Source organism: Leucoraja erinacea, chromosome 13 (genome assembly GCF_028641065.1).
Source record: "Leucoraja erinacea ecotype New England chromosome 13, Leri_hhj_1, whole genome shotgun sequence".
In the NCBI taxonomy this organism is placed as follows: domain Eukaryota; kingdom Metazoa; phylum Chordata; class Chondrichthyes; order Rajiformes; family Rajidae; genus Leucoraja; species Leucoraja erinaceus.
The window spans coordinates 46,666,926-46,798,945 of record NC_073389.1 but is presented as its reverse complement, the minus strand read 5'-3'; the positions used below and the strand labels follow the sequence as shown (position 1 = coordinate 46,798,945).

The 132,020-nt window shown below is 44.2% G+C and overlaps 1 protein-coding gene across 1 annotated transcript; it reads left to right on the top strand.

Moving 5' to 3' along the window:
• The first annotated feature begins 16,810 nt into the window (after positions 1-16,810).
• Positions 16,811-78,529, top strand: igsf5b (immunoglobulin superfamily, member 5b). Its single transcript, XM_055645139.1, has 9 exons — positions 16,811-18,309; positions 25,167-25,245; positions 30,691-31,005; positions 42,286-42,585; positions 49,216-49,335; positions 52,155-52,179; positions 54,818-54,930; positions 60,974-61,035; positions 75,716-78,529. The coding sequence occupies exons 2-9, from the start codon at positions 25,200-25,202 to the stop codon at positions 75,821-75,823; spliced, it is 1,089 nt and encodes a 362-aa protein (XP_055501114.1). The 5' UTR covers positions 16,811-18,309; positions 25,167-25,199; the 3' UTR covers positions 75,824-78,529.
• Positions 78,530-132,020: the final 53,491 nt, after the last annotated feature.

Sequence of the window (132,020 nt, the reverse complement as noted above, 5' to 3'; positions counted from 1 at the left end):
CTAGTTACATCCTCGAAAAATTCTATAAGATTCGTCAGACATGATTTACCTTTCGTAAATCCATGCTGACTTTGTCAAATGATTTCACCACTTTCCAAATGTGCTGCTATCCCATCTTTAATAACTGACTACCAGTTTCCCCACTACCGATGTTAGACAAACCAAAACCGATGTTAGACTGTAATTCCCCGTTTTCTCTCTCCCTCCCTTTTTAAAAAGTGGGGTTACATTAGCTACGCTCCAATCCTCAGGAACTACTCCAGAATCGAAAGAGTTTTGAAAAATTATCACTAATGCATCCACTATTTCTGGAGCTACTTCCTTAAGTAATCTGGGATGCATCTTATCTGGCCCTGGGGATTTATCGGCCTTTAATCCATTCAATTTACCTAACACCAATTCCCGGCTAACCTGGATTTCACTCAATTCCTCCATCTCATTTGACCCGCTGTCCCCTGCCATTTCCGGCAAATTATTTATGTCTTCCTTGGTGAAGACGGAACCAAAGTAGTTATTCAATTGGTCCACCATGTTCTTGTTCCCCATGATCAATTCACCTGTTCCTGACTGCAAAACATTTGTTTTTACTAATCTCTTTCTCTTCACATATCTATAAAAACATTTGCAGTCAGTTTTTATGTTCCCTGCCCGTTTTCTTTCATAATCTATTTTCCCTTTCCTAATTAAGACCTTTGTCCTCCTCTGCTGGTCTCTGAACTTCTCCCAGTCCTCTGGTAGGCTGTTTTTTCTGGCTAATTTGTACGCTTTATCTTTTGCTTTGATACTATCCCTGATTTCCCTTGTTATCCACAGATGCACTACCTTCCCTGATTTATTATTTTGCCAAACTGGGATGAACAATTTGGATAGTTTATTAACAGTGATAAATGGGACTAGCATATTAAGGCATCTTGCTGAGCATTGATCAGCTGGGGCCCTGTTTCCTTGCTCTATGACTCTATAAGTTATAGAGTTATAAGTTGCAGAAGTGGTTCCTTCAGCCCAACTTGCCCATGCCGGCAAACATGTCTCATTTACTCTGGTCCCACTTGCCCACATTTGGCTCATATCCTTTTAAACCTATTGTATCCATATACTGTCCAAATGTGTTTATACATTGTGATAGTACTCACCTCAACTACGTCTGGTAGCTTGTTCCAAAAACTTACCACCATTTATGAAAAAAAATTGCCCTTCTGGTTCATATTAAATCTTTCCCCCCTCACCTTTAACCAAAGGCCTATCGTTTTTAATTCCCCACTCTGGATAAAAGACTCTGTGCATTTATCCTATCTGCTCCTCTCATGTTCTTATGACCCCTATAAGATCACCTCTCACCCTCTTACGCTCCAAGGAATAAAGTCGTAGCTGCCCAACCACTCCCTATAGCTCAGGCTCTTGAGTCCTGGCAACATCCTGGCAAATCTTCTCTGCATGCTTTCCAGCTTGACGACATCTTTCATATAACGCTAAAACCTTTCCTAAAAAACATATTTTCTGTAATGTAGCACAAACTATATATTAGCATCAGCAAATGTACAAACTTCATACTGCTTCTGAAGTCAGGATCAAACCTGGATCTCTGATGCTGTGAGACAGCAGCTGTATCCTCATAAGATCATGTTATCGGAGCAGAATTAGGCCATTCGGCCCATTAATTCTACTCCGCTATTCAATCATGGCTGATCTATCTATTTTTCCCTCTCAACCCCATTCTCCTGCCTTCTCGCCATCACCCCTGACACCCATACTAATCAAGAATCTATCAATCTCTGCATCAAAAATATCCATTGGCTTGAACAATGAATCCCACAGATTCACCACCCTCTGACTATCATGCACCACTGTCAATCATGAGAAGGTTGAGTAGCTGCTCAGCTTAGCCGTATTCAATTCACTGGCAGATCAGGCCTGTGAGAGCCAAATGTCTGATCTTTCTGTCCTAAAATCCAGTCAACGAAGCAGTGGCAAGGAGCCATGCTGCATATTGGGAAGGTTTATTCTTTCAAATGAAAGCTAAATCTGTGTCTAGATTGAAGCCAACAATATCTGAAAAGGGTAATTTTTCAAGTCCTTTCAATGATCTTCTGAACGGAGTGGGTTACATAGGACTTGACTGGATTTTTTAATTCCCGAATTACCACGGGTTTTAACCCCGCGGTGGCCTCGTTGCTTTGATTCAGCTCAAGGGCGCACACTTTATGAGACGTAGTCAAGTGAGATAGGAGATATTTTACTTTTCCACCATGGTTCACACCTTCACACTGAGGCGGCATGGTGGTGCAGGGCCAGAGATCCGGGTTCGACCCTGACTACGGGTGCTGTCAGTGCGGAGTTTTTGTACATTCTCCCTGTGACCACGTGGGTTTCCTCCGGGTGCTTCAGTTTCCTCCCACACTCCAAAGACGTACACGTTTGTAGATGAATTGGCTTCAGTAAATTGTCCCCAGTGTGTGGTATAGTGTTAGTGTACAGCGATCGCTGGTCGCCGTGGACTGAAGGGCCTGTTTCCGCACTGTATCCCTAAACTAAACTAAATTAAGTCTGAGGAAGGGTCTCAACCTGAAATGTCACCCATTCCTTCTCCCAGAGATGCTGCCTGTCCCGCTAAGTTACTCCAGCTTTTTGTGCCTATCTTAAATTAGTCCTTTAATACTTTTTGCAAACATTCCCGACGCATAATTTTAATTTCAAGTTTTCAATCTTTCCCCTTGCCCCTGAATGAATAAGCATTGCTAACATTAATATTTCCCTTGACCCTCTCCACGAGGAGGAATGTTCTTCCGCAACATATATTTAGTGCGCGAAGGTCATTGCAGAAAGGTAAACATCATTAACTCTGCAGAACGCAGTCTGGTTTCCTGTCACCAGGGCTCTTTTGACTACCAGTAATTTCCATATGTTGCATTGCTGAAAGTGTTTGGGGGGGGGGGGGGGGGGGATACAGTTAGGACCAATTATCCTATCAGCCACAATTTTATTGACTAGCAGAGCAGGCTCCAAGGGCCATATCCCATTCCTGTTCCTTATGTATTCATATCAACAATTGGAAGGTGATATCAGTTTTTATGACGTCACTTTAAGGTGTGTACTGCATCTACGAAAAATCTTCATATTGAAGGAACCTAATTTAAAGTCTGAGTGAAAAAAAGAAATCTTATCAGGGACTGCATACAAAATCATGAGAGGAATAGATCGGGTAAATGCACAGTCTCTTGCCCAGAGTAGGAGAATCGAGAACTGGAGTGTAAGGGGGGGGGAAGATTTTATAGGAACCTGATGGCTAACTTTTTTAAACAAAGGGTGGTGGGTCTGTGGAAAGAGTGCCGGTGGAGGTAGTTGAGGCAGGTACTATCATTTAGACAGATACATGGATAGGATAAGTTTCGAAGGGCAAGGGCCAAACACAGGCAAGTGGAACATGCAGATGGGACATGATGGTCGGTGTGGGCAAATTGGACTGAAGGGTCTGTTTCCATGCTGTATGGCTATAATTCTATGCCTATATTAAACCTATACCATAAATTGGTGCTTAAGTGGTTCATACTGCAGGTGCGAGGTTGAAATATAATAGAAAACAGTGTTACAGTCTTAAGCACACATTTCAGCTGGAAGTATGGAATTAGTGTACTATATAATTTAATCTTATGGTGAAATTCTTACCAGTACAGCAGAGGGCATTCTTTCCATGCTGCAGCAGCGTAGGACAAGCTTAACTTTGCATCCAGCTTGTGTTATACCAGAGGTCAATTTATGAAATCTTCTCCCTGGGGACGTGTGGGCAATTCAGATGCACTGCTTCCACGCTTTGCTATCTGCTGACATGGCTGAGTGGGAGTATTCTCAATCCACTGCTGGAGTGAAACGCCTCAATAGCTCCAAGATTGCTGAAAATTGCTTCCCATTCAAATCTTCCCCAATTTAAATTTGGAAAAGTTTAAATTAAAAAACTAAATGGCTTAACGCGGGCAATCCTTCTGTTCCACAGCACACGTAATGCTTCATATAATTACAGTATATCAGTTTAATAACATCCAAGACAAAGCAGCCTGTTTGATTGGCACGCTGCCATTGCCCACAACTCACACTTGCTCCATCACTTGTGCACAGTAGCTACAGTACGCACCATCCATACGATTTACTGCAGTTAATGGCCTAAACCAACAAAAGCTCCTAAAGCCCTAACTACCCCGGCACCAGGGTGAAGAGCTTCCAGTCTTAAATTGAACCATATTCATATTATTTTGTGTCTAAGTTTAACTCCTGCAAATCCCTGCCTGTCGCCATTTTCAGAACACTTCCTCCAAAAGCATAATAGCGCTTAGCTCATCTCCACCTTCTCAAGGCCAATTGGGGATAAGCAATAAATGCTTGTCTGGCCAGAGATGCACACGTCTGGTAAAATGAATAAGAAGGGTCCTGACCTGAAACGTTACCTATCCCAGTCTGAATAAAAGCCCTGATCTGAAATGTCACTTATCCATGTTCTCTCCAGGATTGCTGCCTGACCCGCTGAGTTACTTTGGTATTTTGTGTAAATTAGAGAAATTACCCAGCGGTATGAACATTGACTTCTCCAATTTCAGATGGTCCTTGCTTTCTACTTCCTTCCCCTCCCCTTCCCAGCTCTCCCACAACCTACTGTCTCCGCCTCTTTCTTTCTTTTTCCTGTCACCCTCCCCCCTGACATCAGTCTGAAGAAGGGTCTCGACCCGAAACATTACCTATTCCTTCTCTCCATAGATGATGCCTCACCTGCTTCATTCCCCCAGCATTTTTGTCTACGTTGGATTTTTCTGTAACGTTTTTTTAAGTTCAGTCTAGAAATACTGTATGGAAACAGGACCTTCAGGCCACTGGGTCCATGCCAACGACCAATTGGTTCTATCCAACACTAGGGACAATTCACAATTTACAGAAGGCAATTAACCTACAAACCTCGACGTCTTTGGGATGTGGGAGGAAACCGGAGCAACCGAAGACAACCCATGTGGTCACAGGGAGAAAATACCAATTACATACAGAGAACACCCATAGTTAGAATTGAATCTGTGTGCCTGGCGCTGTAAGGCAGCAACTCTACCGCTGCGCCACTGTGCCGCCCATAATGGTTGAATGGTTCACATTGCCAAGGATTGGCCAAACTAAACATTACTATTATTGTTACACTGATGTGATATATTTCAGCTAAACCCAGATTCCAGGAGAGAGCCATAGAGTCAAACAGCATGGAAACAGGCCCTTCGACCCAATTTACCCACACCGACCAACGTGTCCCATCTACACTAGTCCCACTTGCCTGTGTTTGGCCCATAACTCTCTAAACCTGTCATATTCATGTACCTGACTAGTTGTTTCTTAAACATTGCAATTGTCCCTGCCTCAGTTACTTGCTCGCAGCTCATTCCATACACCCACCACTCTTTGTGTGAAAAGGTTACCTTTCAGATTCCTATTAAATCTTTCCCCCTTCACCTTAAGCCTATGCCCTCTGGTTCTCGATTCCTCTACTCTGCACAGGGATTTAAATTTGACTGCTGACAGTGGTGAATGTTAAACAGATGCATATTATACACATAAGTGCAAATGCATTCATCCTTAATATACTTAATGACAATGGAGTGGGAGAAGGGAGCGCTGTACTCCTGTTGACTGCACTTTACATGTGCCAATTCCCAAATTGATTAAAGAACGCACATTGCTTAGTACTGCTGATGTAGAAAATAATATATTTATGTTCACTGCCATCCGCTTCCTTTGACTGAGGCCTTGTACAGAATTACTGTGCTCAGTGCATTACTAATACAAGGATGGGTGCACACAATTATTACAGATAGATTATTGGCGATGGAATGCTTAGCAGGCGTTTGCTGAAGGTAAGTGAATCACTGCATCAAGGCAGGAATTAAATAAAGTCCTAGCATCATTAGGTCGATGTGATGGCTGAAGATCCACAGGGATGCTCAATTGTCCAGATCGCTTTTAGATTGTCTCTCATCAATACTGATAATACTGGCGAATGATGGCTCCCGTTGGCTGCTTCTCAGCGGTGGTGATCTGGCCTCTGTGTCAGAACGTTTTGTATTCAAGACCCTTCCAGAGAACTGTTCCCCACGTGGACGCATCACTGGAGCGTTGATGAGGTCAGTAGTTTAAGAAAATCTGCCTTTCAAATTAACTCTCCCTCAACCCAATAAAACATTCTTCTGATTATCATCTATGCTGGGTGGCACAGTAACACAGCGTGTAGAACTGCAACCTCACAGTGCCAGACATCTGGGTTTGATCCTGACCTTCATAAGTTCATAAGTCATAGGAGCAGAATTAGGCCATTCAGCCCATCAAGTCTACTCCACTATTCAATTATGGCAGATCTATCTTTCCCTCTCAACCACATTCTCGCCTTCTTCCCATAACCCCTGACACACTTACTAATCAAGAATCTATATAAATACCCAATGACTTGGCTTCCACAGCCGTCTGTGGCAATGAATTCCACAGATTCACTACCCTCTGACTATAGAAATTTGTCCTCATCTCCTTTCTAAAGATATGTCCTTTTCCTCTGAGTATGCCTTATGACCCTAGACTCTCCCACTTGTGGAAACATCCTCTCAGCATCCACTATCCAGGCCTTTGGGTGCTGTCTGTGTGAAGTTTACATGTTCTTCCTGTGTCCACGTGGGATTGCAACCAGCTGTCTCTCACATCCCAAAGATGTGCATGTTTGTAGGTTCATTGGTCTCTGCACCATTGCTCCCTGGTGTGCAGGAAGTGAATGGGTAATTGATGGTTGGTGTGACTTGGTGGGCCAAGTGCCCTGTTTCCATGCTGTATCTCTAAATTAAATAATATTGCTGGCACTCCATTTCCCAACACTATATTTATTGTTAACTGTACTGTGCAATTCATGTTTCTGTCTGTTTTCTGGACAGACATTGACTTACAAGTACAGTTCTCACCAAAGAGGCTTCCTCCGAGTCCAGAGAGATCATTTAGCTTGTAACGAGCACACATTATATGTTAGACTAAGCTGAGAGGTCACCAGGGTGTATTTAGGGAGAGCTCTGGAGAAAAAATGAAGCAATCCAGAAGGAGCAAGGCAAATTAGACCCTGGTGAAGGAAGGTATGCAACATGGTCTGACTTTACTTCAATTAGCAGAACGTCATAAAGCCCAGGTGAACCCTAATTACCTGGGTTTTAATTTTCCAATTCCTGGCTTGCACTTTGTTCAGCACAAAGTGCCATATAATATCTGATCACAATTCTGGATTTCTTCAAAGCTAAGTACTTCCACTGCCAGGTCTGTGATTGTTTCCTGAAATGCACTGTGATTACCCTTTCAATGTACACAATTACCTGCAAGAAGCTTTTCTGACATCCTGAGATTGTGAAAGATGAGCATAAATGCAATACCTTTTTAATGGGTGAATGATAAACTCACCTGTAGCCATCTTTCTTACTGTTACTGAACCGTTTCTATCTGTGAATATGTTGCATACCACCATACAAAGATCTGTTCCAGGCGATTCCAAAATTATTGACTCTAACAAATATAAGGGACTAAGGAAGATCCACCTCAAACTTCTTGGCCTCAAAAATGTATCATCAAGCTTTTTCTGCCCCATGATAACAAGTAACGCATAATCAGTTCTGGATTTTGCAGGGACCCAACCTCTGTATATTGGGGTCAAGTAAGGCTGTGCTCCTGCACCTACCACCCTTCTGAATCTTTTTCACTGCAAGGCTACACCTCGTTTTCAGTGAGCTCCCTGTCACGAGAGACTAATATACATAATAAAAGAGAAAGTTACATTTTCGACCCGCCTGGAAAGCCCGTTTTGCCTGCTGCGGACCGGGGGCCCGCCCAGAAGAGGCGAGAGTTGGCGAAGGTGGTCGAGAGGTGCAAGGCTGATCATCTCTTCACGGCAGAAGGCCTGGCTCACCTGCCCGTAGAGGAGGAAGTCGGATGGAGGGCCGCTCAGCAGACCGGCTGTGGGAGCCAGTGCAGTGCCACGATGGTGGAGTGGGCCGCCGGACATCCTGCAACAGCCAGGGGCTTGGCTGGACGAGGCCTAGCTCGTGGGCCGGACGTGGCCTGCAGTGGTGGAGGGCACCATGGCTACGCTTGGCCAGGCCGACTCTACAATGCTGACAAGACAACAGGCCTTCATGGACAGGCCAAGAACCCTGCACATACAACTGGGACTTGAAAATGGCCCCAAAACTGGCAACTGTGTACACTGTCTCAGCGTACAGTGATACACTTGTAGTGTATCAGAGATGCTTATCTAAGAGGCATCTAAGTGTTCATGTACAGTGATACTTGTACTGAACTGTATACAAAAAAAATCACTGTACCTCTGTACATGTGACAATAAAGTACCATTAAACCATTGAACCAAGATCATAACAATTTATTCCTCAGGTTGTAACATGCAAGTGTCACTTATATTTGTTCATAATTGGAGGCCAAGCTCAAACCATTGCTGATTCCTTCACCAAAGCTTGTGAGAGGATAGGCTTTACATTCAGCATTCAATAGATAAAGGCCCTTGACCAATCTGACTCCATGGCACGAGGCCACTCCACAATATTGAAGATTCATGACGAGATCCTGATTAATTGGGACAAGTTCGCTGATTTTGGAATTTGTCCTTCTTATGTCATGGAGGACAACCACTGTTGACAAAACCCACTACAGGAATTGTTATCCGTTGCCTGAGGAAAAGAGTATTTGAAGATTTTTGTCTAGTCTTATATTCTATTCCATATATATAATGTTCTGTACCATGGGTGCCGGAATAAGGACAGATAGGTCACTGGAAATGAAAGCTGGAAGATCCATGCATTTGCCTTGATTATTATAACCTCTATCCCAATGTCAACCAGAAGAATTACAGCAAGATGATCATCAGAGGGCACCATTGAGTTGGCACAACTATTGCAATTTTGACCCTGGGGAAATTCAGCACTGGAGAAAGCTTTATAAAAACCTGAAGGAAAAAAATAGTATGTAGATAGTATAGAAACATAGAAAATAGGTGCAGGAGTAGGCCATTCGGCCCTTCGAGCCTGCACCACCATTCAATATGATCATGACTGATCATCCAACTCAGTATCCTGTACCTGCCTCCTCTCCATACCCCCTGATCCCTTTAGCCACAAGGGCCACATCTAACTCCCTCTTAAATATAGCCAATGAACTGGCCTCAACTACCTTCTGTGGCAGAGAATTCCAGAGATTCACCACTCTCTGGTGGTAGAGGTAGAGAACTGTGCAATGGGAGCAAGCTATATCAAAGAACTGGCTCAGACATTGGGTGAGAAAGACCTTGTTCCATGTAACATTAAACTCTGCTGCTTTGATTCTACTAACCTGTCTTTGTTGTTCTTGCGTCATGCCATCTCAACAGCAATTTATTTTTATTCTTTTAATTCTAGGTAGTATCCTTGAATTGGATAAGTTGATTAAGCTTTTCAGAGGGTAGTTAAGAACTAACCGTGAAGACACACTGTTGTCAACCATTATGTTAACTCCCCTCCCCATTCCCACACTGATCTTTCCATCCTTGGTCTCCTCCATTGCCAGAGTGAGGCCATGCGCTTACTGGAGGAACAGCATCTCATATTCCACTTCCTCATATTCACATTCTCATCTTACAACCCAACAACATGAACATTGGATTTTGCAATTTCCTGTAATCACTTTCCCTCCCCTTTGTCCCACCATTTCCCCACCCACCTCCAAGTCATCCAACTCCTTTCCCCTCCTGCGCACATTCCCGTATCCCTCTCTTTCCCCTCCACTGATCCTTTCCACCCATTACTCTCCAACTTTACACTACATTCCTCCTCTTCTCTCCTTTTATCTCCTTTTCACCATTTTGTCACTCAATCCATCCATTTGCCGTTCAAAGCCCTCTCACCTGTACTCACCTAATACCTACCTGGCTTTGTCCTGCTCCCACCTCTCTTTTTCAGCTTTCTATTCCCTAGTCCTATCAGTTTAAAGAAGGGTCCCAACACGAAACATTGCCTGGCCATTCCCTCCATAGATGTCGCCTGACCCTTTGAGTTCCGTCAGCTTTTCATGCTCTGCTCAAGAATCAACCATGTTGCCGTGGGTTTGGAATTACCTATAGGTTAGAGTCTTTCCAGGGAGAAATTCAGTCCTTATAATTGTTTTTAGGCAAAGAAATGTGTGATGGGAGCTTGCAATGGTGCTTTCCTTTGGATTAGGAGGGGCTTTGCAATGATTTGTAGAAATCTTCATGTTGCAAGAATTTGACCTGAAGGTAAAATCAGTAAAAAGAAAAACCTTCAAGCTGCCATGTTTCTTGAATTATGGGTTGAAATTACATTGTGTGTTATTAATAGTGAATGGGATGTATGCGCTAAATCGCCATTATTAAATAAAGGTCTTGGCCTTTTCCATTCAAATTCTGATTAACGTTGCCGTAAAAATAATGGACAGAATTTCCTTCAGCATATTTACTAATACATTAGGATTAACACAGCTTTTTGCTAATGTTGCACTCCGAGACTTCAGAGGTTATCTTCTAATCTCATACTCTAAATCAGCAATGCTAAGCAAAATACAGACCTTCGAACAAGCCCACAATCTTGCTATTTAGCAAAGTATGCAGCAAACTGTCACCTTGATCCCCCTTGGATGCAGCTTTATTGATTTCTCTGACACTATTTTGAAAATCTGATGTGCAAAGAGTTTCCTGGCGTCTTCTTTGGCAAGAGTTTTAGAGTTTAGAGATACTGCATGAAAACAGGGCCTTCAGCCACCAAATCCATGCTGACTCATTTACACTAGTTCTATTTCATCTAATTTTCTCATCCACTCCCCACGTATGAGGGGCAATTTACAGAGGCTAGTTAACCCATAAATCTGCACGTCTTTGAGATTTGGGAGTAAACCCAGAGCACCCGGAGGAAACCCATGCGGTCATACGGAGAACATGCAAACTCCACACATACATAATCGGAGGTCAAGATCAAACCCGTGTCTCTGGCGCCGTGAGGCGGCAGTTCTACCAAGTCTGCTGATCTGACATGAGGTCTTTGATCTGAAGCATTTATTCTTTCCACAGACATTCCCCGACTTATTGAGCATTCATAGCATTTCTTGTCTTTATTTCAGATTTCCAGCAACTGCAGTTGTTTCTTCATGTTTTCACAGGGAACACATCACAGGGAGAATGTGGAAATTGCACACAACCAGCAGCCGAGGTCAGGATCGGACTCAGGTCTCTGGTTGCTGTGAGGCAGCAGCTCTACCTGCTGTGCCACTGTGCCTCCCACTGGTTGGGGTACCACGCAGCTATACAAGACATCGGTGAGGCCGCACTTCGAGTATTATGTTCAGTTTTAGTCATACTGTGACAGGAAAGATGCCATTAAGCTGGAAAAAGGGCAGAGGAGATTTACAGAGAATGTTGCCAGGGCTTGAGGGCCTAGCTATAGGGGAAGGCTGGGCAGGCTAGGACTTTATTCCTTGGTGTGGGCTAGGACTTTATTCCTTCGAGGAGTGATCTTATACAGGCATGTAAAATCGAGGGGAATAGAAAGGTTGAATGCAAAGTCTTTTTCTGAGGGTGGGGGGAATCAAGAAGCTGAGAACATAGGTTTAAGGTCAGAGGGGAAAAATGTATAAAGAACCTAAACAACAACTTTTTCACACAGAGGGTAGTGGGTATATGGACCGAACGGCCAGAGGAAGTAATTGAAGTAGGCGTGTTAGTGTTAGATAGTGTTAGTGATTGGGAATTGGCCTGTTTACGCGCTGTATCTCTAAACTAAATAAAACTAAGCCAGTTGGAGATTAGGATTGTTTTGAGAGTTGGCATTGCCTGAATAGACCAAATGTCCTAAGTCGTAAGAAAATATGAGAATTACTAATTGTGATAACATGTCTTATACTTGGACTACTAACTGGGTTAAGAAGTTCATTTTTAATCTGATAGTGATTTATTATTGACTATCTTATATTTATAGGCCTGATACCTGGACCACCTGACAAGCTGAAATATTTCCCCTTCATCTGGGTATGATGAGTGCAATTTCTTTAAGAGTGATTGTTGTTTTGCAACAAGTTCGTGACAAGGTTCTGCAGCAGTGGATTTATTATGAGTTTTATCATGAGCTCAACAAAGCAAGACAGTTTTTTCAGCGGAAGTTTTATGGCATTATGGCATCAGCTTGGCTCTCGTTTCCAAGTCGAGATATATCACTCGCTCAAACTCTTCTCCTGTAATCGCAAGGGAAAGTGTTGTCATTCACTGTAGATGTGGAACGATTCCCTGGAAATTTCTTGATGCAAGACAGGAGTTTTTTCCGGCGTGCCATTCAAGTCTCCTCCGTCTGAAAAGAAGGATGCTGACACCAAAACATCCCCTATGGCTGCTGCTTGACACTTTGTGTTTTGCTCAGGATCCCATTGCCAACATTTCCTTGTGCCTTCAAGATGCGGTGTAACGACAGTGCAGCAGCAGAGTTGCTGCATTACTGCGCCAGGGACCTGGGTTCGATCCCGACTACGGATGCTCATCTGCACAGGGTTTGAACGTGCTCCCCATGACCTGCGTGGGTTTTCTCCAAGAAGTTCCGGTTTCTTCCAACACTCCAAAGTCAGACAGGTTTGTAGGCTAATTATCTTGGTATAAATGCAAATTGTCCCTAGAGTGTACAGCATAGTGTTAGTGTGCAGGGGTTGCTGGTCAGCGCGGACTCTGTGGGGCAAAGGGCCTGTTTCCGCGCTGTATCTCAACACTAAACTAAACGAAACTGAACCTCCTTTGGCAATCTGACCAAAATCAGAATAACTAGTCAACTATCTCACTGTGGTCCCTGGAATCTGAACATATCAGAATCAGAATAAATGGTGAGAAACCAGGAACCATTGAGGAGCAAGGTTGTTTGGGCACCCATGTATGTAACAGCACAATCAAAATCTACATTTTCCACACAAAAGGCATGGGGAAATAAGGGCCAGGCTGCTAGCCAACTACCAAAGAGAAAACCTTTGCCGAGTACAACTCCTTTAAACGTTGCTCCTCTCACCTCACGCTAGGTCAACTTATACTGTGATGTTTGAGAAGATTGTGATATTAACATAGAAAAGTACAGCACAGAAACAGGCCCTTGGTCCTGGAATATTTGCATCAAATATGATGCCAAGTTAAACTAATCTCCGAAGACAGACACAGAAAGCTGGAGTAACTCAGCAGGTCAGGCAGCATCCCTGTAGAAAAGAAATAGGTGACGTTTTGGGTCGAAACCCACTGATTTACTCCATTTTATTGTGTCTGTTTCCAGTTTAAACCAGCATCTGCAGATCCTTCCTACACATTTAAACTAATCTCGTCTGCCTGCACGTGATCCATATCCCTCCTTTCCCTGCATATACATGTGCCTATCTAAAACTCTTTTAAATGCGACTATCATATCTGCCTCCACCACCAACACTTAGAAGCACGTTCCACCACACTCTGTAAAAGAACTTGCCGAGCACAACTCCTTTAAACGTTGCCCCTCTCACCTTTAAGCTGTGGCCTCTAGTCTCTGACACTTCCAGGTACTTTGGTATTGAGTGATAAGGCAAGTTAATAGAATTGTGATGTGGCTCAGGCATGATGTGTTTTTGGCCTGTGTGCTAATGGGATGGCCATGGCTCTGGTTTGCGTGGGAATGAATCCTCCGTGTCAATGGGGCAGCCGTAGACCTTGACTTGAGTTTTTGCGATTCAATTACCACTTTCTGAGTGAGAAAGTGAGTTGTACAGCACTAAAAAAGACTTCTGGGACGTGAAATTCTCCCTCAGTTAAAGGAGAATTAATGGGAAAGCTATACATCTTCAACTTTGCAACAATGAGGCCTTATCCCATAAATATTCACACCAGGGCCAACTGTGTACTCCAGGGGTAGAATAAAAGATCTTCAAATATTTGTTGCACCGAACTGTAGAGCACAGAAATGGGCCCTTCCGGCTCATCTTGTCCATACCGATCATGATGCCTCTCTTCACCAATCCCTCTTGCCTGCCTCAGGCTCATATCCCTCTATGCCTTTCCTGTCTGTATCTGTTCATGTGCATTTTAAACACTGCAGACGTATCTGCCTTTACTACCTCCTGCAGCAGCTCATCCCAGATAGCCACCCACTCTGTGTGTGAAAAACCTACTCCTCAGACTCCTTTAAATTATGTCCCTCTCATCTTAAACCTGTGTCCTCTAGTTCTAGACAATACTGCCCTAGAAAAAAGAATTTAACTATCCTATCTGTACCGTTCATAATTTTCTACGCCTTTACAAGATCATTCCTCAACTTCCTAGGTTCCAGTGAAAGGAACCTCAGCCTATTTAATCTCTCCTTACAACTGCAGTTCTTCATTCCCGATGACATCCCAATGAATCTCCTCTACATTGCCTCCATTGCCACACCTCCTCCCTGCCCTGTAATGAGCAAAATACTTCAAACGCAATCCAAACAATCTTTTGAAGAAGGGTTTCGGCCCGAAACGTCGCCTATTTCCTTCGCTCCATAGATGCTGCTGCACCCGCTAAGTTTCTCCAGCAATTTTGTGTACCTCCAAACAATCTTTTCCCGTTTTCCCTCCCCTGCTACGATCAGTCTGAAGAGGAACCCTAGCCCAAAACATCACCCATCCATTCCCTCCACAGATGCTGCCTGACCTAGCGAGTTATCTCGTGTTTAGGATAATTTATACAATGTTTTGTACAACTGCAACATGACGTCCAGACTTCTATCCTTGATGCCTATGAAGGCTTTTACCACAGCTATAGTACCTGCAACAATCTCAGTGGTTCATCGCCATTTGTAATATATATACTGTAAATGCCTTCATAGGCTAGGGTAATAAGAATAGTCGAGAAAATATCCATCCACCACTAACCCTTGCCTCCAATACTAAGCCAATGTTGGCTCCAGTTAAGTAATGCAGGGTGCAGGAAGGAACTGCAGATGCTGGTTTACACCGAAGATGGACATAACATGCTGGAGTAACTCAGCGGGACAGACAGTATCTCTGGAGAGAAGAAATGAGTGACGTTTCTTCAGTTTGTTGTAACCAATTCCTTCTCTCCCAAATAATGCAGAGGCTCTTTAGCAAGGATTAAAATAAACAACTGAGGCTTCACACCCCTTTTGGAATGGTTTGAATGATTTTATGATCCATTTTTAAATGTAGTTATTGCTTTACTGGAAGGAAAGATGATTGTTGAAGGCAATTGTCAGTAGCCAATGCTTTTTTTTTTCATTATCTGGATCCTTGGGAATAGCACATTTGAAAAGCACTTATTTTCTACTTTTCATTCGTGAGTTATCAATCAAAACAAAATCAGCTCAAGCACTTATTACATCAAAGGAAGGGAAGGTATTACCAGTAGGTGCAGCAGCATCTATGGAGCGAAGGAAATAGGCGACGTTTCGGGCCGAAACCCTTCTTCAGACTGATGGGGGGTGGGGGGGAGAAGGAAGGAAAAAGGGAGGAGGAGGAGCCTGAGGGCGGGGGGATGGGAGGAGACAGCTCGAGGGTTAAGGAAGGGGAGGAGACAGCAAGGGCTAGCAAAATTGGGAGAATTCAACGTTCATGCCATCCGGACGCAAGCAACCCAGGCGGAATATGAGGTGCTATTCCTCCAATGTCCGGTGCTGCTCACTCTGGCAATGGAGGAGACCCAGGACAGAGAGGTCGGACCGATGTAAATCAGCTGACATCTAGAGCAGCGGATGCAGTAGATGAAGTTGGAGGAGATACACCTGTATCTAGATGTCAGCTGATTTACATCGGGGAGACTAAGCGGAGGTTGGGTAATCGTTTCGCCGAACACCTCTGCTTAGTCCGCAATAACCTACCTGAACTCCCGGTGGCTCAGCACTTCAACTCCCCCTCCCATTCCCAATCCGACCTCTCTGTCCTGGGTCTCCTCCATTGCCAGAGTGAGCAACACCGGAAAACTGGAGGAACAGCACCTTATATTCCGCCTGGGTTGCTTGCGTCCGGATGGCATGAACGTTGAATTCTCCCAGTTTTGCTAGCCCTTGCTGTCTCCTCCCCTTCCTTAACCCTCGAGCTGTCTCCTCCCATCCCCCCGCCCTTGGGCTCCTCCTCCTCCCTTTATCCTTCCTTCTCCCCCCCACCCCCCATCAGTCTGAAGAAGTGTTTTGGCCCGAAACGTCGCCTATTTCCTTCGCTCCATAGATGCTGCTGCACCCGCTGAGTTTCTCCAGCATTTTTATGTACCTTCGATCTTCCAGCATCTGCAGTTCCTTCTTGAACAGTATTACCAGTAGGTATTGGTGTCTGTCATGCACTTAGTGGGTGGTTAGTTAAATATTAAACCTTGATTTAGTTTCTGTAGACTTTAGCCTCTAACATACTCACACAAATAATCACTTTATATCAGATGTTGATAAGATTCAGTTTTCACACGTCATTGGAGTAGCCTGTTAAGTCAAAACTCATTTCCAGTCCTAGGAGTATTTTTCCCCCTCTGTCCGATATTTGTTGCCTTGTGATTTGACTTTGTTTATTCTGTGGACTGTCTACACTTTTCCGTGTGGCTGAAAACTGCTCTTGTTTCTGCCTGCAATTTTTTTTTTGAAAAAGGCCAGGCTTTCACCCAAGGTTTACGGATGATTGCTGCTCGTGGCTCAACCGGGAGTGGACTGGGACGTTCTTGAATGAGTTGCAGGAATATTGTGCTGAAGCTTTAGCAAAGGACTTCCTCCATATCCAGGCCATTGAACAGATCAGAGGTACACTTAATTTTCTCACCAGTTCCCTACTGTTTGGAATGCAGTTAATTCTTTAACAAAAAAGGTGGGACGTAGAAGCAATTGGATCTGGGCCTATACTCGGCCCCGGTGCAGGAGGCTGAGCACGTAGCCTTGAAGTGCACCTGTGTTGATGGTCAGTAAGGAGGAGTATCTTCCTGAGGAAGTGAAGGAAGCGGTTGCAAAGGCACGTTCAGAGGTCTTGAAACTTGGTCATGAGTTTGTAGGGGTTGATTATGTTGAACACAGTTTTTCTCCTCATCTCCTTCCTAAAAGAACATCTGTTACTTCTGAGGCTATACCTTCTATTGCTAGACTCTCCCACTCGTGGAAAATTCCTCTCCACATCCACTATATCCAAGCCTTTCACTATTCTGTATGTTTTAATGAGGTCCCCCTCATTCTTCTAAACTCCAGCGAGTACAGGCCCAGTGCCGACAAATGTTCATCATAGGTTTAAGGCCCTCCTTGAGACCTATCTCTTTGACTAAATAGTTGGTCATTCCTCCTAACCTTTTGGTCTTTGAAAAGGAGCTGGGGCATTATACCTGCACCTAGAATATACATAGCCCTCTCTTAACTTTGCGGAAAACTCCACAACCGAGCTTGCCAGTGTTGTTGTCATATTGCTGCCTGTGGAAGCTTTCTGGGCACAATTTGGCTGCTGTGTTTCCTACATTGCAACAGTGCCAATGCTCCAAAAGTTGTTTGGTAGCTGTGGGAGTTTTATTGCATGAAATAAATACATTCAGCCTTTATTTTTCTATGTTAACAATGATATGCAAGTGCAAGTGCAAGTTGCTACTGTTGGTGTTTTTGCCCTCATTTGTTTAGCTTAGTTTAATTTTGTTTATTATTGTCACGTGTACCGAGGTGCAGTCAAACGTTTTTTTGTTGCCTGCTATCCAGTCGACAGTTACAATCAGATACTCCACGGTGTGCAGATACAGGAGAAGGGGTATAACGTTTACTATAAGATAAAGTATAATAAAGTCCGATTGAAGATAGATGGGAGGTCAGGACTGCTCTCTAGTTGGTAATAGGATGGTTCAGTTGCCTGATAACAACACTGCAGTTTTGAGGAAAAAAGGGCGGATTTAAACGTCAAAATCTCCAGTCATTGTGTGGAGGGTGTGGCTCCTCTCCCGAATGAACCTAACTGGGAGTCGACAATGCTGTCACCAGTTGGAGTCTGAAAGTTAAGGGCCGTGGTGACCTTGACAGCTGGAAGCAGTTCAGTCGATTCTCTGGTTTGTCGTCTGGTAGATCTGCAGCGGGGGATGGAGTTCGGCAAGGCTCCGCCTGAGGAAATAAATGGATCAGTTATATTTGGCCTGGATTTTATGCTGGAGAGGAGGGGGATGATTTTCCAAAGGTCCCTCAGGATTTAACTGAAGGTGCTCCTCAGCAAGGTTCAAAGAACGTTAGGAGCTGATTGACAAGCTGGAAGCCTTCCCGGCATGAAACCTTTTCATTAATCTAAACGCTGGAAGAGAAGGTAGGTAGGAAGAAGGTTCATGTTAATAAGTTATAGGGGCATTCAGTCATGACTGATGTATCGTTCCCTCTCAATCCCATTCTCCTGCCTTCTCCCCATAATCCCTGACACCCTTATTAATCAAGAATCTATCAATCTCTGCCTTAAAAATATATATTGACGACCTTCACAGCCTTCCACAGATTCACCACCTTCTGACTAAAGAAATTCCTCCTCAGCTCCTTTCTAAAGTTCCGTCCTTTTATTCTATGGCCTCTGGCCCTAGACTCTCCCACTAGTGGAAACATCCTCTCCACATTCACTCTATCCAGGCCTGAGGCTATTTGGACCCTCGGTTGGTACCTAGAATCTAGAGGGGCTGTTTGGATCATGGCCATAGTAAACAGTCTGTAGGTGTCCAGTGATGACCAGGAGGGGAGGTCTTGCCTGTGGTAGGCTACTGACTGCTGTCCAGTTTGTTAATTGTGAGGCACTGTCCAGTTGATGGTTGGGAGATCTGACTGTATTAATAATAGAAATGTAGAGCGTGCAAAGGCTACTCTGCCCATCTTGCCCATGCTGGCAGGAAATGGATAACACCACTCTGAATTTCCACCTATTCCTCACTGACCCTGCCGCTTATGGCCACACTCATGCCCTCAGACTGTGAGTTCCAGACTTCATTACATCTATTACGTTTCCATGCTACCCACCCCAGTACCATCACATCCTTCCTGAAATGCAGTGGCCATACTGGTGCGCAGTAATTCCGCATTGTACTTTGCAGTACACACACATTTATCACAGTAGACCCAAAATGCTCGAGTAACTCAGTGAATATCATAAAGTGCTGGAGTAACTCAGTGAATCAGGCAGCATCTCTGGAGCACATGAATAGGCAACATTTTGGGTCAAGACCTAACGTCAGACCTGTCCATTTCGATGTTTTAGGTCGGAACCCTTTTTTTAGACTCTGTGGAAGGGCCCCAATCCGAAAGGTCACCTATGCATGTCTTCCAGACATGCTGCCTGATTCACTTAGTTACTCCAGCACTTTATAATATACACAAGATTCCAGCCTTTGCAGTTCCATGTGCCTCCACATTTTGCACAGATTTTACACAGTCTAGGTGGGGCATGTTGGTTAGCATGGGCAAGTTGGGCCGAAGGGCCTGTTTCCAGACTGCTATACTGTATGACTCTAACTCCCTCCAGATTCTACCACACAACTAGGCAATAACGGCAACTTACAATAGCCGACCTTCTTCAGCAGCTTCACAGTGTTCTTTTCATGACAGATTGGCGGCATGCCTTTGTTACGTGAGAAGAAACTGAAGCGCAAGGAAGAAACCCACGTGATACAGGGTGGACATAAAAACTCGAGGTCAGGATTGAACCCAGATAGAGGCAGCAGCCCTGCTAGCTGTGCCGCTGTGTCCAAGTGCTTTAATCCCCACCAATGAAGCAAGAATCCTGTGTGTCCTTTTTTATAACTTTATCCATCTGTTCTGCTATCCCCAGAGATTCATGAACAAAGTCGGTTTGTTTGTCTACTTAATATTTTATCACTCATCCTCTTGTCTTCCTTACCCTTCCCGAATGCTTTTTATTTTCTCGATAAAGTCATTCTCTGTGATCTGGGTGTCCCCGGCAAGGCCAACATTTTTTGTCCACCGCAGTCCTTCAGATGAAGATACTCTGACAATGACCTTTGGGAGGGAGACTTAGTATTTAAACTGAAAGACGCTAAAGGAACAGCTATATATTTCCAGTTAAGGATGGTGTGCAACTTGGAGAGAAGCTGTAGGTCAGGGGTTCCCAACCTTTTTCATCCCGTTTACTCCTGGCAACTTTAATAGCACATAACAATGTTATTTCACTTATTCATGAACAACTAATGATGAACAGATACCGGTATACCAGAACCAAACACAGTCAGTCAATGAGAAAAAATATGTACAAATCCAGATCAACAAATTTACCCCCTGGGTAAGCAAAATTTACCCCCCGGGGTAAATTTACCCCAGGTTGGGAACCCTTGCTGTAGGTGGTGGTGTTCGGATTGGGTCCAATGCCCTTGCCATTGTTGGTGGTGGAGATTGTGGGTTTGGGTGGTGCCGTCAGAGCAACCTGGGCCTTCTTAGGCCCCCCTCGGTCATGGCTGACCATGGGTGTGTCCAGGGTTAGGGGACGCCTGTGCATGACTTTGTTTAACGTGGGGAGACTGATGGACAGACAGCCACCACACGGTCCTTGACAGATCTGGGTCAGGATCCAGTGGCACAGAGTCCAAGACGACCGGAGACCCTTTTCTGCTGCAGCCTTCATCCGCCTTCCCAGCTGTTGTGAAGCTCCACTAAGGTCAGCCATCGTCCTCTGCCTGTCCACTGTTAAGGTTTTGGTTGGATTGCTCTTCGTCAGGGACCTCTCCCTCGACCTTACCACCATAGGTGGCCCTACCAGGAGCGTAGCTCCAGACGGCATCGCTCTCAGGATCTCAGGCTCGCAGCCTGGGCCATACCAGCACATTTCATAGATGGTAGATAGATGGGCTTATTTCTCCAAGATGGTGTTGAGCTTCTCAAGAATTGTTGGAGCTGTATTCATTCGAGCAAGTGGAGAATACTGACCACATTTGTGGCATGCCCAACAGATAGTTTTAGTTTTTAGTTTCAGAGATACTGTGCGGAAACTGGCCCTTCGGCCCACCGAGTCCGCACTGACCAACGATCACCGCTACGCTACTTCTATCTTAGACAATAGTGATGATCTACAGAAGCCAATTAACCTACGAACCCGCACGTCTTTTGAAAGTGGGAGGGAACCGGAGCGCGCGGAGGAAGCCTATGCGGTCATAGGGAGAACGTTCAAACTCCACACAGACAAGCACCCGTAGACAGGATCGAACCCGGGTCTCTGGAGCTGTAAGGCAGCAACTCTACCACTGCGTCACTAGATGCTGGAAAGACGTTAGGGTGTCTCGAAGTGAGTCACTCACAATAGAATTCCCAGCCTCCGACCTGCTCTTGTAACCACAGTCGACACGTGGGTCATATAACCATATAACCATATAACCATATAACCATATAACCATATAACAATAACAGCACGGAAACAGGCCATCTCGGCCCTACAAGTCCGTGCCGAACAAATTTTTTTTCCCCCTTAGTCCCACCTGCCTGCATTCATACCATAACCAGTGGAAGTGGTGGAGGCAGGTTCATTGGTATCATTTAAAAATAAATTGGATAGGCATATGGATGAGAAGGGAATGGAGGGTTATGGTACGAGTGCAGGCAGGTGGGACTAAGGGGGAAAAAAATTTGTTCGGCATGGACTTGTAGGGCCGAGATGGCCTGTTTCCGTGCTGTAATTGTTATATGGTTATATGGTTATAACCCTCCATTCCCTTCTCATCCATATGCCTATCCAAACTGAATCTCTAAGATGTTAACGTTGGAAGTCTTGATCGCAATATTCAATGTTAAGTGTAGGTGGTTTGATTCACTCTTGTTGAAAACACACCTTGTCTGACACTTTTACTTTGCAAAGATTACCTGCTACTTATTAGCCAATGTTTAGTTTAGTTTAAGGTAGACAAAAATGCTGGAGGAACTCAGCGGGTGAGGCAGCATCTATGGAAAGAAGAAATAGGCAACGTTTTGGGTCGAGACCCTTCTTCAGACTGATGTTGGGGGGGTGGGGGGGGAAGAAAGGAAGAGGCAGAGACAGTAGGCTTGTGGGAGAACTGGGAAGGGGGAGGGGAAGAAGGGAGAATGCAAGGACTATCTGAAATTGGAGAAGTCAATGTTCATACCGCTGGGGTGTAAACTACTTAAGCGAAATATGAGGTGCTGTTCCTCCAAATTGCGCTGGGCCTCACTCTGGCCATGGAGGAGGCCCAGGCCAGAAAGGTCAGATTCGGAATCGGAGAGGGAGTTGAAGTGCTGAGCCACCGGGAGATGCAATTGGTTAGTGCGAACTGAGCGGAGGTGTTGGGCAAAGCGATCGCCGAGCCTGCGCTTGGTCCCGCCGATGTAGCGAAGTTGACACCTGGAACAGCAGATGCAGTAGATGAGGTTGGAAGAGGTGCAGGTAAACCTCTGCCTCACCTGGAAAGACTGCTTGGGTCCTTGGATGGAGTTGAGGGGGGAGGTAAAGCGACAAGTGTAGCATTTTGTGCGATTGCAAGGGAAAGTACCGGGGGGAGGGAGGGGGTGGGTGGTTTCAGTGGGAAGGGACGAATTGACCAGAGAGATACAGCATGGAAACAGGCACTTTGGCCCAATGAGTCAACGCTGACCAGCAATCACCAGTACGTTAGTTCTATCTTATCCATTAGGGACAATTTACAAAATCCACAAACCTGCAAACCTATAAACGTTTTTGGAATGTGGAAGGAAAGCAGAACACCTAGAAGAAACCCACATGGTCACAGGGAGAACGTACAAACTCCACATAGCCAACACCTGTAGTCAGGATCGAACTCCCTCCTCTGGCGTTGTAAGGCAGCAACTCCACTACTGTGCTGCTGTGCCATTCCACTGTGTTGCCATGGGTCTTGCTGCATATAGGCATAGACAGCCTAATTTGCTGAGGTTTTGAAAATGGAAGTGAAAATTGTGCAATCATCAATGAAGCACCCCACTTCTGACCTTAAGATGGGAGGAACATCATTGAGAATCAGCTGAAGATGTTTGAGCCCAGCGCACTGCCCTGAGGAACAGCTGAAGTGCTGTCCTGAGTTGCGATGTTGGCCCTCCAACAACCAAAAGCATTTTCCCTTGTGCGAAGTATAAACCCTGTTATAGAAGCATCTTCCTCTTGGTGTCCATTGAATTCCATTCTACCAGGGATCCTTGATGCTGCACTCAATCAAATGCGTCCTTGATGTCAAAGGCATTAGCCACAGTTCATCTCTGGAATTTAGCTCTTTGGGCCTTGGTCCAAGACTGTGATCATGGCCTGAGAGATATCCAAACTTGGCATCGCTGAGCAGGTGATGGATAAGTGCTGTTTGATGAAAATTTCCATCACTTTGTTGATGAATGAGACAAATAAATTGGTAATTAGCCAGGTTAGATATGTTCTGCTTCTGGAAACAGAAGATACCTGGGCAGTTTTCCAAATTGTTGGGTTGAGGCCAATGGTTGTACTTGGACCAAGATTTTGTAAGTCTTTGCTGCACGCAGGTGAGGTGCTAGATGACTGAATGACAGTAAATATCATTGTCTTTATTGAAACAGGGCAGCAGAGTTAAGCCAGGTAATTACAGTCCAGTGAGTTGAATGTTAGTGGAAAGGAATTTATTGATAAAAAATGCTGAAGGACAAATTAATCTGCACCAGGAAATACTGCGGTCATGGTGGCGCAGTGGTAGAAATGCTGCCTTACAGCGAATGCAGCGCTGGAGACCCGGGTTCGATCCCGAAGACGGGTGCTGTCTGTACGGAGTTTGTATGGTTTCCCCGTGATCTGCGTGTGTTTTCTCCGAGATCTTCGGTTTCCTCCCACACTCCAAAGGCGTACAGGTTTGTAGATTAATTGGCTTGGTGAACGTAAAAAAAATTTGTCCCTATAGGATAGTGTTAATGTGCAGGGATCGCTGGTCGGCGCGGACCCTGTGGGCCGAAGGGCCTGTTTCCTTGCTGTATCTCTAAACTAAACTAAACTAAACAAAGGGTAGTCAGGGATAGCACAATGTCGTTGGTGAAATTTCCTGCCTACCTTCAATGAGTATTTTGAAAAAAAAATCGCAAGATATATTGATGAGTGCAGCACGGTTACTTTGTCTGCATTAAGTTCAGATGCCTGATCGGATACAGCATTCCAGTTTTAGAGTATAATGCAAACAGAAAATGAAACTCAGCAAGACTGGCCAGATCAGTAGAAAGAAAAACAGAGTTAAACAGAGTTGCCCGACAAGAAATCTTCAACCTGAAACATTAGTTCTATTTCTGTTTCTGCTGACACTGCCTGATCTGCCGATCATTTAGATCATAGAGTGATACCGTGTGGAAACAGGCCCTTCGGCCCAACTTGCCCACACCGGCCAACATGTCCCAGCTACACTAGTCCCACCTGCCTGTACTTGGTCCATATCCCTCCAAACTTGACCTATCCATATACCTGTCTAACTGTTTCTTAAACTTTGGGATAGTCCCAGCATCAATTACCTCTTCTGGCAGCTTGTTCCATACACCCACCTGGAACATTGTTCCATACTCATGTGTGAAAAAGTAACCCCTCAGATTCCTATTCAATCTTTTCCCCTTCACCTTGAATCTATGTCCTCTGGTCCTCGATTCCCCTACTCTGGGCAAGAAATTCTGTGCATCTATTCCTGTCTTGATCTTATACACCTCTATAAGATTACCCCTCATCCTCCAGCTCTCCAAGGAATAGAGACCCAGCCCACTCAACCTCTCTGTAAAGCTCAGACCCTCTTGTCCTGGCAACATCTTTGTGAATTCTGGAATTTCTCCTTTTATTTAACATACAGGATCTACAGCTTGTGGGTTTTTATGGTATGTGTATGTGCTGCCTATCCACATGTTGGATATCTGTTCACCTGTTCTACAATATACAGCCGGATGGCAGGACTGACCCCCTCTCTATCTACTTTACTCAGTAGGGAGTCTTGTCTGAACACTAGAGTTCACTGCAGATTACTTATCTGCTACTCTGTCTGGGGAATGAGATTTGTCCTGTTAAATTAATATTCGGTAATTCTTGCCAAAGACAAACTTCCTGCGTGCATTGTTTATCTTGAGTTATGGCAATTTTTTTTTAACGAGCCAAAATTATGATGTAATTGAGCATTAGTGTAGGTTATTGTTATATTTCTTTTAATAATCCAGGTTTTTATTGTATTTCAGGCACAGCCTTTGACGTGAAGTTCATGGTACATCATGGTGACTGTTCGAAGAGTACTAGCATTATTTAGCATATCATTAGGTAAGTAGTCTGCCCATAGAAGCACTTTTTATACGGCTGCAGTGAAATAAATTCCTTCAAATGAAATTCCTTCCTTGAAACTCATCCCTTCAAATTTCCCCCTCCTTTAGACTTCAGGCTTTATAGAGATACAGCGTGGAAACAGGCCCTTTGGTCCACTAAGTCCATGCTGACCATCGATCACCTGTTGTCACTAGTTCTATGTTATCCCACTTTCGCATCCTACACACTAAGGGCAATTTGCAAGAGGAGAATTGACCTACAAATCTGCTTGCCTTTGGAATGTGGAATGCTGTATCTCTCTAACGTTCCTCTGAGAGATACAGCATGGAAACAGGCCCTTCGCTCCACCGAGTCCATGCTGGTCAGCGATCACTCCGTACACTAACACTGCCCTACATAGCAGGGACAATTTACAGAAGCCAATTAATATACAAACTTGTAAGTCTTTGGACTGTGGGAGGAAGCCGGAGCACCTGGAGAAAACCCACGCAGTCACAGAGAGAACGTACAAACTCTGTACTGACAGCACCCATAGTCAGAATTGAACCCGGGACTCAGGCGCTGTAAGGCAACAACTCTACCAGTGCGCCACTGTGCCGTCCTTCTGGTTATGTTATAGGTTCCAAAAATTCCAAAGCATCCTTAAGTGGCTATAGTCTCAGGTGAGACTTTAAATAGATTGATCAGATCAGCAGATTGCCAGCTCACCGACATCCTTCAGAGACGATCTCTGCTGCCCTTGCATTGCCTGGCCTACATATACAGTGGCTTGCAAACGTTTTCATACCCCTTGAACTTTTCCCCATTTTGTCACGTTACAACCACAAACGTAAATGTATTTTATTGGGATTTTATGTGATAGACCAACACAAAGTGGTGCATAATTGTGAAGTGGAAGGAAAATGATACATGGTTTTCAAATTTTTTTACAAATAAAAAACTGAAAAGTGTGGCATGCAAAAGTATTCAGCCCCCCTGAGTTAATACTTTGTAGAACCACCTTTCGCTGCAATTACAGCTGCAAGTCTTTTGGGGTATGTCTCTACGAGCTTTGCACATATAGAGACTGAAATTTTTGCCCATTCTTCTTTGCAAAATAGCTCAAGCTCAGTCAGATTGGATGGAGAGCGTCTGCGAACAGCAATTTTCAAGTCTTGCCAGAGATTCTCAATTGGATTTAGGTCTGGACTTTGACTGGGCCATTCTAACACATGAATATGCTTTGATCTAAACCATTCCATTGTAGCTCTGGCTGTATGTTTAGGGTCGTTGTCCTGCTGGAGGGCGAACCTCCGCCCCAGTCTCAAGCCTTTTGCAGACTCTAACAGGTTTTCTTCCAAGATTGCCCTGTATTTGGCTCCATCCATCTTCCCATCAACTCTGACCAGCTTCCCTGTCCCTGCTGAAGAAAAGCATCCCCACAGCATGATGCTGCCACCACCATGTTTCACAGTGGGGATGGTGTGTTCAGGGTGATGTGCAGTGTTAGTTTTCCGCCACACATAGCGTTTTGCATTTAGGCCAAAAACTTCAATTTTGGTCTCATCTGACCAGAGCACCTTCCTCCACATGTTTGCTGTGTCCCCCACATGGCTTGTGGCAAACTGCAAACGGGACTTCTTATGGCTTTTTTTCAACAATGGCTTTCTTCTTGCCACTCTTCCATAAAGGCCCGATTTGTGGAGTGCACGACTAATAGTTGTCCTGTGGACAGATTCTCCCACCTGAGCTGTGGATCTCTGCAGCTCCTCCAGAGTTACCATGGGTCTCATGGCTGCTTCTCTGATCAATGCTCTCCTTGCCCGGCCTGTCAGTTTAGGTGGACGGCCATGTCTTGGTAGGTTTGCAGTTGTGCCATACTCTTTCCATTTTCGGATGATGGATTGAACAGTGCTCCGTGAGATGTTCAAAGCTTGGGATATTTTTTTATAATCTAACCCTGCTTTAAACTTCTCTACAACTTTATCCCTGACCTGTCTGGTGTGTTCCTTGGGCTTCATGATGCTGTTTGTTCACTAATGTTCACTAACAAACCTCTGAGATCTTCACAGAACAGCTGTATTTATACTGAGATTAGATTACACACAAGTGGACTCTATTTACTAATTAGGTGACTTCTGAAGGCAATTGGTTGCACTGGATTTTATTTAGGGGTATCAGAGTAAAGCGGGCTGAATACTTTTGCACGCCACACTTTTCAGTTTTTTATTTGTAAAAAAATTTGAAAACCATGTATCATTTTTCCTCCCACTTCACAATTATGCGCCACTTTGTGTTGGTCTATCACATAAAATCCCAATAAAATACATTTACGTTTGTGGTTTTAACGTGACTAAATGTGGAAAAGTTCAAGGGGTATGAATACTTTTGCAAGCCACTGTACCTGTAACTCCAGGTCCATTAATGTGATTCACTCTTCCTCTCCAGCAGCTCAGCTAGGACTGGTACAGTGAATCTGGTTTAGTCAGTGATGTTCACCTTCTGTGTGTAAATTAATAAATAATTATGCAACCAGCTTAATCAAACAAAGGCCAGAAAACAAAACATTTATTTTTTGCTCTCCTAGAATTGTGAAAGGCTTGAATACAGTGGATGCGGAGAGGGAGAGTGGGAGAGTCTAGGACTAGAAGTCCTAGCCTCAAAATTAAAGAACATTCTTTTAGGAAGGAGATGAGGAGAAATTTCTTTAGTCAGAGGGTGGTGAATCTGTGAAATTCTTTGCCTGTGGAGGCCAAGTCAGTGGATATATTTAAGGCTGAGATAGATAGATTCTTGATTAGTATGGGTGTCGGAGGTTATGGGGAGAAGTCAGGAGAATGGGGTTAGGAGGGAGAGATAGATCAGCCATGATTGAATGGCAGAATAGACGATGGGTCGAATGGCCTAATTCTACTCCTGTCACTTATGATCTTATGATCTCTCCCTGATTATGAGGTAACATATTTTTTAAATGCAAACGCAGTTGCACATTGGTAGCACTGCTGGCTCACAGTGCTAGAGACCCTGATGTTAACACGGGTGCTGTCTGTGTGTGTTTCGTGTGACCGTGTAGGTTTTCACTGGGTGCTCCGTTTTCCTCCCATATCCCAAAGATGTGCAGGTTTGTAGGTTAATTAGCTCTTATAAATTGTGCCTGGTGTAGATGCATAAGTGGGATAACATGGATATTGTGTGGATGGGTGGCCGATGGTCGGCCTGGACTCTGTGAATACTTCCTAAATGTTATGATTTCCCCATCCCTGCAGCCAGTGTGTACCAGATCTCAACAGCACAGTGGGTGTTGTAAACGTTTTCCTTCAAGTCACCTCGAAATCTTCGACCCCCTCAACTTAAACCTGCGCCCTCTGGTCATGAACATCTTTCTGGGTGGAAACGTTCCTCACTACTTTTGGGCAGCACAGTGGCGCAGCGGTAGAGCTTCTGCCTCGTAGCACCAGAGACCCGAGTTTGATTCTGACTGTGGGTACTGTCTGTATGGACTTTGTACGTCCTCCCTGTGACTGCGTTGGATTTCTCCTGGTGCTCCGGTTTCCTCCCACATTCCGAAGACGTACAGATTTGTAGGTTAATTGGCTTTGGTAAAATTGTAAATTGTCCGTAGTGTGTGTGGGGTGATCGCTGGTCAGCGTGGACCCATAGGGCCTGTTTCCACGCTGTATCTCTAAAGTAAAGTAAATTCAAGTATTCTTCACCGACAGTTACACTTTTGATTGCCTTTATTTGAATATCTGGAATCCCTTCCATAAATCTGTCCACTTTGCTCTCTTTCCTCAGAAATGTCTCCTAAAACATCTAATGCATGACTTATTTTGTTTAATAGCAACTTTGGGGCATTAACAGCCTACGAAACATCTCAAATATTTTGTTACATTAAAGGGTTTACACTAGAAAGTGTTTGTGCTGTTAGTTACCAGTGATTCATCATTTAGTTCTGTGTCAACATTCAACCTACACTGGTGTGATGGGAGTCCAATCTGTCAGCTACAATCATATGTTAAATAAGGCTTGACTATCCCAATCTGCTTCTAAGGGGATAGAGGGCTGTGGCAGTACACTGCTCACTCTTGGCAATGTCGCCGATAGGCCTAAGGTACTAAGCGTGGGCAGTGAATATAAGTGTCACACTGGAACAATACAAGAACTTCTTCCAAATTAGAGGGTGTGGAGAATAAGCATAGGTTTGATCTGCGAACTGTATTTGACCTGGGAAATGTCAGGTGCTAAGCTGAAAATTGGGAAGAATTTAGTTTTTTTAGTTTTAGTTTTTTTAGTTTTAGAGATACATAGAAAATAGGTGCAGGAGTAGGCCATTCCTCCCTTTGAGCCAGCACCGCCATTAAATATGATCATGGCTGATCATCGACAATCAGTAACCCGTTCCTACTTTCTCCTAGAAGGGTTTTGGCCCAAAACATTGCCTATTTCCTTCGCTCCATAGGTGCTGCCGCACCCGCTGAGTTTCACCAGCAATTTTGTCTACCTTCTCCCCATATCCCTTGATTCCATTAGCCCTAAGAGCTCTATATAACTCTCTCTTGAATACACCGTGGATATAGGCTGTTTCCACGCTGTATCCCTAAAAACGAAACAGTAATTATTTTTAATCTATCCATTTATAACGCCCTGTACAGTGCCTAATATTTCCAGGTAAGTATTGTCAACAGTTATCTCTCCCCAGGGAAATTACATAGAATTGTCAGGGTCTAGACTTCTGTGTTTATTTCCCTGCAATAAGACTTGAAATACATTTTCTGAGTCAGAGGCGAGAGTGTTCCCAACTGAACTATAACTGGTCTTAATAGTTCAGATTCTTTGATCTTCAATGTCCATTTCTCCTTCATCACATTATTCCATTGGAGACAATGCGTTGTGGGTGTTGTGTAACCTACTATCAAGTGCAAATGTCACATCCTGTTATTTATTGGGGACTGAGATGAAGAAGGGTCTCGACCCAAAAATGTCACCCATTCCTTCTATCCAGAGATGCTGCCTGTCCCGCTTAGTTACTCCAGCATTTTGTGTCTATCTTCGGTGTAAACCAACATCTGCAGTTCCTTCCTTTACATTTCCCAATAGGTTACGTTGCCTTTCAGATGTGAGTTGCGTTCAGACATCACCAGATACTCCCATACACCAAAAAATTGTCACAGGCCTATTTATAGGCCTCTGTGCTTGAATAGCTTTCCTCTCTTAAAATTAGACAATCTTATATATTTGACATTGGCTACATTTCACAGTAGTGTAGTTAGATTCACATTGCCTTTGAAGTCTCCACTTAATGATACCCAGACCCTGTGGAAAATTTACGAGTGCAGTACGACTGTTATGGACTTGAAAGTCAAGAGTACTTTTAATGTCAATTTTTTTCCCCCTTTCTTTCAGATTCATCCTGTAGATTGACTGAATTGTACTGTTACTCACTATCAACTGTTTATCTTTTAGGTGTGTGTTTATCGGCTACAATCATAGAAGGTCCAAAAGATGCCTTTGCTTTGGTTCACTCTGATGCCGCATTCAACTGCACAGTATCATTGAATTGGAAAATTATCATCTGGATGATAGGGCGCATACCCATCCTTACCGTTGTAAAAGAAGGACCAATTGAAACAAATCCCCAGTTTGGACATCAGAACTACTCAACTACGACCACATTTATTTCCGAACTCATCATCTCAAGGGTAACCATGCGAAACAATACGACAGTACAGTGCAACATTCAAACCGACGAAATTCGACAGGCATTTCTGTTTGTACAAGGTCAGTATAATTTTCACTGCACACCTCCGCTCAGTCCGCATGAACCTACCCGATGTCCCGGTGGCCCAGCACTTCAACTCCTCCTCCCATTCCCAATCTGACCTTTCAGTCCTGGGCCTCCTCCATTGTTAGAGTGAGGCCCAGTGAAAATTGGAGGAACAGCACCTCATATTTCACTTGCGTAGTTTAGACCCCGGTGGTATCAACATTGACTTCTCTAACTTCAGATAGCCCTTGCTTTCTCTCTCCATCTCCTTCCCCTTCACAGTTCTCCCACTAGTCTTACTGTCTCCAACTACATTCTATCTTTGTCCCACCCCTTCCCCTGACATCAGTCTGAAGAAGGGTCTCGACCTGAAACGGCGCCCATTCCTTCTCTCCAGAGATGCTGCCTGACCTGCTGAGTTACTCCAGCATTTTGTATCCAGGTCAGTGTAATTCTTTGGTGCAAATAAACAACTTCTACTTTCTAAACTTAGAGTTATAGAGTCATAGAGTCATACAGCATGTGAGAAGGCTCTTTGTCCCAACTTGCCCAGGCCAACCAAGATGCGCCATCTATACTAGTCCCATCGTCCCGTGTTTAGCCCATATCCCTCTAAACCCTTCTTATCTGTGTACCTGTCCAAATGTCTGTTAAATGTTCTTATGGTACTTGCATCGACCACCTCCTCTGGCAGCATGTTCCCACCACCATCTATGTGAAGAAGTTTCCCCTCAGGTTCCTATTAAATCTTTAAAGTAGGCTGGCCAGGAATTTTTGATTGAAGAGGATCTTCCGGCAGATGAAATATAGTTGTGGGTTTCGGCCCGAAACGTTGCCTATTTCCTTCACTCCATAGATGCTGCTGCACCTGCTGAGTTTCTGCAGCATTTTTGTGTACCTCCTATTAAATCTTTCCCCACTCACCATATTCTCTGGTTCTTGATTCCCCTATTTTGGGTAAAGGACTCTGTGCATTCAACATATCTATTCCAGAATAGATAGTGTAGATGCACAGTATTTCTTGAGTCAGAATCTGGAATCTGGGACTGTTGTCTGTTGACCAGAGATAGTTAATGGAATGATTAATAATCTATTCAACCCCCTTTTTAACAATCGCTGTTCAAATTGTGAAGGGTTTAACAGAGAAGACAGGGTCATCAATGATGAATATTTTAATAAGAGGACCGGATTTTTTTTACTAAAGTATGTTGTTTGATCTGAACACGTTACCTGAACGAGTGTTTGGAGCAGCTTAAATAATATTTTCCAAAGGGAATTGGAGAAATTCTTAAGAAACCATTTTCAGAGTATTGAGTGGAGTGGATTGGGACAATTTTTTTTCCTGAAAGGAACAATTGGTGAAAGTAGGAACAAAGACCTACAGATGCTGTTTTCATAAGTTCATAAATGATAGGGGCAGAATTAGGCCATTCGGCCCATCAAGTCTACTCCTCCATTTAATCATGGCTGATCTATCTCTCCCTCTTAACCCCATTCTCCTGCCTTCTCCCCATAACCTCTGACACCCCTTAAATAAAAAGACACACATGCAGCACCGCTGGGGAACATGGATAGGTGACGTTTCATGTCGGGTCGGAAAATTGTATGATTCCTGGAAAACTGAAAATGCAATTAGATTTGGAGATCAGAGAGCATTGATAGGAAAGAGATTTCAGATTTGGTGACTATATCCTTTCATTGGAAATAAAAGCTATTTGATTTGAACAAGTTTCAACAAGACTGCATGGTCCAAGGGCACGATGGCCTGCAGAGGGGAGATGATTGAGTAATTATCCTTTTAATCAAGCTTGGTGGCTACAAACGGCTCACATTAATTTTATGTACTTGGTTTCCATATGACTATCATTATTTTCGACACATTTTCTGAAAGAATTACCAAGTTATTTTATTAGAAAAAAGGTTGTAGTTTATGTGCTCATTTCTCCACTCTATAAAGGGAGGAAAGAACAAAAGGGTTGATTAGATGTGATTAATTGACCGAAGGCATGCTGATGCAGGAGAAAGGGACAGGAAAAAAGGAAATGATAAAAAGATGGATGCAGAGAATGTGACAATGATCACAGGAGCATTGCTGTATGTTTGGAAAGTCAGGCAAAGGTTGGAAATACACAATTTACTAGTTTTGATGATATGCCACCTCTTAGTATTTTCAGCATGATATTTCCTTGTGTATTTCATTCCAATTCTCTCTCCTTCCCTCTTTTTTGTTATTGCGTATGAATAGGGAGCAGGCAAAAGATACTCAGACCCTCTTGCCTGCTCAGCCATTTTATAACTTCGTGGCTGATCTGTACCAACCAACAGAAAAGAACATTGGAGACACAAGGAATTGCAGATACTGGAATCCTGAGTGAAATACAAAGTACAGGAGCAACTCAGCGGGTCAGGCGGCGTCTGCGGAGGAAATGGACAGACGCATTTTGGGATGGGACTGTGGAAGGGTCTGAAGAAGGGTCCCAACCTGTAATATTGTCCGTCCATTTCAATCATATTTGTTGTTTAAGAAGGAACTGCAGATGCTGGAAAATTTAAGGTGCACAAAAATGCTGGAGAAACTCAGCAGGTGCAGCAGCATCTATGGAGCGAAGGAAATAGACAACGTTTCGGGCCGAAACGTTGCCTATTTCCTTCGTTCCATAGATGCTGCTGCACCCGCTGAGTTTCTCCAGCATTTTTGTGTACCCATCGTATTTGCTGCCTGACCCGCTGAATTATTCCAGCACTTTATGCTTTGAGAAAAGAACATTCAATTGCAGCTCTGAATTTAGAGATACAGTGTGGAAACAGGCCCTTTTTGCCCGCGATTCCAGCACATTAACACTATCCTACAAACACTAAGGACAATTTACATTTATACCAAGCCAATTAACCTACAAACCTGGACGCCTTTGGAGTGTGGGAGGAACCCGAAGATCTCGGAGAAAAACCATACAGGTCAGGAGGAGGAGGTAATACTCCGTGCAGACAAGCACCCGTAGTCAGGATCTGACCCGGAGATCTGACGCTGTAAGGCACCAACTCCTCCGCTGCATCAACGTTTCAAATAAAGTTCACCCTGGATTCCTTCTGTGGCTTAAAAACTAATTTTACAACATTTTACTTGGCTGTTAAAATATTTTCTCTTCTTTCATCTTGTTCATTATTTCTAATACAGCTTTGGTTCTGTCTTGTAAATTGTTTTGACCTCTGCTTCGAACCAACAAAGCACCTCCTCATTATTTGTGTCAGGATGGCTTAAAGATAAGCGGCAACGTGAGCTCATTATTTTAGGTTCTGCGTTGCGGCCGACCCGCAGTTCAAATGTGATGTGACGATCAAACCGCTCTTTCATCTAACAAGATCAGAGGTTCGAGTGGAAGATGTAGTAGAGAAGGGAGCAAAAACAGGGGGGGTTACAGGGACTATCCGAAATATCAAAAGAAATGCATCATGACAGTTGCCTGTACTAGACTGATGGCAATCCTTTGCAATCGCCCCCTTGGTTTGCTTTTCATCTTTTGTGCTTTGATTTTGTGTGTGTGTGTGTACAGTTCTGTTCACACTCTCCAGACACATGAGAAGGTTTTTTTTTTTAAATCCTACTTTGTCCTTTTTATTTACTCTCACATACACAATCACAAACATCCATTCCCCAGTGGGTACGCAAGCAGCGCTATATGTTTCCACTCGCAGCTTGCATTAATGCAGTAAGGAGGTCTAAGGTGCTTTGTGGGAACGTTAAACCCGGAACTACATAAGGGTGCATTAAGCATGGTTAAGGAAGTGGAACGTTTAGATTTTTTTAGTTCAGAGATAGTGCTAAAGCAAGCCCTTCGGACCACTGAGTCCGCGCTGACCAGCGATCCCCATACACTAGCCCCAACCAACACATTGGGGACAATTTGCGATTTTTACCAAAGTCACTTAGCCTACAAACCTGCACGTTTTTGGAGTGTGAGACAAAACCAGAACACCCAGGGAAAACCCATGTGGTCACGTGGAGAACGTACAACTCTGTACAGACAGCATCCGTAGTCAGGATCGAACTCCAGTGTCTGGCGCTGTAAGGCAGCAACTCTGCCACTGCACCAGCACACCACACCACACTGTGCCGACATAAGTTGAACAATTATGCTTGAAAATTGGATGATGTATCCACACTTTTTAGATGTCAAAATCACATTTTTTCCCAAATTTAATCTGGAGTAAAAAGAAAAGGAACTGTAGATGCTGGTTATAAAACAAAAATACATAAAGTGCTGGAGTAACTCAACAAGTCAGGCAGCATCTCTGGAGAAAATGGATTGGTAATGTTTTGAGTTGGGACTCTTCTTGAGATTGAAAACCTTCTTCAGTCCTGACCCCAAAACGTCACCTACCCATGTTCTTCAGAGGTGCTGCATTACCCGCTGAGTTACACCAGCACTTCGTATCCTATTTTTACTTTGGAGTAGATTGTGCTGACAATCATTTCAAGGTGAAATTGTACCATCTGCAAAATAATACTGCCTCTCTACTGTTGCCACAGTGGCGCAGTGGTAGAGTTGCTGCCTTACAGCGCCAGAGAGAACCGGGTTTGATCCTGACTACAGATGCTGTCTGTACGGAGTTTGTACGTTCTCCCTGTGGCCGCCTGGGTTTTATCCAGATGCTTTGGTTTCCTCCCACACTCAAAAGATGTGCAGGTTTGGAGGTTAATTTGGCTTCGGTAAAAATTGTAAATTGTCCTTAGTGCTTAGTGCTAGTGTATGGGTTGATCGGTAGGCAGCGCGGACCTGATGGACTGAAGGGCCTGTTTCCGCACTGTATCTAGAAAAATTTAAAGCCTAAAGAACTGGGCACTTAGCTGTGTGATCCATACAAACACTCCTGACATTTGCCAACATTCAATACACCATGATGACATGGCTGCACTAGCAGCTGGTGTCTTTTGCCAATAAAGGCAGAAATTGGAGCTCAAAGTTCCAAATTGTGATGGTTATGGAATAGTCTCCTTTGAGCTTGAGCACATCGCTGGTCTACTTGTTATTTAGTGGACACTGTGCTGGCATGGTGTTATTTCGGAATTGATTGCGAGTCGCACAAATGTATTCTAAAATTCACAGCGTGCTCCAGAGCTACCAAGGAGTATTTCACACGTCACATATCTGCTGAGCTATTCAGCAGTTCCACTGTTGGCAGCACTGAGGGAGAAACCAAACTGTGTGGGTCAGTGGTGATGTGGCAGGAAGCAATATCATATCAGTTGCAACTTTTAGAAAATCTCAAGAGACGGTATAACCTACCTGGACCTCACTGATGAATTATTAATTCAAAGCTGTGTGTAGGATGGAACTGCAGAGGCTGGTTGACACAGAAGTTGGACACAAAATGCTGATTGACTCAGCGGGGCGGGCAGCATCTCTGGAGAAAAGGAATGGGTGCTATTTTGGGTTGAGACCCTTTCTCACACTGAGAGTCAGGGGAGAGGGAGACATAGAGATATGGAAGGGAATGGTGTGAAAGCGAGAGATCAAGAGATTGAGCGGGAAAGCAAGGGTTACTTGAAGTTAGAGAAGTCAATATTCATATCGCTGGGTTGTAAGCTGCTCGTGAAATTTGAGCTGCTGTTCCTCCACACCTTACCCTTCAAAATCTCTATGCCTCCCTCTCCCCTGACTCTCAGTCTGAAGAAGGGTCTCGACCCAAAATGTCACCCATTCCTTCTCTCCAGTGATGTTGCCTGATCCGCTGTTACTCCACCATTTTGTGTCTACTTTCATAGAAACATAGAAACATAGAAATTAGGTGCAGGAGTAGGCCATTCGGCCCTTCGAGCCTGCACCGCCATTCAATATGATCATGGCTGATCATCCAACTCAGTATCCCGTACCTGCCTTCTCTCCATACCCCCTGACCCCCTTAGCCACAAGGGCCACATCTAACTCCCTCTTAAATATAGCCAATGAACTGGCCTCAACTACCCTCTGTGGCAGATTCCAGAGATTGCTCTTTTTCAACGCCAAATGTGGCATTCCGCACCTGTGACTGAACTTCTCTCTCCATCGTCAAGGTCAAAGGGATTCTCAGATTCCTTGCCATCAGATCTGCCCAAGTGACCACGTTAGATCTCTTCTGCGTCCCACCATTTTCTACTAAGCACAAATTCGAACAGGTCACCCAAGGAAGTGATTTTTTTTATCCATCCCCTTTGGCTTCACTGAGCACCCAGCGGCACCTCAGAAAATGGGATTTGATGGCTTCCCATGAATGCAAAAAAGATACGGATTGCACTCACCTGTCCAAATGTCCCACGCCAGTCATTCCTTCTTCTCCTTTGTCCTGATCGGCAGAAAGTACAGAACCTTGAAAGCACTCATCACCAGACCAAGGAACAGCTTCTTTCCCTCTGTTTGCAGTCTGCTATGTCTGAAGGCGACCAGGTTTTCTCATGAGCATGTTGAGCTCCTGACATTATAACCTTTGTATCCTTTCTAGGTAAGGCATTGCAAACCCTCTTATCCTTGTGACACTCTCGTAGCCTCCCAACCCTGAAAGGACTTGTTTATTTCCACTCCCTGTGTTCTGTCAGCTAACCAATCCTCAATCCGTCCAAGTATGTTATCCTGCAATACTGTGCAATCTTTATCTCTTTTAATACTCTCTATGTGACAACTTCGTGAAGGCCTCTGAAATATCAAATGCTCCAGATCAACTCGTTTGCCCTTGTCTATTCTGCCAGTTACTACCTCAAAATACTTTGAGACTTGTCAAACATGTTTTCCCTTTCATAAATCCACAGTGACTCTGAGCAATCTTATTATTATTTTCTAGATGCCCTAGTGTTGCTTCTTTAGTAACCGATTTCAGCATGTTTCCCACAGCTGACATGAGACTGACTGATCTGAAGTTCCCTCTCTTGCCTTTCTATAAGTGTGTTATGTTTGCTGCCTTCCAGTCCTTAGTTGTAATTTAGAGATACAGCACAAAAACAGGCACTTCAGTCCACTGAGTCCGCACCAACGTATCACCCCATACACTAGCACTGTCCTACACACTAGGGATAATTTACAATCTTTACCGAAGCCAATTAACCCACAAACCTGTACGTCTTGGGAGCGTGGGAGAAAACCGGAGCACCTAGAGAAAACCCACGTGGTCACAGGGAGAACGTACAAACTCCTTACAGATGGAACCCGCAGTCAGGATCTCTAGCGCTAGGCAGCACCTCTACCACTGCGCCACTGTGCGGCCCCGTCTGACAGAGTTATTTCAGAATTTATGGAATTTTAGAAGATGACAACCAGGACCTCCACTATCACCATGGCGACATCCTTCAATTTTCTTGGATGCAACTACTGCAGATCCATCATTGTTAAGTCTCATTAATGTCTCCGCTGCTTGGTTTTTACTATTTACCTTGAGCTCCTCATTCATTGTAGACATACAATTATTTACTGTTCTCAAAAAGCTTTGTGTCTCTTCCGTGAATTCAAGCAAAAAATACACGTTTGATTTCTTGTTAGCTATGGCTTGCCCACTTTTTTACCTTGATTTTTGTTTTATGTTGAAGATATATATAAAATACACATAAATCATTGGTGACACCGGTAGACAGATGTGGAGAGGATGTTTTCACTAATGGGAGATTCTGGGACTGGGGGTCATGGCCTCAGAATTAAAGGATGCTCTTTTAGTAAGGTGATGAGGAGAAATTTATTTTGTTGGAGGGTGGTGAATCTGTGGAATTCTTTGCCACATAAGGCTGTGGAGGCCAAGTCAGTGGATATTTTTAAGGCAGCGATAGATTCTTGATTAGTACGGGTGTCAGATGTTATTGGGAGAAGGCAGGAGAATAGGGTTAGAAGGGAAAGATAGATCAGCCATGATTGAATGGCGAAGTAAACTTAGGTCCGAATGGCCTAATTCTACTCCTATCACTTATGACCTTGTGACCTTATGACAGGATGGTGCAGAAAGTGTTACATACATATATATACACATATATATACACACACACATACACACTCACAAACGCACACATACGTGCACATAAAAGCAAACAAAAACACACATAAAAGCACACATAAAAGCAAACAAAAACATAATAGTTCAGTAATACCAATAATAGTCTATAATAGTCTATGTAGTTCAGGGCTTATTGGAGGTTGTAGTGTAGTCATTGATGAGACTACTCAGAGGCATTGAGTATAGGAGTTGGGATATTCCTGATTACATTTGTACAAGCCATTGGTGAGACCACACTTGGACTATTGTGGCTTGCATTATAATGGGAGTCTCGATAGTCTGGACAACTTCTTCCTGGAATGTAGGAGACCTTATGGAGGTATGTAAAGTCATGAGGAACATAAATGAGATGGATGGTCACTGCTCATTTTGCAGGTTAAGAGAGTTTGAAATTAGAGGACATTTAAGGTGAAAAAGGAAAGATTTAAAGGGGACCTGAAGGGCAACGTACATACCCTGGTGGGGTGTGGAACAAGATGCCAGAGGAAGTGGTAATGACTGGTACAATCACAATGTTTCAAATATATTTAAACAGGTGTAGATAGGGTATAGATTGGCACAGAGAGGTTAATAGTCAGAACCTTGTTCCTGGGTGGGAATGTCCAAGACCAGAAGGCAAGGCTTTAAGATGAGAGGTGCAAAGCTTAAAGAAGATGTGCAGGAAAGGATTTTTTACACAGAGAGTGGTGGGTGACGGGTGGCGGTGGAGGTCGATACGATAGGGGCAATTAAGAGGCTTACAGACAGGCGCATGGATATGCAGTGAATGGAAGGATATGGATCACATGCAGGAAGAGCAGATTAGTTTAACTTGACACCATGTTCGCCTTGGACACTGTGGGTCGATGGACCTGTTCCTGTACAGTTCTATGTTCTGTGCCTTATCTACTCATGTGCCTTTCTAGGTGCCTCTTGATTGTAGTGAATGCATCACACCAGCTCCACCAGCATGCCAATCACTCTCTGTTCAAAACACTTCCTCATCACATCCTTTCAAATCTCTTTCCTCTCATCTTAAACCTGTGCCATCCTGTTTTTTTTATACCCGCTATCATGGGAAAGAATACCTACCCTATATACACCTCATGTATTTAATAGAAGGGCAAAAAGGAGCCACAATGATTTTTTTTTTCTTTTGGTTTAAAAAAGATATACTTTTATTAGAAGCATATACATATAATAGCAAAACGCGATTTGCTTACCAATTACATATATACAAAGCTTCTATTTTTTAGAAAAAATGTTTTGAAAGATAGAGCTGTAGAGAGAAAAAGAAGTAAGAGAGAGAAAAAAAAGAAACTAATTTTAAACTAATTGAGAGGGGAGGGAAAAAACAAAGGAAATTACCAGTAGCACAATTTTGGAGATAGGTCGGTAGATTATAAGGTGTCATTATAAGATTCATCCAGTTTCAAGTTTCAAGTTTCAGTTTCGGTCAAGTTTCAAGTTTCAGTCCGGCTTCCGTGTTGAACCAATTTACCTTTTTAGAAAAGCAATAAATGGAGACCATATTCTAGCAAATAGTTCTGATTTATCAATTAAGACAAGTCTAATAAGGTCTCAGACATTTCCGTAATTCACTTTTGTGGCAGAGCATTCCGCTCCTGGGTGGTAATCTCTCGACATGCCATGTCTTCTAATACATCAGTAGCATCCTGTTACTAGACGAGCAGCTTCACCTTGCTCCTCTAGGACCATGAACTCCTCATGGCTACACACCTGAGATCAATCAGAGCAGCAATTGAACTAGAGGAATGGTTTGCACATGATTGCTGTCTCCCCGCTCAGACAGACGGCAAGTCCTGGGTCTCCTCCATGGCCAGAGCGAGCAACACCGGAAATTGGAGGAACAGCACCTCATATTCTGCTTGGGGAGTCTGCATCCTGGGGGCATGAACATTGAATTCTCCCAATTTTGTTAGCCCTTGCTGTTTCCTCCCCTTCCCACCTCTCCCTCAGCCCTCGGGCTCCTCCTCCTCCTTTTTCCTTTCTTCTCCCCGCCCGACCCCCAACCCCCATCAGTCTGAAGAAGGGTTTCGGCCCGAAACATTGCCTATTTCCTTCGCTCTGTAGATGCTGCTGCACCCGCTGAGTTTTTTCCAGCATTTTTGTGTTCCTTGATATCTCCGCTGTCTTCCTTTCGAGCGTCTTGCTTGCCATAGAGTCATGGAGTTATTCAGCATGGAAACAGGCCCTTCAGCCCTACTAATCCATGCCAGCCAATGCTGACCCCCAGCTAGTGAGATCTGATGGACACAGAAAGGTCTTCTGTGGCCTGTATATGGGCCACCTCTGCCCATTGCCTGAACCAGTAGTTGCTGTGTGATGGGATGGGTGTGGACCCCTTACAAAGAAATACACATGACCTTCAGAATGGAGTCCATGGTCTCCCATTGCTGTCGAACCTCCTGCAAGAACATAGAGCTTAGCTCCTCGATGCTCCTTGTTATCTCCAGTGTTCAGCCAGGCAGTCCTGATGCCCCATTCACCAACTCATTGTCGATATGCGTCAGTTCCCAAGGCAGGTTAAGAATTAGCATTGCATTCTTAAATATCTAGAAATAAGAATTTGGAAATGCGACCATAAAAGTGTTGGATTCTAACAATCCTTCCGTCTGTTTAAGGAGAGAAATCTTTTATCCTACATGACACTGGGGTTACGTATGACCCCACGCCCACAATAAGGCAATTGACTCTAAACCACCATCTGAAGACATTCAGCTTGTCACTCAGTTATATCCAAGTACTATGGAGTGCTTGAAGTGGTCACAGGGAGAACGTGCAAACTCCATACAGACAGTCCCCGAGGTTAGTATCGAACCTGGGTATCTGGTGATGTGAGGCAGGAACTCTACCATTTGCACCACTGTGCCACCATAACTGTGTTCTATAACAAGGGAAATTAGAGTTGCTGCCTTACAGCGCGAGAGCCGGGTTCGATCCTGACTACGGGTGCTGCCTGGACAGAATTTTTATGTTCTCCCTGGGTTTTCTCCGGGTGCTCCAGTTTCCCCCCACATTCCAAAGACGTGAAAGTTGTAGGTTAATCGGCTTTGGTTAAATTATAAATTGTAGGATTGTGCTAGTGTACAGGGTGATCGCTGATCGGCGCCGACTCGATGGACGAAGGGCCTGTTTCCGTACTACATCTCCACAGTCTAAAGTAAAGAAAAATAAGACATTTTAAGAGTTGTTTTAATTCATGGGCATTTATCAGCTTAAAGGACATGTTCATCACTATTAAGGCAGTGCATAAAACACAATGTCTGTTCTTATTATCCCCACAGTTGAAGGCCAGCTATCTTTTGCGACGGACATTTCATCTATTGAGCAAAACCGTGTCTTCATCATTGTCTGTAAGGCAGAAGGCTGGTATCCTGCACCAGCTATCCTATGGAAAAAAAACAGCACAACCATTGATTCAAAAATGTACTCCACCACTGTCCATCAGTCTTCAGAAAATCACTACAATACCTTCAGCACTTTAAACCTTACCCTTAGTGTCAGCTCTAACATTACGTGTCTGGCCAACATTAAAGCTCTTCCTCAGCCTAGAACTACTGCGCTATTCATCACAGTGAAGCCAAGTAAGTATAAATGCCTTGTGTACTGGAGTGAAGCAGGGTTTATTTAATGCCACGATTTACTGATGGGTCACAATTTATATCAAACGCAGTCCGTGAGAAGGTTACAGATAGATGTCATGTTGGGAGTAATACTGAGCAGGGATGTCTCAATTATTGTAGTAGACTCGTTTGTGGGCTGTGGTGTCCTTGGACCAGGGAAATGAAGAATATTAATTTTTCTGAAGTGTTTACATGGTGTGGGGGGGACAATAACTAACAGCAATATGGTGACCAGTGGCGCAGTAGTAGAGTTGCTGCCTTACAATGGCAGAGACCCGGGTTCGAGCCTGACTTCGGGTGCTGTCTAAATGGAGTTTGTACGTTTTCACCAGCTGGCTCCAATTTCCTCCCACATTCCAAAGATGGACAGCTTTGTAGGTTAATTGGATTTGGGGAAAATTGTAAATTGTCCCTAGTGTGTAGCGGAGTGCTAGAGTATGGGGATCGCTGGTCTGCACGGACATGGTGGACTGAAGGGCCTGTTTCCATGCTGAATCTCTAAACTAAACTAACGGCAGAATTAGGTCCATGTTTATCCAAGCCTCCTGCCACCATTTTCCCTCTGAGTTAACAAATAAAAAATAGTTTACAGAAGGAACAGGTGTCCACAGTATTAAATTGTGACCTTGTTGACAAAGGAGACATTTGTATAAGGAAAGACACACATGCTGAAGTGTCTCAGTGAGTCAGGCAGTATCTCTGGAGAACATGGATAGGTGACGTATCGGGTCAGGACCCTTCTTCGAACTAGCATCTGCAGTTGCCTGTTTCTACAGACAATTGTAGAAACCTATTTCAGACTTTGGATTGATTTATAATGGGTTGTCTATTTAAAGTAAGCTCCACCTCATAATGAGGACAATAGAACCATATTTCTTAAATACACAATTCTAAAACACTAATTGGTGACCATTAATGATTTTGACCCTGATTTTTAATATTCATACTTCAAAGAATTCTGTAACTATTTTAATTGGTACAATTTTTTAGAGGTGTGTATCAATGAACCACTAGAGCTAAATGAGGTTGCTGGAAAAGGTCAGGTGAATCCATTGTCCTTCTCCAAAATCAAGAAGGCATCTAAAACACTCAGTCGCCTTGTTTCAAACAACAGTTTGAACTGTTTTACTGTTATAATGTTATTTTTACAAACCATGTTTCTCGGGGTATCTAAATCTAAATTTTATTAGTTATTTAAGTATGACATCGGATGGAAGCAGCAAACCCAAATCATGTTGTACTTATGTGCAATAACAATAAAATATATTATTATTATCGTCATTATTATTATTATTATTATTATTATTATTATTATTATTACTGAATATATATCTGCATGCTTAATTTGTATATGCTTATTAACATGTAGATAGCTTATTACGGAATATGGAGTTAGTTATTGTCCCATAGTATAAGTCTATGTCGGCAGTTTAGATACTACTTTGGCATTTAGCTTGGTTTTTTTTTTTGATAAGCGCTTATCCTGATGTTATGGCAGAAGTATTTTGTTTATCAGTAATGAAATGTTCCCCATTAAAGTTATCAATCAATCAGTCCTCTCTCCCTTATAATGGTATGAGGTAATCGATACAATTTTTGTAGGCTTACTCTCTTGATGTACTCGAATTTTGCAGTCTTATAGTTTGTTCGTCTTTTCCCAAATCTAAAATCAATTGATAGTGTTTAACAACAATTTGCTAATTCTCCAATAAATTGTATTCCCATAAAAAGGGGGTGAGTTATGGACAAACTTCAAAACTAATCAATCTGTTGAAATATGAAAAATATGTCTGTGATAAAATTAACAATAGTGGCCTCCACATTGACAATGACACGGTATGGTGGTGCAGTGGTAGAGGTGTAGCCTTACAGCACCTGAGACTCGGGTTCGATCTTAACGGTGCTATCTGTACGGAGTTTGTATGTACTGCCTGTGATCTACGTGGGTTTTCTCCGGGATCTCCGGTTTCTTCCCACATTCCAAAGACAGACAGGCTTGGTATAATCGTAAATTGTCTCCAGTGTGTGAAGGATAGTGTAAGCATGCGGGGATCGCTGGTCGGCATGAAGTCGGTGGGCCGAAGGGCTTGTTTCCGCACTATATCTTTAAACTAAACTAAGATACTAGTAATTGCTCCAATATAACTCTGATTAATATCAAAATCTATCAACATGTATGATAGTAGAATACATTAATTGGTAATATATGACTTTTATAAAATATTTCTAATGTTATAGTTTACTTTAACAGCCAAATCTCCTTACATTATGATCATGTCAAACTACAGTTATTGCAGAATATTTTACTGAAGACATATCAAGCCTGCAATATTCAGGAAAAAAAAAGATTTATAATGTTATTATTACGATTGTTATAAATGGCCATAGAATGCCTTGATCTGAGAACATTTCAAGGCATATTGACATTACTATTATTTTTAAATTATTAGTCGGCACTAAACTGGATAATTTCTTAATAAATGCATAATATAAATTATTCCAGTAGCTCAGGGGATAGGTGCAGCCAGACCAAGATGATTTTGGATTCTGTTTGATAGTATGTCAGATGTGTGATGGTGAAGCTACAAGAATTGATCTGAACCTCCTTAGAGGGAGCCTGACTATCGACCGATATCAAGGCTGTGCATGTAGACATTGGGCAACAACAGTTTGGAGCCTCTAATTGCAAACTCAATGCCAGTCAACCTCCCGAAAATCAGGTTTAGATAAAAATGCACAGAAAAGAAACCTCAGAGTCTGTGACTGAAATCCAAGTCCGAGGCAAAAGTTCGGGTAAGATAGGGGGGGAATTAAATCATGACTTGTATTTCATTCTCATAGTTTGCCTGTTGTACCCTTGTAGTTAGCTTATTATTAGTTTCGAGAAACAGGGCGGAAACAGGCCCTTCGGCACACCGAGTCCATACCGACCGGCGATCCCCGCACACTAATGCCACATCTTCGCTTACGATGTGGAATAATAATACTGACACAATATTTACAGGTTACATTCCTTTGTCTCTATGTTTATTATCTCCCCCGGCCATGGCCTCCTGCCTTGGCTTACACAGCGCACCTGTGACAGATCTTGACTAATCTTTTGGCATCTTTCTCACAACCTGGCCACCACACTTTGCTCTGTAAATTCTGTTTGGTACAGACGATGCCTAAATGTCTGTCATGAGCCAATGACATGATCCTTGGTCGTAGTGCCTGCGGGATCTTCAATCTGCTTCCTCTCAGCACACACTGACCAATTAGACTAAATTCATCTTTTATGGGAACATGTAATTTGTAAGGGCATTGATCCCATTGCCCACTGTGTATACGCTCTCTGATATCTTTGAGTTCAGGATCATGTTCCGATTCCCTTTCAACTTCCTTCATTGTCACGGCTCTTGGCGTTGACTGAATTATGACGAAGTGCACAAAGTTCTCTGCTTCCATCTCTAGCGTGGATGTTGCTCCCAGCTGTTCATCCTTCAACAGTCTCGATGGCGGGTCTGCGATGTTTGCTTTCCCAGCTACTGTACTGTTGGAGTCTTAGCACCCATCGTTTTATTCTGGCACATGGCTTCGACCTTGTCAAATAGATCACTTCCAGCGGCTTGTGATTTGTAACGAGTTCGAATTCGATTTCACTTTAGCCTTGGCCGGATGCAGCCCTTCACTTGTGAGTCCGTGACCCATGAAATCGATCTTAGAGACGTCAAACTTGTACTTTTCTTCATTCACGGTGAGTCCTGCTTCTTGAAGTTTAGTCAACACTAGCTTCAACCTCCTGTCATGCTCTTCACGAATTAGTGCATGGACGATGATGTCATCTGATACGTTTGCTGCTCCTGGTACACCTTGAATCACTCTGTGGATTTCGTACTGATAGATCTCGGGGGCAGCATTGATTCCGAACATCAGTCTTTTGAACCGATACAATCCACAGTGAGTGACGTATGTTGTCACCTCTCTTGACTCTGGATGTTATTCCAATTGATGATATCCCCACTTGAGATCAATTTTGGAGACCACTTTACTGGTTGATAACTCTTGTAGCACCTCATCAACCTTAGGAATTGGCTTTGTCTTTCTCTGATTATTACCTCATTGGCTCTCCTCATGTCAACGCACAGTCTGATGTCATCATTGGTTTTCGGCACAATCACCACTGGACCCATCCATGGTGTCGAACGTTCAACTGGCTCAATAATGACCTGATCAATCAACTCCCTGAGTTTAGCTTCTACTTTTCCCCAAAGTCCAAATGGCGTTTTCATCACCAGTTGAGCTATCGGCTTGACATTTTCATCAATGGCAAACTTCACTTGCCGGCCTTTCAATTTTCCAACCCCTTGGAATACTGAGTGAAATTCCTGCCTCATGTCATCATATGACTGCACTGAATTGACTTGCACTCCGATGTGAGGCAGTCCCAGCTCTCGAGCTGTATTGCTACTCAGCGAAGGTTCTCCCTTCTCTATCAACATGAATTCTGCTTCAGTTTTTCTATCTCCGACTTCTACTTTAGCCGTGAAACATCCAATCGTCTGCAATGGTTTAGTTGCGGCGTATGGATATAACTTCCTGCTACACCTCCTTGACGTGCACTTGATCTTCTGCTTTTTCAAGCATTCCCAAAGTAATCTGCCAATTATGTTACTGTCGCTACCAGAATCTACAATCACTGGCACTGTAACACTTCCGATGGTCACTGCAACTTTCACGTGATGGCTTATCATTCAATGCAAACTGATAATTCATTTTAACAGCATGCTCACCAGCTTCATCACTGTCTTCATCACGTCCAAAATCATCTTCCACGTGACGGACGTGACCCTTCTTTTTCTGCCAAGGTCTATCTTTCTTTTCACTGGACTTCCCTTGTTGTAATCACTTGTCTTGTCCCTGGCCTGACTTTTACATTTCTTTGCAAAATGATCTTTATCTCCACATTTCCTACATCTTCTACCTTTTGCTGTCAACATGCATCTTTCCCTATGTGACCCTTGTTGCAACACCTGTAACACTCGATCTCTTGTTCAGGCTAACTTCTTGGACTACCGTAGGACAACCAGTTAACTTGCCCAGTCTTTGAATCTTTCAATTTCATGCTGTGAAATTACCCCTCAACAGATTCCAGTGCCGCTGCAATCGACAAAGCATCATTAAGGTTTAACTAAGCAGGAGCAACCCACCAGAACCAATTAGAAGTACAAAGTTGACAACAGGACCAAGGGTTGACATAGCTGTTGACTTTCTTGGACCACTTCCAACAGGTGAATCAATTATGGTTGTGGTAGACTACTATAGTAGGTTCTACGAGTATGCAGTGATGAAGTCAACTACAGCAGAAAAGACGGTACAGGCATTAGCAGAGATCTTCGCCAGACACGGGTTGCCAGTTACACTGTACTCCGACAATGGGCCACAGTTTGCTTCTGAGATGTTTGCTGAATACATAAGAATCACAGGCATCCATCATCACAAGGTCTCCTAAATGGCCACAAGCTAACGGAGAAGTAGAGAGACAAAACCAGTCCATAGAGAAGAAGATACGAATCCCCCATGCTGAAGGGAAAAACTGGAAGGAGGCACTGGTAGCATACGTACCTGTATATCGGGCGATCACTCACTCAACGTCAGGGAAAGGCCCAGCAGAAGCCTTGATTGGAAGGAAAATATGCACAAAAATACCAGAAGTGCGAGTGATCACGGAGGACCAGGAGCTGAGAGACTGTGATGCCGAAAAGAAAGGTGCGGTAAAATGTTATGCCGACTTGAAACAAGGAGCCAGGCACTCTGAAATAATGACTGGTGATGACGTGCTTGTGAGGCGAGATGATGGCGGTAAGGTGGACACTCCTTACCATTACTGGATCGAGGAGTGGCAGCGTGGTGGCAGTCAAGTCTCCAGAAGGTGTTATCTACAAAAATGTATCGAGTGGCAAAAAGTACATGTCCAGAGACACTCAAAGCGAGGTGGCCCAAAATCCACCGAGAGCTTCCGATTCAGAGGGGCCAGACGACATCCCTGAGGCAGTGACCAGTGCTCCTGAGACAACCAGCATTTCCGAGGTGGTGACCATTCCAGAGGCTGCAGGCTGCAACTTGGAGGACAGGTCGTGTGTGCACTGTGTAAGCCAAGGCAGGAGGCCATGGCCGGGGGAGATAATAAACACAGAGACAAAGGAATGTAACCTGTAGATATTGTGCCAGTATTATTATTCCACATCTTAGGCGAAGATGTGACAACTAACACTATACTACACACACTAGGGACAATTTTACACTGATATCAAGCCACAAACGTACAAACCTGTACCTATTTGGAGTGTAGGAGGAAACCAAAGATTTCAGAAAGAACCCATGTGGTCATGGTGAGAACCTACAAAATGCGTACAGGTAGCACCCGTGGCCGGGATCGAACCCGGGTCTCTGGCGCTGCAAAGCAGCAACTCTACCGCTGCGCCACCATACTGCCCTACTTGGACTACGTGTACTATTTTGTCTATTAACCTCAAAAAGGTTCTATTGTCAGGAACGATGGCGCCACTGGTTATCGACTGTTCACTAATTCATTGAAATATTTGACTTCAGCTGCTGACGGGAATCAGTCTTGGCTAATTATTGCCATTGTGGTGCCCATTGCTGTGGCCATCCTGCTTATAATACTCATCATTGTGATTGTTATCTGCCTAAAACGAAGAAAACGCTATGGTCAGTGCCAACATTCTCTTTATCCTTTATTTACATACAGCTTTAATTTAATTTTAAAGATGTACACAAAATGTTGGATTAACACAACGGGTCAGGCAGCATCTCTGGAGAAAAGGAATAGGTGACGTCTCGAGTCGGGTCCCTACTTCCGACTGAAAGATACACGTGGGGGATTGCGGGGGTGGGGGGGGGGGTGGAAGAAAAAACTGGTGGCGAGGAAAGGCCAGAACAAATCATGGGCCAGCAACAGATGACCTTGGGATGGGTGGGGTCCATAATGGCCCATTGTTGGCTGGGGAAGAGAGAGGGACATAAGGATGTGAACAATGGAACTCGCAGAACGACTAGGGGTGGAGGAGGTGGTGTAGGTAAGAGAGGGAGGGGGAGGGAATGTGTAGGAAGGAACTGCAGTTGCTGGTTTAAACTGAAGATGGACACAAAATGCTTGAGTAACACAGGGGGACAGGCAACATCCCTGGAGAGAAGGAATGGATGACGTTTCGGGTCAAGACCCTTCTTCAGACTAGTCAGGGGAAAAGGAAACGAAAGGGGGAGGAAATGCAGGAGTTACTTGAAATCAGAGAAGTTCATACTGCTGGGTTGTAACCAGCCCAAGCGAAATATGAGGTGCTGTTCTTCCAATTTGCATGTGACCGCACACTGACAGCGGGGGAGGCCCAGGACAGAATGGGAAGGGCGAGTTAAAATGTTTAGCAACCAGGAGATCGCGTAGGCGAATGCGGTTGTTTTGTATAAGAAGGAACTGCAGATGCTGGTTTAAACCAAAGATCGACCCAAAAAAGCTGGAGTAACTCAGCGGGACAGGCAGCATCTCTGGAGAGAAGGAATGGGTGAAGTTTCGGGTCGAGAACTCTGAAGAAGGGTCTCGATCCGAAACGTCACACATGCCTCCTCTCCAGGGATGCTGCCAGTCCCGCTGAGTTACTCCAGCTTTTTGTGTCTATCTGCGGTTCTTTTGTATATGTTTTGAATTATATTCATAAATGTGCAGAGTGATTTGGCATGTTACTCGAGGGTCTTAGACCAGACAATGCCAGACTTTGGGCCAGTATTTGACGGATTGTATCTGTGCTAACTGAGTCATTGAAGGCTATCTAATCAAGTGAGCTGGAGTGATTTATATTATTTGACTTTACCGTAAGAAATTAAATTCCAAGAATGATAATAACAAGTAAAGGCATGGGGGAGGAAAAGCCTTGTGATGTCCTTGAGAAACTAATTCTCAATTGATCCCTCTGTTAAATACTTACCTTGAGTTTGCCAAGGTTATAAACTATCCTGCGTTATACATTTCTTTGTGGGTAATGTGTTTCGTTTGTTTATAGCTCTGTGTGTGAAATAATCAAACCTAGATGATTCAGATTCTCCAGAAATTGTCAAAAGAACTGGAGATAATTACCACTGTGGGCTGTGGAGGTCAGGTCAATGGATGTTTTTAAGGTGGAGATTGATTGATTGTTGATTAGTACGGGTGTCAGGGGTTGTGGGGAGAAGGCAGGAGTATGGGGTTGAGAGGGAAAGATAGATCAGCCGTGATTGAATGACGGAGGAGACTTGATGGGCCGATCGGCCTAATTCTGCTCCTGCAACTTATGAACTTATGAATTAATTTTGTTAAAAGAAGATACCGTATAAGCTGCATTTCAAATGGTGTCCCAAGATGGGCTAAAAGGGATTGCACTAACTTCTGTGCAGCACATTGGGGTTGTTACGTTGGCTAAAAACCACAATAGCAAATGCTACTATGTCTTTTAAAATCCATTGTGTGGTCTTCCCTCCATCATGTTTCACCCCTATATGTGGAACTCCCCTGGGAAGCCATTCTATGTCCATTTCACAGGTTACTATGACCCAAGCTCAGGATCTTCCAACCTTTAGACCACAATATCCCGTGTTTTTCAGCTCCAGTGGTCTCCTGCATTAATGTCTTTGCTCATTCAACTGGAAGATATACCTGAAAGAACAGACACTTTATCCCCCTCTTCCGCTAACCCTTCTGGAGATATATCAATTAGACAGGTACATGGATGGATAGGACAGGTTTAGAAGGATATGGGCAAAAGCAGGCAGGTGCGACTAGTGTAGACATGACATGTTGGGTGGTATGGGCAATTTGGGCCTGTTTCCACACTGTATGAGTATTTGATTTGATTTAATTCAACTTTATTGTCATTGCACAAATACGAGTACAGGTACAACAAAATCCAGTTTAGCGTCTGGTCAGAGTGCAAGATAGTAGAAATAAAAAATACTGGTTAAACAATATGTGCACTGTGGATGAATTAAACTGGTACACAGTTAAAATAAAAGATAGACACAAAATGCTGGAGTAACTCAGCAGGACAGGCAGCATCTCTGGAGATTAGGAATGGGTGACGTTTCGGGTCGAGACCCTTCTTCAGGGGAGTGGGCCATACAGAGATAGAATGTAGTCGGAGACAGTAGTAAGACTGATGGGAGAACTGGGAAGGGGGAGAGGATGGAGAGAGAGAGAAAGGGTGGGCTGTTCATCCAATTTTCACTGGGCCTCACTCTGACAATGGAGGAGGCCCAGGACAGAAAGGTCAGATTGGGAATGGGAGGAGGAGTTAAAGTGCTGAGCAACTGGTCCCGCTCAGTTACTCCAGCATTTTGTGTCTACCTTCCATTTAAACCAGCATCTGAAGTTCTTTCCCACACATGCTGTGCAGTTAAAATATCACTCTTTACTAAAAAATTGTCTGCTTGTAACAACCTAATGGAAAAATTATGCTATTGCAGAATTTCCTCGTTAATAACTGTTTTTCTTTACTTTTTAGAAACTCGCTATCGGAATGAGTTGAGGTAAGTAAGCATGCATTCGTTTTTTTAATGATATATACATTCCAAAATTGGTAAATCTTTAGAAATATTTTATCTGCTGGAATACCTGACGTGGTGCAGCATTGTATATAAAGACATGGTAATGAGTTAGACAGTGGAAATAAGGAACTGCAGATGCTGGTTTACATGAAAGGACACAAGGTGCTGAAGTAGCTCAATGGTTCAGGCAACATCCTGGCGAATAGGGATAGGTGACATTTTGAGTCGACAATCAGTCTGAACAAGGATCGCGACCCAAAACGTCACCTATCCATGTTCTCCAGAAATGCTGCCTGACCCACTGATGATGGGTCCACTCCAGCACTTTGTGTCCTTTTTAATATGTTAGATAGTATTGGTTAGGATGTCAGTAGACCACCTAGTATCATTGTCTCCATCACCAGAAGGAGAAAAATCAGCCTGTGCTTCTCTTCCATATCGCTACCCTGTAATTTCTAGTGGAAAATGGATACAATATAAATTCTACTGAACCTGCACTATCTATAGAAGAAGGAGAGGTGATCTTCTTATCACTTACAGAATTCGTAGGGGTCTTGACAGGACTGCTGCAGAGTTAATATTATCCTTGGATGTAGCATCTGGAATCAAGAATCACAATCAGCCATTCAAGGATCAGTCATTCAAGTCAAAAAAGAGAAGTAATTTCTTCATCCAGAGGATGGTGAATCTTTGGAATTCTTAATCTAAGAGGGCAGTGGAATTCAGATACTGAGTGTATTCGAGACAGATATTGGTAGATTTTTAGGTATCAAAAGAACAAAGGATATTGGATTAATGCAGAATTATGGTATTGAGATAAAAAAGAGAGATTTTCCATCTTCTCCATGGAAGATTGTCAATATTCTATTGAATAGCAGAGCAGAAACAAGGGGCCGAATGGCCTACTCCCGATTCCATAATGGTTATTTTTTTAAATAGAGGTCCGATCAAACTCGTCTGTGATGCAGTCAATGGTTACGCAGGCCTGTAAAAAATGACAAAAGTAAACTGATCAATGAAGATGTTTGAGTTACTGGTTAGAATCTACTGACACTGCTCCTCAACGATGGAATCATCTTCCCATCACGTTCCTTATGTACCACAGTGGCTTTTTTTCCCGATAATGCTCCTATGAAGTGTCTTCAGGTATGTAGTAGTTTAGTGGTTCACTGGTTAGGTCCTCGTATAGCCTCCTATCCTAAATCAATGACCGGGTTTGGAGCCGCATAAAGACCAGGCTCAACGAAGATGGCACATTTCCTTCCCTCATGACTTCAGCAAGTCAAGCAGTTTTCTCATCATATTTAATATTTACTTGAATTTAAAAGCCCCAGCTCCTGTGGGCGGATTCCAAACACGTGTCCACAGATTAATAGATCCCTGACTCTTGAGTACCGGTCTAGTAACTTAATCCAGTATGTGTAATGTGATGGACTTGTTCTAAATCCTAACGTTCTTTAATGCCGATCTGTATTACAATCTCCAGCATAAGATGAGGAACAAAAATGTGAGTCATTTCACAGTTCTTCAATTTAAATAGTATTGAAATTTTAGTTTAGTTTAGATTAGAGGCACAGCGTGGAAACAGGCCCTTCTGCCCACTGAGTCCATGCTGAATAGCGATCTCCGTACACTAGCACTATCCTACACACTAGGAACAAAAATGTTTACCAAAGCCAATTAATCTATAAACCTGTATGGCTTTGGAATGTGGGAGGAAAACCAGAGCACTCGGAGAAAATACTTGCAGTCACGGGGAGAATGTACAAACGCCGTACAGATAGCACCCGTAGTCAGGGTCGAACCCGGGTCTCTGGCGCTGAAGGGCAGCAATTCTACCACTGCGACACCGTGCTGCCTCTTAACTTAAAATGGAGTGGCTATCGTCGTGCTAAGGGAGTAGAGTCAATAGGCTCCACAACGAGGGGAGATAAATAGTCAAGTTAATGTTTATAGTCAAAGTCACCTTTTACCGATTGTTAATGAGGGAGGAATATAGCCTAGAGATGTGGGTGAGCACTCTGTTCCCTTATGAATAACATGGTGAAATGTTCAGTGCCCAGGTGATGAACGAACAAAATGGAACAACCTTCTCACACTGAGGCTGCTTAATTGTTCAGCACATCCGTGGGTGGATGTGGAGAAACTGCAGTCCTTTGACTTGCTCTGCTGTCAGCCGCTTTAGGCAGTCATGTAGAAAATAAAATACTTTGGCTGAGAAAAAAATAAATCTGAAGGTGAGGAATTGGATGAGACAAGGTGAGAGAAAGTTTCTGTGAAGTATAAATCCCACCACAGCGACGGCCATTAATGTGATGTAAATTTTATGTTGTTACTTCATCAGATAAATTATGAATTGAAACTTGTTTTTTTTTTTCCCCTCTCTGTAGTGTTGTATAAAAAAAAACCTTCTCACGTGTTTTGAATCACGGGGTCTTTCACACTTAAACTGTGATTTAGCACTGATCCCATCTGCTCCCTTCCAGTAGTGAGAAAACAACAGGCTTTATCCTCACTTAGAAGAAATCCACATGCACTTTCTCCACATAAAATTCTTTGCCTCTGTTAAAGCTACATTTCCTGTTGTTTAATAATTTCAACCTGCATTTACCATTCAAAGCAAAAGGTCACCAAAGACTCCACAAGAGATGTCCACAAATGGTAAAGAAATATACGGAGTGGATAACATTGGAATGTCCATTGGAAGTGAAAATGATTATCGACTTTCCCCAAGTAAGTACTCAACTATTTCTCAGTTGAAAATATGTCCCTCTCCTCCTGTGACCTCTCACATCGATTTGGAGATCTTGTATTGATCTTCGTTTGAGATTGCCAACATTTTGGATAACACAAAATAGGCTCCAGCATTTTGTGTTTATCTTAGGTGCAGACCAGCATCTAACCATATAATATAACCATATAACAATTACAGCACGGAAACAGGCCATCTCGACCCTTCTAGTCCGTGCCGAACACGTATTCTCCCCTAATCCCATATACCTGCGCTCAGACCATAACCCTCCATTCCTTTCTCGTCCATATAACTATCCAATTTATTTTTAAATGATAAAAATGAACCTGCCTCCACCACCTTCACTGGAAGCTCATTCCACACAGCCACCACTCTCTGAGTAAAGAAGTTCCCCCTCATGTTACCCCTAAACTTCTGTCCCTTAATTCTCATGTCCCCTTGTTTGCATCTTCCCTCCTCTCAGTGGGAAAAGCTTATCCACGTCAACTCTGCCTATCCCGCTCATCATTTTAAAGACCTCTATCAAGTCCCCCCCTTAACCTTCTGCGCTCCAAAGAATAAAGCCCTAACTTGTTCAACCTTTCTCTGTAACTTAGTTGCTGAAACCCAGGCAACATTCTAGTAAATCTCCTCTGTACTCTCTCTATTTTGTTGACATCCTTCCTATAATTAGGCGACCAAAATTGTACCCCATACTCCAGAATTGGCCTCACCAATGCCTAGTACAATTTTAACATTACATCCCAACTTCTATACTCAATGCTCTGATTTATAAAGGCCAGCACACCAAAAGCTTTCTCTACCACCCTATCTACATGAGATTCCACTTTCAGGGAGCTGTGCACAGTTATTCCTAGATCCCTCTGTTCACCTGCATTCTTCAATTCCCTACCGTTTACCATGTACGTCCTATTTCGATTTGTCCTGCCAAGATGTAGCACCTCACACTTATCAGCATTAAACTCCATCTGCCATCTTTCAGCCCACTCTTCCAACTGGCATAAATCTCTCTGTAGACTTTGAAAATCTACTTCATTATCCACAACCCCTCCTATCTTAGTATCATCTGCATACTTACTAATCCAATTTACCACACCATCATCCAGATCATTGATGTACATGACAAACAACAGTGGACCCAACACAGATCCCTGTGGCACCCCACTAGTCACTGGCCTCCAACCTGACAAACAACCATCCACCATTACTCTCTGGCATCTCCCATTCAGCCACTGTTGAATCCATCTTGCTACTCCACCATTAATACCCAACCATTGAACCTTCTTAACCAACCTTCCATGAGGAACCTTGTCAAAGGCTTTACTGAAGTCCATATATACAACATCCACTGCTTTACCCTCATCAATTTCCAGAGTAACCTCTTCAAAAAATTCAAGAAGATTAGTCAAACATGACCTTCCAGGCACAAATCCATGTTGACTGTTCCTAATCAGACCCTGTTTATCCAGATGCTTATATATATTGTCTCTAAGTATCCTTTCCATTAATTTGCCCACCACTAACATCAAACCAACAGGTCTATCATTGCTAGGTTTACTCTTGGACCCCTTTTTAAACAATGGAACAACATGCGCAGTACTCCAATCCTCCGGCACTATTCCCATTTCTAATGACATTTGAAATATTTCTGTCATAGCCCCTGCTATTTCTACACTAACTTCCCTCAATGTCCTAGGGAATATCCTGTCCGGACTTGGAGACTTATCCACTTTTATATTTCTCAGTGTCAGTACTTCCTCTTCTTTGAATCTCATAGTTTCCATAACTACTCTACTTGTTTCCCTTACCTCACATAATGCCGGGATCTGCAGTCCTTTCCTACACACATTGGATAGCATATTGAAACAAGGAACTGCAGATGCTGCTTTATGGTGGTGAAGTACTGAAGAAAGGCTAGAGTACCCAAAATGTTGTTTACCCACGTTCTCCAGGGATGCTGCCTGACCTGTTGAGTTACTCCAGCACTTTGTGTCTTTTTTTGGATAACAGGTTCAGGGACACTGTTGCCATAAACAAATCATTTAAATAAGTTGATCACACAAAATGGTGCTTGCTTCCCATCGCAGGAGGAATGGAAACAGGAAGGCGTGTACTGGGTTATACCAGGTTAGGGTCATAGAGCCATGCAGTGTGGAATCACTTCGGCCCAACTTGCCCATGCCGAACAACATGCCCCATCTACACTAGTCCTACCTGCCTGCTTTTAGCCTATATCCATCAAAAACGACCCTAACATTGCAATAGTACCTGCTTAAACTTTGTGATAGTGCCTGCATCTAGCAGGTTATTCTAATTACATCCAGCAAAATGAGAGGGTAATTGTGACTTGTGACTTTCTTAACAAGCTGGATAATGTTTAATGAAAAAACACTGAATCAAAATCCAATATTATAAAATGACTGATTATAAAAACAAGAAAGTTAAACTGAACCTTCAAGTCCAGAAGAAGGGTCTCGACCCGAAACGTCACCCATTCCTTCATTCGAGAGATGCTGCCTGTCCAGCTGAGTTATTCCAGAATTCTGTGTCCATCTTCGGTTTAAACCAGTATCTGCAGTTCCTTCCTACGCTTCTTAAATTATCCATTGGCTTCTAACAAAATGAGAGGGTTTACCCATTAGACTTCTCCCAGAGAGACCAGCTCTGTGCATTACATTTTAGATAGAAAGTGTGGGAAGACATTCAATAATATCACGGGTGAAGGTCTTCAGATACCTGGAAACACTGGGGTGTCAACTTGACGGGCAAAACATTTTCATTTTGAGTAAACAAGGAGAACCAATTTTCTAGTTGCGGAAGAGTTAATTATTACTGGACACTGCATTCAGGTCAGAAGCTCCAGCAGTGAGATAAGAAATACCTCTCTGGTATGATTTGGAGCACGCTGCCAGAAAGGGTAGAGGTAGCAGTGACTTTCAAAAGGAATTGGATAAATATGTTAACAGGAAGCATTCACAGAGCGTATGGGGAAAAGGACAGGGCAAAGTATGTAATAGGGCAGCACAAGAGGCTGGTGAAGGAGTTATTGGACTAGCAACCGATGACCTGAGGATCCAGCAACATGTTTCAATTCAGATAATTAAATATATTCTGGAATTAAATTTTGTATTATTAATTGCTATTTTTGTTCATTATTCTCTCGTGTTCTGCATGCTTTGTTCTGCATGCAATGCAGGCAAAGCACACCAAACATGAGAACCAGCAAGGTGCAGCCAATAGAGCCACTGCTGCACTTTGCCAGAGACCTGGGTTCGATCCTGACCTCGGGTGCTGTCTGTGTGGAGTTTGCATGTTCTACCCGTGACCGTGTGGGTTTCCTGCGGGCGTTCCAGTTTCCTCGCACATCCCAAAGATATGCAGGCTTGTAGGTTAATTGGCCTCTATAAATTGCCCCTAGTGTGTAGGCGGTGGATGCAAAAGTAGGGTAACATAGAACTAATTGAATATGTCAGGATCGAACCCAGTTCTCTGGTGCTGTAAGGCAGCAACTCTACCACTGCGCCACTGTACCACCCGCATTGTAGCAGTGGTCGAGTTCGAGTTGCCTCTGCTGGGAAGAAGATCAAACTATTAGATTGTCATAAAAACCTTACAGGTCCATTAGCTTCCTTTATATGGAGAACTAATCGCATAATGTGATAGCAGTGGCTGTGGGTAACTTATAAAAACACTTTAAAAGGCCTGAAAATAAACAGAGGCAAGTAGGGATGGCCAATAAATCATGCCCTTGTCTATATCCTGTGGATGAATAAAATAAGAATAAATATCTCTTACAAGGAGCTGACTTAGGTAAATAGATCAAATCATCTCCTTCTGTACAGCATTGTATCATGGTTCAATGATTCTTTGGCATCATTCAATTCAATAGGCTGCTTTCAAATATAACAGTGGTTGCTTTGGGACTGATTTGCCTTTCATATCTACTGGATTTGGGTAGAAACACTGCAAATAAGAATGCAGCTTCAAAAAACAAAATAGGGAATTCAACAGTAAATTAAATGTTTTAAAAAACTGTTGGCAATCTAAAATATCAACTGAAAGTACTGGAAGCAAACAGCAGGCGGGGAAGCATCTGTGGAAAGAGCAAGACAGTTAACATAAGACCCTTCGTCAGAGATGGGAAAGGGAATAGCAAGAGGAGTGGGCAGAGTGTTGGTTGGTTGGGTGTGGATGTTAGATGGATAGGACAAAGGAAACGTCCATGATAGGATGAGGCCAGGGTTAATGTGGGGATAAGTTCTCAAGCTCATCCAATCGATGGGTTAATGGGGGCAATTGGAGAAAATAGACAAAAGACTTGAGTTAAGCACAGTGAGGGAATGATAACGCCAGCAAAGAAACGTTACCAGTTGCAAAAATACTGGGCTGTAGGGCAGGTTGTGCTGTGAAAGTAAAGAGAAAACCGAGCCAGATAATTTCCAGGAGAAATGGCCATATTTGATGCAGGCAGAGAAAGCAAGTCACCTGAAGCTGGAGAGTTCAGTATTGACGATTGCAACAAGTCATAGCAAAAAGATTTGGAGTATAAGAGCAGGGAGGTTATACTGCAGTTGTACAGGGTCTTGGTGAGACCACACCTGGAGTATGGCGTACAGTTTTGGTCTCCTAATCTGAGGAAAGACATTCTTGCCATAGAGGGAGTACAGGGAAGGTTCACCAGACTGATTCCAGGGATGGCAGGACTTTCATATGAAGAAAGACTGGATAGACTCGGCTTGTACACGCTAGAGTTTAGAAGATTGAGGGGGGATCTTATAGAAACTTACAAAATTCTTAAGGGGTTGGACAGGCTAGATGCAGGAAGATTATTCCCAATGTTGGGGAAGTCCAGAACTAGGGGACACAGTTTAAGGATAAGAGGGAAGTCTTTTAGGACTGAGATGAGAAAATCATTTTTTACACAGAGAGTGGTGAATCTGTGGAATTCTCTGCCACAGAAGGTAGTTGAGGCCAGTTCATTGGCTATATTTAAGAGGGAGTTAGATGTGGCCCTTGTGGCTAAAGGGTTCAGGGGGTATGGAGAGAAGACAGGGATGGGATACTGAGTTGGATGATCAGCCATGATCATATCGAATGGCGGTGCAGGCTTGAAGGGCCGAATGGCCTACTCCTGCACCTATTTTCTATGTTTCTATGTTTCTATCCCTCTAAACCTTTCCTATCATTGAGCCATAGGATCATACTGCTGAGAAACAGGGTCCTTCAGTCCATCTCGTCCTTGCCAACCAGGATGGCCCATCTAAGTTACTCCCATTTGCCCATATTTGGCCCATATCCCTCTAAACCTTTCCTATCCATGCACCCGTCCAAGTGTCTCTTAAATACAATTTTAGTACCTGCCTCAACTACCTCCTTAAGATGGAAGATGATGGAAGATGGTCCTCAAGATTACACTGGACATCATTAATATCAGTGCAGGGAGCCACAAACAGAAGAGTCAGAGCAAGAGTGGGATGGAAAATTAGCACAGAGTGGCGATGTGGACTGATGCAGGAGATGCTGCATCAGGCGGCACAGCAGTGCAGCGGTAGAGTTGCTGTCTTACCGCGCCAGTGATCCAGTTTGTTCCTGACTACGGGTGCTGTCTGTGTGGAGTTTGCACGGTCTCCCCTGTGACTGTGTGGGTTTTCTCCAGGTACTCCGGTTTTCTCCCACACTCCAAAGACATGCAGGTTTGTAGGTTAATTGGCTTCTGTAAATTGTACGTTGTCCCTTGTGTGTAGAATGGTGCTAGTGCAGGGAGATCACTGGTCAGCACGGACTCAGTGGGCCGAACGGCCAGTTTCCTTGACATATTCTAAAGCCTAAAGTAAAGATGCTTGGCAAAGCTGGATAATTCCATCCTGGTTACAATGAAGACTCAAGTAACTGCCATAACAAATAATAATGGCCAAATCATAATTTGTAACCAGTGATTATAAAGGCGAAGATTATTAAAGCTGCTTGTTAACATACAACAGTGCAAACTAGATTTAATTGTTCTTGTTATTGTTTCCTGGTCAGGTTTAACTTCACCTTACTGGATGGATATGAGGTCTAGAGAAATGAACAGCAACGTTTTAGAGGTAGGTGAAGCAGACTTGTTTAGCAAAGGCAGACCATCCTCAGGAAGCCTTTGTAATCAGTCGGCTAAGCATAAAAGATCATGTATAATGTAACTTCTGAATCGGTGAAGTCTGTTTGTGAGAATAGACTGAGTAAAGATATTTGGATATAGGCACTAAAAATGTGTAAGGTTATTCACAAATTGGAAACAATTGGGAGATGTAACATTAGGCTTCTGGCAGTGAGGGCCTGGGACTAAAATCCCATGGCTCAGATCATTTTAAATTGTAATTGTGTACCACTATTGCATTGCAGACCCCATGTCATGGATTTATACAGCATGGAAACAGGTCCATCGGACCAATTTGCCCACACCGACCAACATGTCCCATCTACCCAAGTCTCACCTGACTGCATTTGGCCCACATCCTTCCAAACCTATCCTATCCAATCCAAGTACCTGTCTAAATGTTCAAAGGTTCAAAGGTTATTTATTGGTCACATACACCATAGGTGTAGTGAAATGCTTGTTGCCAACTGTTTATTCAACGTTGTGATAGTACCGGCCTCAACTACCTCCTCTGGCTGATCATTCCATACACCTACCACCCTTTGTATAAATCAGTTACCCCTCAGGTTCCTATTAAATCCAACCCCCCCCCACCCCCATCCCCCACCTTAAACCTGTGTCTTCTGGTTCTTGATTTCCCTATTCTGAGCAAGAGACTGTGCGATTACCGGAGCTATTCCTCTCCCGATTTTGTACACTTCTATAAGATTTCTCGCCTGCTCAACCTCTCCGTATAGCTCGGCCCCTCAAGTCCTGGCAACATACTCGTAAATCTTCTCTGCACACCTTCCAGCTTGGCAACATCTTTCCTGTAAAATGGTGCCCCAAAATTGAATACAATACTCTCAATGTGGCCTCACCATTGCATCTTATATAACTGCAACTTCCCAATTTGAAGTTGTTTTAGGCAAACGTTTTTTCTCATGTTTAAATTTATTTCAAATGTTTTCATTGCTCTTTTAATACCTCTTGAATTGCTGTGAATACCCGAAGGCATGGCTGAGGTCGTCTTAATCTTTTTTATCCATTGGAGCTCAAGCCAATCATGGTCAGTGAGTTCAGGAGAGATGAGTGAATGAACGGCATGAGCTGGGGACATGCAATAAAAAGATTCTGCTGCTCACATTTATGGAGGCCGACCAGAACAGGCCAAAATCTGCAAAGAATAAAATCTTGGCTGCAGGATTCAGCTGCAGGTTTTTTTTTGAAACAGATGCTGTTATGGGCACAGAAATGGGCAGATTTGGTGAAATAGCAGAGAGCCGGTCAAGAAACAGTGCCAACACTCACTGGCTTTCACAGATGGGTCCCCCCACCAGCCATCACTCACTCACCACCAGCCCAGAGAGTATGGATGAGCCATGTAATGAGGATGTTCAACTATACATTTACGAGTCAGGAGAGTTAAATGCCATAAACTTTGTGACTGGAACAATGGAATTCATACTCACTGCAGCTTTGCATGCACATAAAATGCAACAACAGAATTAAGAAATGAACAATAAATAAATTATCGGTTATTCTAGGGGGAGCAGACCATGATTGTGGAAGTCAATGTATGCATATTTATTAGATAAGCCTCACAAATAACATGGACAAAGATGCAAAGAGGCTAGAGTAGCATAATAATTAAGTTAGGGGAATGAGGCATGGATCAATGAATCAGGGACATGTCTAAATTCCACTATGGACGACAGGGAACTTTAATCCAATTAATCAAATGACGCTTGCACTGAAGGAATGGAAACCATGAAACTACATGGTGGCCCTGTGGCTCAGCTGGTAGAGCCACTGCTTCACAGCACCAGAGACTCTGGTTCGATCCTGACCTCGGGTGCTGTCTGCGGGGAGTTTGCACGTTCTCCCTGGCTTTCCTCCGGGTGCTCTGGTTTGTCAGCTAATTGGCCCTCTGTAAATTGCCCCTGCTGAGTAGAGTGGATGGGAAAGTGGGGTTTGGCATAGAAATAGGGTGAACAGGCGAGCGATAATCAGCATGGACTAAAGGGCCTGTTTCCATGGTGTACCGCTAAACTACTAGATTGTTGTAGAACCTAGCTGGTCCATGAATGCATTTCAGAGAAAGAAACTATCCTTCCCTGGTTTGGCTAAACATGACTGTTCACAAATATGATGGGGTTTTAGCGGCGTTCTCAATGTAGCACTAATTGTGGATGGACAATAATTGAGAGCATTGACAGGGTTGGTGTCAGGGTCAGGGTCTGATGAAGGGTCTCGACCCGAAACGTCACCTATTCCTCTTCTCCAGAGATGCTGTCTGACCCGCTGAGCTACTCCAGCTTTTTGTGTCTATCTTCAGTTCAAACCAGGGGTCGGCAACCTTGTCCTGCATTGGGGCCGGGTGGCATGTCTGTGAGTGGATGGCGGACCACATCTACTACATTGTTACATAGATCCCATCCCATCCCGCATCAAATCACGTGTTCACATAGATCCCGCCCCTTCGAGGATGCCACCCGGAGCACTGGCCCCTAGTTACGGGCGCTCACAAACATTGCGCACCTACGGACCATTGCCTTGGCTCTGTCCTGAAGACGGTGGCTCAAATACTCACACTCATTTGTCCCCGGCCTAATTGACAACCCCGAACCCGACAGTGAAGCCCAGACACAGAAGGTGTGCGGCCGTGCCGGTGGCTTTGCGCAGGATGCGGTGCAGCCAGAGCTCAGCGCTCGGCCCCCGTTCGGGCACACGGTGGCTCAGCAATTTCGTTCTTGCACCACCGCGCCTGGGCGCCTCGGGCCCGGGAAGGTACCAGAGATGAAGGAAGTCTGCGGGCTGGATGTCTACAGAAAAAAAAACGCCTGCGGGCCGGATGATTTCAGGTTACGGGCCGCATTCGGCCCGGGGGCCGTAGATTGCCGACCCCTGGTTTAAACCAGCATCTGCAGTTCCTTCCAACACATTGGCAAATTTTGCCAGTTCACCTCTTTGCCTTTGGTGGGAACGGTGCCCACATTTCCCACGTAATTGTCTCCGCACTTCAAATTGCAATTCATTTTGTGAAGAATTTCAAGGCCCACAGTAATAAATAGAAGAACTTCTGCTTATTATGTTACAATTCTCATTTTTATATGGATGGAATAGGAATATCATTTTCCTGGCACATGGAATAACTCTCAGTAATTTACCCAAATGCAAGAAGCCAAATAAGAAGGGTCTCAACCCGAAACATCACCTTTTCTTTTTCTCCGGAGATGCTGCTTGACCCACTGAGTTACTCCAGCTTTTTGCGTCTATTAAAAAGGTGCATTAGTTTATCTGAGGATAGGAATCGGAAAAGGTTAGAGAGAACATATTAAAACACCACAGGGCAGACCTTTCATGTGCCAATCTGGTTACCTTGCCCATGTTTTCATGCACAATGGCACTATCACTTCATCATGCCTTTCTCTGGGGTGGGAGATTGCTACCTTCACTTGGTCTGCCCTGGTTAGAAGAATGCAATCAAACTGGTCTGCACAATCAAATAAGAACAAATAGAACAAGTTGTCCTACAACTTTGGGCTGTGCCCGCCATACGCAAGAAGAAGAAGACGAGGATGCCTCTCTCTGTAACCTCTTGCAACAACATTACCCCTGAAGGTCTGTTTTGCTTCAAACCCGGCTTTCATTGTTCCTTTAGCAGTGGCCAGCATCTAAACTATGGAAATCTCCTCGTTACCCTAATTAAGGGTGGAACATTGGCCCAGCAGTAGAGCTACCGCCTCACAATGCCAGAGACCTGGGTTCCATCCTGACCTCCGGCGCTATCTGCGCGGAGTTTGCACGTTCTTCCTGTAACCGTGTGTGGGTTTATTCCGGGTGCTCCAGTCTCCATCCACATCCCAAAGACGGTTCAGTTCAGTTAAGTTTATGTCACGGGTACAGTGAAAAGCTTTTTGCTGTGGACTAACCCCCAGTCAGCGGAAGGAAAATACATGATTACAATCACTCCATTTGAAGTGTACAGATAAAGGATAAGGGAATAAAGTAGGAAATACTGCTGTAGGAATACAGTGTGAAGCGACTGTAATGTGAGTTTGTACATCTGCTTCTGTGTCTAGCAAGCAAATAGTCGCCTGAGTTGGGCGACTATCTTGGCTCTGTGCGGGTTTGTTAGCTCACAACAAAAAGCTTTTCACTGTGACATGACAGTAAACTAAACTAAACTAAACTAAAGCTATTCTCTCTAGACTTTGACGTTTCTACCCAGGGAAAAGAGGTTCTGACTGTCTACATATCTATGCCTCACATAATTTTATAAACTTCTATCAGGTCTCCTCTCAGAGTCTGGCACTCCAGAGAACACAATCCATAGATCCTCATCCCTGTAGACTGCAATGGATTTGTAGCTAAATTTCAGAGGGGAATGTTCGATTTGCAGTGCAGGCAAGATGCTCAAACCATCTCTTCTACACGATCCACAAAGTTTGCATTATATTGCAATTTGTCTTGAATGGCAGGGAAGTCTGATGAATGTTTGCACTTAAAATCCTGACGGGCAAATTTGTTTGTGTGAGTTGTGGAGCATCCTTCCTGCCGCCGCAGTTAATCAGATCAACTGCAGTCCACAAATTGTAGATAGTAATGCTCCTCAGTGACATACAACACAGATCCCAGTTGCTGACATGGCAATCTGTGGGAGTTAGTTTGCTGTGATTTCACTCAAATCTTATCACAATGTTTGCAGGACACGGCAGCCCAATTTTGCCTGGCTCATCTGCCGTTTAGATGCATTGGTCTTCAAATTCAACTACATTTCTGTAGAATCCACTGAATCCCGTGACAGAGAGCAAAGAACAAACGACACCTAGCTGAGCCAGCGACCTAGTGTCTTGACTCAGAAGCCCCTTTTACCTACATTCCCCTCAATCATAACCCGTGTGCAGATAAGGCCAATTAATGCGTCTGACCTTGGAGTTGCTATTGAGCTCTTGTGGCTGGACCTTCTTGTGAGGCTGTTGGTGAGCAGTCACCAGCGGTAACAGGCTGTACGCAAAACCAACGTGGGCGTGAAGGCGCCACAGCTGTCCGCTTAGCCACCGAGTCATACAAGATGGCGGCTGCCTGGCTTTGTCCTGCCCCGTACCGGTCTGGCGGGTTGATTTTACGGCCTGATCTTGTTTGGTACTGCAGTGTGGGGCGTCTTTGACAGGAAGTGTTGGGGTCTTGCCAGTTCGGTGGGTGAGGCAGTCGGTTGGTTCTCGACGTATGCTGGGTTTAACCGGTCGACGGATACGGTGTCAGTTTTTCCGTTCTGATAGATCACAAAACTTTTGGGTGGGCGTTGGATGACTTGGTAAGGGCCATCGTATGCTCGCTGAAGAGGTCGGCAGACGGTGTCGTGTAGCGAGCTCCAGTAAAGACGAACACTAGAAACACCTCGGCTTACCGTTCCGGCGTCTCCGACTACTTCGAGTTCAGGGAGCAGGAGCTGATGATATCCCGGGAGCAGCTGTCGGAGACGGAGGGGCAGCTCGGCGAGCAGAACCGCTGCCTACACCATCGTAACCTGCAATGTGAGGAGCTGGTCATGGTTAAGGTTAAGAAGGATGCACGAGAGATGTTGATGGAGATGGTAGAGCGGATAAACAAGGCCATCGTCGAGATCATGAAAATGGAAGGTCAATTGCAGAAGGTCACCAGGTCGGCTAAGACCACTCGGAAGATTTGGCAGCGGCATCTTCCCAAGACCATTGCTGAAGTCAAGAAAAAACCACCGGGCGCGGCTGTGCAGACAAGCACGAGGCTGCTGAGGGGGGAGACGACTCAGGCCGGTGACAAACATAAGGAAGCAGCTACGAGTGTCATCAGGAGTGAGCAGAGTGCCTTCGCTCCACTCAAACCCACGGGCACCGACGCAGCAGGCGTTGAGGACACCCTGCAGCAGCAGCGAATGTGCAGGCTGCACCAGGCGCTGCAGAAGCTGCAGGCCGTCCGCTCGCAAATCGAGAGCGCAATGAGGCTGCAGGTGCAGGAGCCGCAGCGGGAGACCTCGGTGGGGCGAGAGCAGCAGGAGGCCAAGAGCAACAAGAAGCTGCTGGATCTGCGCAGCCTGCAGGGCATGGGTTGGCGAGCTGGAGGCTGAGAACCTGCAGCAGGCACGGGAGATACAGGCACAAGTCAAGAGTAAATGTGAACTGGAGCAAGCCTTGAGGAGTCAGAATGAGATCATCCACAAATTTAATAAATTCCAATCTCGAGGAGCACAAACAATTTCTGGCGATGAAACAGGAGGTGACTGATGTGAGGCGGCAGCTGCAGCAGGTGGAGACAGAGGCCGGCACTTTCCGCGAGGAGTTTGCCAAACCCCAGGCCCCCGGGGATGCTCTGGGCAAGAACTGGCTTCAGGAGAAGGTGGATCTCCAGCAGCAGGTGCGGAGGTTGCGAGGGGCTTACTTGCAGAAGGACAGCGATATCCAGCAGCTGGAGAAGATGATCAGACACAGAGCCATCCTGGAGGACAATAGACAATAGGTGCATGAGTAGGCCATTCGGTTCTTCGAGCCAGCGCCGCCATTCAGTGTGATCATGGCTGATCATCCCTAATCAGTACCTCGTTCCTGCCTTCTCCCCATATCCTCTGACTCTGCTATCTTTAAGAGCCCTATCTAGCTCTCTCTTGAACGTATCCAGAGAACTGGCCTCCACTGCCTTCTGAGGCAGAGAATTCCACAGACTTGCAACTCTCTGTGAGAAAAAGTGTTTCCTCGTCTCCGATCTAAATAGCTTACCCCTTATTCTTAAACTGTGGCCCCTTGTTCTGGATTCCCCAACATCGGGAACACGTTTCCTGCCTCTATCGTGTCCAAACCCTCAATAATCTTATATGTTTCAATCAGATCCCCTCTCATCCTTCTAAACTCCAGAGTGTACAAGCCCAGCCGCTCCATTCTCTATGTACATATGACAGTCCCGCCATCCCTGGAATTAACCTTGTAAACCTACGCTGCACTGCCTGAGAACAATCAGAGAGCAGAGGCCGAGGTGGACAAGCTGTACAACCTGATGGAGCACATCAGAAGAACTCTCCAATCAATACCTGAAGTGGTGGGAAGCTCAGCGGAGTTGAAGGGCCTCCTGAAGTGCCTTGGAGATGATCTGGCAACGTAGTGTGAAATGGGGCAAATGTGCCCTCTGGAGGAGGAAAGGACTGTCCTGTGGGGTGTGGGCTTTTGGTTGATTCACTGTAGGATTTGTGCCTCCAACAGTTTAAAAGCCCAGCATTTTCAATTATTCCAGATGCACCTTTTGTCTAAATTCTCCGCAATCATAACCCATGTGCAGAAAAGGCCAATTAGTGCGTCTGACCTTGGAGTTGTTATTAAGCTCTTGTTGCATACAGCGGTAACAGGCTGTATGCAAAACCAACGTGGGCGTGAAGGCGCCACATTTCCATAACAAGTGGTGCTGTGCTGCAGAACATCATGTTAACCTGGATTAGGGAAATCTTACTCACATTTCTGGCCACCTTAACTCCAGTCAACAAATTATTTTTATTCCTCGTTGGAACGCTTTTACTCCGACTTAATATTCTCCCATATAGACTTTAAACTTTAGAGATACAGCCTCTTGGCTCAAAAAGTTTGTGCCGACCAGCAGCCACCTCCTACAGTAGTGTGACGCCTTCACATAGAAACATAGAAAATAGGTGCAGGAGTAGGCCATTCGGCCCTTCGAGCCTGCACCGCCATTCAATATGATCATGGCTGATCATCCAACTCAGTATCCCGTACCTGCCTTCTCTCCATACCCCCTGATCCCTTTAGCCACAAGGGCCACATCTAACTCCCTCTTAAAAATAGCCAATGAACTGGCCTCAACTACCTTCTGTGGCAGAGAATTCCAGAGATTCACCACTCTCTGCGTGAAATTTTTTTTCCTCATCTCGGTCCCAAAAGATTTCCCCCTTATCCTTAAACTGTGACCCCTTGTTCTGGACTTCCCCAACATCGGGAACAATCTTCCTGCATCTAGTCTGTCCAACCCCTTAAGAATTTTGTAAGTTTGTATAAGATCCCCCCTCAATCTTCTAAATTCTAGGGAGTACAACCCGAGTCTATCCAGTCTTTCTTCATATGAAAATCCTGACATCCCAGGAATCAGTCTGGTGAACCTTCTCTGTACTCCCTCTATGGCAAGAATGTCTTTCCTCAGATAAGGAGACCAAAACTGTATGCAATACTCCAGGGTTTAAGAGGGAACTGCAGATGCTGGAGAATCGAAGGTTACACAAAAAAGCTGGAGAAACTCAGCGGGTGCAGCAGCATCTATGGAGCGAAGGAAATAGGCAACGTTTCGGGCCGAAACCCTTCTTCAGACTGAAGAAGGGTTTCGGCCCGAAACGTTGCCTGTTTCCTTCGCTCCATAGATGCTGCTGCACCCACTGAGTTTCTCCAGCTTTTTTGTGTAACCTGCAATACTCCAGGTGTGGTCTCACCAAGACCCTGTACAACTGCAGTAGAACCTCCCTGCTGCTATACTCAAATCCTTTTGCTATGAATGCTAACATACCATTCGCTTTCTTCACTGCCTGCTGCACCTGCATGCCTACCTCAAGCCCATGTTGGATTTGCATACAGCCAGTTACCGCTGGCGACTCACCAGCAACCTCACGAGAAGGTCCAGCCACAAGAGCTCAATTACAACTCCAAGGTCAGATGCACTAATTGGCCTTATCTGCACACGGGCTATGATTAGTGTGAATGAAGGTATAAAGAGGCTTCTGGAATAAACAAGACACAAGGTCTCTGGCTCAGCTAAGTATCGTTTGTTCTTTACTTTCTGTCGTGGGATTTAATAGACTCTACAGTAGTACTAACCTACACACTAGAGACAATTTACAATTTTACCGAAGCCAATTAACCTACAAACCGTGGACGTGTTTGGAGTGTGGAAGGAAACCGGAGGACCCGTAGAAAACCCACGTGGTCACTGGGGAGAACGTACAAACTCCATACAGACAGCACCCGTAGTCAGGATTGAACCTGGGGCTCAGGCAGCAACTCTACCGCTGAGTCACTGTGCTGCCCCGTGTCGTGGTCACTCTGTATGGCTAACCTCATACATCCTGGGCTGCTGCTGATCTCTGCAACACCGCACAGCCTGCTGCTGTATGCGGCAGGTCTATGTAGTTCTGAGCTGATGAGGAGGTTGTAGTGTTTAATAGTCAAAGTGTCTCCCTCCCTGAATCTCAGTCCGAAGAAGGGTCTCAACTCGAAACGCCACCTATTCCTTTTCTCCAGAAATGCTGCCTGACCCCGCTGAGTTACTCCAGCATTTTGTGCCTACCTTCGGTGTTCAATAGCCCGATGGTTGCTTTACCCCAAAGGATTCATCCTTCCTCCCACCCCTGTTCCTGAATGAAGGACACCAAATCTGGCTGTAATTTAGAAATTCAAAATTACATTTTAAATTACTGTTTGTGTTATGCCCAATATATGCAAATGAATGGATATCGCTTGGCGCATAATTCTTGCTGCAGGACCAAGCGAAAATGCAAATCTGACCGTGACATTTAGGGAATAAATTCCGAGCAGCTTGTGGGCTTTCCCCCCCCCCCCCCCCCCCCCCCCACAGACTTGCCACACCGCTGACACAGAAGAGGCACTAAGGACACCTTCAGTTGTTGTGTCAGCCCCTCCATTCTCAGGAGGACTCAGGCACCTAAGATTGCACACTGTTTTGCTCCAAAGCCGTTTCCATAGCAACGAAACAGGCCGGAGCTTTCAGACGATGAGATGTGTGAGTCTGGCATCGTCAACAAGTGGAGGTGTGGGGAGGGGAGGGGAGGGGCAACATGGCCGTCAGGTATTTGGTAGACTTGGTGGGAGGGTGGGGAATGGTGGGGCAGTCAGAGGTATTTGGGGGGGGGGAATGTGTAGGAAGGAACTGTAGATGCTGGTTTACACCGAAGATAGACACAAACAAGCTGGAGTAACTCTGGCAGTATCTCTGGAGAGAAGGCATCAGGATCTGCAGATGCTGCTTTGCAAAATAAAAAAGACACAAAGTGCTGGAGTAACTCAGCAGGACAGGCAACATCCCCGGAGAACATGGATAGGTGACGTTGTTTTTGGTCGGGGCTCTGTTTCAAAGAACTAGTGTGGGAATAATGGGCTGATTAGAAGAAAGATAGGCACAAAATGCTGGAGCACCTCAGCGGATCAGGCAGCATCTCTGAAGAAGAAGAATAGGTCACGTTTCGGGTCGGAACATTTCCTCACACTTAGATGAGATTACAACCCTCGGGTGTCAAAAGGCCCCATCTCGGGTACGGGCCCATGCTGCAAGACCTCACTCTTGAGGCCATTCATTAGATGTTGATTAGATTAGATCTTAGACCGTGCCTGGTGGGAGGCTCTTTGACTGTGAGTTGTGGGCCGGTCCCTGTCATTCCAGTGTCCCAACCATAGGATGGGAGGTAGAAAGCAATGGAAAGTGGTGCAATGAAAGTCCTCTTGGAAACCACTGCTCTCTAAGGCCAGGATTCCTCTTAAGATGGTAAAATGCTCTTCTGGCTGTGAATGCACTGTTAGATGACAGGCTTATAACACCAGCTATACTGTAGCCTCAAGCAAAATCAGCTTACATTCAAAGAGATTGAACAGTGCTCTATCTGAAGCTCCATCCTGAGGGCTGGAGTGACCAAGAATATCACAGAGAGTTATCTTGATCCCACGCATTATCATTGCCTTTCCACAGGCTATGTAACTGGTAGCAAGCAATCCATTTTCCTTTTCACGCCTTACACTTCCTTATCACTGTATCTCCCTCTTCCCTGACTCAATCTGGAGAAGGGTCTCAACCCGAAACGTCACTCATTCCTTCTATCTGAGATGCTGCCTGTCCCTCTGCGTTACTCCAGCATTTTGTGCCTATCTTCGGTTTATAACAGCATCTGCAGTTCCTTTCCTACATATTTCGTCTGCTCCACTGCAAAATCTCCTCAAGGTATGTCTCCTTTGAAGATGTTCTCGTCCTCTCTCCAATGAGAGATCAGCAACATCCTCTCTCGGTGCTCCCCCCTCTGTGATTCCTCCTGCTCTCCGACTCTACGACCACGTTTTAACCCAGAATCGCTCGCCTCCGCCTCTTCTATGGGAAGGAGTCCTCACCACCCAGTGATGACCCCTTCTCCCGTCTCCACTGATCCCCCTCACATTGGACTCTCCCAGACAGCCCTCTACCCTCTTTAGACCTTTTTATTTCTGCCTGCCGACGTGGCACTGCCCTTGATCTCCATTCCCTCTGTCCTATTTTCACACCTTACGCTTCCTTATCTTTGTATCTTTTGTGCCTATCTTCAGTTTAAACCAGCATCTGCAACCTAATAGAATTTAGGAGATTGAGAGGGGATCTTATAGAAACTTACAAAATTCTTAAGGGGTTGGACAGGCTAGATGCAGGAAGATTGTTCCCGATGTTAGGGAAGTCCAGGACAAGGGGTCACAGCTTAAGGATAAGGGGGAAATCCTTTAAAACCGAGATGAGAAGAACTTTTTTCACACAGAGAGTGGTGAATCTCTGGAACTCTCTGCCACAGAGGGTAGTTGAGGCCAGTTCATTGGCTATATTTAAGAGGGAGTTAGATGTGGCCCTTGTGGCTAAGGGGATCAGGGGGTATGGAGAGAAGGCAGGTACGGGATACTGAGTTGGATGATCAGATCATCATATTGCGGTGCAGGCTCGAAGGGCCGAATGGCCTACTCCTGCACCTAATTTCTATGTTTATGTTTCTAATCCCCCTGCAGTCTCAGAGAGAGAAGGCTCACGGAGTGTATCCACCTCTTTGTGAAACGGGCTGATGACGAAAAGGCTGAGACAATTCACTGTGTCACGTTACAGCCCAGGCAACGAGGGCAAACTCTTCTGTTGGAGGAACTCCACAGGTTAGGCAACATCTGTGGAAGGAAATGGACAGGCGGCATTTCGGGTCGGGACACGTCTTCAGTGTGAGGAAGGGACCTGATCCCAAAAGTTGTCTGTCCATTTTCTTTCACAGATGCCGCAAGGCTCGGTGCCTGGACCGCAGCTATTTACAATGTACATGAAGGGTTTAAAAGTAACATTAGCAAATTTGCAGACAACACAAAGCTGGGTGGCAGTGTGAACTGTGAGAAGGATGCTATGAGGATGCAGGGTGACTTGCAGAAGCAGTTGCATGGCAGATGCAGTTTAATGTGGATAAATGTGAGGTTATCCACTTTGGTGGCAAGAATGGGAAGGCAGATTATTATCTGAATGATGTCGAGTTAGGAAAAGGGGAAGTACAACGGGATCTGGGTGTCCTTGTACATCAGTCACTGAAACTAAGCATGCAGGTACAGCAGGCAGTGAAGAAAGCTAATGGCATGTTGGCCTTCATAACATGAGGAGTTGAGTATAGGAGCAAAGAGGTCCTTCTGCAGTTGTACAGGGCTCTGGTGAGACCACACCTGGAGTACTGTGTGCATTTTTGGTCCTCAAATTTGAGCGCGTGCAGCTTAGGTACACGAGGCTAATTCCTGGGATGGCGGTGCTGACATATGTTGAATGGATCGACTGGGTGAGAGGAGATCCTATTGAAACATATAAGATTATTAAGGGATTGGACATGCTAGAGACAGAAAACATGATCCGATGTTGGGGGAGTCCAGAACCCAGGGCCACAGTTTAAGAATAAGGGGTAGGCCATTTAGAACGTAGTGAGGGTAAAAATTTTCACCCAGAGTTGTGAATCTGTGGAATTCTCTGCCTTAGAGGGCAGTGGAAGCCGATTATCTGGATGCTTTCAAGAGAGTAAGATAGGGCTCTTAAAGATAGCGGAGTCAAGGGATATGGGGAGAAGGCAGGAACGGGGTACTGATTGTGGATGATCAGCCATGATCATAGAAACATAGAAATTAGGTGCAGGAGTAGGCCATTCGGCCCTTCGAGCCTGCACCGCCATTCAATATGATCATGGCTGATCATCCAACTCAGTATCCCGTACCTGCCTTCTCTCCATACCCTCTGATCCCCTTGACGGTGCTAGCTCGAAGGGCCGAATGGTCTACTCCTGCACCTATTGTCTATTGAACTTATTTGCCGGGTTACATGTAACTTGCTGTGGGTCAGACTGAAGCAGACAGCTCTAACAAAGCTTCAGAAGGCTGGCTTGCAGAATGGCGCACCTATTATCCATGAGATCGATGATACTGTGATGCAATACCACAATGAAGTACCCCACAGATAAGCTCTCTCTCACATGCAACATACTGATGTACATAGACACAAAAAACTGGAGTAACTCAGTGGCTCAGGCAGCATCTCTGGAGACCATGGATAGCTGACATTTTGGGTCTCGAAAAAAAAAACCCTCATCTGTATCGATCTGCCAGGCTTTTTCCTGCCCCTCATGTCTTCCAGCTGACTTCTCCCCCCTCTTCACAATCAGTTTGAAGAAGGATCTTGACCCAAATCATCACCTATCTATGTTGTCCAGAGATGCTGCCTGACCTGCTGAGTTACTCCAGCACTTTGTGCCTTTTCACATACAACTTACCCATACAGAGATAGCCCACACACCAGGCCTCGACTCCTCCCACGCACACGTACCACACATGGAAATGCCACACATTAGCTGGCAAAAAAGCTCTCACAAAGAAATGGTTATCACAGGAGAGTCCAACTCTGAATGCATGGATGGACATCACAATGGAGTAAATAACAGCAAATGCTAACTCTAAATTGCATTTATTTGTGTCATGCTGGGAAAATTGGGTTAACTATATGTAACGCCTCGTAGGCCAGATTTTATTTTTTACAAATTTTTGATTATATGGTAAAGAAAGATCACTGCCCAAGTGTTTGTATTTTACTGTGTTTCTGTTTCTATATTTGTTTTGTACAAATCACATAAAGAGGCAATTCAAGACAAACATAAGTGGATGATGTATACATATAGTATTATACCTGAAACCCGTTTTTATGGAAATGTGTTTGTTGTGGAATGCCAATAAAAGAGTACATTAAAACAAAAAAAAGGAAATGCCACACATACACACATACATACATTCATGCACCTACGACAAACATTGAGACATAAAACCCACACATGCATATACCATATCATGTGCACACGCACGCACAGACGCACACACACATGCACACATATACCACATTCCAGACCCAGAAATGCCCCACACCTGCACACCATTTACATGCATATATCGTATGCTTGTGCACACGCACGCACTCATACATCTTGGAAATAGGTAGAAGCATTAAACCCACACATACTGTATATGTACCACATCTCTCTCGTGTACACATGCCGCCGCATGTGCATGTGCGCACACAAACACACGCCCACAAATGCACACACACTCACATACGTACAAACACACACATATACACACACTCCTTCACACTCTCTCACACCCACACACCCACACACACTAATACACGTACTCACGCACACACTCACACATACATACCCCACACACACAAACACGCATGCGCGCACAAACACGCACACACAGCTGCAAAGTGTAACATTTTCCAGGAACCAATCCAATAAAATTGTATTCCATCCCTTCTAAGGCAAATAGGTTCATTCCTTGTCTGGAAAGCCTTAGTTATTGTGTCATTTCTCTCTTGTCAAACAGACCCCTCCAGCTCCAGCGGATAATTACGCAGTCCAGGAGAGAACACAAAGGCAACCGATGAACGTTCCCGGAAACCCACGGAAAATAAGACACATGACTACCGTATGATGGATTGTGCCAGAGAGGAATTTCGTTTTTATTTAGGATTTTTATTTTTGTTTTGTCAATAGTAATCTAACTTGCACTGGAAGTATTTCGAATCTGAATATTTCCTGGTCACTCACTCGCTGGGTTGAAACGATGGATTCCCAGCCAGAGCAGAATAAAACTGACGCTCTCCACCGCAGCTGTTTGACAGAAACAAAAACTAAACTCAGGGATAGTGATTTATTTTCTCTCCCACAAAGCGGTTTCTTGAATGAAGGACAAAACCCGCTTCTATATCGCTTGTGTTCTTTGGAGTGTAATTTATTTAAATTGTTCGTTAATCACAGTGCCCTGCTGCTGAAGAAAAGGGATTCAAGTTGACCTTGCACTTTCACTTGCAGAATCAATTCCATGGTCCACTTGCACTGTCAGACTGTCAGCCAGCACTGTCCTCCAGTAGGAGGAATGTCATCCCTGCCTTAAAGCTTAACTCTTGTTACTGCCTCCACATCCACTCCTGATCGGGTTGGCTGCCTCCAGACTCTTATTACCCTGACACTAACATTCAAACTCTTTGAGAGACACAAAAAGCTGGAGTAACTCAGCGGGTCAGGCACCAACTCTGGAAACAAGGAATGGGTGACGTTTCAGGTTGAGAGCTTTCTTCAGATCCAAAGACAATGCCACCTACTCTTTTTCTCCAGAGATGCTGCCTGACCCGCTGAGCTATTTCGTCTTTATGTGTGTCTTATCTTTGGTTCTTTCCTGCACATTCAAACTCAAATCCTTTGATCTATTTATCACCCTGACAACAGGGCCGTACGGTGGCACAGTGGCAGAGCTGCGACCTCACAGCGCCAAAGATCTGGGTTCGATCCTGACCTCGGATGCTGCCTGTGTGGAGTTTGCATGTTCTCCCTGTGACCGTGTGGGTTTCTCCAGGTGCTTTGGTTTCCTCCCACACTTCAAAGAGGTGGGGGTTTGTGGGTGAATTGGCCCAATAAATGTAGTTTAGTTTATGAATTTAGATTATTATTGTCACGTGTACAGTATAACGTTTTTTTGTTATTTACTATTCAGTCAGCGAAAAGATTCTACATGATTACAATCATGCTGTTCACAGTGTACAGATACAGGATAAAGGGCATCATGTTTAATGCAAGATAAATTAATTGCCCCTGGTATATAGGGAATAGATGAGAAAGTGGGATAAGATAAAAAACTGGAGTGAACAGATGGCCGTCATGGACCAGATGGGCCGAAAGGCCTGTTTCCATGCTATATCTCTAAACTAACCTCGCTTTAGCTGCACCTATTTCTTTGCCTTTCCCATCTACAGAGATAACCAGTTGCAGGATCCACTTCGTTATAAGTGCCGCTCCATCTCCCCACACCCCACAGTAGGTTTGCAAACTGTGGAACCAGATTCCATTTATACAATGCCTTTCACTAGCTCTGTGCATCAGCCTGTGAAGAACCTTTTGAAATACGGTCACTCATAATTTTGGAGGTGCAGCCATTGTAATCTCCTAATCTGTCAGTCTCCTAATCTGAGGAAAGACATTCTTGCCATAGAGGTAGTACAGAGGAGGTTCACCAGACTGATTCCTGGGATGTCAGGACTTGCATATGAGGAAAGACTGGATAGACTCGGCTTGTACTCGCTAGAATTTAGAAGATTGAGGGGGGATCTTATAGAAACTTACAAAATTCTTAAGGGGTTGGACAGGCTAGATGCAGAAAGATTGTTCCTGATGTTGGGGAAGTCCAGAACAAGGGGTCACAGTTTAAGGATAAAGGGAAAATCTTTTAGGACTGAGATGAGAAAAAAAAAAATTCACACAGAGAGTGGTGAATCTCTGGAATTCTCTGCCACAGAAGGTAGTTGAGGCCAGTTCATTGGCTATATTTAAGAGGGTTAGATGTGGCCCTTGTGGCTAAAGGGATCAGGGGGTATGGAGAGAAGGCAGGTACAGGATACTGAGTTGGATGATCAGCCATGATCATATTGAATGGCGGTGCAGGCTCGAGGGGCCAAATGGCCTACTCCTGCACCTATTTTCTATGTTTCTATGTAAGTATCTGCTAACAGAAATGATCACAATGACCAGAGAACTGTGGACAATAATCGTTCCCTGGCTGCCAGCTCGGAATATGCCCCATGGTGTTGTTCCCTGCTTTTGCCTAAGTCAACGGACAGGAAGTACCATTCGTAAAGGCTCCTGCATCACAGTTGTTTTGCATCCATGCTCCAGGGTGGAGCTCTTGGCTGAGCTGCCTTAGTGCTGTTGAGAAGAAGCAGCCCTGGCATTATGTAGAAAGCTCTGCTTTGAAAAGTCGGCGCCCGCCTTCAGATTATCCAGCTCAGGCGATAAAGACGAGGGAAAAATACCTGGTTGGTTTAGTCCTTGGCTTCCTGTTGATTGTCAGTATGTTGTCAGGGTTGCCTGAAAAATCAACGTTAATGTTTATTCCAATGTACTGTATTTCCTACTGAGCTATTGAGTAGTTAATAAATATATTTTGTATACTTGCTGTGTGTGGACCTCTCTCAATTGGACATGACTAAGATTAGTGTTTAAGAAGGAACTGCAGATGCTGGAAAATCGTAGATAGACACAAATGCTGGAGAAACTCAGCGGGTGCAGCTGCATCTACGGAGCGAAGGAAATAGGCAACGTTTCAGGCCGAAACCCTTCTTCAGACTAAGATTAGTGATTTACTATGTTATACAGTGACGAGGGGAAAAAAAGACATAAAATTATACATTTATATTGTAATATAATTATGAAGCATCATAGGGTAGACAGTCAGAACCTTTTTCCAGGGTGGAAAAGTCCAATACTTGACCATAAGGTGAGAGGGGAAAGTTTAATGGGGATTCGTTTTTTACACAGAGAGTGGTGTGGGCCTGGAACGCATTGCCAGTGGCAGTGGTAGAGGCAGATACAATAGCGGTGTTTCAGAGGCTTTTAGATAGGCACATAGAAGTGCAGGCAAATTAGATCAGTTGAACTTGGCATCATGTTTGGCACAGACATTGTGGGCCAAATATACTGTTCCATCTTCTACGTTGGCAGATTTTCCCAACACAATCCATTTGAATTATTGTGGCAAGTTGCAGATATACTCTTCAAGTAATGTGTCACTTGATCAAGAAGGCTCATCAGCGTCTCTTCTTCCTGAGGAGACTGAAGAAGGTCCATCTGTCTCCTCAGATCCTGGTGAACTTCTACCGCTTCACCATCGAGAGCATCCTTACCAACTGCATCACAGTATGGTATGGCAACTGCTCTGTCTCCGACCGGAAGGCATTACAGAGAGTGGTGAAAATTGCCCAACGCATCACCGGTTCCACGCTCCCCTCCATTGAGTCTGTCCAAAGCAAGCGCTGTCTGCGGAGGGCGCTCAGCATCGCCAAGGACTGCTCTCACCCCAACCATGGACTGTTTACCCTCCTACCATCCGGGAGGCGCTACAGGTCTCTCCCGTTGCCGAACCAGCAGGTCGAGGAACAGCTTCTTTCCGGCGGCTGTCACTCTACTAAACAACGTACCTCGGTGACTGCCAATCACCACCCCCCCCCACGGATTACTTATTATTTATTTATTTTATTTTTTATTCAAATCGTTTGCTATGTCGCTCTTCAAGGGAGATGCTAAATGCATTTCGTTGTCTCTGTACTGTACACTGACAATGACAATTAAAATTGAATCTGAATCTGAATCTGAAAACACGTCGATATACCTGTGGTTTCACGTAAAACTGTTATAAAACCCATCTTTTATATTCACCCATCTTTGCCTTCTCCAGACAATTATTCCAGAGCTCTCCTCATCTGTCCCCTTCCCTTTCCTTCTATAATTTACACTCTTCCGATTCAGGCATAAATCCTCCTTGCCCATCGTTCTCACAGTCTATTAGTTTGTCAAACCCTCAATTCCTAACTTGAAGTTTAAATCCCATCTCACCACTAGTGGGCGCCACTGGCTAAATGCTGGTCGGACAGGGGTGTGTAATTAATATAATAATAATAATAATCTTTATTTATATAGCACTTTTCAACAAAACCAGTATTTGAACCAAAGTGCTTTACAGAGTTTGATTAAATTAATTGATGTAAATAAACCATGGCTTTCTGATAATCTGAGCTCACCACAGGTCAGGAGAGAAGGGGAGGTGGCTGTGACAGGTGTAAAATGAGAATCTTTGTGGTAGGGCAAAGATAAACATGTCCTTTGATTCCCGAGAGAGTATACAAGATCTCTCGAGTCAAAAGACTGTTTCTCTTTAGATAGACACAAAAATGCTGGAGTAACTCAGTGGGACAGGCAGCATTTCTGGAGAGAAGGAGTGGGTGATGTTTCAGGTCGACACCCTTCTTCGTCAGGGGAGAGGAGAATACATAGATAAGGAAGTGTAAGGTGTGAAAAAGGCACAAAGGGAATGGAGAAGGTTTGAAAACAGGACAAAGGGAATGGAGTATCGATGTTTATATAGTAATGAAGGGCATAGATAGTAGCACAGATAGTCTGGGTTTTTTTTCTCTCAGGATGGGGGAATTTAGAATTAGAGGGCACAGGTTTAAGGTGAGAGAGGAGGAATTTAAAGGAGATCTGAGTGGCACACTTTTCACACAGAGGGTGGTGGATAAATGCAACAATCTGCCACAGATGGTAATAGAGGTAGAAACAATGCAACCTTTGGAAAGGCACGTGGACAGATGCTCGGATAGAATACAGAGGGACATAGTCTTAAGCAGAAAAATAGGATGTGTGGAGATAAGGCATGGACACGATGGGCTGAAAGGCACCTTTCTAGCTCTATCATTCGGTAATTTGTGAAAGAAGAACCAGGTTTGGTCAATTTATTGTCCTTTCAAGAAATAATATGTTCCAATCAATAGATTGCTGGAAGATGTCATATCAAACATTATTGTGGGGAAATAACAGCTCACAGTAAAAAGGTAACACATTGGCACACAGATATTTGGCTGGCAAAAGGAAATAGATTAAACAGAAGTGTGTCTTTTTCTATTTGGCAAGAAGCAACGAGTGGTGTGCTGGAGTCTCAATCTTTTATACTTTTCAATTTATATTCATTCTTGGAAGAAGGCGCTGAAGGTATTGCTTCTAAATTTACTACTGATACACTGTAAAAGTAGGCAAGAAAGTAAATTGTGAAGAGAGCAAGGTGTGAGTCTGTAGCGGGATATAGATAGGCTCAGTGTGTGGGTCCAGATCTACCACATTGGATACAGTATGGGAGATATGAAATGTGTCGGAAGGAACTGCAGATGCTGGTTTACACCGAAGACAGACACCAAACGCTGGAGTAACTCAGCGGGACAAGCAGCTTCTCCAGTCTGAATAAGGGTTTTGCCCAGAAACGTCACCCATTCCTTCTCTCTAGAGATGCTGCCAGTCCCCGCTGAGTTACTCCAGCATTTTGTGTATCTACCTCTGGGCAATGCGAAGTCCATTCGGCAGGCAAGGCTTGAGTTTAGACGAATAAAAAAGAATTTGATAGAAATCTATAAGATTGCCAAGGGATCTTGACAGGGCAAATCTATTAGTGCGGATAACTAAAAACGGGGGACAATCCAATTAAGATGGAGAGGAACCTACATTTACCTCAGTTATTTCTCTCAGTCATTAGGAACTCCATTTTTACCTTGTATTTCGTTACACCATGGAAGGAAGCCAGAGCAATCTCATCAATTCTATACCCCCACCTCTTTTCTTTAAACTATTCTCTCTCAAATGCCCTTTAACAATTATGGAATTGAGTGGGAAAAAATAGATCAGCCATGAATGAATGGCAAAGTAGACTCAATGGGCCAAATGGCCTATTTCCATTCCTATGTCTTATGGTCACAGGGAAAGCTCTTCACAGACAATAGTCAGGGTCAGAAGATAGACACAAAATGCTGGAGTAACTCAGCGGGACAGGCAGCTTCTCTGGAGAGAAGAAATAGGTGACGTTTCGGGTCGAGACCCTTCTTCAGACCAGGGTCAGGGTCGGGACTGAATCCAGGTCCCTGGAGTGGTGAGGCAGCACCACCGTGCGGCAAAACATGGTGGCGGTAGAGGCAAACTGATACTTGATAACCGAAGTTCACCCGGGATAGCAGTGAGAAAGTAAAGTGGAGATTAAAAGCAGATAAGCCACAATCTCATTACATGGCAAAATAGCTCAGTGGCCTATTCTTGCACCCACTTCATATGCTCCTTTGTCAGTGAAACTGAAGAAGTTGGCCACATTTACAGAAACAGTGAGTTGCTATTAACCAGCATTTCACTGAGATATTGAACCTCACTGCGTATGTCACAGAGGATCTGTGAGCTGGTCACTGCTGGATTCCATTGCAAACCTGCGTCATCCTAACACTGTGAGATGTTTTAGGTTTCACAGTGTATACGTGTTCTGGTTGAATTGAGTTGAATTGAATTGAAAGACACAGCATGGAAAAAGTCCCTTTGGCCCACTTCGTCCAGGCTGGGCATTGATCACTCGTTCACACTAGTCCTATGTTGTCCGACTTTCTCATCCACTCCCCATGCGCCGAGGGCAATTTACAGAGGCCAATTAACCTACAAACCCGCACATCTTTGGGATGTGGGACAGCTAAAATGCAGTACCTGGAGGAAAACCCAAGCGATCACAGGGAGAACATGCAAACTCGAGATAGACAACGACAACGCCCAAGGTCAGGATTGAACCCAAGTCTTTAGCGCTGTAAAGAGCCTGTCCCACTTTCACGACCTAATTCATGGCCTCTGCTGAGTTTGCCATTGACTCATACTCGTAGCATGGCCGTCACGAGGTCGTAGGAGGTCGTAGGTACTCGTGGCATCAAGTAGGTCGGGGGTGTTTTTCTAGCCTGATGAAAAATGTCCACGAGTAAAACAGGTCGTGAATTAGGTTGTGAATGTGGGACAGGCACTTTATGCCCCTGTCCCACTTAGGAAACCTGAACGGAAACCTCTGGAGAATTTGCGCCCCACCCAAGGTTTCCGTGCGGTTCCCGGAGTTTCCTAGAGGTTTTTGTCAGTCTCCCTACCTGCTTCCACTACCTGCAACCTCCGGGAACCGCACGGAAACCTTGTTTGGGGCGCAAAGTCTCCAGAGGTTTCCGTTCAGGTTTCCTAAGTGGGACAGGGGCATAAGGCAGCAGCTCTGTGCCGTCCTGGATTCATGGTTATTCGACATCCTATGGTGAGGTATCTGAGACTCACAACAATGATGCATCAAACGTGCCTGTAAAACTGCAGCAAGTAAGAATGTAATTGTCCTGGTTGATATCTGATGCATGTGGCAGATAAACACCCTTGCCTCTTCACTCTTCAAGACTGATGTTTTCAGATTTTCTATGGCATCAACTGCAAGAATTTGAAAAACTATAATCTGATTTCATTAAAAATAAAGTCTGATTCCGCTGTATATCTTGCCGAATGTTGTATGTTGTAGTACATCCTTGTTTTGCCAAATGTTCCACTCTGCAGAAACTGTCCTCTCGCGAACTAGAGAGCGGTCCTGACCTCCCGTCTACCTCACTGGAATCATTGAACTATCTTCAGTCGGTCTTTACTGGACTTTATCTTGCACTAAACGATATAGCCGTTATCCTGTATTTATACACTGTGGATTGCTTGATCGTAATCATGTATAGCCTTTTCGCTGACTGGATAGCACGCAACAACAAAAAATGCTTTTCACTGTACCAGGTGACAATAATAAGCTAAACTAAACTTAACACAGCAGCTTAAAAAACTAGGAAGACAAGGCCATTTGGCCCTTCAAGCCTGCTCCATCTTTCAATAAGATCATGGTTGATTCTGTATTTCAATACCAGTTTCTTACTCTTTCAACATCTATCTGTCACACTGGACATTATTCTGTCACTGACTTACATATATTGTGCGATTTGTGGTAAAGATTTCCTCTTGTGGTAGAGAATTCCATCTCAGTCCTAAATGTCTTATCCATACCTTGAGATTGTGACTTCTTGTTGTAGATACCTTGCCAGGAAGAAAAATCCTGTCTACATCTAGTCTAAGAACCTCTCTCAACCGTTTGTATGTTTCAATGAAATCCCCTCTTATTCTTTAAAACTCTGGTGAATACAGGCTATATCCACCAAATCTCTCAGCATATGATATCATATCAATTGGTTTGATGAACCGTTGTTGGACAACTCATTGGCAAAATATATTTTCTTAGATATGGTGACTAAAATTGTTCACTATATCTAGGTGTAGACTCACCAACTCCCTGTATAATTATTGTAGTACATCTTATTGTAATGCTTAAGATCTCTTGCAATGAAGACTATCATACCATTTGTCTTCATAACTAATTCTGCACTTGCATGTCATTTTTCATTACTTGAGTTATTTGCATCTTCATCAATGAAGACAGAGCCAAATTATTTGTTTAATTACACTGGAACTTTTTGTTTCCCATTAAAATGTCTTCCATTTTGACTGTGAGGGAATCACATCTGTGTTCATTAATCATTTTTCTCTTTACATACTTGTAGAAACTTTTACAATTTGCCTTTATGATCCTTGCAAGTTTTCTCATACTCCTATTCTTCAACTCCTACTCAAATTCTTGATTTTTTTTGCTGTATTTTAAACTGCCAATTCTTAGAGTTGCCACTTATTCTGGCTAATGTATACGACTCGTCTTTGGATCTAAGACCTCTGCAACTTTTGCCACTGGCCTCCTATTAAGTACTTTGAAGGGGCTTGGTTACATTTCAGAGTCTCATCCAAGATTTAATTTGCACTTGCAAGTTGAAATTTTAAGTCTTGTGACTTATTTCAGCTTTGGAAGAGCAATAATGAAAGACCAAACTGTGCACACATGCTTTCTACAGGATCTACTGATTAATGGCCACCAGTGGGAACTGGTCTATTCTCCCTCCACTTGCCTCGCCACAATGGCGCAGCGGTAGAGTTGCTGCCTTACAGTGCCAGAGACCCGGGTTCGATCCTGACTACGGGCGCTGTCTCTATGGAATTTGTACGTTCTCACTTTGACCGCGTGGGTTTTCCCCTGGTGCTCCGGTTTCCTCCCACACTCCAAAGAAGTACAAGTCTGTAGGTTAATTGGCTTTGGTTAAATTGTAAATTGTCCCTAGTGTGTCGGATAGTGCAAGTTTGCAGGGATCACTGGTCGGCACGGACACAGTGGGCTGATTGGTCTGTTGCCTGTTATCACTTAACTAAACTAAATCTAGCCAAGATCAGCCACTTGGTCTACAACTCAGTAGGATGAGGTTAATAATATGTGTGTTAATCTTCAAAAGACAGCAGTGCATTTTTTAAACAGAGGTAGCCCCAGTTTTACCAGGTTGGAGGAAGTCTATTGGGCTTTCTAGTTAAAATAATCTAGCAAATGGTCTTTCATTCCACACCGTGTTATTTTTAATTTAACGCGTGACCATTAAGAATGGAAGGGAAGCTGTATTATGCATGATTATAAGATGGGTACAATGCATCAAAGTTCGAGTGTGACAGAGCAGCTAAATAATAAATTAGAATTTCATTCCAAGACAAATGTTGAATGTACATTCTGAAACAATTCCATTAAATAGTAACTTGTTTTTATAAATGTATGGTATGTGCCTTGTGGTAAGGAGCATTGCAATGAAATATCTCCATCAAAGCCCAGAAATGACTGCATGTGACATTATCATGCAAGTATTTTAGCCATTTGAGTTATTTTAATAATTATGTTAAATGGTTTATTGGTTTAGGAAATAGCTGATAAAATGATGCCATTCATTTGTGGCATCTCTCAGCTAAAATGATTTTAAAAAACTCGATACATTGGGCTGAAGCAGAGAGTTAATATACACTGAAGAAGAGTCTGGATGGAGTTTGAAGAAGGGCCTCAACCCAAAACGTCACCCATTCCTCCTCTCCAGAGATGCTGCCTGTCCCGCTGAGCTACTCCAGCATATTGTATCTACCTTTGAGCTAATGGTGGGCACACCTAGTATTTTAACTTAATTGCCTTCCCCAACACCGGAAACAACAGCATCTTTAGCAATTATCTATACTTTGTTATCGGACTGATTTGCTTATTTTGGAGATGGTTACTAATTACCTCATGGTCAAAGTTCAACAGTGGCACAGCTGGTAGAGCTTGTATACTCTAGAATTTAGAAGGTTGAGAGCGGATCTTAGTGAAACATATAAGATTATTAAGGGTTTGGTCACGCTAGACGCAGGAAACATGTTCCCGATGTTGAGGGGGTCCAGAACTAGGGGCCACAGTTTAAGAATAAGGGGTAAGCCATTTAGAACGGAGATGAGGAAACACTTTTTCACACAGAGAGTTGTGAGTCCGTGGAATTCTCTGCCTCAGAGGGCGGTGGAGGCCGGTTCTCTGTATACTTGCAAGAGAGAGTTAAATAGAGCTCTTAAAGATAGCGGAGTCAGAGGGTATGGGGAGAAGGCAGGAACGAGGTACTGATTGTGGATGATCAACCATGATCACATTGAATGGCGGTGCTGGCTCGAAGGGCCGAATGGCCTACTCCTGCATCTATTGTCTATTGTCTATTGCTGCCTCACAGTGCCTGAGACCTGAGTTCGATCCTGGCTATGGAAGCTGTCTGTGTGGAGCTTGCACGTACTCCCTGTATCTGTGTGGGTTTTCTACAGGTACTCCGTTTTCCTCCCACATTCCAAAGACGTGCAGGTTTGCAGGTTAATTGCTTTCTGTAAATTCCCTCTAGAGTGTAGGATGCAAAACTAGGATAACATAGAACAAGTGCACGGGGTAATCGTTGGTCGGCACGGGCTCGGTGGGCCGAAAGGCCTGTTTCCACGCTGTATTTCTAAACTAAACTAAGCTAACCTTTCAGAACAAAGAACATAGAACAGTACAGCACCAGAACAGGCCCTTCGGCCCATAATGTTTGTGCCGAACATGATACCAAGAGCAACTCTTATCTGCCGACACGTAATCCATATCCCTCTATTCCTTGCATTAGACATAAAAGACATTTAGGACATGTAATTATTTTCAGAATGGTCTGTGGGACTAATTGGCTAAAAGTTTACTTTTATATCTAACTGGAAAAATATCTCTGCGCTTCATTCTCCAAATGAGGACCAGGCATCAATTGAAACATCTACAAATAGCAACAGTTAGAGCCATGTACCTTTCACTTGTAAGAGCCAAGATGTGATTCTTCATCTAGATTGTCATTAGTGTGTGTTAATTGTCCCTAGAGTGTGTAGGATAGTGCTAGTGTACGGGGATCGCTGGTCGGCACCGACTCAGTGGGCCGAAGTGTCTGTTCCCGTGCTGTTCCTCTAAACTAAACTAAACTAAATCTAGCCAAGATCAGCCACTTGGTCTACAACTAATTAGGATGACCTTCATAAGGAAATTAAACTGTGTGTGATGAGGGAAGGGCTTATACCAGCCTCATGATACTGATGGTTAAGAGCTGGAAAGAACACAGGGAGAACGTACGGAATACACACACACACAGCACCAGACGTCAGGATTGAACCCTGGTCATCGGAGCTGTGAGGCAGTCATTTTATGGATCCTGCGTTAGACCCAGCCATTTAAGATATTGGAGCAGGGAATTATTCAATCATTACATTAATCAATATAGATAGATCTATAAATAAGTGGATGAAGAAATCCCGACCTGATTATTGGCTTTCTACAAAATCATGTCCCCAAACAAACCAATTGATTCTGTCCACACTCCCATCATATCCCACTGGAAATAGTCAGAGTGTGGAGAGAATTACTTGGTTTGCTTTGGGACGCATGATTTTAGTTTACTTTAGAGATACAACGTGGAAACATACCGTTCGGCCCACCAAGTCCACACCGGCCATCGATCACCCATACACTTGATGTACGTTATCCCACTTTCCCATCTTACACATTAGGGGTAATTTCACAGAAGCCTATTAACCTACACAGTGGCGCAGCTGTAGAGTTGCTGCCTTACAGCGCTTGCAGTGCCAGAGACCCGGGTTCGATCCCGACTATGGGTGCTGTCTGTACTGAGTTTGTTCATTCTCCCCGCGTGGGTTTTCTCTGAGATCTTCGGTTCCCTCCCACACTCCAAAGACGTACAGGTTTGTAAGTTAATTGGCTTGGTATGAATGTAAAATTGTTCCTAGTATGAATGAATGAATTCTATATAGGGTGATTTCACCAAAGGTCAAATGAGCGTAGATCACCCCTCACGTGACCGAAAAATTTAACTGGAGGACATATGTCACTTCGGTACATGTTAGTGAATGGGGAAACACGCACTTTCACACCTGTTAAAAACATGGAAAACGGACGATTTTTGAGCTGAAATTTTCTGTGCTAGTCGGGGTGACCGTGAAGCACAGCGACCTAAATTTTCAGGCAATAAAAAAGATAGAAAGTAAGGTAATTACAAGAGGGAACTGAAGGTGGAAAAACAGCAGAAGTGCTTAGCAGACATTTGCCGTGAAGATTTAAAGGTCTAAAATATCGGGAATTATCGCGTTTGCTCGCTGAATTTCATCAAAAGTAAGGCATTATTGACTTACTTTTGATGAAATTCAGCGAGCAAACACCTTGTTCATTTCTGACTAGAACAGGTGGCAAAGTCATAGAGTGAGACAGCCCTTCGGCCCAACTCGTCCATGCCAAATTAGAAGAAGGGGGCGGCACAGTGGCGCAGTGGTAGCGTCGTTGTCTTCCAGCACCAGAGTCCTGGGTTCGATCCTAACCTCGGGTGGTGTCTGTGCAGAATTTGTATGTTCTCCATGTGACCTCGTGGGTTTTCATCGGGTGCTCCAGTTTCCTCCCACACTCCAAAGACATGTGGGTTTGTAGGTTAATTGACTTCTGTAAAATTGTCCCTAGTGTGTAGGATAGTGCTAGTGTACAGGGTGATCACTGGTCAGCGGAGACCCAGTGGGCCGAAGAGCTTGTTTCTGTGCTGTATCTCTCATCTGTATCTGTTTCTCTCTGTAACTGTGATTAATTGAATAAAATCACTTTGTTAAGGAAAAAGAAAATAGCAGGGACCAGGGGTGAGACACAGATTTTGGGTGGTTTACAACCCAACAGCATGAACATTCATCTTGTTGAACAGTTATGGACAGTCCTCAGGAATGAACTACATCCTAACTGGGGACTGTCTCGAGAGATGATAGGTAAAACTGTGTAATGTGGCAAAGGTTCAGGAGGCAGATTTCACAGAATAATCACAGACTGTTGACCATCTGCGGTTCCACCTTTGATTCCATCAGCTTCAGCCCCTAAGGAACATTTCATAACCACTCTTGTCGATGTCGTCACACAGCAATGCTGAAAGGATGCTCGTCCCAAACTCTATACCACTTGGGGGAGATGTTTTTTGATGGAATCAGAGGTCAGGTCCCATAGTGGAGCTGCTCTCCGAGTGTGTAGCGCGCATGTTTGTGTTCGCACACGCACGTGTGCATGTGTCATTGACCAGGGGGTTGAGTGTGCAATATGATACTTCTGGTACATCGTCAAATGCTGCAATAGCCGGGATATCATCTTTTAGATGGAAAAAAAATCCTAAACAATCTCTGCCGACACTTCCCCTTCAAATCACATCATCCATTGGATTAAGGGCTCCATGCAGTTGGGAGTGCATTAATCAAAATGTTCAATGGTCCTTGTGCATCAGCCATTACCATTCATTTTCGGGTCAAGCTTCTGAGCTTTATCACACTGAATCTTTTGCACTATAATCACTTAGATGGGGCACCTTGGTCAGATAGGACTTTCTTTATTCCTTGGAGGGGGTGATCTTATACAGGTGTATAAAACAACAAGTGGAATAGATAGGGTGAATGCATAGTCTTTTTCCCAGGGTTTTAAATACCTGGGAGTCCACATCTCCGAGGATATGACATGGACATCACACGCCGCAGCACTCGTGAGTAAGGCAAGGCAGCGCCTTTACCTCCTCAGGCAATTGAGGAAATTCAGAGTGTCTCTGAGGATCCTCCAGTGCTTCTACTCAGCGGCTGTGGAAAGCATCTTGTCCGGAAATATTACAATCTGGTTTGGGAATTGCTCTGCCTAGGACAAGAAGGCTCTGCAGAGAGTAGTGCGTTCGGCCGAACGCACTATGGGAACTTCACTCGCCCCTCTGCAGGAACTATACATCAGGAGGTGAAACTCCAGAGCCAATAAGATCATGGGAGACCCCTTCCACCCCTGCAACGGACTGTTCCAGCTGCTACGTTCAGGCAAACGCCTCCGTTGCCATGCTGTGAGAACGGAGAGGTTCAGAAGGAGTTTCTTCCCAGAGGCCATTAGGACTGTAAACTCCTATCTCACCAGGGACTAACTTTACTGAACCACTCTACTGCTTTTTATTTTTTATTATTTTTAAATTGCTGTTTTTTCCCCCTTTTTCCTTCCGCCCACAATATTTAATATGTAAAAGAATATGTGATTCTGTTCCATTCTGTTTGTATTTTGTTTGGTTGTTTGTTTGTTTGTCTTTTTGCTCAAAAGTCCGCGAGCATCGCCACTTTTCATTTCACTGCACATCACGTATGTGACGAATGTGACGAATAAACTTGACTTGACTTGACTTGACGAGGGTCAGGGGAATGAAGAAGCAGAGGACATAGGTTTAAGGTGAGAGGAGGAAAATGTCGTAAGAACCTGAGGGGCACGCTTTCACACAGAGGGTGGTGGGCCGAATGGCCAGAGGAAGTAGTTGTGATAGGTATAATAACAACATTTAAAAGACACCTGGGCAGGTACATCGATATGAAAGGTTTACAGGGATACGGGCTAATCGCTGGCAAATGGTACTAACTGAGATTAGTCATCCTGGTTGTCATAGAGTTATAGATTCGTAGACAGTTTGGAAACAGACCATTCGGCCCAACCTGCCCATACCGACCAACATGTCCCAGCTACACTAGTCCCACCAGTCCATATCCCTCCAATCCTGTCCTATCCATGTACATCTAATTGTTTTTTAAATGTTGGGATAGTCCCAGGCTCAACTACCTCCTCTGGCAGTTTGTTCCATACACCCACCACCCTTTGTGTGAAATGCATGAATGTCATGGATGAGTTGGGCCGAAGGGCCTGTTTCTGACTCTATGACAGTTCCTATTGCCAAAAATACCACGCGGGCTGTAAACTGCCTTGTAAATGGGAGAACAGATATAAATGCAAGTCTAATCCATGCTTTGTTCATGGGAGTAACCAGGAATTAAATGAGTAACATTGAACATCCAACAATACATCTCGTCTGGGAATTTACAAGTACTTTGCCATCTTCCAGGAGAGACCATGTCACTGTTCATTTCTCTAACACAATCTGCACCATCAATATAATTGCTTTCTGTGTATCTCGGGGATGTTAAAAGTGACTCGTGGACTTTTGCCAGACGCCTTTGTTGCACTGTGCATATTTGCATTTTGACTGATGATGGTGGTTTGTATGATTGATTTGGAAAATTAACCTCCACCTGAGTTTTATTATCATTTTAAGTAATGCGTTCTGCAATTTAATTGTAATCAGAACAATCAATTTTAGCTCAAGTACAATAAGTGCCCGCGAACCATTCAGCAACTGATGTTGTGGATCTCACCACTCAGCAACCCGGAAAAGAATGTGTAGGAAGGAACTGCAGGTAGGAGTTGTACAGAGCCCTAGTGAGACCACACCTGGAGTATTGTGTGCAGTTTTGGTCCCCTAATTTAAGGAAGGACATTCTTGCTATTGAGGGAGTGCAGCGTAGGTTTACAAGGTTGATTCCCGGGATGGCGGGACTGTCATATGCCGAGAGAATGGAGCGGCTGGGCTTGTACACTCTGGAGTTTAGAAGGATGAGAGGGTATCTCATTGAAACATATAAGATTGTTAAGGGCTTGGACACGCTAGAGGCAGGAAACATGTTCCCGATGTTCGGGGAGTCCAGAACCAGGGGCCACAGTTTAAGAATAAGGAGTAAGCCATTTAGAACGTAGACGAGGAAACACTTTTTCTCACAGAGAGTGGTGAGTCTGTGGAATTCTCTGCCTCAGAGGGCGGTGGAGGTGGGTTCTCTGGATGCTTTCAAGAGAGAATTAGATAGGGCTTTTAAAAATAGCGGAGTCAGGGGATATAGGGAGAAGGCAGGAACAGTGTACTGATTGGGGATGATCAGCCATGATCACATTGAATGGTGGTGCTGGCTCGAAGGACCAAATGGCCTACTCCTGCATCTATTGCCTATTGTCTATTGTCTATTGTCTATTGCAGATACTGGGTTACATTGAAGTTAGACACAAAATGCTGGAGTAACTCAGCTGGTTAGGCAGCATCTCCGGAGAAAAGGAAGAGGGGATGTTTCGGGTTGAAACCTGTCCTCAGATTGAGAGTCGGGGGAGGGGAAAACTAGAGGTATAAAAAGGTTTGGAACAAATCAGAGCGGCAGCGATGAAAAAGGAAAGGTGGAGCCCACAATGGCCCATTGTTGGCTGTGGACGAGGTGATAACGAAGGGATATATGGATGCAAACAGTGGAGCTGACAGGACGACTAGGGTGGGGGAGAGGTGGGGAGAGAGGGAATGCAGGGACTACTTGAAATTAGAAAAATCAATATTCATACCACTGGGTTGTCTAACTCATAAAAGGAAGTTCAGTCTGCATTCCCTTTGGTAAGAGGAATACTTTGTCACTTAACTCGCATTTGTTGCTTCTGTGCATCCATGGATATTTCTAGTTGCCAGGAGGGATCTCTCTGGATTTAGTTTAGAGATGGCGGGCACAGTGGTAGAGTAGCTGCCTTACTGCGCCAGAAACCCAGGTTCGATCCTGACTACAGGTGCTGTCTATACGGTGCTTCCTGAGACCGCTTGGGTTTTCTCCTGGGTGCTCCAGTTTCCTCCCACACTCCAAAGACGTAGCGGTTTGTAGGTTAATTGGCTTCAGTATAGGTTGCAAGTTGTCCCTAGTGTATAGGGTATTGATAGTGTACAGGGATAGCTCGCCAGCATGTACTCGGTAGGCCGAAGGGCTTAATTCCACGCTGTATCTCTAACCGAAAACTAAAGGATACAGCATGGAAACAGGCCTTTTGGCCCACTGAGTCCATGCTGAGCATTTGTTCACTCGTTCACTCAAATTCTGCGTCTTACAAATTTGGGGACAATTTACAGAGGCCAATTAACCATTGTTGGGATGTGGGAAGAAACTGGAGCACCCGGAGGAAACCCAGAGAGAACGTGCAAACTCCGCACAGGCAGCACACGGGGTCAGGATTGAACCCAGATCTCTGGTCCTGTGAGTCAGCGTTTCCACCAGCTGTACCACTGTGCCGTCCTGATCAAGAATTACAGATTGACCCATGTCACATCATTGCATTAATAAACACGGTAACTCAATGATCAAGTTATTGGACTCTAAGCCAATTTCTAGACCATTGTTCATAAGATATGAATTTGAATTGCGCCCTGTCACCTGCATATTTTAAAGTCAAATAATTAAATAAAATAGTGTAAATCTACCAGATTGTTGTAACTACCCATCTGTTTCACGAATGTTCCTCAGGGAAGGAAATATGTCATCCCTATTTAGTTTTGCCGACACATGACTCAAGATATGGCAATATGGTTGGTAATTAACTGTCTGTAGTTTAGGGGCAAAAACTGCCAGCAATGACTATAGATTGTAAGTGTACAAATAGACGGCTCATTGGTCTCAGGGTTACCTTTTTGTTAATATTCATATATTCTCATAATAAACAGAATATGGGGCAGCACAGTAGCACAGTGGTAGAGTTGCTGCATTACAGCATCAGAGACCCAGGTTCAACCCTGACTGCGGGTGCTGCCTGTACGGAGTTTGTACGGTCTCCCCGTGACCTGCGTGGGTTTTCCCCGGGTGCTCTGGTTTTCTCCCACATTCCAAACACTTACATGTTTGCAGGTTCACAAAAATGCTGGAGAAACTCAGCGGGTGCAGCAGCATCTATGGAGGGAAGGAAATAGGCAACGTTTCGGGCCGAAACGTTGCCTGTTTCCTTCGCTCCATAGATGCTGCTGCACCCGCTGAGTTTCTCCAGCATTTTTGTGTACCTTCGATTTTCTAGCATCTGCAGTTCCTTCTTAAACACATGTTTGCAGGTTAATTGGCTTCAGCAAAATTTGTAAATTTTCCCTAGTGTGTAGGATAGTGCTAGTGTACGGGGATCGCTGGTCGGCGCGGACTCAGTGGGCCGAAGGGCCTGTTTCCGTGCTGTATCTCTAAACTAAAACTACGAACACCTCAGTCCCAGGGATTTGGCACCACCCGCTCATTAGAAATCTCTTAGGGAATTCAAGCCTTTTCCCTCTCGCATTCACGTCGGAGAGACTATTAATGGAGAATGTCAAGGTCAACCTGGTTACACCACGAGTGCTTAATCAGCAGTTCCTGCGAGCCAGTTGGCAGCTAATTTTCTGCTCCCTCACCAGGGGTGTAGATAGATACTTGACAACAGCAGAGAAGATTTACGAGGAAGTTGCCTGAGCTGTATGGAAAGGTTGGGCAAGATAGGGTTTATGCCTTTGCAGGGGGCGCTAAGTGTAATCTTAAAGAAGTGCATAACATCATGAAGGAAATTGAAAGTAGGGGAATCAAGATCCAGAGGACGCAGGTTTTAAGGTGAGAGGGACAAGATTTGATAGGGACCTGAGTGGCAACATTTTCACTGAGAGGGTGGTGGGTGGGAACGAACTGCTAGAGGTGGTCGTTGAGGCAGGTTTTAGTTTTAGAGATACAGCATGGAAACAGGCCCTTTGGCCCACCAAGTCTGCGCAGATCAACGACCCACGCACACCCACACTATCCTACTCACACTAGGGACAAGTTACAATTTTACCAAGCTAAATAACCTACAAACCTGTAGGTCTTTGTAGTCTGGGAGAAAACCGGAGCTGCCGGAGAAAACCCATGCAGGTCATGGGGAGAATGTTCATACAGACTCCATACAGACAGCACCCGTAGTCAGGATCGAACCCAGGTCTCTGGCGCTGTAAGGCAGCAACTCTACCGCTGAGCCGCCTTTTAACACAGCATTTAAAGGACACTTGCAGGTACGTGGATAGGACAGGTTTGGAGGGATATGGGCCTGACATAGGAAAATGGAATTAGTTTAGATGGGGCATCTTGGTTGGAATGGGTGAGTTGAGCTGAAGGGCCTATTCACGTGCTGTATGACTCTATGATTCTATGACTATAACAGTAAACACACATTCAAGATAACTCATTATCTATAGAGTACATCCACATCTTCTGAATGGTGTAATAAGGAAGTACACAGATACACTTCCCTCCACTGTATGGGGCTGTTCCTGGATCACTTTGAGAGATTATTGGGGAAGATTCCATTTGTTATCCTTGTCTGCTATGGTCTATATGTGACTCCATGCCTTACAAAGGCCCCTCTGAAACAGCCCAATAAATCAACCACCACAGAAGGACATTACAAGCTTCCCAACAGCATCCATTGGCTGTGGATGAATATGAAAAAAAAAAGTGTAGGCAGGAACTGCAGATGCTGGTTTACACCAAAGATAGACGCAAGAAGCTGGAGTAACCTAACGGGACAGGCGGCATCTCCGGCGAAAAGGAGTAGGTGATGTTTTGGGATGGGACCCTTCTTCAGACTGAAAGTCAGAGGAGAGGGAAACTTGAGGTATGGAAAGGTACAGAACAGATCAGAACCGTCAGTAATGACTAAAGAGCCCACAATGGTCCATTGTTGGCTGTGGAGGAGGTAATAACAGGGGGGCATGAACAGTAGAACTAGCAGGATGGGGAGAGAGGGAATGGGTGGGAGAGAGGGGTGGGGAGAGTAGGAATATAAGGGTTACTTGAAATTAGAGAAATCAATATTCAACCCCGCTGGGTTATAAAGACCACACCACCCAGGCCACACACTCATTTCACTCCTGCCATCGGGAAGAAGGTACAGGAAACTGGAAACTGTAATGTTCAGGTCCATGAACAGCCTCTTCCCTACAGCCATCAGGCTATTAACCACTGCAACCTCCATTAAGCTGCTGAATTACAGACTATTATTGTTATTATTGCACTATTATTGACTTTTTTTGTGTAGGTATGTGTACATGTGTGTGTGTGTGTGTATGTATATGTGTATATGTACACACACTGAACTTTTTTTTTCTTATTTATTGTATTGGTTACAGTGTGCTATGTTTGCATCAAAGATAGACACAACATCCTGGAGTAACTCAGCGGGACAGGCAGCATCTCTGGACGAGGGGGCGGAAAAAGTGTCTCGGCCTGAATCGTCACCCATTCCTGCTCTCCCGAGATTCCTCCGGTCCCGCTGAGTTACTCCAGCATTTTGTACCTATCCTCGGTTTAAACCAGCATCTGCAGTTCCTCCCTACGCAGACTATGTTTAACATTATTCTGTTGTGCTGCTACAAGTAAGAATGTCATTGTTCTACCTGCGACATAGGACAATAAAACACTCTTTGCTCCTGACCATCTCGAAAGGGACGTTTGTGTGGCTGGGCTTTGAGTCAGTTACGTCCCAGGTTCCTGCTGCCAGAGTGATGATCACTGGAGTGGCAGATTTGATACACGCTCGGCGAAGACGTGTGCCTACCACACAGCAGTCCCAGTCGTCTCGTTTCTCAATCACGTGGAACACCATTTATCTCTTTTTAATTAGTTGTTACTGCAGCAACGCCTGATATTAAAACTTAATGAAGACTGACGGGCCTCATTGTTTATGCATAGCACGGCAATTGTATTCTTTAATGCTCCACTGTGTTGGACTTAAAAAGAGATGAAAACAATTTAGTTCTGCGAAGAACATTTTAACATTCATTTTTGGCCTGGGGGCAGCGATTTATACAAAGTTATAAACTGAATTTGCTGACACTTTTGGGTTAAAGATGTCCTTGAAGATGTTCTTTGCACATTTTAATTGGTACTTTGAATCGGCATAGGTTTTTAATTGCCACTCATGACACCTTTCCCGGCTTCCAAGTTCAGTAAAAGAGTAAACCGATCGGCCACAGTTGATCAGACGAGCTCCCCTGGGAGCTGAGGGGTTTTAAAATGACTACTTCATGTCGAGCGCTCTGCTCAGCCTTTGATGGTTCAGGCTGAGGAGCTAAAACGATTCTACTCCTATCTGGCTATCCCACTCCTGCAGGGCATTTACAGCAGCAGGTTGGGGCTCCTGAGAATTACCACATCATATGGTCTACGCTCCTTAATTTGGTGCTCCTCAAATCAATCCCCTACCACCAAATTCAAACTTCAGCTTCAGTCTGAAGAAGGGATTCGGCCCGAAACGTTGCCTATTTCCTTCGCTCCATAGATGCTGCTGCACCCACTGAGTTTCTCCAGCATTTATGTGTACCACCAAATTCAAACGTTGTTCTCACCAAAGATCCTACAGCTAGCAAGATAGACCACTCCTTCTAAATGCAATGGGCTGACGTGTAGTATGCAACGGAGCGGAACGTGGGCCTTTTTTCATCCATTTTAATAACCCGACCCAACCCGACCCAACCCGACCCGACCTGACGCGCAGTATAATCAACGTTGCAAGGGAACAGTTTGTGTTAATAAATTATGATTCTGAAAATGAGGAGAAGATTTTTACCAAAGAACTTAGATTTTTACGAGGATGTTTCCGTAACCGGCTTCCGTCTCCGCACTAGTATATTTGCTCTGCTATGAGATCTTTGGTGCGGAGACGGAAGCCGGTTACGGAAATGGGGCCGAAAATTACCCATGATCGTACTATGTCTTTTTTGTCGAGTGATCTATCCTGCACACTCTAGGATCTTTGGTTCTTACTGTCCGTATACAATTTAAATTGTGTAAGAAGGAACTGCAGATGCTGGTTTAAACCGAGGATAGACACAAAAAGCTGGAGTCACTCAACGGGACAGGCAGCATCCAAAGAGAAAAGGAATAGGTGACGTTTTGGGTTGAGAAGGGTCTCGACCCGAAACGTCACCTGTTCCTCTTCTACAGAGATGCTGTCTGTCCCGCTGAGTTACTCCAGCTTTTTGTGTCTATCTACAATTTAAATTATTGGATGAGAATTTAGATCAAAACCACGGGGTCAAAATATGCACCATTGTGGGCTCCACCTTTCCTTGATCAACGTTACTTTTTGCATCTCTTTCATTCATTTCTTCTATATCTCTCCATGTCCCCGTCTATATCTCTCATTTCTCTTTCCCCTGACTCTCGGTTTGAAGAAGAGTCTCGGCCTGAAAAATCACCTGTTCATTTTCTCCAGAGATGCTGCCTGACCCACTAAGTTACTCCAGCTTCTCGCGACTATCTTTGGTTTAAACCTGCATCTGCAGTTCCTTCCTCGTAGTGGCCATATATCGAGGGCACTCAGAAGCCGGGCATAAGCAGTGATGGAGGTTGTCTGCCTCATCTTCTGACCCCATCAGCCACCTGGAGTCCCGCTTGTTGAAGAATCTATAGTTTCCCCCTTTAGCCTCATTAGCCATCTCTGAACTCACCAACCCAAAGGGCGGCATGATAGTGCAGCGGTAGAGTTGTTGCCTTACAGCGCCAGAGACCCGGGGATCGATCCTGACTATGGGTGCTGTCTGTGTGGAGTTTGTATGTTATGTGACCATGTGACCGCGTGGGTTTTATCCTGGTGCTCCAGTTTTCCCCCCACACTCCAAGGATGCACAGGTTTGTATACTAATTGGCTTGGTAAAATTGTAAATTATGTCCTGTGTTGGATAGTGTTGGTGTACGGGGATCGCTGGTCAGCATGGACACGGTGGGCTGAAGGGCCTGTTTCCACGCTGTATCTCTGAACCAAACCTATCAGAGTGGAATTAAGTCATCCTTGATTCTAAGGGTCTGCTAAAGAAGAAGAAGAAAGTCCTCTTCCTAAAAGTGCTGCCCAGAACTGAACTCAATTGTCCGGCTGAGCTGTAATCTGTATTTGTTAAGCTACAGCCCATCTGCCTTTGAATTTTAAAGTCCCTATTAATAATTCCAAGAATCTCAAATTCTTTCTTAAGCTGCTTTTCTAACTCATCCGATTACTTTGTGTGAATGTATCTCCACATCTCTCTCTACTGCACACTGATTATGGCATTTTGTTTATGTTACCTTCCATTCTGCAGCTCAAATTGCGTCATGTTACACTTAGTTTAGTTTAGAGTTACAGCGCGGAACCAGGCCCTTCGGCCCACTGACTAGCACTATCCTACACACTAGGGACAATTGACAATTAGCCGACAAACCTGCACCTTTTTGGAGTGTGGGAGGGATCTGGAGCACTTGGGGAAAACACACGCCGGTCACGGGGTGAACGTACAAACTCTGCACAGACAGCAAACATAATCAGGGTCGACCCCGGGACTCTGGCGTTGCAAGGCAGCAACTCTACCGCTGAGCAACCGTGTCACCTACTTCTGCCAGTCCCACATTTCCGACCAGTCATTCGCACTCTGAAGTCCATAACTAGTCTTCTCATTGTTTCCCACATTTCCGACTTCTTGCCACTTTCGAAAGGTCTCTAATACAGTTGTTTCCAAGTTGTGCCAAGTATCCAACTTGTGAAGGTCTGGATAGGGGATGGGGGAAGGAAATCTGAGCACGAGTTTGACTATAATATTGAGGTAATTTTGTTACAAAGCTCAAAAATGTATTAAATGATATTTGGAATGAGGATACCCTGGCCACGGACAATCCCCAGGAGGTACCTTGTTCCTCAAAGTGAGTGGACAGAACATCAATGCAGGCTTACGGGGGGGTTGCATAATTTATTGAACATGAACAAACATGGCTTTCATGCAAGAGCATTGGGAATCCCAGTGCCAATACAAATCAAAAATTGAAATGGTCCTAATATTGACTTTTTGTCAGTATTAGCGTATGTCATCATTCCGTCAAGTCTGAAGAACAACTTTTCATTACAATCTTCCTCTTGGCCAGATTTGTGGCTTTGCTGCTACTGTCCAAATATCCATGGGGATAATGTCAAATGTGTAAAGATCTAAACCACTTTGATTGATGTTTCCGTTTCTTTGCCAGTTCAACATTTCAAACAACCAACACAATTCTCACGATGTTTTTCATCCCGGCCATTTTGTGACGATGGCGGATTTTGATACAATGGATCAGGAAAATTCTTGCTCGTTAACTTGGTAATCAGAGTGAACCACAGATTTTAAGAACATTGGCATAAAAGGACTAAAGTGGGAATTCAGAGATTTTTTTTATATACAGTGATGGGCCGAATGGCCTATTTCTGCTCCTGGGACTTCTGAATTTATGAAGTTTATTTAGAATCATAGACTCATAGAGTCTTACAGCATGGAAACAGGTCCTTCAGCCCAACTTGCCCAAATCGGCCAACATGTCCCATCTACACTAGTCTCACCGCCCGCATTTGGCCCATATCCCTCTAAACCTATCCATGCACCTAACTGTTTTTTAAGCGTTGCGATAGTCTCAACTTCAACTAGCTGCGCTGGCAGCTCGTTTCATACACCCACCACCCTTTGTGTGACAAGGTTACCCCCCAGGTTCCTATTAAATCTTCGCCCCCTCACCTTAAACCTATGTCCTCTGGTTCTCGATTTCCCCAACTCTGGGCAAGAGACTCTGCATTTACCCGAAGATAGACCCAAAAAGCTGGAGTAACTCAACGGGTCAGACAGCATCTCTGGAGAAAATGAATAGGTGATATTTCGGCTGTTCCTTTTCTCCAGAGATGCTCTGACCCGCTGAGTTACTCCAGCTTTTTGCGCCTGTCTTCAGTTTAAGCCAGAATCTGCAGTTCATTCCTATACTGTGCGTCTACCCGATCTATTCCAGCCATTGGAAAATCTGTTGGAGGCGAGCGTTCCAAGCTTCAAAGGGAGACGAGGCAGTTCTTACACTTCTTTAAGGAAATGCCCCCTGTACTGCTAGTGTAGGTGCGCTGAATATAACACGTGCTGCATTCAGCGGATATGCGTGCAAAGCAACATTTTGCTCTTTATGTCTGCACCTTGCACGGTCGGCTGCACTCCCCCAGATGGATCGGAATTTTGTCTTCCATCACTGAGCTCAGTGTTGCACAGTTAGTTGCCTGCGGTACACATCGACACGTCAAAGTTAGCTGTCGGGTCCAATCTCCGTCTTTGAAGCTCCTTCAAACATCTTTTCCGCTGCAGCTTGCCCGCTGACATACACGGGATGACTAGATCGCAGCCATCGTCAGCATTAGCACTTTCATCTGTCACTATGACAACACAGTCAACGGGTTGCCTGGATCCCTGACAGATTGTGGTCCAACCAGGCATCTCGGCACAGTGAAGCCCATCCATCTGGAAATTGCAATGACTTCCAATTATCTCTTCACTTCTGGTGTGTGCGGTTTATTGAGGAAGATGCGAGCTAAAGTACATATTCTCTCTCTCTCTAACTCCCTCTCCCTCCCCCCTCCCCCCCCCCTCTCCCTCTGTCCCCCCCCCCCCCCCCCCCCCCCTCCCTCCCCCCTCTCCCCTCCCCCTCCCCCCCCTCCCCCCCTCCCTCCCTCTCCTCTTCCCTCTCCCCCCTCCCCCCCCTCCCTCTCCCTCTCCCTCCCTCCCCCTCCCTCTTCCCTCCCTCCCCCCCCCTCCCTCCCTCTCTCTCTCTCCCCCTCTCTCTCTCTCTCTCTCTCTCTCTCTCTCTCTCTCTCTCCCTCTCTCTCTCTCCCTCTCTCTCTCTCTCTCTCTCCTTCTCTCTCTCTCTCTCTCTCCCACTCTCTCTCTCCCTCCCTCTCTCTCCCTCTCTTTCTCCCTCTCTCTGTGTTTTATCTCTGGACTCTATATTGTAACTGGCTGCGTGATTGTCCTGCATTCCTCACAGTTTGTGTGGGATTTTCAAAGGACATTTGAATGAGTAAATTGTCTTAGGTAAATGGTGCACATATAGAGCAAAAATGGGTTATTACCACAGCATTTGGACAATGGCTGAGAGATTGGTTTCCCTCCATTTTCAGTGCATCAATCGACCCATTTTATGCTCACTTTAATCAAAATCCACTGCGAAAGTCATAAAAATGGTAAAAAATGCTTTTGAAACAGTGGATAATACCCAGAAATATACTAACTGTGATTTGTGCGGTTCCTGATGAGAACTGATTCAGTTGAATGCATCGTCTGACAACCTGCTGGGTGCTAATCAGAGCGAGGCATCATTCCTTAAAAGCAAATTCCCCCTGGATCCAAACAGCTGCAACTTGCAACGTGGCTGCAGTGGAGGCGAGTGAGCTGCAGAGGAGTGGTGGGGGCGGGGGGTGTTCCACCATCACTCTAATGCATTGCATACGGTCATAGGTTCATAAGTGATAGGAGCAGAATTAGGCCATTCAGTCCATCTGGTCTACCACCGCCATTCAATCATGGCTGATCTATCTTCCCCTATGAACCCCATTCTCCTGCCTTCTCCCTGTAACCCCAACACCCGTACTAATCAAGAATCTATCTATCTCTGCTTTACAAATATCCATTGACGGCCTCCACAGCCTTCTGTGGCAAAGTATTCCACCGATTCACCACCCTCAGACTCAAGAAATTAAACCATATCTCCTTCCGAAAGAAACGTCTTTTTATTCTGAGGCTTTGACCTCTGGTTCTGGACTCGTCCACGAGTGCAATCATCCTCTCCGCATCCACCCTATCCAGGCTTTTCACTATTCGCTAAGCTTCAGTGAGGTCCTCCTTCACTCTTCCAAATCAGGAAGCATCACAGCATGGTTTGGGAACAGCTCCATCCAAGACCACAAGAAATTGCAGGGAGTTGAGGAGACAGCCCAGACCATCACCCAAACCAACATCCCTTCCCTTGACTCCATCTACGCTTCCCGCTGACTCGGCAAGGCCAGCAGCATAATCAAGGACCAGTCTCAGCCCGGCTGCTTCTTCTTCTCCTCTCTCCCATCAGGCAAAAGATACAGAAGTGTCAAAACGCACACCGCCAGATTCAGGGACAGTTTCTTCCCAGCTGTTATCAGGCAACTGACCTGTCCTCTCACCAGCGATCCTCACCTCACATCTATCTCATTGGAGACCTTCAAACTAGCTTGTAATCAGAATTTATTGTACTTTTCCTTGCACTAATCCTTTGTCCGTACACTGTGGGTGGTGTGATTGTAATCATGTGTCGTCTTTTCTTTGACTGTATGGCGCGCAGCAAAATACCTTTCACTGTACCTCAGTACACGTGACAATAATAAATTAAAAGTAAGCAAAGTGACTTGGAGACATCAGGGCAATATACCAAAGGTGCCACCATGTGAAGAGTGGCAGGACGTTTTGCAGATGGCTCTCCCCACGTGATGAAGAGATACATTTCATGTCTCCGGGAAGACTTGTCAGGGTGAGACTCAGACCACTGAGAAAACAAGAGTCAAATGTGTTTAATTAACATATTTACAGTAAACGGATCATATGGGGGCAGCACAGTGGTGCAGCGGTAGTGTTGCTGCCTTACAAAGTAGGAGACCATGGTACGATTTCGACTACAGGTGCTGTCAGTGTAGGGTTTGTACCTTCTCCCTGTGACTCCCTGTGGGTTTTCACCAGGTGCTCCGGTTTCCTGCCACACTCCAAAGACGTCCAGGTTTTTATGTTAATTGGCTTGGTACAAATGTAAATTGTCCCTAGTGTGTGAAGGATAGTGTTACACTGGGTGGCGCCGTACGATGGCAGCCTCGTCGACAGTCTGTCTCGTCCTTTTCTTCTTTTGGTGTTTTTAGTCTGTTGATAAATGTATGTTTTGGTGTATCTTTAGTTTTGTATTATGTGGGGGGAGGGTGGGGAAGGGGAAACTTTTTAAAATCTCGATCCTCGACGGAGATGCGACTTTTTCCGTATCGTATCTCCGTCCACATTGCGGCCTAACATCGTGGAGCTAGCGGTCCCTTTGCTGGGGATCGACTTTGGGAGCTCCAACCGCAGGAGCTTCGACCGCCCTGACATGGGAGTTTCAGCCGCCCCGACCGTGGGAGTTTCGGTCGCCCCGACGGTGGATGGTTCGACTGCCCCGACCGCGGGTGTAAAGGAGGGAAGAAGATAATACGTTATATACCTTCCATCTCAGTGCGCTGGGGTGGATGTTTATGTTAATTTTTATGTAGTTGTGTGTCTTGTTGCTTTTTTGGTATGACTGTATGGCAAATCAAATTCCTTGTATGTTTTTACATACTTGGCTAGTAAATTAATTACAAATTACAAATACAACAATTACAATTAATTACAATTAATTACAATATGCAGAGATCGCTGGTCGGTGCGGACTCGGTGGGCTCTGTATCTCTAAACTAAACTAAACTAAAACAAACCTGAAATGCCACCTATTTGTCTTGTCCAGAGATGCTGCCTGACCCGCTAAGTTACTTCAGTATTTTGTGTCTATCGTAGTTCATAGTTTAAGACAGTTGTAGTGGACCGTGCTAGATCTTGGATGGGGGGGTTTCCTTCACTGAAATGTTATAATCAGTGAAGAATCACCTCAGCAAATAATGTCCAGTCAAGGTAAATAAAAATAAATCTGTTCTTGTGGTGTAGGGTGGGGAAGGAAAGCTGATCCTATTTCCTTCCTTTTCTGTTCTTCACAAACTTTGAAGTCCAAGATGACTGCCCTTCCCCTTGTGGACTGTCCCTGTTGCTATCCACTTCCTTTACTCCTTTGTCAACCTCAATAAACTAAAATGTCAGTCATTGAGTCATGGAGTCACACAGGATGGAAACAGGCCCTTCGGCCCTATTTACCCACATCGGCCCAGGTGCTCCAACTATACTGGTCCCACCTGCTGGTATTTGGCCATGTCTTTCTAAACCTTTCCTATCCACGTACCTTTCCGACTGTTCCCTTTAACTTGCTGCTCCAGAATTCCTGTGGTAAATTATTCCCCACACAAGTTTAGTTTAGTTGAGTTTAGTTTGTTGCTTTGGTTGGGTGCAAACCAGTCAGTGGAAAGACAATACCTGATTACAATCGAGCCATTCACAAAGTACAGGTGTATGATGAATGGAATAATGGGAATAATGTTAAGTGCAAGATAAAGTCCGATCAAAGATAGTCCGAGGGTCTTGGATGTGTTAGATAGTAGCTCAGCACTGCTCTTTAGTTGTTGGTAGGATGGTTCGGTTGCCTGATAACAGCTGGGAAGAAACTGTCCCTGAATCTGGAGGTGTCTAAATGACGTCAATACTACCCAAATGGCGTCAAGTTGGGAAAAAGTACAACGGGATCTGAGGGTCCATGTACATCAGTCTATGAAAGTGAGCATGCAGGTACAGCAGGCAGTGAAGAAAACGAATGGCATGTTGGCCTTTATAACAAGAGGAATCGAATATAGGAGCAAAGAGGTCTTTCTGCAGTTGTACAGAGCCCTAGTGAGACCACACCTTGAGTATTGTGTGCGGTTTTGGTCCCTTAATTTGGGGAAGGACATTCTTGCTACTGAGGGGGTGCAGCGTAGGTTTACAAGGTTAATTCCCGGGATGGCGGGACTGTCATATGCTGAGAGAATGGAGCAGGTGGGCTTGTACACTCTCGAGTTTAGACGGATGACAGGGATTCTCATTGAAACATATAAGATTGTTAAGGGCTTGGACACACAAGAGGCAGGAAACATGTTCCCTATGTTGGGGGAGTCCAGAACCAGGGGCCACAGTTTAAGGATAAGGAGCAAGCCATTTAGAACAGAGATGAGGAAACACTTTTTCTCACAGAGAGTGGTGAGTCTGTGGAATTCTTTGTCTTAGAGGGCGGTGGAGGCCGGTTCTCTGGATACTTTCAAGAGAAAGCTAGATAGGGCTCTTAAAAATAGCGGGGTCAGGGGATATGGGGAGAAGGCATGAACGGGATACTGATTGGGGATGATCAGTCATGATCACATTGAATGGCGGTGCTGGCTCGAAGGGCCAATTACCTACTCCTGCACCTATTGTCTATTGTCTATTGTCTATTGTCTATTGTCTATTGTGTGCGTTTCCAGACTCGGTGGGCCCAAGGTCCTGTACCCACGCAGTATCTCTGAAGTCCAAAGTGACCTTTGTCTATTGGTGATAAACAACAATGGCTCAAGATTTGGATGGAGCATCGCATCTCAAAAGTAAACCCTTGTTATTACAGACCTCTTTGTAATGGATTTTGATTATAGGGGACGGACCTACCGAAGCTGCCGAGGCTACCAGTGGTACAACACGGCTTGCTCAGCCACTTCCAGTCCACGCCACCAGTATTACTGTATTGAGAATAGACACAAAATGCTGGAGTAACTCTGACTATACAGCATCTCTGACCCATGGTGCTTTGTAGCCTCGGGTAGGTAAGGCTTTGTTTCAATGTTTCAGCTGCAAAAAGGCACCTCTGTCAGTGCAGTTATCACTCAGCATTTTATTGTTGGGTCTTTACACATGGAATGCGTAAAGATTACACTCGATTATAGTGGACAATCGACAATAATGGACTTCCCATCCCCACTCCTATTTAGTTTAATTTAGTTTGGAGATACAGTTGCCCACCGAGTCCGCGCCGAACCGGCGATCCCTGCACATTGACACGATCCTACACACACTAGGAACAATTGACATTGATACCAAGCCAATTAACCCACAAACCCATTGGTTCCTCTAAGAATAAGTATTCCTCTAAGGATAAAGGGGAGGCCATTTAAAACTGAGATGAGAAAAAACTTTTTCACCCTGTGAGTTGTGAATTTGTGGAATTCTCTGCCACAGAAGGCAGTGGAGGCCAATTCACTGGATACATTTAAAAGAGAGTTAGATAGAGCTCTAGGGGCTAGTGGAATCAAAGGATATGGTGAGAAGGCAGGCACGGGTTACTGATTGTAGATGATCAGCCATTATCACAATGAATGGTGGTGCTGGCTCAAAGGGCCAAATGGCCTCCTCCTGCACCTATTTTCTATGTTTCTATGCACATCTTTGGAACGTGGGAAGAAACCAAAGATCTCGGAGGAAATCCACGGGAGTCACGGGGAGAACGTACAGACTCTGTACAGACAGCACCCGTGGTCGGGATCGAACTAGGGTCTCTGGCGCTGCAAGCGCTGTAGGGCAGCAACTCTACCGCTGCTCATGGTCCGTTACAATGAGGTTTTACTGCATTCTTGTTGTGATGCATGTGCGTTTTCCTTATGTCAAATATGGATGCAGAGACACATCAGGAACTGCTGCAACATGCAAGTGTTCTGTTTAGCTCTCTAAGAATCCTCTGCAAGTGCAGATATTCATCAGTTATTTACGTGCTGTGCTGGAAGATCACCTCCTGCACTGAAGTAAGCAGCTGAGTTTTCTGAAATGTGATAAACGGAAGGTTAAATTATTTTTACGTGTGTTCGGGTCTAATTGCGTCATTCTTTAATGCAGTGCCAATGTAGTCCAGTGTGTAGATCTTCACATCCTCGCCAGATGGCTGTGCATTCAAATCCCACTCCAGGGATTCAAGAAACATACCTCACATGGTGCTAGATTATCAGAACCCTGCTCCTTTTTTTTTTTTTTTTAGTTTAGTTTAGAATTTAGAGATACAGCGTGGAAACAGGCCCTTCGGCCCATCGAGTCCGTGCCGATCAGCGATCCCTGCATATTAACACTATCCTACACCCATTAGGGACAATTTTTACATTTACCAAGCCAATTCACCTACATACTTGTACTAAAACCCACGCGGTCACGTACAGACTCCGTACAGACAGCACCCGTAGACGGGATCGAACCTGCAAGCTCTACCGCTGCACCACCGCGCCGCCCTTTTTAATGAGACGCTAAACTAAAACTCAACTAAACTAAACTCTACGCTGTTGGCTTCTCCTGATAGAAGTATATAAAATCATGAGAGGCACAAACAGGGTAGACTGTCAAAACTTTTTTTTTTCCCTGGGTGTAAATGTCAAAGAAGAGGGGGGGATGGGATTTAAGGTGAGAGGGGCGAGATTTATAGGCGGTGTGCGGGGCAAGTTTTTGACATTGAGTGGTGGGTGCCTGGAATGTGCAGCTGGAGGTGGTGGTGGAGGCAGATGCAAAAGTGACATTTAACAGGCATTTGGACAGGCTCCTGGATATGCAGGGGATAGAGGGATAAGCCTCACGTACAGGCAGAGATTAGTTTAACTTGGTATCATGTTTAGCGCGGGCACTGTGAGCCGAAGGGCCTGTTCTTGTGCTCTTGGTCCATGTACCATGTTCTATGTCAGAGGAACAGCCTGGTAGTTTTCCTCAATGCCCTGGCCCTTACCCAGCGTCACCGAAAACCCATTTGATAGCCCGGTGGCGCAGCGGTAGAGTGGCTGCATTACAGCACCAGAGACCTGGGTACGATCCTGACCTCGGGTGCTGCCTGTACGGAGTTTGCACGTTCTGCCCATGACTGCGTGGGTTTCCTCCAGGTGTTCCAGTTTCCTCTCATACTCCAAAGACGTGCGGGTTTGTAGGTTAATTGGCTTCTTTCATGTTCATCTTCTAGCCCTGCACAAGTACTTGAGACAATGACAATTAAATGTATCTTGTATCTTGTATCTTGTATCTTGAGTACTTCAAGGTACAACTGAAGCCTTTATTACATTACTTCAAATTGTCCCTCGTATGTAGGATAGAACTAGTGTATGGGGTGATTATTGGTCGGCGAGGGCTGGTGGGCTGAAGAGACTGTTTCCACTCTTTATCTCTAAACTAAACTCAAATAAACTATACGAGTATAGACACAAAAAGCTGGAGTAACTCAGTGGGGTTAGGCAGCTGTCTGACCCACTGAGTTACTCCAGCTTTTTTTTGTCTGCCTTCGGTTTAAACCAGCTTCTGCAGTTCCTTCCTCAACAAAATGAGTGGCTGGGGTAAATTCATCACATGTTGATCTTGGCATTAAGGTAGCAAAGTTTTATACAAGAAGAACAGGTTCTGTATTTAAAACAAAACACAAAGAGCTGGAGGAACTCAGCGGGCCAGGCAGCACCTGGGGAGGGAATGCTTTGGCTCAGGACCCTTCTTCAGACTACAGAAGGAGCGGAGTCCAACATGGCGGACACCTCATTATAGGGGGCACCCAAGTAACTGGCAAAACGTTGAGCCTCTGGTAAATGTTCCACGCATGCAACACGGATGCACGGAAGTCAAATTTCAATGCCTTTACCTTCCAGCTGTTCACACGGACTCTGAAATGAGCTTTAAGGCGTCACTTTTTGCATTAATGGTACTGACACCTGAAAGTAGTTCATCCAGTTTGCCTCAATTTTAAATCCTTGATCCAATTTCCCTTTAGTTCCTAAACATTGAAATATGTTAACTGGAGTAAACGATGGAGTAACTGTTTGACAACACCTTGTATTTCAGGATCACATTCAGTGCAAGGTAAGAATATATCTCTTTGTTTTTTTCAAATGCTGTTATCAGTTATGTAAGCACTACTAATGTTACTGGGCAGAGACGGGTGGAGGATTGATAGGGGTGGTGGAAAATAAGAGTTGATATAAAAAGCAACTGAAATTCAATAGGCCGTTGAAAGGAATTATGAGCTGGGGTGGAAATTGTTGACTGTTCGGTTGTTAGAAGTGCCAGCAAAGAGTCACGTTAAACTTTTCTCCCAGTGGGTCTTCAATACCGTGGACCCTGATGGGGTTGAGCAGTGGCTCTGCTGTCCTGTCAAATTCAACACTCATGGCAGGCATTGTGGGAACGGGAAAATGTAACAAGAGTGGAGTGTGACACTGAAGCATTCAACGAGAGGATCAGTTTGCCTGAGGTAACGCTGGTCTCAAAATTCAACGGTGTCGTGGCTTCCTTTGAGGTCAAGTGAAGATCTCATAAGGTCATAAGTGATAGGCCATTCGGCCCATCAAGTCTACTCCGCCATTCAACCATGGCTGATCTAACTCTCCCTACTGAACCCATTCCCCTGCCTTTCCCCCATAACCCCATAATAATTTAAAAAAATATATATTATTTCTATTTTTATTTTATTTAATTTTTTAATATATAATTTCTATATAATTTATTCGATGATAGACACAAAATGCTGGAGTAACTCAGCGGGACAGGCAGCATCTCTGGAGAGAAGGAATGGGTGATGTTTCAGGTCAAGACCTTTCTTCAGTCTGAAGTTAGACAAACCTGGAATGTTTTCTCTGGAATTTCAGAGGTCCCAGAGAGTGATAAGTGCCTGATACACATTGTCATGGTGGAAGTAGCTGCTACAACAGTTGCATTGAAGAGGCATCAAGACAGGCACATGAATATCACTATTTCCTTCAAAATGTAAATATTTCTAATCCCCCAACCTACCATGTTGGGACCCTAGCACTTTTTTTTTGAACTGCACTCTCTCTATAGCTGCAATACTGTATTCTGCACTCTGTTTCCTTTCACTGTTTGCACTACCTGATGTACTCGTGTGTGGTTTGAGTGTAATTATGTATGGTATAGTATGGATAGGATGCAAAATAAAGCATTTTAGTTTATCAATCAATATCAATATCAATACCAAGGTCAACTAAAAATATCAATATCAACATCAATACTAATACCAATGCCAATACCAATATCAATGTCAAAGCCAATACCTTTGCCAATACCAAACAAGGAACCAAATGCCTTTGTAAATCTCATTTTACAGTATTTTTTCAACCTCTGGTTGTGTGAAAATCTCTCATAATTCCTGCTGATCTCCTGCTCCTTCTCTTTCCAACGGGAGTTCAGTGAGACCCTAAACCTCTCAGGTTTGCTCAATATTTAGGTAGTTGCCAGCCGGGACCAGTCCCTCTTTGCATTTCAATAGACAATAGACAATAGACAATAGGTGCAGGAGTAGGCCATTTGGCCCTTCGAGCCAGCACCGCCATTCAATGTGATCATGGCTGATCATTCCCATTCAGTACCCCGTTCCTGCCTTCTCCCCATATCCCCTGACTCCGCTATTTTTAAGAGCCCTATCTAGCTCTCTCTTGAAAGCATCCAGAGAACCTGCCTACACCAGTCCTCAAGTGCCCAGTCCTCAAGTGCCTCTGTTGCTTCTCCAGTGCTGACATGCTTAACGTTTGACTAAGGATTTCCATGGCTTATTCCCAAATGCCTCATCATTCAATTAATGTTAAGAACTGGTTGCTGACGTCATGAGACAAAGTCGTATGCAAGCCTAAATCGGCATCAATGGGACCAAATGGAGATGGTCAAGAGCTTCAGGTTCCCAGGTGTAAATAGGGGCGGCAAGATGGCGTAGTGTTAGAGCTATTGCTTTACAGCGCCAGAGACCTGGATTTGATCCCGACTAGGGGATGTTTGTCTGTACGGAGTTTGTACGTTCTCCCTGTGACCCATGTGGATTTTCCTCCGAGATCTCTGGTTCCCTCCCACACTCCAAAGACGTACAGGTTTGTAGTTTAATTGGCTTTGTATAAATGTAAATTGTCCCCAGAGTGTGTAGAATACTGTAAATGTGTGGGGATTGCTGGTCGGTGCGGACTCATTGGGTCAAAGGGCCCGTTTCTGTGCTGTATCTCTAAACTAAACTAAACTAAACCATCAACAATTTGTTTTGGATCAACCATCTTGAAGCTACGGCCAAGAAAGCACACCAATGCCTTTACTTTCTCAGAAGGCTAAAGGGCCTGTCCCACTGTATGAGGTAATTCAAGAGTTCTCCCGAGTTTCACCTGATTCGAACTCGGAGAATCACGGTAATAGCCGCTCGTAGGTACTCGGGGCTCTCGGGGACATTTTTCAACATGTTGAAAAAACTTCACGAGCTTACCGCGTTTCCCGAGTACCTACCATTAGCGTTACGAGCCGTTAAGAGACGTCCCGAGCTCTGACGTACCTGCTATACAATACAATACAATACAATTTTCAAACGAAATTTGGTTTCTGCAGTCATACACACAAAAAAAAGAACCAAGACACAACACAATTTACACAAACATCTATCACAGTGAATCTCCTCCTCACTGTGATGGAAGGCAAAGTCTTATCTCTCCCCTGTACTCCTCATTCTCCTCCCGATGTCAGTCAAAGCCCCCAGCGGGCGATGGTAAGTGTCCCGCCGCCATTAAAGCCGCGCCGGGCGATGCAAGGCTGTGCTCCGGGTCTTGATGTTGGAGCCCCAGCGAGCACTAGTAAGTCCCCGGTCATTTAAAGCCGCGCCGGGCGATGTAAGGCCCCGCTCCAGGTAATTTTCAACCCCGCGACTCGGGCGGGTGAAGTCGCGAAAAGCGGTCTCCCAGCAGGGACTCGCGGGCTTCCGGTGTCACGGACCGGCGGTTGGAGCCTCCGAATCTTCTGGGTCGGGCCGCAGCAGCGCGCCACCACCGCTCCTCCCGCTCGGAACTCGGCCAGCTCCACGATGGTGGGTAAGTCCGCAGCTCCGCGACTGGAGCCCCAAGTCGTTCCGGTTGGAGGCCGCTCCACGGTGCTAGGCCCCAACGACAACGGAGACCCGACAGAGGAAAGATTTTAAAAGTTTCCCCCACCCCCCGCCCCCCACACACATACCCAGTTTAAAAAAAGCACTTTAAACTACATTCAAACATTCAAGCGTGACAAAAAAAAACACACAAAAAAACGACAGACGGACTGCAGAGGCCGCTGCAACGTGAGTCGCGGCGCCCACACAACATAGGTACATTCTATGTACTTACCACAAGTTTGATTTTTTTATAAACTCGGGACAGCTCTTGGGTAATCTCGTGTAGTGGGACAGGCCCTTTAGATAGCCTGGCATGCTTCTAATAACATACCAACTTCTACAGATGCATTGTGCAAAACATCCTATCGGGATATATCACAGCTTGATTTGGCAACAGCTCTGCCCAAGACTGCAAGGAATTACAGCAACTCACATTCTATCACACAGATCAGACTCCCTACCGTTAGAAACTTAACAAAACTTACAAAATTCTTAAGGGGTTGGACAGGTTAGATGCAGGAAGATTGTTCCTGATGTTGGGGAAATCCATAACAAGGGGTCACAGTTTAAGGATAAGCAGGAAATCTTTTAGGACTGAGATGAGAAAAACATTTTTCACACAGAATGGTGTATCTCTGGAATTCTCTGCCACAGAAGGTAGTTGAGGCCAGTTCATTGGCTATATTTAAGAGGGAGTTAGATGTGGCCCTTGTGGTTAAAGGTATCAGGACGTATGGAGAGAAGGCAGGTGCAGGATACTGAGTTGGATGATCAGCCATGATCATATTGAATGGTGGTGCAGGCTCGAAGAGCCGAATGGCCTACTCCTGCACCTATTTTCTATGTTTCTATGTTTCTATGTTAACTCTATCTACACTTCACGTTGCCTCAGGAAAGTAGCCAACACAATCAAATACCTTTTTCAGTCCAGTCTTTGCTTCTTCTCTTTGCTCTTGTTGGGCAGAAGAAATGAAGCTTGAAAGCCGGCTGCACCAGACTCAGGAACAGCTTCTTCCCCTCTGTTATCAGGTGTCTGAATGATCCTTCCATAAGGTAGGGTTCAGTCCCGATTCTCCAATCTATCTCATTGTGGACATTGGAGCTTTTTTCTGGTACTGTAACGATACAATGCTGAGAAACTATATTCTGCACTCTGGTGTCTTTCTCTTCACTCTACCTTTTAATATTTGCATTTGCCTTGATTGTATTCACGTATTGTACTACCTTATTTGATTGGATAGCATGCAAACAAAAAGCTTTTCACTGTACCTCAGTACACATGACAATAATAAACCTAAACTGAGCTAGCTTTATTGTACGCATTAACACCCAATTAGACAGTAATTTCAGGTACATCAATGGGGTCAAGGAAAGAGCGTTCACATCGCGGCCCCGTTTCCACCAATCGTTCCGCCACCACGCACAAGAAGCACAAGAAACGCAAGTCAGACACCGTTGTATGCAAATGCCGAGGAGTGTGTTCAGGTTGAACAAGTTAGGGCTTTATTCTTTGGAGCGCAGAAGGTTAAGGGGGAACTTGACAGAGGTCTTTAAAATGATGAGAGGGATAGACAGAGTTGACGTGGATAAGCTTTTCCGACGGAGAGTAGGGAAGATTCAAACAAGGGGACATGACTTGAGAATTAAGGGACAGAAGTTTAGGGGTAACATGAGGGGGAACTTCTTTACTCAGAGAGTGGTGGCTGTGTGGAATGAGCTTCCAGTGAAGGTGGTGGAGGCAGGTTCGTTTTTATCATTTAAAAATAAATTGGATAGGTATATGGACGGGAAAGGTATGGAGGGTTATGGTCTGAATGCAGGTGTATGGGACTAGGGGAGAATACGTGTTCGGCACGGACTAGAAGGGTCGAGATAGCCTGTTTCCGTGCTGTAATTGTTATATGGTTTATATGGTTAATCATGTGTGTGGACTCGATAAGAAGTAAGAATAATGTATCACAGTCGTAACACACGGTACACTAAGTTCTTAATGATTCTTAATGATTCTATTAAAGTAATATATTTCCTTCTTAAGTGTTTTTAGGATCCTTTTCTAGGATCAAGGATAACCTGTCTCTTCCCTAGCTCTATAGGATCTATTGTGTGAGTGCATAAAAACCTTACAGGCGTAGAGTGAGTGAACTTTTAACCCTGAAACTGCAACAGAGCTCATCTCTCCACAACAGGCAACATGCAACTAGAGAATGAATGAATTAATTATATCTTTATTTCGAACGATTAAAAAAAAAGAAGAAAAGAAAAAATGAAAATGAATAACTAAAAGGAAAATTGTATATATATACATACATATATACATAAATACATACACACATACATACATATACATGTACATATATACATACATACATATACACATATACACATATACACATATACATAACATATATGTATATACATAAATTAAAAAATCAAAAGCCAATTTCAACATAATACACATTAGACTCGTTGGAAAAGGGATAGGAAGCAGCCTATGCTTGTCAAGTCCTACCCCCATTCTTCACCATTAACAAATGCAAAATTCAATAAAATAAACTAAACAGGCAATTCAAATAAAACTGCTCCAATCAAGCTATTAAGAAAAAAAGAACAAAAAAAAAAGACCAAAAAGAACAAGCACCATTAACATCTGTGAGATTTACATTCTCCTTCCTCATTACTCTACTTTTCAAAGATATATCTTTTGTACATTTTTTAAAATTGCATTATATTCATACTTTGTTTAATCGTTTCGTCAAGACCATTCCACAAAACCACCCCACAAATGGAAATACACATACTTTTTAAATTGGTCCGAGCATAATGCTGTTTCAAGTTTAGTTTCCCTCTAAAGTTATAACCCCCCTCTCTGTCTTTGAACAGTTTTTGTATGTTTACAGGTAGCAGTTTATTTTTTGCTTTATAAATTATTTGTGCAGTCTTAAATTCTACCAGATCCTTAATCTTTAAGGTGTGTAATTTTAAATACAGTATATTGGTGTGTTCATGATATCCTACATTGTTTACTATACGAATAGCTCTTTTTTGTAGTGTGCTTAGTGATTGTAAGGTGGTTTTGTAGGTGTTGCCCCATACTTCCACACAGTAATTTAAATACGGTAACACAAGTGAGCTGTACAGAATATACAGTGCTCTCTCATTCAAAACATGCCTTGCTTTCCCCATCACTCCAATACTCCGTGCTACTTTTGCTCTCACATGTTTTATATGGGGTTTCCAGCAGATTTTGTGATCAAGAATCACACCCAGAAATTTATTTTCATACACTCTTTCTATTTTAACATTATTTAATCATTACTTTTACTTGTGTATTTATTTTGCGTTTTCCAAACAGCATAAGTTTGGTTTTGTTTAAATTTAATGATAATTTATTCAAATCAAACCATGTTTTTAGTTTACTCATTTCTGCTGTGATCACCAAAAGCTGCTGTAAATTGTCCCCATCACAGAAAATATTAGTGTCATCTGCAAATAACACAAATTTCAAGAGGTTTGACACCCTACATATATCATTAATATACAAAATAAATAATTTGGGGCCCAAAACCAACCCCTGTGGGACTCCACAAGTTATTTCTAAGCATGTTGATTTGCAATCCCCTATTTGCACAAACTGATGTCTTTTACTTATGTAGCTTCTCATCCACTCTAGTACAACCCCTCTGATTCCATACTTTTCCAGTTTTTTGATTAGCAAATGATGATCAATTGTATCAAATGCTTTTTTCAAATCTGTAAATACACCCACTGCATATTTCTTGTTATCTATAGAACTGGTAATGTCTTCAATTAACTCCATTAATGCCATGGATGTCGATCTGTTTGACCTGAATCCATATCTCGTCAGAGAGAGGAGGAGGAGTCTGAAGAATGGTCTCGACCCGAAACGTCACCCATTCCTTCTCTCCAGAGATGCTGCCTGTCCCGCCGAGTGATGCATGTGTGAACGCTCGAGACTTGCTTCTGATTCATCAAAGGTGCTAGATAAATGTAGGATGTTGGTGTTGTTGATGTCCTTGGACTTGACTATCAACTAGCAATTCGTGCTTCTGGATAAAGTTATCTAATCTACTTACATACAGTTTTTCTAATATTTTTGAGAACTGAGAGAGTAACGACACCGGCCTGTAATTTGTAAATTGATTTCTGTCTCCAGCTTTGTATAGTGGGATGACTTTGGCAGTTTTCATTTTACATGGAAATACACCAGTTTTGAAAGATAAATTGCAAATATAAGTTAAGGGTTTTAGAATTTCACCAATGACTACCTTGATTAAAGCCATATCAATGTCATTCCAGTCTGTAGACCTTTTATTCTTACAATTACTAACAATGTCAATAATCTCCTTTTCATCAGCTGCTTTCAAAAACATTGAGTTTGGGTTGCTGTCTAACAAATCCACAACCTTCCCCTCTCCTTCTTCTGACTGTGGATTATCGATTTCTTCTGCCAGTTTTGGTCCCACACTTACAAAAAATTTGTTAAACCCATTAACCACATCATTCATATCGCTTACAGTTGTATCATTGTCTTTAAAATACTGAGGGTAGTTTATATTCATTGATCCATTCCTGATAATATTATTTAACACATTCCATATGCCCTTGATATTATTTTTATTATCGTTTAATATTTTATTATAATAATCTTTCTTACATATCCTCATAATACTAGTCAATTTGTTTTTGTATCTTTTGTATTTACTTTCTGCTTCTATAGTTCTGAATTTTATGAATTATTTATACAAGATATTCTTTTTTTTGCATGCATTTTGTAGTCCTTTTGTCATCCATGGCCTATCTATATATGTTTGCTTCTTGTTGTGTTGTTTCAAAGGACAGTGTTCATCATATAATGATTTAAATATTATCAGGAATGTTTCATACGCTTTGTTGGTATCAGTCCCTTTAAACACTTGTTTCCAATTTTGGGTCAGTAATACATTTCTAAATTTATTTATAGATTCTTCTGTTCTTACTCTCCTGTATCTAATCTTATTAACATCCTTACACTTAACATAATCACAAACAAACATTACAAAGATGGTCACTGGTGTCATTTAGTAGTAACCCACTCTATGTTGTCTATAACCCACTGTAAATATGTTGTCTATTAGAGTTGCACAGTGAGATGTTATTCTACTTGGTTTGGTGATAAGTGGAAAAAAACTCATACTGAACAACACATGGATAAATTCATCAGTCTGTTTGTGCTTGTTGGGATTTAAGAGATCTAAATTAAAATCCCCACAAATGAACACAACTCTGTGATCTTTCTTGGCAAACAATCTTTCCATATTATTCTTGAATATTTCAATATTGGAACCAGGTGCTCTGTATACACAACTTACAATTACATTTTTTTTTTTTTCCAGGTAGATTTCTACAGTAATAATCTCCATCACATCATCAATATTAGTTGTCATATTTTCCACTATTTTATAATTTAATCTTTTATCTACATACAGAATGATCCCAACAACTAGAGAGTGACCATGAGCTACTATCTACTTCACTGGAGACCCTCGAACTTTACTAGACTTTATCTTGCATTAAATGTTTTTTCCTTTATCGTGTATCTGTACACTGTGGATGGCTCGATTGTTAGCACGCAACAAAAAGCTTTTCACTGTACCTCAGTACATGTGACAATAAACTAAACTAAACTTAAATATGTAGCACTTCACTTTTAACTGTTCATTCTTTAAACTTTAAACTGTAGCCGTTACTTTCTTCTGTTTAATGGAACGGAACCATTTACTAATATTTTCATAAATAGCTGATCTTGCATGGCACACATATACTAACAAGTTATAAATGCTTGTAAGCCAAACTACGTAGTAAAAAACATACTACTGCAGGAACTCAGTGGGTCAAGTGGTATCTGTGAAGGTAAACGGATAGACACCGTTTTGAGTAGAGAACCTGCACAAAGACTATGTGTAGTACCTTGTACCTTCTGAAGAGTCTACCAGAGACAATATTATACTGGACAATGTTTACATTTATCAAGCCAATTAATCACTTAATGAAGCCAATTAACCTACAAACCTGTACGTATTTGGAATGTGGGAGGAAATCGAAGATCTATGGAGAAAACCCACGCCAGCCACGGGGAGCACGTACAAACTCCGTACAGACAGCGCCCGTGGTCGGGATCGAACCCAGGTCTCCAGTGCTGCATTTTGCTGTAAGGCAGCAACTCTACCACTGCGCCAGTGTGACTTCACTTCCATCTGCTAATTCCCTAATAGAAGGCAAGGCAAGGCAACTTTATTTATATAGCACATTTCATACACGAAGCAGACTCAAAGTGCTTCACATAAAAACATGTCATACAATAAAATGAAATAATAAAATGAAATAAAATAGAACTAAAAGAAAAGAAAAGCAAAATTAAAAATGCATTATAAAAAGTGCAAAAGTTAAAAGTGCAATGTAGTTAAGATTTAGCTGAAAGCTAAAGTAAACATAAAAGTTTTCAGTCTTGTTTTAAAAGTGGTCAAAGTTGAGGCAAGTCTTAAATTTACGAAGTTTATTCCAGATTTGTTGCATAGTAACTAAATCCTGCATTCCATGTTTGCGGATGACACGAACAGATTGGGCAGAAGTTTAGCTGTGAGGAGGCTTGCTAGGAAGCTGCAAGTGTGACTTGGTCCTAAACTGGGCTCTCCGTTTAGTTTAATTCAGCTTGGCAGATGCACCAAATGTGGACAGTGAAAAGGTTTGGTGACTGCTGTGGCAAAAAGCAGACTATACATTATCACAATCATGTGGTCCACAGTGTAGGAAACGGGAGATAACGAGGGGTGTCATGGTACAACAGTCCAACAGTGCAAGATCAACTCCACTAAAGTCCGATTAAAGATAGTCTGAGGTTCTCCAATAAGAGAGATGGCGAGTCAGAACTGCTCTCTAGTTGGTGATAAGATGGTTCAGTTGCAGTAGCAGTACAGCTGGGAAGAGACCACACCTGAGTATGGATATGGGCGTTTTGGTCTTCTAATCTGGGAGGGGGAAAGACATTCTTGCCATAGTTGGAACCAGGATAACTATTAACCAGACTGATTCCTGGACTTTCAGGACCTTTCAGGCTGAACTCCAAGGACTGGATAACACAACATCCTACATTTATCTAGCTTTGAGAATTTAGAAGATCTCGAGCGTTCACATCATATAGAATACTTACAAAGTGCTTAAGGGGGCGGGACAGGCAGCATGCAGGAGAGAAGGAATGGGTGATGTTTCGGGTCGAGACCCTTCTTCAGACTCAAGGGGTCTCTCTGACGAGAGTTCTGCAAGATCATCGCTCGCTGCTCCCCCTCTGTGATCCCCTCCTGCTCTCGAAACTCCACCACCACGTTTTACCCCAGACTCGCCACCACAGCATGAATCTCCTCCTCTGCATCAATTGTGAGGCCAGTTCATTGGCTATATTTAAGGGGAGTTAGATCTGACCCTGTGGCTGAAGGGATGAGGGGTATGGAGAACAAGGAACAGGATCTCTGAGTTGGATGATCAGCCATGATCATATTGATAGTGGAATGGTGCAGGCTCGAAGGTCCAAGCTGGCCTATTAAAAATGCACTCTCTGCATTTGCCTCTATGTTTCAATGTTTCTAAAAATATTCTGAGGGTCTTCTTTAAAGAGATGGCGAGTTTTAGAACGATGCTCTATAGTTTAAATATAATTATAGCTTTGATTATAGCTCAGCTATAACTAAAATTTATCGAGGAAAATGCATGAATTATTAAAATTAAAATATTTAACCATAATTGCTTTTAACACTTCTATTTAACAAATGCTGGGAGAGGGGGGTAAATCAGCCAGAGATCCGTGCCTCAGTAGACACAAAGCGCTGGACTATTCACCGGGTTCCTGCATCTGTGGAGATGACTTTGGGACTTTTCAGTTCAAGACTGTTCCACTCGGGGTGGGACATCCCAACCGGAACACCACCCATCCTACATTTCCATCTAGCACCTTTGAGCTGAATCAGAAGCATTTTTGTCTACCAGCGAGTTACACACTTTGTGCATCAATTGTGAATAAACACATCAAAGTCCTGGAATAACCTCCTTCATGGCGGGACAGGCAAGAAAGAAGTGCAGATAGACATAGAAACATAGAAATTAGGTGCAGGAGTAGGCCATTCGGCCCTTCGAGCCTGCACCGCCATTCAATATGATCATGGCTGATCATCCAACTCAGTATCCCGTACCTGCCTTCTCTCCATACCCCCTGCTCCCCTTAGCCACAAGGGCCACATCTAACTCCCTCTTAAATATAGCCAATGAAGTGGCCTCAACTACCCTCTGTGGCAGAGAGTTCCAGAGATTCACCACTCTCTGTGAAAAAAGTTCTTCTCATCTCGGTTTTAAAGGATTTCCCCCTTATCCTTAAGCTGTGACCCCTTGTCCTGGACTTCCCTAACATCGAGAACAATCTTCCTGCATCTCCATCCAACGCTTAATGTTTAAGTTTCGGTAACGCCCCTCGGAAACTTCTAAAGTTCTAGAATTTGAACCAACAAACTGTGTTTGTCATCCACCAGTCTGTAGGAATAGTTAAAATAATCACTCTCTGCACTCCCTCTATGCACTTTGCCTTCCTTTGATTTGGAGACAAATATTTCCCATTACTCCAATGTTCTTACCAAAAGACCCTGTACAAAAAAAACCTCTCTGCTCCTATACTCAAATCCTTTTGCAATATAAAGCTAATATAATTATAGCTTTCTTTACTGCACCTGCTGCACCTGCATGCCTACCTTCAATGACTGGTGTACCATGACACCCAGGTCTCGCTGCATCTCCCCCTATTAAAATCGGCCATATTTAGACCATAATTGCTTTTAATCACGACTATTTAACAAATGCTTGGGAGCAGCAAGGTGTAAATCAGCCACTCCGTCCCTCAGATAGACACAAAGCGCTGGAGTAACTCAGCGGGTCAGGCAGCATCTGTGGAGAAAAAAGATGGGTGACTTTTCAGTTCAAGACCCTTCTTCAGACTCGGGGTGGGGGTCCCAACTGGAAACATCACCCATCCTTTTTCTCCAGAGATGCTGCCTGACCAGCTGAGTTTCTCCAGCATTTTTGTTTACCTAATTTTTTATGTGGGACCTTGTCGAAAGCCTTTGTGCCTATCTTCGGAGTAAACAAGCATCTATCTGAAGGTCCTTTCTACACTCCTTCCTTCATGAGGAAACAAAAACTGTGTAAGAAAGAAGTGCAGATGGAGATAAAATCGAAGGTAGACACAAAATGCTGGAGGGTGAGGCAGCATCTCTGGAGAGAAGGAATGAATGGGCCTAAATGCTGGTGGAACTCAGCGGGTGAGGCAGCAACTCTAGAGAGAAGGAATGGGCTTATCTCCAGAGATACTGCCTCACCCGCTGAGTTACACCAGCATTTTGTGTCTACCAAAGAACTGAAGACGCTGGTTTATACCAAAGATAGACGCAAAGTACTGGAATAACTCAGCCGGGTCAGGCAGCATCTCCGGAGAACAAGGAAGGATGACATTTTGGGTTGGGAACCTTCATCCATCCCTTATGTTTAGGATTCTCAGCAAAAAGGGGGGTACCTGAGCAACAGTTGTTTACATGCGAGGTTTCACAGAAACATAGAAACATAAAAAATAGGTGCAGGAGTAGGCCATTCGGCCTTTCGAGCCAGCACCGCCATTCAATATGATCATGGCTGATCATCCAAAATCAGTACCCCGTACTTACTTTTTTCCCCATATCCCTTGATTCCGTTAGCACTAAGAGCTAAATCTCACTCTCACCTGATGGAGAAGGCGCACAGGGTCTGGAAACGAGTCAGTAGTTTATGGAACCGAGGAGTCAGTAGTTAAAGGACGTTCCTTTAGGAACGAGATGAGGAGGAATTTCTTTAGTCAGAGGGTGGTGAATCTGTGGAATTCATTGCCACAGAAGGCTGTGGAGGCCTTGATATTTTTAAGGCAGTGATAGATAGATTCTTGAGTAGTACGGGCATCAGGGGTTATGGGGAGAAAACAGGAGAATGGGGCTAGGAGGGGGAATTTAAGAGGGAGTTAGATGTGGCCCTTGTGGCTAAGGGGATCAGAGGGTATGGAGAGAAGGCAGGTACGGGATATTGAGTTGGATGATCAGCCATGATCATATTGAATGGCGGTGCAGGCTCGAAGGGCCGAATGGCCTACTCCTGCACCTAATTTCTATGTTTCTATGAATAGATCAACCATGATTGAATGGCAGAGTAGACTTGTTGGGCCGAATGGCCTAATTCTGCTCCACTCACTTCTGAACTTATGAACACCTAGCAAACATTGTAAGTCAATGGGACCCCTGTTCCCAGGGTGTTATGCAGCTAACCCTGAGGTTTGCTCCACTAGGAATAGTCTTGCTGAGCTGGCCTATTGCTCTGAGCCCTGGCCCTCTGGTTCCTGCCCATTTGATTGCAGAGGGTCAATCTGACTGACCCACTCCCACCATTGAGTCAGGTGGTGAGATCTCAGTTAGTGCAAAGGCCCCACTCCCAGAATACAAACCCTGCCACCCCTTCCCAATTTCCTGACAAACCTTGATGGAGTGCAAAGCAGGCAGCAGAGTTTTTGTTTTGGCTTTCAAGGATACAGCATGGAAACAGGCCATTCAGCCCACCAAGTCTACATTGACATTCGATCACCCATTCACACAAATTCTGTGTTATCCTAACTTCTCATTCACTCCCTACACACTTCGGGTAATTTTACAGAGACAATAGACAATAGGTGCAGGAGTAGGCCATTCGGCCCTTCGAGCCAGCACCTCCATTCACTGTGATCATGGCTGATCATCCACAATCAGTACCCCGTTCCTGCCATCTCCCCATATCCCCTTTCTCCGCTATCTTTAAGAGCTCCATCTAATGCTCTCTTGAAAGCATCCAGATAATTGGCCTCCACTGTGTTCTGAGGCAGGGAATTCCACAACTCTCTGGGTGAAAAGGTTTTTCCTCATCTCCGTTCTAAATGGCTTACACCTTATTCTTAAACTGTGGCCCCTGGTTCTGGACTCCCCCAACATCGGGAACATATTTCCTGCCTCTAGCTTGTCCAAACCCATAATAATCTTATATGTTTCAATAGGATTTCCTCTCATCCTTCTAAATTCCAGAGTGTACAAGCCCAGCCGCTCCATTCTACCAGCATATGACAGTCCCGCCATCCCGGGAATTAACCTTGTGGAACCTACGCTGCACTCCGTCAATAGCAAGAATGTCCTTCCTCGAATTTGGAGACCAAAACTGCACACAATACTCCAGGTGTGGTCTCACTAGGGCTCTGTACAACTGCAGAAGAACCTCTTTGCTCCTATGCTGAACTCCTCTTGTTATGAAGGCCAACATGCCATTCGCTCTCTTCACTGCCTGCTGTACCTGCAAGCTTCCTTCCAGTGACTGAGTTCAGGGTCGATTAACCTACAAATCCACACGTCTTCCGGATGTGGGAGGAAACCAGAGCACCCGGAGGGAACCCACTTGGCCAAAGGGAGAATGGCAAGAGCGTTTATTGTCATAGGTCCTGAAACGGAGAATGAAATTCTTACTTGCAGCAGCAGAACAGGTTGTAACACCTTTATCCTATATCTGTACACTGTGGACGACTTGCTTGTAATAATGACACATAGTTGACTGGATAGCGCACAACAAAAAAGTTTCTCATGTGCAATCTCCACACAAACAGTAGCTGTGTTTGGGATTGAACCGGGGTCTCTGGTTTCTGAAAGGCAGTGGCTCTACCTCCTGTGCCACAGTGCTTTCAGCTCAACTGGAACTACAGCTAGGGTTAGATTAAGGTCTCTTATTGCAGCTCTTCGAGCACCAGCTAGTTCATGTTGTGAGCCTGAAAACTTGTTATGCTGCACTGCTGTTCAAAATCTAAACCAGATACGGCCTCAAATAATATAACCAGTGATGAAACTCACAGATTTGTCTTCGGACAAAGCTATAAATCAATCAAACAGATTTAAGAAATTCTCTGTCAGGCCTTACCAGCAAGTTGTCACTTACAAGACAAGAGTTCCCCGCAAGGTTTTAAAACATAAAAAAAGTTAATTTCAACACAATTTTACAATTTATGAGGATGCTGCCAGTTCTTGAGGGCCTGAGCTATAGGGAGAGGTTGAGCAGGCGAGGACTATATTCCTTGGTGCACCCTGATGTTATAAGGGTGTACAAAATCATGAGAGGAATAGATCGAGTCGATGCACAGAGTCTCTTGCCCAGAGTAAGGGAATCCAGAACCAGAGGAGTTGAAAGATTTAATAGGAACCTGAGAGGTAACTTTTTCGCATAAAGGGTTGTGGGTCTATGGAACGAGTTGCTGGAGAAGGTAGTTGAGGCAAGTACTATCACGACGTTTAAGAAACATTTAGATAGGTACATGTGTAGGAAGGAACTGCGGATGATGGTTTACACCGAAGATAGACATGAGATGATGGAGTAACTCAGAGGGTCAGGTAACATCTCTGGAGAAAAGGAATAGGTGACGTTTCGGATCCAGACCCTTCTTCAGACTGAGAGTCAGGGGAGAGGGAAACTAGACGTACATGGATAGGACAAGTTTAGATGGATATGGGCCAAACACAGGCAGATGGGACTAGTGTAGATGTAGGGACACGTTGGCATGTGTGGGCAAGTTGGGCATCTTTCCACATTGTATGAATCTATGAATCTATGGCATAAAATCACTTAAAAATAATGAAAGACATTGAATTAAGGTAAATTATTTAAAGAAAAAACTTTCCTTTCCCTTTACCTCCTAATCGCTGTGGACATCTGACATGAGATAGATCAACGAGGTAACTTGTCTGAGCAACAGTGAGGGAACCTAGCTCTATCAATAGACTCCCTATGGAGGTGGGTGCTGCTATCCAGTAATGGGAGTGACTCCACCCATCATTGCTCAGTAACTTTTGGACTTGGTCTTTTTGGGCAATGCATGGATAAAATCAGCTAATTACCAAGGTTTCAACAGCTTAGTTTAGTTTAGTTTAGAGATCCAGCGCGGAAACAGGCCCTTCGGCCCACCGAGTCCACACCTACCAGCGATCCCCGCACATTAACACTATCCTAAACACTAGGGACAATTTACACATTACCAAGCCAATTAACATACATACCTGTATGTCTTTGGAGTTTGGGAGGAAACCGCAAATCTCGGAGAAAACCCATGCCGTCACGGGGAGAACGTACAAACTCCGTACAAACTGCACCCATAGTCGGGATTGAACCTGGGTCTCCGGCACTGCAAGCGCTGTAAAGCAGCATCTCTACCGCTGTGCCACCATGGCCGCCCAATATTTGGCTGAGAGCCGTTGTTTCTGATCGGAACTGCTGACACCAACCCCGCAAGTCTCGCCCTGTTATTTTATATGCGGTAGGGGGATCATTAATTAATTTGCTCTTTGCTGTGAAGAGAATGTTCTGTACCAGATATTTTCACGTTCTAGTAGTCGTTGTAAAGTTTGACATTTTTTTCCAAACGACAAATTAAGTTTCAGTGTTCAATGGTTCAATGGCTCTCAATTGTTGCATGTACTGAGGTACAGTGAAATCCCTCTTTTGCATACAGTTCAATGAAGATTAAGTACAAAGTTTATAGAAATAGTCCACGGAGACAATACACAAGAGTCATCAGGTTCCAGTCTATCTGGTGAAATTCTAAATTCTACCAAAGACCCAGAAATTTGCAATTGAAGGAATCACAACAAACTCAAGTATGTCTTTTTTCTGTTCTAATTTAATGTTAGCGGCGAGTGTTCAAATTAGATTTAATAATGAGTAACGATCCAGGCCTCATTGGTCATTAGTGTGGTGAAGTTCAATGTTGTGTTGAAAGGGACAGGAAAAAAAGCTGTTCCATTTGGAGAGGTTTGGAGTTTAAAGATCCAGTGCGGAAACAGGCCCTTCGGCTCACCGAGCCTGCACCAACCGGCGATCCCTGTTACACTAGCACACACGACACACAAAGGACAATTTACAATTTTTACCAAAGCCAATTAACCTACAAGCCTGTAAGTCTTTGGAGTATGGGGTGAAACCGGAGTATCCGGCGAAAACCCACACGGTCACGGGGAGAACTTCCAAACTCTGCACAGACATGGTCAGGATCGAACTTGGGTCTCTGGCACTGTAAGGCAGCAACTCTGCCTCTGCGCCACCGTGCCACATTAACTTCTGTGGTGAGCAGAGTAGTAATTTGACTGGTGCTCAGGAGCACATCAACACCGACCACAACAGAGAGAGGTAGGAGTGAGTCATTTCGGCCCTTGGACCTATTGCACTGTTCAACAAGACCATGTCACTTTGCTGTACAAACCTCTTACACCTTAATTCCTTTAAACTGTTTCATTTTTCTGTTGAACAAACAACTAAGTCCCCATAATGATATTTCGTAGAAAATTCCAAAGATTCCAATGCAGGTACTATCGCAATGTTTAAGAAACATTTAGGTAGCTACATGGGTAGGACAGGTTTAGAGGGATATGGGCCAAACGTAGGCAGGTGGGACTATTGTAGATGGGACATGTTGGTCTGTGTGGGCAAGTTGGTCTGAAGGGCCTGTTTCCACCCTGTCTGACTGGACATTTGCAGTAGGTCCTTTTTTTCTCTTGTATTGAATCCCTTACAATAAAAACAAACACACGTTGCCATTCCCTTTGCTTGCTGGAAATCATTAGTTCATAAGTAATAGGAGCAGCATTAGGCCATTCGACCCATCAGGCCTACATCACCATCATCATGATCTATCTCTCCCTCCTAGCCCCATTCTCCTGCCTTTTCCCTATAATCCTTGGCATCAGTACTAATCAAGAATCTATTCATCTCTGAGTTAAAATGTTTGTTAACTGAGTTGCATGTATACAAGGGCATCCAGGTCCCTTTAAATATCAAGATATATCAAACTCCCACCATTCAAAACAAAAATCCACTTTTCATTTTTTTGCTAACCATAGCGAATAACCTGACATGTTTCCATATTATATTATATCTGGCATGTTGTCACCAATTCATTTCATCTTTCAATACCCTTTTGAAACGTCTTGGCATTTTCTTCATAACTCACAGCGTCATACAGCTTTCTATCATCAGAGAATCTGGAGATTATATATTGGGTCCCCTCATCCAAATCATTGATCTAGATGATGAATAGTATGGATCCCCGCTACAATTCCTGTGGCACTTCACTAATCATTGCCTCCCAACGCTAAAGCTATCATTGATTCACACATTCTAGTTTATGTAAACCAAACCTCGCCCTGTGCCAATGTATGACTTCCATAAACACACACATTCTGATTTGGGTTAATAATCTCTACAGGGCAATTTAGCTTAGTTTAGCTTTGGCTTAGTTTAGAGATGGAGCATGGAAATGGGCCCTTCGGCGCACAGAGTCCCTGCTGACAACGGTCACCCGTACACTAGTTCTATGTTATCCCAGTTTCGCATCCTACACACTCGGCCGGGGTGAATTACAGAGATCAATTTACCTACAAACCTGCACATTTCTGGGAATGCAGGGGGAAACCGGAGCACCCGTAGAAAAACAATAGGACAGCACCCTTGGTCTGGATCGAACCTGGGTCTCTGGTGTTGTTAGGCAGCCTCTCTACCCTTGCACCGCTGTGCCACCTTCTTGAAGGTTTTGTGAAAGACAAAATACGAAAGACAAAAAACATCACATCCACTAATCCCTTCTGCTGGATGCAACTTGTTTCCTCTGAGAGATTTGCCAAACGTGATTTCCCTTTCACAAATCTATGTTGATTCTGCCCATAAGTGTACTCAATAATACTTTCTTGTACTTGCCCGAGTATGTGTGCAAGTCCAATAGTCCTGTGGTCCCACATTTTCTCTTTCCCTTCTTAAAATTGTGAAGAATCTTATGCTGCCCTTCAGTCATGAGAAGATTGGTGCAGCAGTGGCATAATGGTCAGTTTCCTTTTGTTCTATATCTCTCGACATCACCGTCTATAGGTATATCTCTCTTTTTCTTTTCCCCTGACTCTCAGTCTGAAGAAGGGTCTCAACCCAAAACGTCATCTATTCCTTTTCTCCAGAGATGCTGCTTGACCCGCTGAGTTACTCCAACTTTCTGTGCCTATCTGCAGTTCCTACCTACGCAATGATTGTAAAATTCATTTGTTCCAATTTGTCCAGCTTCGGCAATGATTCAGTCAGTGGTAATGCTCAATATTTGTCCCTGAGTTTCCACGTTCCAATTACCTGATTTCCCATTAATTGTCATTCTGCTGGTCCTCAAGGCATCGTAAGTACCATCTGCACAATCATTTGCAAAGGCAAGATTTGTAAATCACCATTAAACCGAGAGAGTCAGCAGAAATAACAGGAGAGGCTGGAAGTACGACAGAATATAAACCATGTTGAAAACCTTTGCTTGCAAGTTTAATGAGTTAAAGTCTTTTATTTTGCATAGCGTACTTTTTTACAGAGTTCATGTGGTTTTTACTTCAATTAATTGACATTTCACTTACTATAAAGCTTATTGTCACCAACTTGCACTAATTTCTGTTAATTTATTTATTGAACGTGGATGGTGCTCAGAGTTGCCAATCTCTATCAACTCCTGAACTGAATAATTTGTTAGACTATTTGAGTGGGCAGTTGAGAGTCGACTACGTTCGTGAGTAGGGCAGCACAATAGTGCAGCGGTAGAGTTAAGGGTCTGTCCCACGAGCATGCGACTCCATGCGGCAAGCGCGACCTAACGTGGTCGCTTGAGCCGTACGGCCTCGCGGGGCCGGTCCCACTTCGATCGCTGGAGCCATATGGAGTTGTGCGAAGCTGGTCCCAACAACGCGCGGGGCTCCGAAAAACTGACCGTGTTCAAAAATTCCGCGCGGCAACGGCCTGCCGGCCCGCAGCCGCCTCGACGCCTTACGCAGCGTCTCGACGCTGGATGCAGCGTTTTGACGCCGTACGTCATACGCGAACTTCCTGTGGACTTTGCTCGATCTTCATGTCACTCACTCGACCTCCGCGCGGCCCCGCTTCTGGTTTGGTCGCGCTCGCCGCATGCAGGTCGCATGCTCGTGAGACAGGCCCTTTACTGCCTTACATCATCAGAGACCCGGGTTCAATCCTGACTACGGGTACTGTCTATATGGAGTTTTTTGGTTCTCCGTATGACCATGTGGGTTTTCTCCAGGTGCTCCGGTTTACTCCCACTCTCCGAAGACATAGGTTTGTAGGTTAATTGGCTTCAGCAAAATTGTGCAATTGTCCCTAGCGCGTAGGATGGTGCTAGTATATGGGGTGATCGCTGGTCGGCGGCAACTCGTAGGGCCAAAGGGCCTGTTCCCACACTGTATCTCTGAAACATAAAGTCTAAAGACACTCGTGAAAGACTAGACTTGGTTGGGATGGGAGAATTCTTGGATAACGGACATGTGAAAATCAGACGGATTTTAACAACAGCCCGGCAATTTTCAAGCACAGAGCCACTAATTCCAACTTTGTTTGATTGAATTTGATTTCCCCAGATGACGCTGATAATTTTTAATAATCCAGGCTTCTGGTTACTAATCCCATAACATAACCAGTGTGGTACTCTATTGCTATATCACAGCACACAGATCAGGGCAGCGTTGCTAGTACATTATCAAAACACCACGTCCTATACCAGTGAAGCACTTGCTTTCAATCTGATCTCCATCGCCACGCCGTGGTGGGACCTGCAAGACCTAAAGATCGATGCATTGATAGTTTATTGTCACGTGTACTTGGGGCAGTGAAATTCTTTGTTTTTGCTTACAATACACAAGTATGCAAATAGCAGCATTGGGCGGCACGGTGACGCAGCAGTAGAGTTGCAGCGTCGGAGACCTGGGTTCGGTCCCGACTACGGGTGCTGTCTGTAAGGAGTTAGTATGTTCTCCGCGTGTATTTTCTCCGATATCTTCGATTTCATCCCACACTCCAAAGACACACGGGTTTGTAGGTTAATTGACTTGGTGTATGCGTAAATTGTCCCAAGTAATAGGATAGTGTTAATGTGCTGGGAGCGCTGGTCGGTGTGGACTCGGTGGGCCGAAGGGTCTGTTTCCGCGCTGTATCTCTGAACTAAACTAAGTGTAGGCTGCCGACAAAGTTAAATGGGTAGCTTAGACTGAGACTGACTCCCCTCCCCCTCCCACCCCCCAACTCCCCAATATTTCCACGTCCCCACTCGTCACTTTAATTTCATGTTTCATGTATTTTGTGTTTTTAATGACTGTTGGCAGATCAATTTCCCTCCTGGCATAAATACAGTTCTATCGTATCGTGTCATATCGTGATATAGCCCGTGGGTCCCTCTTCCTCCTCTCACCCCCTCCACCCCCCCCGTACCTACTGGCCCCTCCCACACCAGGTCCCCCTTTCTTCTCGACGGCCCCCCAACACCGGGGCATCCCTCTTTGTTCTCGGTGGCCCCCTCACCCCGAACCCCTGGTTGGTCTCGGCGGTGTGTCCTCTACTGACCACACGTTTGCACAACAGAACAAACTTCTATATGTCTACAACCATCCTAGTTTTACCCAAGCTGCTCGGGCTTAATATGGTGCCCTGGAACCACTCCCTGTGACCCTTAGAATGCCCATACATTCCTAGGCCCACTCTAGATTAGTTTAGAGATATAGTATAGAAACAGCCCCTTTGTCTGAAGAAGGGTCTCAACCCGAAACGTTACCCATTCCTTCTCTCCAGAGATGCTGCCTGTCCTGCTGAGTTACTCCAGCTTTTTGTGTCTATCTTTGGTGCAAGCCATCGACTGCAGTTCCTTCCTGCACGCTGATTATTGGAGAAGCGTTTCGACCCGAAAACGTTGCCTATTTTCTTCTCTCCATAGATGCTGCCTCACCCGCTGAGTTTCTCCAGCATTTTTGTCTACCTCTGACTATTGATCACCTGTTCACGCCAGTTCCATGTTATCCCACTTTCTCATCCATTCCCTAAACACGAGGGACAATTTTACAGAGGCTAATTAACCTACAACCGTGTAAGTCTTCGGGATGCAGGAGGAAACCGGAGTGCCCGGAGAAAACCCACGCAGGTCAGGGGGGGAGAACGTACACACTCCATGCAGACAGTCACCCATAGTCAGGATCGAACCCAGGTCCCTGGTGCTGTAAGGCAACAACTCTACCGCTGTGCCTCCATGCCGCCCTTCCATCAAGTTTTTTAATGGATTTTAATGATTTTTAAATGTTCCTGACAGAGAGTTTTAAAGACTATCCAGAACAAGGGGTCACAGTTTAAGGATAAGGGGGAAATCTTTAAGGACTGAGATGAGAAAAACATTTTTTTACACAGAGAGTGGTGAATCTCTGGAATTCTCTACCACAGAAGGTAGTTGAGGAAAGTTCATTGACTATATTTAAGAGGGAGTTAGATGTTGCCCTTGTGGCTAAAGGTATCAGGGGGTATGGAGAGAAGGCAGGTACAGGATACTGAGTTGGATGATCAGCCATGATCATATTGAATGGCGGTGCAGGCTCGAAGGGCTGAATGGCCTACTCCTGCACCTATTTTCTATGTTTCTATGTTTCTATTAAAGCCAAAGCAAATAATTCAAACTAAAAAAAATGTAATTAAGGAATGCTAATTTAAAACACATTAAACCCCAATGTTCAATTCCATTCGCAAATCCTCATTTAATGAAGGAGTCATACCTGCATACAGTAGACTAGGACAACATTCGGGAAAGGCTGATGGTTTGGGAACAGCTCCATCCAAGA

What these genes read in the sequence shown, in the direction of transcription:
- igsf5b (XM_055645139.1), top strand. Translation starts at nt 25,200, where the DNA reads ATGGTGACTGTTCGAAGAGTACTAGCATTATTTAGCATATCATTAG. An exon ending in AAAACGAAGAAAACGCTATG is followed by an intron (nt 49,336 to 52,154) that starts GTCAGTGCCAAC and finishes TTTACTTTTTAG; the next exon opens with AAACTCGCTATCGGAATGAG. An exon ending in TGATTATCGACTTTCCCCAA is followed by an intron (nt 54,931 to 60,973) that starts GTAAGTACTCAA and finishes TTTCCTGGTCAG; the next exon opens with GTTTAACTTCACCTTACTGG.